Raw genomic sequence first — 144,179 nt, forward strand, 5'->3', positions numbered from 1 at the left:
CAATGCATTCTTGTGTTCTGTGCGTTTTCAGCTTTCTCTCGGCCTGCAAACGCCTTAATAGTCAAGATTGCACCAAAACTTAGTTTGAACAAAAAAGGTTGGAAAACTATTCACAAACCATGATACCATCATAAAACAGATAAATGTACTTTCCTGAGGTGCTAGTTTTAGTAAAACACTGTTAACCAATGCATTCTTGTGTTCTGTGCGTTTTCAGCTTTCTCTCGGCCTGCAAATGCCTTAATAGTCAAGATTGCACCAAAACTTAGTTTGAACAAAAAAGGTTGGAAAACTATTCACAAACCATGATACCATCATGAAAAAGATGAATGTACCTTCCTGAGGTGCTAGATTTAGAAAAACACTGTTAACCAATGCATTCTTGTGTTCTGTGCGTTTTCAGCTTTCTCTCGGCCTGCAAACGCCTTAATAGTCAAGATTGCACCAAAACTTAGTTTGAACAAAAAAGGTTGGAAAACTATTCACAAACCATGATACCATCATAAAACAGATAAATGTACTTTCCTGAGGTGGTAGTTTTAGGTAAACACTGTTAACCAATGCATTCTTGTGTTCTGTGCGTTTTCAGCGTTCTCTCGGCCTGCAAATGCCTTAATAGTCAAGATTGCACCAAAACTTAGTTTGACTAAAAAAGGTTGGAAAACTATTCACAAACCATGATACCATCATGAAAAAGATGAATGTACCTTCCTGAGGTGGTAGATTTAGAAAAACACTGTTAACCAATGCATTCTTGTGTTCTGTGCGTTTTCAGCTTTCTCTCGGCCTGAAAACGCCTTAATAGTCAGCAAAGCTCCAAAACTTAGTTTGAACTAAAAAGGTTGGAAAACTATTCACAAACCATGATACCATCATAAAACAGATAAATGTACTTTCCTGAGGTGCTAGTTTTAGGAAAACACTGTTAACCAATGCATTCTTGTGTTCTGTGCGTTTTCAGCTTTCTCTCGGCCTGCAAACGCCTTAATAGTCAAGATTGCACCAAAACTTAGTTTGAACAAAAAAGGTTGGAAAACTTTTCACAAACCATGATACCATCATAAAACAGATAAATGTACTTTCCTGAGGTGCTAGTTTTAGGAAAACACTGTTAACCAATGCATTCTTGTGTTCTGTGCGTTTTCAGCTTTCTCTCGGCCTGCAAACGCCTTAATAGTCAAGATTGCACCAAAACTTAGTTTGAACAAAAAAGGTTGGAAAACTATTCACAAACCATGATACCATCATAAAACAGATACATTTACTTTCCTGAGGTGCTAGTTTTAGGAAAACACTGTTAACCAATGCATTCTTGTGTTCTGTGCGTTTTCAGCTTTCTCTCGGCCTGCAAACGCCTTAATAGTCAAGATTGCACCAAAACTTAGTTTGAACAAAAAAGGTTGGAAAACTATTCACAAACCATGATACCATCATGAAAAAGATGAATGTACCTTCCTGAGGTGCTAGATTTAGAAAAACACTGTTAACCAATGCATTCTTGTGTTCTGTGCGTTTTTAAGCGTTCTCTCGGCCTGAAAACGCCTTAACAGTCAGAAAAGCTCCACAACTTAGTTTGAACTAAAAAGGTTGGAAAACTATTCACAAACCATGATACCATCATAAAACAGATAAATGTACTTTCCTGAGGTGCTAGTTTTAGGAAAACACTGTTAACCAATGCATTCTTGTGTTCTGTGCGTTTTCAGCTTTCTCTCGGCCTGCAAACGCCTTAATAGTCAAGATTGCACCAAAACTTAGTTTGAACAAAAAAGGTTGGAAAACTATTCACAAACCATGATACCATCATAAAACAGATAAATGTACTTTCCTGAGGTGCTAGTTTTAGGAAAACACTGTTAACCAATGCATTCTTGTGTTCTGTGCGTTTTCAGCGTTCTCTCGGCCTGCAAACGCCTTAATAGTCAAGATTGCACCAAAACTTAGTTTGAACAAAAAAGGTTGGAAAACTATTCACAAACCATGATACCATCATAAAACAGATAAATGTACTTTCCTGAGGTGCTAGTTTTAGGAAAACACTGTTAACCAATGCATTCTTGTGTTCTGTGCGTTTTCAGCTTTCTCTCGGCCTGCAAACGCCTTAATAGTCAAGATTGCACCAAAACTTAGTTTGAACAAAAAAGGTTGGAAAACTATTCACAAACCATGATACCATCATAAAACAGATAAATGTACTTTCCTGAGGTGCTAGTTTTAGTAAAACACTGTTAACCAATGCATTCTTGTGTTCTGTGCGTTTTCAGCTTTCTCTCGGCCTGCAAATGCCTTAATAGTCAAGATTGCACCAAAACTTAGTTTGAACAAAAAAGGTTGGAAAACTATTCACAAACCATGATACCATCATGAAAAAGATGAATGTACCTTCCTGAGGTGCTAGATTTAGAAAAACACTGTTAACCAATGCATTCTTGTGTTCTGTGCGTTTTCAGCTTTCTCTCGGCCTGCAAACGCCTTAATAGTCAAGATTGCACCAAAACTTAGTTTGAACAAAAAAGGTTGGAAAACTATTCACAAACCATGATACCATCATAAAACAGATAAATGTACTTTCCTGAGGTGGTAGTTTTAGGTAAACACTGTTAACCAATGCATTCTTGTGTTCTGTGCGTTTTCAGCGTTCTCTCGGCCTGCAAACGCCTTAATAGTCAAGATTGCACCAAAACTTAGTTTGACTAAAAAAGGTTGGAAAACTATTCACAAACCATGATACCATCATGAAAAAGATGAATGTACCTTCCTGAGGTGGTAGATTTAGAAAAACACTGTTAACCAATGCATTCTTGTGTTCTGTGCGTTTTTAAGCGTTCTCTCGGCCTGAAAACGCCTTAATAGTCAGAAAAGCTCCAAAACTTAGTTTGAACTAAAAAGGTTGGAAAACTATTCACAAACCATGATACCATCATAAAACAGATAAATGTACTTTCCTGAGGTGCTAGTTTTAGGAAAACACTGTTAACCAATGCATTCTTGTGTTCTGTGCGTTTTCAGCTTTCTCTCGGCCTGCAAACGCCTTAATAGTCAAGATTGCACCAAAACTTAGTTTGAACAAAAAAGGTTGGAAAACTATTCACAAACCATGATACCATCATAAAACAGATAAATGTACTTTCCTGAGGTGCTAGTTTTAGGAAAACACTGTTAACCAATGCATTCTTGTGTTCTGTGCGTTTTCAGCGTTCTCTCGGCCTGCAAACGCCTTAATAGTCAAGATTGCACCAAAACTTAGTTTGAACAAAAAAGGTTGGAAAACTATTCACAAACCATGATACCATCATAAAACAGATAAATGTACTTTCCTGAGGTGCTAGTTTTAGTAAAACACTGTTAACCAATGCATTCTTGTGTTCTGTGCGTTTTCAGCTTTCTCTCGGCCTGCAAATGCCTTAATAGTCAAGATTGCACCAAAACTTAGTTTGAACAAAAAAGGTTGGAAAACTATTCACAAACCATGATACCATCATGAAAAAGATGAATGTACCTTCCTGAGGTGCTAGATTTAGAAAAACACTGTTAACCAATGCATTCTTGTGTTCTGTGCGTTTTCAGCTTTCTCTCGGCCTGCAAACGCCTTAATAGTCAAGATTGCACCAAAACTTAGTTTGAACAAAAAAGGTTGGAAAACTATTCACAAACCATGATACCATCATAAAACAGATAAATGTACTTTCCTGAGGTGGTAGTTTTAGGTAAACACTGTTAACCAATGCATTCTTGTGTTCTGTGCGTTTTCAGCGTTCTCTCGGCCTGCAAACGCCTTAATAGTCAAGATTGCACCAAAACTCAGTTTGACTAAAAAAGGTTGGAAAACTATTCACAAACCATGATACCATCATGAAAAAGATGAATGTACCTTCCTGAGGTGGTAGATTTAGAAAAACACTGTTAACCAATGCATTCTTGTGTTCTGTGCGTTTTTAAGCGTTCTCTCGGCCTGAAAACGCCTTAATAGTCAGAAAAGCTCCAAAACTTAGTTTGAACTAAAAAGGTTGGAAAACTATTCACAAACCATGATACCATCATAAAACAGATAAATGTACTTTCCTGAGGTGCTAGTTTTAGGAAAACACTGTTAACCAATGCATTCTTGTGTTCTGTGCATTTTCAGCTTTCTCTCGGCCTGCAAACGCCTTAATAGTCAAGATTGCACCAAAACTTAGTTTGAACTAAAAAGGTTGGAAAACTATTCACAAACCATGATACCATCATAAAACAGATAAATGTACTTTCCTGAGGTGCTAGTTTTAGGAAAACACTGTTAACCAATGCATTCTTGTGTTCTGTGCGTTTTCAGCTTTCTCTCGGCCTGCAAACGCCTTAATAGTCAAGATTGCACCAAAACTTAGTTTGAACAAAAAAGGTTGGAAAACTATTCACAAACCATGATACCATCATAAAACAGATAAATGTACTTTCCTGAGGTGCTAGTTTTAGGAAAACACTGTTAACCAATGCATTCTTGTGTTCTGTGCGTTTTCAGCTTTCTCTCGGCCTGCAAACGCCTTAATAGTCAGAAAAGCTCCAAAACTTAGTTTGAACTAAAAATGTTGGAAAACTATTCACAAACCATGATACCATCATAAAACAGATAAATGTACTTTCCTGAGGTGCTAGTTTTAGGAAAACACTGTTAACCAATGCATTCTTGTGTTCTGTGCGTTTTCAGCTTTCTCTCGGCCTGCAAACGCCTTAATAGTCAAGATTGCACCAAAACTTAGTTTGAACAAAAAAGGTTGGAAAACTATTCACAAACCATGATACCATCATAAAACAGATAAATGTACTTTCCTGAGGTGCTAGTTTTAGGAAAACACTGTTAACCAATGCATTCTTGTGTTCTGTGCGTTTTCAGCTTTCTCTCGGCCTGCAAACGCCTTAATAGTCAAGATTGCACCAAAACTTAGTTTGAACAAAAAAGGTTGGAAAACTATTCACAAACCATGATACCATCATAAAACAGATAAATGTACTTTCCTGAGGTGCTAGTTTTAGGAAAAGACTGTTAACCAATGCATTCTTGTGTTCTGTGCGTTTTCAGCTTTCTCTCGGCCTGCAAACGCCTTAATAGTCAAGATTGCACCAAAACTTATTTTGAACAAAAAAGGTTGGAAAACTATTCACAAACCATGATACCATCATGAAAAAGATGAATGTACCTTCCTGAGGTGCTAGATTTAGAAAAACACTGTTAACCAATGCATTCTTGTGTTCTGTGCGTTTTTAAGCGTTCTCTCGGCCTGAAAACGCCTTAATAGTGAGAAAAGCTCCAAAACTTAGTTTGAACTAAAAAGGTTGGAAAACTATTCACAAACCATGATACCATCATAAAACAGATAAATGTACTTTCCTGAGGTGGTAGTTTTAGGTAAACACTGTTAACCAATGCATTCTTGTGTTCTGTGCGTTTTCAGCGTTCTCTCGGCCTGCAAACGCCTTAATAGTCAAAATTGCACCAAAACTTAGTTTGAACAAAAAAGGTTGGAAAACTATTCACAAACCATGATACCATCATAAAACAGATAAATGTACTTTCCTGAGGTGCTAGTTTTAGGAAAACACTGTTAACGAATGCATTCTTGTGTTCTGTGCGTTTTCAGCTTTCTCTCGGCCTGCAAACGCCTTAATAGTCAAGATTGCACCAAAACTTAGTTTGAACAAAAAAGGTTGGAAAACTATTCACAAACCATGATACCATCATAAAACAGATAAATGTACTTTCCTGAGGTGGTAGTTTTAGGTAAACACTGTTAACCAATGCATTCTTGTGTTCTGTGCGTTTTCAGCGTTCTCTCGGCCTGCAAACGCCTTAATAGTCAAGATTGCACCAAAACTTAGTTTGAACAAAAAAGGTTGGAAAACTATTCACAAACCATGATACCATCATAAAACAGATAAATGTACTTTCCTGAGGTGCTAGTTTTAGGAAAACACTGTTAACCAATGCATTCTTGTGTTCTGTGCGTTTTCAGCTTTCTCTCGGCCTGCAAACGCCTTAATAGTCAAGATTGCACCAAAACTTAGTTTGAACAAAAAAGGTTGGAAAACTATTCACAAACCATGATACCATCATAAAACAGATAAATGTACTTTCCTGAGGTGCTAGTTTTAGGAAAACACTGTTAACCAATGCATTCTTGTGTTCTGTGCGTTTTTAAGCGTTCTCTCGGCCTGAAAACGCCTTAATAGTCAGAAAAGCTCCAAAACTTAGTTTGAACTAAAAAGGTTGGAAAACTATTCACAAACCATGATACCATCATAAAACAGATAAATGTACTTTCCTGAGGTGCTAGTTTTAGGAAAACACTGTTAACCAATGCATTCTTGTGTTCTGTGCGTTTTCAGCTTTCTCTCGGCCTGCAAACGCCTTAATAGTCAAGATTGCACCAAAACTTAGTTTGAACAAAAAAGGTTGGAAAACTATTCACAAACCATGATACCATCATAAAACAGATAAATGTACTTTCCTGAGGTGCTAGTTTTAGGAAAACACTGTTAACCAATGCATTCTTGTGTTCTGTGCGTTTTCAGCTTTCTCTCGGCCTGCAAACGCCTTAATAGTCAAGATTGCACCAAAACTTAGTTTGAACAAAAAAGGTTGGAAAACTATTCACAAACCATGATACCATCATAAAACAGATAAATGTACTTTTCTGAGGTCGTAGTTTTAGGTAAACACTGTTAACCAATGCATTCTTGTGTTCTGTGCGTTTTCAGCGTTCTCTCGGCCTGCAAACGCCTTAATAGTCAGAAAAGCTCCAAAACTTAGTTTGAACAAAAAAGGTTGGAAAACTATTCACAAACCATGATACCATCATGAAACAGATAAATGTACTTTCCTGAGGTGCTAGTTTTAGGAAAACACTGTTAACCAATGCATTCTTGTGTTCTGTGCGTTTTCAGCTTTCTCTCGGCCTGCAAACGCCTTAATAGTCAAGATTGCACCAAAACTTAGTTTGAACAAAAAAGGTTGGAAAACTATTCACAAACCATGATACCATCATAAAACAGATAAATGTACCTTCCTGAGGTGCTAGATTTAGAAAAACACTGTTAACCAATGCATTCTTGTGTTCTGTACGTTTTTAAGCGTTCTCTCGGCCTGCAAACGCCTTAATAGTCAAGATTGCACCAAAACTTAGTTTGAACAAAAAAGGTTGGAAAACTATTCACAAACCATGATACCATCATAAAACAGATAAATGTACTTTCCTGAGGTGGTAGTTTTAGGTAAACACTGTTAACCAATGCATTCTTGTGTTCTGTGCGTTTTCAGCGTTCTCTCGGCCTGCAAACGCCTTAATAGTCAAGATTGCACCAAAACTTAGTTTGAACAAAAAAGGTTGGAAAACTATTCACAAACCATGATACCATCATAAAACAGATAAATGTACTTTCCTGAGGTGCTAGTTTTAGGAAAACACTGTTAACCAATGCATTCTTGTGTTCTGTGCGTTTTCAGCTTTCTCTCGGCCTGCAAACGCCTTAATAGTCAAGATTGCACCAAAACTTAGTTTGAACAAAAAAGGTTGGAAAACTATTCACAAACCATGATACCATCATGAAAAAGATGAATGTACCTTCCTGAGGTGCTAGATTTAGAAAAACACTGTTAACCAATGCATTCTTGTGTTCTGTGCGTTTTTAAGCGTTCTCTCGGCCTGAAAACTTCTTAATAGTCAGAAAAGCTCCAAAACTTAGTTTGCACTAAAAAGGTTGGAAAACTATTCACAAACCATGATACCATCATAAAACAGATAAGTGTACTTTCCTGAGGTGCTAGTTTTAGGAAAACACTGTTAACCAATGCATTCTTGTGTTCTGTGCGTTTTCAGCTTTCTCTCGGCCTGCAAACGCCTTAATAGTCAAGATTGCACAAAAACTTAGTTTGAACAAAAAAGGTTGGAAAACTATTCACAAACCATGATACCATCATAAAACAGATAAATGTACTTTCCTGAGGTGCTAGTTTTAGGAAAACACTGTTAACCAATGCATTCTTGTGTTCTGTGCGTTTTCAGCTTTCTCTCGGCCTGCAAACGCCTTAATAGTCAAGATTGCACCAAAACTTAGTTTGAACAAAAAAGGTTGGAAAACTATTCACAAACCATGATACCATCATAAAACAGATAAATGTACTTTCCTGAGGTGGTAGTTTTAGGTAAACACTGTTAACCAATGCATTCTTGTGTTCTGTGCGTTTTCAGCGTTCTCTCGGCCTGCAAACGCCTTAATAGTCAAAATTGCACCAAAACTTAGTTTGAACAAAAAAGGTTGGAAAACTATTCACAAACCATGATACCATCATGAAACAGATAAATGTACTTTCCTGAGGTGCTAGTTTTAGGAAAACACTGTTAACCAATGCATTCTTGTGTTCTGTGCGTTTTCAGCGTTCTCTCGGCCTGCAAACGCCTTAATAGTCAAGATTGCACCAAAACTTAGTTTGAACAAAAAAGGTTGGAAAACTATTCACAAACCATGATACCATCATAAAACAGATAAATGTACTTTCCTGAGGTGGTAGTTTTAGGTAAACACTGTTAACCAATGCATTCTTGTGTTCTGTGCGTTTTCAGCGTTCTCTCGGCCTGCAAACGCCTTAATAGTCAAAATTGCACCAAAACTTAGTTTGAACAAAAAAGGTTGGAAAACTATTCACAAACCATGATACCATCATGAAACAGATAAATGTACTTTCCTGAGGTGCTAGTTTTAGGAAAACACTGTTAACCAATGCATTCTTGTGTTCTGTGCGTTTTCAGCTTTCTCTCGGCCTGCAAACGCCTTAATAGTCAAGATTGCACCAAAACTTAGTTTGAACAAAAAAGGTTGGAAAACTATTCACAAACCATGATACCATCATAAAACAGATAAATGTACCTTCCTGAGGTGCTAGATTTAGAAAAACACTGTTAACCAATGCATTCTTGTGTTCTGTGCGTTTTTAAGCGTTCTCTCGGCCTGCAAACGCCTTAATAGTCAAGATTGCACCAAAACTTAGTTTGAACAAAAAAGGTTGGAAAACTATTCACAAACCATGATACCATCATAAAACAGATAAATGTACTTTCCTGAGGTGGTAGTTTTAGGTAAACACTGTTAACCAATGCATTCTTGTGTTCTGTGCGTTTTCAGCGTTCTCTCGGCCTGCAAACGCCTTAATAGTCAAGATTGCACCAAAACTTAGTTTGAACAAAAAAGGTTGGAAAACTATTCACAAACCATGATACCATCATAAAACAGATAAATGTACTTTCCTGAGGTGCTAGTTTTAGGAAAACACTGTTAACCAATTCATTCTTGTGTTCTGTGCGTTTTTAAGCGTTTTTAAGCGTTCTCTCGGCCTGAAAACGCCTTAATAGTCAAGATTGCACCAAAACTTAGTTTGAACAAAAAAGGTTGGAAAACTATTCACAAACCATGATACCATCACGAAAAAGATAAATGTACTTTCCTGAGGTGCTAGATTTAGGAAAACACTGTTAACCAATGCATTCTTGTGTTCTGTGCGTTTTTAAGCATTCTCTCGGCCTGCAAACGCCTTAATAGTCAAGAAAGTACATTTGTCTTTTTTATGATGGTATCATGGTTTGTGAATAGTTTTCCAACCTTTTTTGTTCAAACTAAGTTTTGGTGCTTTCATGACTATTAAGGCGTTTTCAGGCCGAGAGAAAGCTGAAAACGCACAGAACACAAGAATGCATTGGTTAACAGTCTTTTCCTAAAACTAGCACCTCAGGAAAGTACATTTATCTGTTTTATGATGTTATCATGGTTTGTGAATAGTTTTTTGGACAGACTACAATGGATGCCATGTGTACAGAATGAACAATGTATAATTCATTCAATTCCAATGACAGAAATGATTCAAGTAATTGTCAGTAGTAAGTCAGGCGCACAGCAGGACCACTGCAGGGGTAACCAACATCAGATAGAACCACCATCCACAGAAGCCTGTGGGGAGGGAGATTGGCTCACACGGGTGTGGTATTCATGGAAAGGAACACTAATACAAGCAGCTACTATCCTCTGTGTTCTCTTCGCATTCGTAATTTGCGGTATCCCATTGATCCGTCATACGATTGCCCAACTCCTGGCGAAACAAATGGCTATGTACAGCCTGGGGTCACCTGATGACTCACCACCAAACTTGTTCCCTAGACGCGACTCTGACAATAACCCCAACAGTGACTCGGACTCCCTTGACGAGCTGAACACTTACGACCTCGACACATACGCATAGTGACATAGTGACACACTGTCTGTGTGCATTCCTGGTGTTCTAAATGTTTTTTGTTTCACAGTAGCTTGCTAAAACAATGAGAAATAACATTCTCACAAAAACAGCTTTTATCCTTGCATTTATTAGTATGTAACGTAAATATGATTGATATAATGACCTTTCCACAATATTCTATATCTGTATTGTGTGAAAGGGGATCAAGTTCTGGTATTGTGATTTAAACATGTTCTCATTTCTTTTTTATTTCAATACTGTACACATGACATCTGGGGTGTAACGCTCAAATCCTGTGAGAAGGTTTCCAGTCTTTATCTTCTCCTAACAGATTTCTTCCTATTTTCCCATTTCGGAGGGTTTTTTTAGGGAGTTTTTGTTCTGTGGCAGGAAAAGTTTTGTGAGCGATGTCCGGATGTTCATGTTTTGTGATATTTGATGTGGTAGATATCAGATGGTAAATTTTTAGAGTAGTCATTCTAAATTGATTGCATAGTTTGTGATTATTATGTAATCAAAAGAGTGGAATGTAATGGGAAAATGATATGTGACCCTTTTAAATGCTTCATTTGTATAACCAGTTTATTAGTTGCAAGTGCTTAGGTCACAAAGGCCCTGACATAAGAACTGATGTCTCCCACTTGGATTAGATGTTTCCAGCGTCATAGCTGTAGAGATTGAACAAAGTGTTTGTTATGTCTATGTCCACCTTTGTTTTAGCATGTTGGGAGAGCAAGGACACGGTCAAAGAACTGACGTGTCTCACATGGATAAGATGTTCCCCGTACCCTGGCTGTAGATACTCAACAAGATGGTTAACGGTTTCTGTTGACGCCACCGATATCTAAGTTTAGGTATAAGAACTGCCTCGATGTGTTGGGGGACAAAAGGAGGTTCTTGACAGTCTACTGACCACGTAGCTGTTGTGACCCTTTTTCCCTTGCAAGGAAATAAACGGAGAAAAGACATACTTGACTCAGAGCCTTTGATTCTTACTTAACGATTGTCTGTGCAAAATCTTCCACCACAGCACAAAGACTTTAGGAGAGGGTAATGTTGGTTTATGATTACAGTAACATGATTAATATTTAAAATAATGATGATGATGATGATGATGATGGCAGCAGCAGGTGTCACCAGGGCCACGGCAGGTGTCAGGACCAGGGTCCAGAAGCTAGGGGAGAAAGCACAAAATAAAAAACGCAAAGAAGCTGAATTAGTGAATGAATGAGGAAATGAAAGAGTGCTGTGTCATTGGTTGGGCTGGTGTCAGAGGGAGAAAACTGTGAAAGGGACTCAAGGTTTATTGAAGAAAAACTGCTCCGGACCAGGTTATATTCACAGGCTCAATTATCATAGTGACTGACCCTGAGGTTTAGTTACCTACCTTTCTGAAACAGACAACCCAGAGTTTACCTCATATCAAGGTTAACAAACTCTGAGTTTTCACCAAACCCGCTTCTTAAAACAGACCCGAGGCAACATGTGAACATACAATAAATACTTGTTATCCAACACTGAGAAGAGGAGGACCTGGGTATAGACAGTTAGACGCATGGATCACGATGCAAGCTTATATATCTATTTTACAAGAAATAAAATACATGTAAGATATCTAAATTTTCATTAAACAAACAGTAAGATACGTAGAAGTATGTACACTCACTCGAAGGGTCAAGACCTACTGAGTTTAAAGCAAAAATATAAGCACAAAATATACATTGGAAAAATATACTACGTAGAAATTTTCCATCACAGACTACAGATACAGATTAAAGTTATAATCTGGTACCATCCATCCATCCATCCATTGTCAAACCGCTTATCCTGCACACAGGGTCGCGGGGGGGCTGGAGTCCATCCCAGCCAACTTCGGGCGATAGACAGGGTACACCCTGGATTGGTCGCCAGCCAATCGCAGGGCAACACAGAGACATACAATCTGGTACCGTGCATCAAATAGTGACATTTATTATTGAACTGTACATGATTTCTTATAATAAAATAAATAAAATAAGCCATTGTTGTGATTTTTGTCAAAACCTTTTGACAAAGGATTAGTCAAAATGATTGCCATCCATCCATAGAGACCAAGTCTAAAATCAGAGACTTGACCTTTGAGCTTACTCCACAGCTGTTAAACATTGGCAGGTGCTATCTGTCCTCCTGCATAGTGTTAGCTTTCCAAAAGAGATTTATTACTGTAGTTGCTCTCCCACTGTCCTCACTGGTAGAGGACTACTATTTGAAGTCAAGGACACACATTCAAAATGTCATGTAGTCACACACATTCAAAACGTCATGTAGTCATCTGACTATTTACAATATCAGTAAATATGAAAACAAGCATTTCATGATCTGGCTTGAGTGGCAGCCCCTCAAAATGTCCAAATATAGAGTGCTCATGTATGGCAGAAATGGATATGAGTTCTCAGACTACCTTACCAGAAGTAACTTGAAATGTATAGATAGAAACAAAGTGAAATGAAAAAGTCAGTCCTGTCAATTTATGGGAATAATTGTTATATACGAACGGGTCAAGAGGCATAACACCTTGGACAATTGGGTGTCTCAATGCCAGGAGGGGGGCCAGGTGCACACAGAAGCCGAGGATCCCAACAAACGCTGGAACCAGAACGTCAGACCTGATAGCATGTACTGCAGCGGGTGTGTTCGTGCGTGACACTACCATCGTAGCGAACTCCTGCGTCACCTCTATAGAGGTGGCCTATAGGCAGAAAGTAGTCTACTATGACTACATGGACACACGCGCTTGGATCGGCAGCTTGTGGAAAGTCTGGGACTATAAGATTCTGCACCATCGTGTTGACTTGGACGGGGCGTTACATGCCGAAACGGAAAGACTGCTGGAGGAGCTTGGCCTGAGTAAGGCAGACAGAAAGTTGCTGGTGGTCAAAACCCTGGAGGGCTCTATTAGAACTGGCAAGGCTTTTGCGACACAAACCGGTCGGTCACAAGGCACTGCCGTGAGAAGGACTCCTCCTACCTCTAAAAGAGGAAAAAAAATAAAATAAATGTTGTATACATAATTGTATACTGCCTTTATATTGGGCCTCAAAGAAAAACATCTTAACTTTTACTTTTTTCCACGAGTATGGGCCACGTCAGCCTCAACCTAAACCACACACAAATGGTTGAGCCTTAATGGGCCAATTTGGGGAAAGTGTCTTGCCCAAGGACACTTTGAGACAAACAAATGTCACCATTTGATTTACCCACAGAAGATTTCGTGACAATCGGACATAGCGTTTAGGAGAAAGGACCAAAAACATGTTTTTCACAAAATTCAATATGGTGGAAAATCTAGTTAGGTGCATTTGCATACCATAATCGACTTTTTTGTAGAGCATGTCCGAGAGCACATGTGTGCAAAGTTCTAAGTCGATTGGACATCAGGGGGAAAAACTGGCCTAGTGTGGTACCAGATTTCTAGGGGGCGCTATGGAGACATTTTTTTCTACCCAAAATGCGAGACCCCAAAATTATCAAATTTTTCACCAGTTCTGATAAGCGTGCCAAATTTAACAACTTTTTGAATATAATAAGGACCTCAATAAGGGAAAATCCCTTAAACAATAATAGGGGTTTAACGATTCATTTTAACAACGATTCGATTCGAATCGCGATTCATGGTTGCCGATTCGATTCATGGACGATCTGGGTTAATTTAGAACGATTCAATTCGATTCAGTGACTTGAAATCGATTCAGTAACTTTACTGGACAGTGCAGGCAAAGTTTCCGAGATCCCTGTTGTTTCTTGTAAGGAAATCAATTAATGGCAAATGTAATAACCTTTTATTTAAATCAAGTGCCATTTTCAATGTAAACATTACACAATAATTACACAATGTTTGGATCAATTCACAGAACCCCGGATTTTGTAGGATGCAGACATTGTAGAGTCGCATGTCTTTACGATAAACTTGGCAATTGTTACTGTGATGTTGAGTTTCGTGCTGGCGAGGCCTGAGGTGTCTGCAGAGCTGGAGTTACCTTCTGCTGCTGCTGCAGAGGTAACGCTGCTAGAGGTGTCCGACTGTCGGCGTTGTTTAATCCCATGGCGCCTTAGTAGATGGCCGGAAAGATTCGTCTTGTTTCCGTGGTTTTTATTTGGCTTCTACATATTCTACAAACAGCTACTGACTTATTTAGAACACCTCCGTGTTTGCAAAAGCCAAACTGTTTCCACACGCTGGATCGATAAGTTAGTTTGTAAATGTCTCGCTCGCAGTCGTCTCCTCCACGCTGTGTTTTGTTGTTGTTCCGAGTTTCGGGCGGCTGCCGCAGCGTACTGATGACGTCACAGACAGGCAGACTGCATCGAGTAACGTTTAACGTGTCTAAAGTGCTAAAAGACAAACAAACAAACAAACAAACACACATCCATAACGTTTTTGTACTTAAATCCAATGTGCAGTTTCCAAGTATCGATACAATCGATTATGTACTATTTCAATCGATATATGTCGTCCGGAATGCCGATTGGATCGCAGAAATATAAATCGAATTGATTCAGTGAATGAATACACCCATAAAGAATAAGAATTCCTTGAAATACAATAGGTTCCTCTTCGACTAGTCGTAGCGAGGACCCTAATTGAAGCATAGGTGTCACCACTTGAACACAACAACTCAAAATTGATCACACTTGTAGCTAATGATGTGAGGGAACATATACAGCAAGCCAGTTCAGAGAGCACTGGTTTGTGAGGCCCTACAATGGATAGAAATCTGAGAGGAAGTGCTCGTGTGAGAGGAGGTCGAGGTGGTCAGCGAAGACAAAGAACTGTAATATCTGATGAAATCAGAGCTACTGTGATTGACCGTGTTCTTGTCCATGGTATGAGCATGAGGGAGGCTGGACAAAGGGTACAACCAAACATCAGTAGATTCACTGTGTCCATCATAATCTGAAGATTTAGAGAAGAGAACAGGTAATTACCTTTTTTTGACATTGTAGTACAGTATGTAAATGTTGACAGCAATTACTGTATGACATACTATATATATTGTACCACGGTATACTGTAAGTAAATATGTCTCAGTACATCACTTTACCAATGTACTGTAGTATTGTAATGGAGGGTTGGTCTAACTGTTTGTAGGCTTAGTATTCCATGTATATTTTTGTAACTCCATGTTCTCTTTTTGTAGAAAGACTGCCACATGGGGGTGGAGGACAGGTATGTTTTCCCCACACCAAGAGACCCTAATTGTTGATATGGTCCGTGAGAACAATGCCATTAAACCGAGTGAAATTCAGCAGAAGATCATTGAGGACCATGTCAATTTTGAGGGTATCAACAGTGTCAGCCTCTCTACTTTTGATCGTGTACTCAAGCGCAACAGACTGCGCATGAAACAGCTATACAGAGTATCCTTTGATCGCAACTCAGACAGAGTCAAAGAGCAAATATTCCAGTATGTACAGGTTGGCATATATCCAGACACATTCAATGTTGATTACTCTAAGTAGTGATTTACTGTAGTGGCCTAAATCACTTTTTCGGTACCACTTACAAAACTATATCTATTTCTACAGAGGGTTTTTCAAGAGGATGCAATGGAAAGACCCCATGAATACATCTACATGGATGAAGCTGGGTTTAATCTCACCAAAAGGAGAAGGAGAGGCTGTAATGTGATTGGCCATCGGGCCATTGTTGGTGTTCCTGGGCAATGTCACATTATGTGCTGCCATCAGCAATCATGGGGTTGTCCACCATCATGCCAACCTGGGGCCCTACAACACTCACCAGCTCCTCATTTTCCTCAATCACATGAAATATGCTCTGTTAGGGCAGCAGGATGAGCATCCCAGCTATGTTGTTGTTTGGGACAATGTGAGTTTTTACAGAGCCCTCCAGGTTAGAGAGTGGTTCAATATGAACCAAGGTTTTATCACAGTACTCCCCTTTCCTAAACCCCATTGAGGAATTCTTCTCATGGCGGTGGAAGGTATATGAACGGCAACCTTACACCAGGGTAAATCTCCTGCAAGCCATGGGACTTGCCTGTGGTGACATAGGTGTGGAGGCATGCCAAGCCTGGATAGGGCATGCCAGGGTTTTTTTTTCCCCCGTTGCCTGACAAAATGTGGCCTGTGATGTGGCCTGACCCAGTACAGAGAAATTATGCTGTGGCTGAGTAATGCACTCATTTGTATATTTTTGTACTTTATTTTTACACAGGCTTACTGTACACAAGTGGCAAACGCATAAGATTTGTATTTGTTTTTACAAATGCTACATGTAAATGCACAAGATTTCTGTTTTGTCTTTTTGTACTGCGCTAAATGCACAGTTTTTTGTTTTGTTTTGCAACATGCATTTACCCTACAGTGAACAATAAACATTTATTTCTCCAGCTCCATGTCCTGAGCATTGTGTTTTCGATTTTTCTACGTAGTGTTTAGTGACTGTTCAGTAGTGTTTTTAATTTTGATTGACTCGGGGCACGATTTGACAACATAGTTCAGTTTTGAGCACAGATTGAACTGTTTTGAGGTGAAAGTTTGGTTTTGCAAGAAGTTTTGTGAATGTAGCTTGAAAATTGGGTTTTGTATTCACAATTTAGAGAAAAGTAGAGCAGCTTTCAAGAAAAACTGTAAACATGGACCAAATCAAGATATTACTGGGCATTTGCGCAGCTGACATCACTACACCAGCTACGTTCTAGGCGTAATTTACTCATGAACAATAATAAACTCAAAACAACTGGGGATGAGCAAAATCCACAAAAAGGGCAGCCAGTCATTATCAAGATACAGGGAATTGTCACGAGAGATACACACAAGGTGATGAATAATGACAATCTGACAACTGGAGAGTTGGGAACACAGGGGAGTATATATGTGTGGGGTGATGAGGCAATTGGAGGCAGCTCGGTGGACGGTGCAGGTGAGTAGGCAGAGTGCAATCAGATGAAACACACACACAAGACACGTGAGGCCACAGAGACATTACATCTATAGGCCTAGACATGCCAAGCTCCTCTCTCCTTTTACAATAATCCCCATTTTATTAATGCACATCACTAATTCAGCTTCTTTCCCTGAGTTTTTTGTGCTTTCTCACTTCACCTGCCATAAGTACTTTCACCCTATAACAGAAACTCGAACATCAGGCATCAGGAACTGCAGAAGCTATTTTAACTCCTACGTCAGTTTTCATATAGAGATAAATCATCCATCCAAACCAAATCAGTCACAAACCAATAATGTTCTATTCACCTTATATATGCTTCATTTCACTAATATGGTTTAGAAATATAAAATGTTATTATAATGCCAAAATATATCTTATAAATATCGGCAGTTCGCTTTATGTGTGTGCATGCCTTAAGAATATATAAACCTGGACGACCTGCAATTTTCTTAAGTTAAACTAATAATTATTATATATAACCCTGAAGACCTCCGAAAGTCAAGAAAGCTATATGCATAGATGTGTTACTTCTAGACTAGACTACTGCAGTTCCTTATTACCAGGCTGCTCTAATTATTCTCTTAGGTCTCTCCAGTCGATCCAGAATGCTTTAGCACGTGTTATGAAAAGAACTAGTGATCATATTCCTCCCGAATTAGCTTCTCTGCACTGACCCCTGTTACACTCACAAAAGAATTTAAAATTCTCCTTCCCACCGACCAGGCCCTAAATAGCCAGGCACAATCATAGCTGGGCCTGCAGCACCCTATAACTGAACACTGTTTCCAGTTTCAGTACACGTTCCCACATTTAAGAATGGACTTAAGACTATCCTCTTTAATAATGCTAAGTTTTTTAGAAACGTTGTTAGATAGACATCATTTACGGAATGCCGTTTTAGTCAAAATTAAATAAATGAATAAATACATAAATACATGAAATATGAATTTGAAATACATCAGTAAATAAATAAATGAGGCAATAAATACATCAATATTAAATACATTTAATTATTTCATGGTACTTTTATTTCATAATGCCGTTTTACATTTCACGTTCTTATATTCAAATCAGGGGGCGTGGCTACATCTAAGATTCAGAACAGAGAGCCGTGTGCAAAAGAAGGCTGGCTAAGGGACGTGAGTGTTGACATAATGGAAGACATCGGTGGGCTCCGAGGTAGCATGCTAGCATTAGCAGATCAAATCGACCAACATGGGTTTTCTGCAGATACGATTTTGACATACTAGGGCGGATAAGTGCTCTTCAAGATGTATACATAGACAACGAAGTTTTAAATTGTTTAAGACTGATTGAGCACCGCGTGCGTGTGGAAGAGGTCCAAGTTGATGAAGTCAACATTAGCGCTGGTACTTCAAGCACAGGTGCTGGACGCCCGCCTCTGGATATTCCTGGCGACAAGCTGGCTAACTTTGTGTTGTCCGGTCTATCAACCCGAGAAATCGCGGATCTGTTTGGTGTGTCATCCAGCACGATTCAGGGGAGATTGGCCGAAGAAGGCCTTAGGTAAGTTAACTTACTTATTGCGCTAAAGAGTAGGCTATGGTGGGCAAAAACATTTATAATACTGGCGCTCTTTGCCCCCCTTTGATTTGATCTGCTAATGCTAGCATGCTACCTCGGAGCCCACCGATGTCTTCCATTATGTCAACACCCAGTGAGCATTTTTTGGTTAAAAAGACGTTGCAAAATGGTTTAAAAGTGAAAGTTGTTTCAACATCTATTCGTAGATGTTGAAAAGACGTCTATGTTTAGACCACATTTCAACGTGATTTTTTCATACGGTAATATTTCGTCCTCTCTTGTGTTGCAATATCATTATTTTAGAGGTTTAAAAAAAAACTACGTCCACATTTGTAAGTTTACCACCGATATTATAAATCACGTTGAAAACGGGTCTATACGTGAACGTCTTTTCAATGTTTACGAATAGACGTTGAAACAACTTTCACTTTTAAACCATTTTGCAACGTGTTTTCAACGTCGAGCCATAGACGTCTTTTAAACGCTGTTTCAACGGATAATTTGCCTGCTGGAAATTTACAAGTTACATACTTAGTCACAGTTGTCATGTTAACAGCCCTTAACAAAGACAAACACATTATTTTAGTAATTTGTATTCATTATAAATATAACACTATACATATAACAACACTTTTGCTAATTAAAAACAATACAGAAATAAAATATATATTTCAGGGAAATAAACCATGAAATTAAAAGTGCAGAAACAACATTTCTGTGTTCAACAACAACAATTTTGTGTTAGTAGACCAATTTTCTGAATCAATCAATCACCAATTTTCAACGTCATTTTTAGATTCTGTAACAAGATGTGGCTGTGAGTCACTTGAGTTGGGATAGTATACCTGAAATCAGCTGCATCTCCCTCATCCTCACTTGATGATTCTTTGTGTAAAGGGAGTCAGAGTGCACAGAACACCCCTCAATTGCAGATTCCTCTGGTCAACGTGTTTATTCAATTCAAATCATTTTATTTTGTTCAGCTTTGCAATCTGTAAACATGCAACTTAGACGTTAAGACCTCATTTCAATCCGATTTCAACCATATTTCAACGTTGAAATTACGTATTGTGTTCACTGGGCACTCACTTCCCTTAGCCAGCCTTCTTTTGCACACGGCTCTGTTGTCTGTTCTGAATGTGAGATATAGCCACGCCCCCTGATTTGTATATAAGAACGTAAATGTAAAACGGCATTATGAAATAAGTCTCTGGAAATGAAAAACGGCATTATGAAATAAAAGTCTCTAGAAATGAAAAACGGCATTATGAAATAAAAGTACCATGAAATGAAAAGTGGCATTATGAAATAAAAGTACCATGAAATGAAAAGTGGCATTATGAAATAAAAAGCACGATGAAATAATTAAATGTATTTAATATTTATGTATTTATTGCCTCATTTATTTCATGATGTATTTCAAATGCATATTTCATGTATTTATTCATTTACTTATTTATTTAATTTTTGACTAAAACGGCATTCCGTAAATGATGTCTATCTAACAACGTTTCTAAGAAACTATTAGCATTATTAAAGAGGATAGTCTTAAGTCCATTCTTAAATGTGGGAACGTGTACTGAAACTGGAAACAGTGTTCAGTTATAGGGTGCTGCATTCCATAATCATTGAGTTACCATCATTATGTAAACAAAGGTTTAAGTATATTTATGCATGTGCAAAACACAAGTTAGCCATCTTGTTAAATTGCTGTCTGTCATTGTGTGAGACATATTTATTGTCTTTTTTAATGGTAAGTTGGTGTTCCAGGTATTGACGCTATCCAAACGTACTTGGCCCTCTGTGAAAAAGTAAATAGCCTACCCATTAACAATAATAACCCCTTGGTGGCCACAATGGAAATCATGTGTTTGTGTTAACCAGCCTCTCACATCGCTGTGAAGGAATTCTGAGCAGAATTGTTTTAATTCAGCCATGATTTCTGAGCATGAACAGCTTCTCAATCAGATTTAAGTCTTGATTTAAGGTGGACTTATTGTATTTCAGATCAGAGCAGCCCAAGACCATTATTCTAGCATTACCATGTTTGACTGTTTGGTACCATGTTGTTCTTATGAAATGCTGTTACTTTTACGCCAGACGCAATGGTACGCACACCTTAAGAAGAGTTTTTTGTCACAAATATTCCACAGAATATTTGCCCAAAAGTGTATAGGATCAATTTTTTTTGGCAAATTTTGGGTTATTTTTTGGCTTCCTTCTTGCCATGTTTGTGCAGTCTCTTTCCTTTTGTTAATCATGGATTCCGACCTTAAATGAGGTGAGTAATGGTGCGTTCAGCAAATTTTCGTCATCATTCGTGCCTGGAAGGGGGTGTGGCTTATCTTTGTTACAGTTATCGTTTCTGCTATTCACACCATGGAAATAAATAACCACAATTTCTGTTCTTTATTTGTTGTGTGAATTACACAAACGTCGGAACCGTAAATGTCATCATCATCCGCACACAGCTTGAATTTCACCGACTCTTCCAGGAAGTGCGTCTGGATGACTGCGGCTTCCAAGCGCTGCTTCAGGTGGACCAGCAGCCGGTCTGATGACCTGATGTGTCGGATCGGTGCGTCTCATTTAGACACAAACTAACTTACAGGCGTTCAGTCTAAGCTGTGTGTGTCTCCGGTGAGCAGCTGTTTAATAAAGTGTATTCACACTGTGGCAGGCAGCGGAGCATCTCAACGCTGATTGGCTTTCACTAGACAGCGTTGGGCGAAAGAGCGATTTATTCGTGTCGCCTTTTTGCGTCCCACGCGCTGCGTCTTTCGCGTTATTGGAGCCGCCCGTTTAAAATTTGCCTCATTCGTGGCCAGACGCGTCTGTGCATTGGCTTTACATGGAATCAATTCGCTTCGCTTTTGGGGTGCACCATAAGGCCGGCAGATTTTCACATGTTTTGGGGTCTTTAATGACACCCTGGATGTGTTGTTGATGTCCTCTTTGGGAAGCCGGGCCCTCCTGGAAAGGTTCACCACTCTTTCATGTCTTCTCCATTTGTGGATAATGGAGTCCCAAAGCCTTACGCATTTCTTCGTAATCTTTTCCAAACTGGTACATGTCAATTACTTAGTTTCTCATCTGTACTTTCATTTCTTTAGATCACAGCATGAGAAGTTGCTTTTTGAGACATTTTAGCCTGCCTTCACTTTGTCAGACAGGTCCTATTTAAGTGATTTATTGATTCAACAAGGCAATAATCAAGCCTGGCTGTGGGTTCTGAAATGTAAACATGCTTTCCAAAAAATGTGGTTAATCACAGTTTATTCAGAATGTGTCAAGGGAGAGGGAGGGAGGGCACTTATAATATATCGTTGTACTTTACCGTCCACCAAGCTTCCTGGGTCATTTCTTGGAAGAACTGGACATTCTCCTGTCCAATTTCCCTGAAAATGGCCCTCCGCTCATCCTCCTGGGTGACTTCAACATCCAGACAGAGAAGTCATCTGACCTCTTACACCTACTTTCTTCTTTTGCTCTGTCACTCAGTCCCTCTCCTCCTACTCACAAAGCCGGCAATCACCTTGACTACATCTTCACTAGGAACTGCTCTATCACTAACCTCTCTGTAACTCCACTTCATGTGTCTGACCACTTCTTCATCTCTTATGGTACGTTCACACCAAAAGCGAAGCGAATTATTCACATGAGTAGATTCCATGTAAAGTCAACGCACAGACGAGTCTGGTCGCGAATGATGGGAAAGAAAGCCGTAAATCACCTTGGCGTGGGACGCGAAAAAGCGAAACGAAAAAAAAGCTTTTTCACCCCACGTTGAAATATTTCAACGACGCTGTCTAGCGAAACTCAATCAGCGTTGAGATGCTCCGCTTGTCATCACCACTGTCCTGCTGCCGAAACGTGAATACATTTTATTAAACAGACGCTCACCAGAGACATACACAGCTGAGACTCAACGCCTGTAAGTTAGTTTTTGTGTCTAACCAAAAGACGCCGACACAACAAGTCATCAGACCAGCTGCTGGTCAGCCTGAAGCAGCGCTGGAAGCGGCAGTCATCCAGACACACTTCCTGGAGGAGTCTGAAATTCAAGCTGTGTGCAGCGACGGATGATGTCATGAACCCGAACACAACACCGTTTGCGGTTCCGACGTAATTCACACAACAAATAAAGAGCAGAAATGTGGCTATTTATTGCCATGGTGTTTAGCGGAAACGTTAACTGTCTTTACGGAGACGTAACAGAGATAAGCCACGCCCCCTTTCAGGAACGAGTGAAGCAAAATAAATGGGACGGGAATGAAGCAAAATACTCGCGCGAGTAATGCGGGGCGTAAATTCACTTCGCTTTTGGTGTGAACGTACCATTACTCTCTCCCACTCTCTATAACTAACGACCCTGCCCCATCAACTGTACCTGTTCGTCGCAACATTTCGCTCCCTCTCTCCCTCCTCTCTGGCCTCCTCTGTTCTATCAGCTCTACCTCCAACTCACTCCTTCTCACTCTTGCATCCGAACGCTGCTGCAGAGACTCTCCTCTCAAGTCTTTCCTCCTCTCTAGACTCTTTCTGCCCTCTTATGACACAACGGACGGGCAAATCCCCTCCGGCTCCGTGGCTGTCTCAACCGATGCGTGCCATGAGAGCCACCATCTGGAGATGGCGTAAATATAAACAACCTGATGACCTGCTTGTGTTTCAATCTCTTCTTCTCTCCTCTTTTTCTGCTTCTATCTGCTTCTGCTGCCAAAAGCTTTCTACCAATCCAGAATTGAATTTTCTAAGCCCAAAAATTGTTTCTCCATCCTCCTCGAACCCCCTAGTCCTCCTCCCCCCTCCACCCCTCTCCCGGGAGACTTTGTCAACTACTTTACCAAACAAATTGCTGACATACGCTCTCTTTCTCAAACCCACCTCGTACTACTCGTGTCCCACCGACTTCGCCTCTACTGGCCTCACTTTCCTCCTTCACCCCAGTCTCCTGACCAAATTCTTACCCTAGTAACCTCTGCCCGTCCGACCACCTTCCCGTCTTGACCCCATTCCATCACATGTTCTACAATCTATCGCTCCTGACCTTCTTCCTTTCCCCACCTGTCTCATCAGCAATGCTCTGTTATCTGGCTGTTTTCCTAATTCTCTGAAGAGGTAATCCACTCCTTAGGGAATAGATGAAGATTGGGGTACTGTGCGCCAAGTTGTTGTTCCAATGCTGTACCGACAGCAAGTTTTACAAGTGGCACATGAACATCCATGGTCTGGTCACCTGGGGGTTACAAAAACCTACGACCGCATCCTCCAGCATTTCTTCTGGCCAGGTCTAAAGGCTGATGTAGCAAAGTTCTGTAGAAGTGTGCCAATTTAGTGGTAAGCCTAATCAGACTGTACCACCTGTTCCGCTTAAACCCATACCTGTGGTTGGCGAACCTTTTGAGCGGCGGATTGTTGATTGTGTGGGGCCACTACCAAAATCAAAGTCAGGTAATCAGTTTCTGCTCACCTTGATGTGTTCTGCGACCCGTTTTGCTGAGGCTATTCCTCTCCGAAAGATCACTGCTCCAAAAGTGACTAAAGCCTTACTGACATGTTTGAACAATTTGTGGCTGCCGATGCCTCCCGTTCGACCAATGTGCTTGATTTTGTTACACTGTTCCGTGAGCGTCTACACCATGCTTATTCTGTAGCAAAAACGTTTCTGTCATTCAAGCAGACAAGGATGAAACGGCACTATGACAAGAAAGCTGTTGAACGTACTTTACAACCTGGTGATGAAGTGTTGGTGCTGACGCCTACACCTAGTCCTGCCCTAATGGCACGGTTTTCCGGCCCCTATGTAGTTAGAAGAAAAGTAAGTGACACTGACTACGTCATTGATACTCCCGACTGAAGACGTAAAACTTGTCTATGCCATGTCAATATGCTCAAACTGTTTCACTCCAGGGGAGGTATCCAGGATCCAAACAGAAGCAGCCTGAACCTACGCCTCCCGGCCCCTCCATCTCCCTGATGTCCACGGTGGCAGATGATACCGACGGGTTGAGGTTGCGTGACGACCTCCAGCAGTGCGGCAGGCTGTCTAACTCGAACATACTGGCTGATCTACTTGCCTCTCCTATCTTCCAGATTCCCAAAAGAAGGATGTGCGGGGGCTAATTCAGTCTCACCTGACCCTTTTCGGAGCTGTGTGCTCACGTACCACGATGGTGGAGCACGATGTTTGTTAGGGATTTAAGCCAGAAGTGCACCCCTAGTCAGGAAATTATAGTACGTGTAATAATGTTTAGTGTTATAATTATAGTTTGTGTGATGTTAGATATTAGGTATTACATTAACATGTTAGATGAAGTGAATGCAATTTCAATCAAACACAATTCATAGTCATTTAAATCTTATAAACACTGTACACATTAACATTTTGTCACAATGTGATGTTAAAACCTGGGGACGGATGCCAATTGCCGTTCTTTATGGATTTCTCCCAATTTTATCCCCAAAGAGGGTTTTTTGGGAGTTTTTTCTCCTGTCAGGTAGTGAATGAACAACTTAATGTATGGCAGCCGACTGAGGCAAATGTCTTGAGAATTGAACCACATGAACTGTCTTAGATCTTATGATGAAGTGTGATGAACGGTTATGATGAATGATGGGTTGTTGTAATGAAGGTGTACTAGTTATAAGATGAAGACTTAAACGATGTATGCTTTGTTAAATTCACTCATTGAGGCATAAAGCCAAATGTATCTACATTGAGTGCATTGGAATGTGAGGGACAGATAGGACAGAGAGGTTTCAGGTTACAGCTGCAGCTTCACACCTCGACGTGAAAGGGACAATGGAGGAGGTGACCCTTTGGAGAAGAAGCCAATGACATTCAAATGCACCAAGGAAGACACACCTCAAGAGTTTTCAAAGGACCAAAGCGGGGAAAAGACTGGAGAATATTCCCTGCAGCCGTTTTGATAAGTCACTTTAGACTTGCTCAGAGGATTCTCTATTTCGCGAAATATTCCACTGTTCGCTTAGTATTTCACTTTGTAATTGCATTCCTTATAGCGTTGTTCAGTTATTAAATAACTTTTGATTTTTGAATTTAAACAAATTGACTCATTCGTGTCCTCGTTTCCGGCCGGGACGAGAACAAAGGAGTGAGGCCTCCCTCGAGAGCTTTCCGAGACCCTAACATGTTGAAGTTGGTAACACCTCTCCAATTAAACAACATGCTTACTGCTGTCCTATGCCAAAAAGGGAGCTGATGAAGCAAGAGGTGAGGTAGGTACTTCACCTCTTGCTCTTGCTCCGGAGCATGGCTTGGCAAAGCCCAGCCGGAGCACGTGGAGCTCCCCCTGCCTATTGACCCCTAAGTCAGATGGTTCCCCGCGTTTCTGCACAGACTTTCGTAAGGTGAATGCAGTCACCGTAGCAGACTCGTTTCCGTTGACTCGTATGGAGGACTGTGTAGACAGTATAGGTGCAGCTACCTACATCACAAAGCTAGACTTGCTGAAGGGATACTGGCAGGTCCCTCCTACGTCCAGAGCTTCTGACATCTCTGCTTTTGGCTCACCTGATGATTTTTTGCAGTACACAGTAATGCCTTTTGGGATGCGCAATGTCCCAGCCACTTTTCAGAGACTCATGAACCTTGTACTGGCTGACATTCGCAACTGTAACATGTACTTGGATGATGTAGTTGTGTACTTCTCCTGCTGGACTGACCACACAAATACCCTAACAACTGTGTTTGCCAAGCTAGCTCAAGCATCGCTGACTTTGAACCTGGCAAAATGTGAGTTTGGAAAGGCTGTGGTAACCTGCCCGTATCCAATTCAAAACATTGGTGCTCACATACCATGCTGTGAATGGATCGGGTCCAGTCTACATCCAGGACATGGTCAAACCCTACATCCCAAACCGCACACTCCACTCAGCATCTGCTAAACTGCTTGTCCCTACCTCACTGAGAGCAAAACACTCAAATAGATCACGAATCTTTCCTGTCCTTGCTCCAAAATGGTGGAACGAGCTCTCTGAAGACATCCGGACCGCAGAGTCCTCTTCAGACTTAAAATACTAACAAACTGTAGCACTTAAATTGTACTAATAATGACACCTATCTATACGAAATTGTAAATTGGCTTAAAAGATGAAATTGCACTTGTTTCTTGCTCTTTTTATCCCAACCATTGTAAGTTGCTTTGGATAAAAGCGTCAGCTAAATGACATGTAATCTAATGTAATAATGTAATTTAGTCTTTAAAGTAACAGAGGTCTTATTTTGTTCATATATGGAAACTGTGCTAAAATACACCTGATACAGAGGGATTTGAATGAATGAGGAAATGAAAGCGCGCTGTGTCATTGGCTGGGCTGCTGTGAGAGGGAGGAGACTGAAAGAAACTCCAGGTTTATTGAACAAAACCGCCTCCCGACCAGGTTAGGTTCACAGGCTCAGTTACCGTAGTGACTGACCCTGAGCTTTAGTTACCTCCCTTTCTGAAACAGACAACCCAGAGTTTCCCTCATCTCAGGGTTAACAAACTCTGAATTTACACTAAACCCGCTTCTGACCCCTAGGATTTGAAGGCACGCACCTGTGTGTAGCTGTTGGTGTTTGCCAATGGCAGTTGCTCATGGGGGCATTCTTATACTGTTGACCATTATGTTTTTGAGTTGTAAACGTGATACATATGTATACGTGACGTCATCAGTTTTCACTAAACCCGCAACTTGAAACGGACCCCAGGAGAACAGTGTTGTAGGATAACTGTTACATCATTGCACCTGCTGCTGTTGGAGTAGAAGGAGATTCCACCACCCCTCGTCTTGCCGGAAAGCTCCATGTCGCGGTCCGCTCTGAGCAGCTGAAGCACAGAGTCCGGTATCGATCCACAGAGCCAGGCCTCCGTGAAGCACAAAATGGAGGATGCCGAAAAGTCTCTGTCTGTCCTCACCAGTAGCTAAAGTTCGTCCAGTTTCTTGCACAGTGAGATGCCTGGCAGTGGGATGCGAGAACCATGCTTGCGGAGTCACACTAAGGAGCTGGCCCGTTCTCTTCTCCTATGGCGCCTCACCGTGTGAGTAAAGGTGAGCGCACCTTTGACTAGAATGTCCAGTTATTCCACAGAAGAAAAGTTGGAAGTAACTCCGCTGGAGTTCATGAGCTCAACTCTGGAGAAAGAGCTCCAGGGATCTGTGAGATGCATGCACTGGTAAAATATATTATAACATTGTCTTGTGCTAAAGCCGTGTCTCAAGTGTCCTGTATTTGACCCTGACGTGCAAAGAGCAGCATGATACAAAATGTTGCTTTGCAGCTGTGTCCTGAGAAGGGAGTGCGGTCAACTCGATCTCATAGACGCTTTAAAACAAAGGACTTCTGTTCATGGCCTTCATATCTTATTCGGTACGAAAGTTCCGGATCCACGTTTTTACTTTATGTCAATTAATTATGATTTGCACCGGCCACTGAGGAGGATCTTGTGTGTGTGTGTGCTACCCTCAGCTTCACCTGGGTTCTTATCTCAACCTGTTTTGCAGCTTCTCGTAACTGGCACAGAGAATGTCCTTCACATGTGTATAAAAACTCAGCATTTTTACTGCTCGGAGACGCCATTACACCGAGCACTGAGATACGTGCTGGTGTGTTTGACCTCCTGCTTGCAAGCAATAGTTAGAGCCTGATATCTGCGGAGAATTGCTCATGTGATATTTTTCTCTTCTAAATAAATGTTAACTTTTTTACTTTAATTGATCAACGTGTTGCGATCCTTCTCATCAACCAACTCGGGGGGATCGGAGATCCCGACAGATCCCAACAGAAAACAGAATTAACAACAAAAATAACAAGAAACAAACAGCACCGTCGTACCGAGGCAGCCAGTTAAGAAGAAGGCTCCACCCCAGCTGAGGAATTGGCCCTTGTTTTAAACCAAGGAAGACTTGTGATGGAAGGGATTCAGGGTGGGACAGCTACTGACTGTTCCACCTGCAGAAACTGCCCGCTTCATACATGGTACATTTTCCAGTACTGCACATCAAACACAATCACCCATTTTACAGGCAAATGTGGACTGTGTTGTGGAAATCCTTTTTGATGTAACATATTCTTCTGTGGCCAGGGAAGGTAATAAATATGTGTGCCAAGGACTTCAGTGGCAAACACACACTTCTGACGTACAGAAAGTAGTGCCTTATTTACAGTTTTGACATATAAAAACATGCCGCTTGCTGTAAAGTGCAGTGCCATACAGAGCATCTGTGGACTGTGGAGAGCATGGCTTCGCGCTGTGGTTCCGATCTGTCCCTATTTGAGAATAAAATAACGTTAGCGTGTCCCGCTTTAAATCAATACGGGACGGGGTTGTCCCGTATTTGCCAAGTTGTCGTCAATGCAGCATTCCATGCAAATAATCCCATCCGAAAGACTCGTCCTATACTTCCCGTGATTGGGTAATACTACTGAAAGAATGGCGGCGGCAGCTACAGATGGCTCTGAAGCAACGAGAGTGCCCCCATCCCGTAACGTCGGCACCGCCACCCGCCTGTCGGCCAAATCGTCCACCCCCCGTTGGGCTATAGCCTCCCTTATTTTTCTCTATTGAAGGTGGCAACCCTAGCTCTAGCTAGCGCCATATTTAGCATCATGCTAGCTAGCGCTACGTTACTTGTGTTGTTCCTCTAAAATGTTTAGTTTAAGGAACTAGGAATATTCAACTCATCACTCAATGACACGAAAGCTTTCACACTCTCACCAGTGTGAAAGCTTTTAAATGTGATGGTTTTACTGTCTACTTTATTGTATCTCATTTTAATCACTGAGGCCTTCTTTTGGACTTACTAATCTAAACTTAAACAACAAAAAAAAACTGGAGACACCTGGAGGTCCATCAAATTGAACTTAACTGAACACTGAGACAGCCTGTATCAAGCAGAGCATTGCTGTCAATCTTTTGTTGGGTAGCTTCTGTTTCCTATTTCTAGATCTCTCTTTATCTCACTGTTACTCCTCCCTCGATCACCCTTGATGGGTCATGAGCTTTTTCGGTGCCACACACTTCCAACAATAAAGACTGGGGCAGCTATTGCTTGGAGTATTTGTGCAGTGTCTGTATGCAGCAGTGACTTCAGTGGTTTGTCAGAGGCAGGGACAGACAAGTAGCCATGGATGACGTATATAAAGCAGCGGTGAGTACAGATAACACTTAAATTTCTCTTTCTGGTTATGATTCAAGTTGAAGTGAACGATTCTAAGTCAGATAATCCTGGAATAGATCATGTCTTTCTTTATGAGAAAGATAGAAATACGTTTCTATATTAGATTAGTTGTTTTTGCCTGATGACATTTTTACGCCATTGGGACAGCTGCTAACAATAACAGCTGCTCCTGTAATTCCTAAATTAAATACCAACAAACTACAAAACGTTGAAGGCAATATCAACACTAAAAAAACTTGTTGCGACTGTAAATGCTCAATACTGTTAAAGCGTCTGCTGGTGCATTACTTTTGGATTTATTGGTTCTTTCTGAAACAACTTGGGGTTTAATTCACGGCATTCATGGCATTTGACAGATGAATGCTATATAAAAAAACATTGAAATATTAACAATTTTAGTACTTTCTTTGGGTGTAAAAAATACAAATGCTTTAATAAACCAATAAATATAGAATTCTAGAATCTTTAAAAGAGTTATATTATATGTATTGTATATATTTACAAGACTCTTTCAGTATCGAGATAACTTCAACAACGGTTTGCTGGACAAATAGCAAATTTCAAAACATAACTCAAAAATGAATATATCCAAATAATGAAAAATTGAAATTAATGTAATATCTCATGTTATTTGTGAGGTCCTTCATATGAATCTGACTGCAGTTATCACTGTTTTTTTGCAATGATCACTGGCAGTTTATAGTGTGTCTATACTATGACGACTACTTTTTAATATAATACATACAATTATATTGTATAAAGTTTAGATTATTGCATAAAGTATACTGTGCTGAATTATGCTGAACAAAAACAAGAGACTGCGTGTTTCTTTTAAACTTGACGACAATATTGAAAAAACAGGTGTGGTAAGCTCTGACAAAACACGGAGTAACCAGCTGTTGTGGTAAGTTCCCATGCCTGTGCCTGACAATAAAACAAACAACCACTACACAGTTCAGGGGTAGAAGGGAGAAGACAGCTGATGGCTAATAAAAACGACATACATAGTCACTGGTATTCAAAACCCCCCTTTTGTATTCTGCCAAACAACAAGAATAGAACGTGAGGAAAGCAGTCTGATAGTGCGGTCATTCTGCACTGTTCTAGAGAGTATCAGTACAGTTGCAGACCTGATGTTCTACTCCATTTGTACAGTTGTAATAAATATTTAGAAATGCACATCCTGAATTTGTTTCCCTTCAGGTTGAGAACTTGACAGAGGAACAGAAAAATGGTGAGGAAACAGCTACTGTAACTATTTATTCTTTATAACATATATGTTCTATATTTACCATCATATAACTAACCTTATAATACTTATGTCACTTAACTACAAGTATAACTACTACTGCTAACAATGTCATTTTTATTTTTACAATGTTGTGAAACAATGAAAAAGGCCGATGAAAAACCTTTTTCAAGGAACTTTTGGGGTATGAATTTGTGTGTGAATGAGGTACATTTCACAGCGTTTTTTTCTTTCAGCTTTTTTAAGAACACTGAGGGAACCAGCGACTAAATGTGGTTCCATGGCAATAAAAGGCATCTGCTTGCAAAGGTTGCATTCCTAAATGAGCCGCTATTTTGAATACATTATTTGTATTTTTGAATGCTGGCGTGGACAAATTGGGAAATCAAATGTTTTTTTTTGTTTGTTTGTCCAAAACACAAATGTTTTAAATTCATACAATCAAACAATTGTTTGTACATAATTCATTTTTTTGAGGGTGGCACTATATAATAATTTTTTACCAGAAATTGGAACAATGAACAGAGATGTTCAGAATCACAGATTTCTTTGTCACGGTTTTATTTCAGAACATTGATTCCTGTGTTTGTTGTTAGCAGTAACTGAAATCCCTGTCTCTTCTAGAGTTCAAGGCTGCATTTGACATCTTTATCCAGGATGCGGAAGATGCAGCCATCAGCACCAAAGAGTTGGGGAAGGTAATGAGAATGCTGGGACAGAATCCCACCCCTGAAGAGCTACAGGAGATGATTGATGAAGTGGATGAGGATGGTATGTCAGCCGGTCACATCGGGAGCATGTTTTGTCATATAATGGAATACAATTATTTTAACAATATTAAATCAACTTTAGTGCATATTTAAGGAAAGGAAAATGGTCTTTGGAAGGTCTAAAAACAGCAAATATGAAATAAAGATATGCGCTATGTATTCACAGGAAGTGGTACAGTTGATTTTGATGAATTCTTGGTTATGATGGTCCGCTGCATGAAGGAGGAGAGCAAAGGAAAATCAGAAGAAGAATTGGCTGAACTGTTCCGTATGTTTGACAAGTAGGTTTCTAGTTTTTTTTCACACTACTCACAGCTACTTAAACATTTAAAAATACACATTTCAAGTTCAAGGTAAATATACTTTACTTGTGTAGCGCTTTCCTCATCTTCTGACCACTCAAAAGGTTCTAACACTTGTCCTCTGTCCCCTATTCACACACTGATGGCAGGGGCTACCATACAAGGTGCGCCAATCGCATGATATTATTCAGAACAAATACTACAGTAAGAAGAGCTTGGTGTTCGAGAGGATCGAAAGATTTTTCAGATGAGTATAAAACAAATTTTCTTAATCTTGTGTTGAGGAATGGAGATGGCTACATAGACTTAGAAGAGCTGAAGACCATGTTGGAGTCCACTGGAGAGGCCATCACAGAAGATGACATTGAGGAGCTGATGAAGGATGGGGACAAAAATAATGATGGAAAAATTGACTATGATGGTACGGGAGCTAGCACATTAGTAAAAAAATGGATACAAAGTGTGTCCTTCCGTGTTCAAATTTAAAGATTCAACAATTAATTTTGGTACAAACCAAATCCTCCAAACTGAACAACGTAATACATTGTTTGCTGTCAACTTGTGACAAAAGGTGGTACTCTAATAAAGCAATAAGGTACGAGAGGCTGTGTTCCGCTACACGTCAGGCTAACACCCTTGAACTCTAACATTGTCGACAATAAAGTACAGCCCCAAATACCTTATTGCTTTTATAATACGGTTGAAGGACACATTATAAACGGTAAGTGATTAGCTTCCTTCCAGCAAAAAATTGTTTTAGCCACCAAACGTCGTATCACATTTGAGAAGCCTAGAGAAAATGGTCCGTGTACATGTTGCTATGCCTCGTCCCCTACGCTACAGGGTTAACAGTTTGAATGTGAAAAAAACAAGTGAAATGTATAATTCACCGAGTGAAGTGAAGAATGAAAGATATTTTATTCAAACAAATTAGAAAAATACTTTTCATCTGCTTATTTTTATTTTGAATACATTGTTGTATTTTTTAAAACAAATCTTCAGGTTCACATTTGGTTTTCAAATGATCGAAAGTTTTGACCTGGATTTGGCTCTAGGAAATCCCTTTTTTGCAAAACTATCCACAAAAGGCTGGCCAAGGTTGTAAGCCGTAAAAGTGAATCCTGAATGAAATGGAAAGCCAATGTAAAGATCATAAAATGGATGTAATGTGACTAATCATACTAAACCTTTTCAATAGCCTTGAGCAGAGGCTACTTGTCGAAACAGGTGAAAATGAAATGGCGGTGGTCTGGTCAGGATGATATGATCATCTCTCTCTCAGTCTCAAGATGTGATACAACACATGACACATGGCTTTGGCAATTCTAATCATATGTCATGCTCATATATACAGTATATTGACTTGTGTGTTCTCTCTGACAGAGTTCCTTGAGTTCATGAAAGGTGTCGAATAATGGATTCAGATGGAGTCATCACTGCAGCAGCATCTAGGTCACTTCATGAAGAGATGCCTCCTCCTTCATACTATTCATTTAAAAATACAAATAACACACCTGTTGTCAGCAGTACCCTTTTCTGTCCTGTTTATTATTCAATTATTCTAATTATGATGAATTGTCATATGGACTATTTACATTTAAAAAGACGTAAAATATCGTATTTTGTCTACCACTTAAAAAATCACATTTTATTATTTAACAATGTTGTAGATTGGGAAATAATTGATCCAAACAACCGTAAGTCTTCAACAGACATAACAGTATAGTTGATTTGTCTTTGGGTTGGCTTTGAATGTGCAGTCATGATTATTCCCATTGCCATTGAACTTTTGTTAAAGGTCACATAATGTGCATTTTTTTTGGTTCATAAATGTGTTAAGCTTTTCTACAACATCATGTTAGCTTGCCGTATTGTTAAATATTTAATTTTTCTCATACCGTCTGCTTATATATGTCTGTATTTACCTTCCGTCTGAGAAGATATGGTTCAGCAACAGTCATTTGGGTCCCCTACCAAAAAAGCTCAGTCTGCTCTGAGTGTAATTGACAGGAAGTCCCGCAGACTCTAAGCAAATAATCATGCCCGCACATGTCCATGGGTCTCTGCACTTTTGAGCGTATTCACTGTAAATGTGACAAAAATTGACACAGCACATGTTCCAGAAGGACAACATCTGGGTCTGCAACTTTCTGATGCAAAATAAAGTATTAATCTCAGGTTAGCTCAGTATCTTCTTGTGGATTAATTCCTTGCCGTTTTAACTATTTTATAAGGCATCAAAATCCTTCACCGGTGGCGGTGCTCCAACTCTGACAGAGATTCCTGAAGCCTTTTTACTTGACGGGGGTCGGGAAAGGGTGTTAGGGATCCGCACTTTTCCGATTATGTGGTCCCCGTCCCGTTTCCCTGGTCTGCGGCATTACGGGGGCAGTGCCTGATCAGGTGTCCAGGCTGCCCACAACCCCAGCAGACCCTTGGGCGCGGCCTGGCCTGCCGCTCATCAAGGGTGGCAGCCCTCACAAGCTGGGTCAGCTCCCCCACCCAGGCAGGCTGCACCTTGTCCTCAACCCCACCAGCAGCTCTCCCTGTTGGGGAACTTCCTTGTCAAAGGTCTTAGCACACAGCATCTCTCTCTCTGTTGCAGACTCCAGAGCATCCTGGAGGGACCCAGGGTGAGCCAGTAGTGTCTGAATGGGCAGGTCGGCTGGCAGTAGGGCCCGGAGAAAATGGTCTCTTGCCACCTCGCTTTGGATGGAAGGGGGCATGTGCGCGTAGGTGCGTTGAACAAGCCCCTCGATGTCATTAGCTAGCGCTCTCAGTGGTTCCACCGGTTGCCTCTGTCTGCTGCACAGTTCAGAGCAGGCTAGCAGCAGAGCATTGTCCAAAACGTCGCTTTAGAGCCCCAATTAGTGCATCATAATCACTCCTATCGACAGGACTCAGCAGCAGCAGGCAGGACAAAGCATCACCCGTGATGCACATCGCTAGTTGAAGGGCTTTTAATTCCGTGGACCATCCACTGGCTTGAGCTAGCAGTTCAAATTAAGCATGAAAAGCTACCCAGTCAGCTTTACCGTCATACCTGGGGGTCTTTATTGTTGGTGGAACAGCGCCCCCGCGTGGCTCGGCGTGCGTAGTCATGTCTATTCCTCTAAGGCTGTTAAATCCACCAACAGAGCGGTCCGAGCGTCCAAAGCCAGCCTCGGCAGCCATCCTCGCGGCCATTTGCTTTACCTGCTCTTTTTGCTCCGTGGAGTTCCAGGCTCCGGCTGCGCCGTCCCGTCCCTCTCCATTGGATCCTTCCTTCCGCTTTATCTTTCGGCGTACGTCCATGTTTGATACGTAATGTAGATGACTACTGGCACCTATTTACGTGCAAAGGCACAGCAGAGTTGTGCTTTTTGACGTAGATGTTGAAGAATACTTGGGGGGGGAGAAAAGACGAGAGATGTTCTGCTGCTTATCATGGCACTCACACTGCAACAACAATCAGCTGCGTGGACATTTATTTATTAACCATGCCCACAGACAGGTGGCTCGTCAGTGTCAATCACAAATAAACATTCAATTATTGAGAGCACCATTCAACATTTCCATAGTCAGGATGTTAAACTGAACAGTGTATGTACCCTTCTGCATGCATAGAATCAAGTATATCATCACCTGTGAAAGAGAAGACATTTAACAGTGTACACCAGGTCAATCGTGATTGACTGGCCAGTCGCCAAGGCAGTGCCAGTAGATCGCCTGCCATTGGAAAAACAAATTACCAGAGCTGCCAACTTTTCAAAAAACCTTGGAGTGAGATTTTGTCGGGGGTAACCAAAATTTTGCCGCGCACGCAGCCACACAAGATTTGACCAATTTAGGTTGATTGACATTTTGATTACAATGGTATTCAACTAATTCTTAACTAAAACCTAACCTATATTGTTAATAATTGTATTCTGAAGAGCACTTAATGATTTATGTTCAGCAAAAAATGACAAGTTTAGTTAGGGAAAAATATTTTTCATTATCAAACAAAAAAGTGCAACAAATAAAGGGCTTAAACAGTAGCCTTTCAAAGCAAACCAATGGATAAACATAATATAAATACACATAAATAAAATAACAAAAAATTAGGTATTAAGAAGGAGATCAGAAGCTGTTATAAAATTGTTTTGAATGAAATTGTTATATATTATATTATAACAGATTTCCCTTTTTTTCCTGGGCCTGGCAAAGGTCTTTTATGAGACATCTTTGCTCCCTTAAAGAATTAAAATGGTTTTTAAATGGTAACTCTACGCTCATTTACAAAAACATGCCTAATTCTATTGCACAGATTTCCTGTCTTTATGTTAAATTCTTTGGAATACATCTTACCTGTTCAAAGAGCTGTTTGGAAAATTCTTGAGAGGGTCTTTTTCTTTGGCCTGTAAATAAAAAGATAAACGCTATGTGAGCAGACTTAATAAACAATGCTATGATGTTTTGAGCATGCAGTATACCAAGAGGTTAACAAGGTGCTCTCCTGCTGCTTGTTATGACAGCTGAGTTTACATTCACCACTCAAAATCACACGCACAAACACAAATAATAATTTCTTTCAAGATTTAAAGTTTAAGAGAGTGAGTACTTAATTGAACCACATGTCATTAACATACCTTAGTCTTTGCTCCTCCTTAGTTTCTCCCGCGGTTGTGTCTGTTTGAAAATTTTCTTCTGTTCCTAACTTCGGGACTCTTTGGGGTAAATAGGATGTCTATGCAGCGAATACGTTTACAGAGGCAACTGACTCGACAGTTGACAGGATGCATCTCATCTTCAACATACGAGCCATCAATCTATTCAGCTCTGCCCGGTTTATCGGCTGCACTGCAGTCCGTGTAAAGTGGAGCCTTGGTTGTTTGGTGAGCACTCAGTGCTCGATCCAATGTACCACCATTGTGTTTGACTGTCACTACGACGGACTTCTGTGATTGTTTGTTCATGCCTGCCGGTTGTGTGATTTCAGCGCCAGTGAATTACCTAACTTGTACTGCATCCTCGTCTCCGTGCATTTGTATCGATTTAGATAACCCACGTATACGTGGAGAATATATCACTGTTATAGTCGTATACTATAGTATACGACTATAACATGCAGAATCCGCGGGCCTGCGGTCTTTCATCATGAGCGACGCGATGCTGTTTACGTGCACGTACGGCGACTATTCTGTGGCACACAACGTTTGGTGGACACAACTATTTTGTGCTGACAGGCAGCTATTTACTTACTATTTGCCGGCCCTCCGCTTCGCGTCACAAAAGAGAGTGACGCGAGTGTAGGAGCCATATTCATTCGGTATTGTTTCATTTAATTTTGCTCTGTGCCACTAGGGGGCTGTATGTGCTTTGTGGCTCAGCCGACCTCGGATCAGCCCAGGTAGGCCATTTAATCTGCAGAAATCCCAGACACAGGTGTTGCTAATTTGGGAAGCAAACAGTTTTCGACTATGCCAGTGTGCGTGTGTGCCTTTGTGGTTGTAATATTTGTAGGTGAAGGAAGGGCACACGGAGACAGGGAGAAGATGCGTCTGTTTGCCGTTTACTTATAACTATAGTGAAGTGGCTCATACAGATACCGTAATTACCTTAATACTATGGCCAACATTACCGTAGTATATGTGAACTACTACACTCCTCCCTCCTAGATTATAACATATATAGCCAGACTACATACTTCATTGCATTAGTCATTCCTTAAACTACATATGCAGGGTTCAATTAACAGTAACATACCCTAAACTTCATAAACATAACAGTAAGCAGTCTGAACATAGTTACTGACTAAATACGTCATTATCTCTACATGAACATTTAGAGATTCAGTCCGGAGAGGCTTTGCCCGCTTGTCATGAGCCTTTTTCTGTTGTAGCTGATGCTTGACCACCACTTCGGATATGTCCGGCTTCAGTAATGACAGGCGAGGTTGTCTTTTCAGGAACAATTCAGCCGGGGTGCGTTCAGTGACTGTGTGAGGAGTGTTTCGATATGTGAACAAGAACCGAGCAAGCCGTAGATGGGGTGACACAGACTGTGCTTCCAGACGCGTCCAGGCTTTCTTGAAAGTCTGTACCGCTCGTTCGGCTGCTCCGTTAGACGCAGGATGGTAAGGTGGTGTGAGAACATGGCGTACTCCGTTATTCTTGAGAAACTGCTCAAACTCCGTCGATGTAAAGGGAGGGCCATTGTCTGACACAAGCACCTTTGGCAGACCATATGACGCAAAGAGGTTCCTGAGAAGATTAGCAGTCTTCTCTGCGGTTGTTAGTTGTGTAGGCAGGACTTCTAGCCATTTGGAATAGACATCTACTACCACCAGGTAGTGCGGCTTGTTGATTTCAGCGAAGTCCACATGTATTCTTTCCCACGGTGTTGTAGCCCATGACCAAGGTTGAAGAGCTGCTGCAGCAGGTCTGTTCAGTGTAGTCTCACACGCTGCACACTGACTCATGTGATTCTCTATCTCTTGGTCTAGTGCAGGCCACCACAGGAAACTTCTGGCTAATGCCTTCATCCGTGTCATTCCTGGATGTCCCTCATGCACATCTGACAGAAGACGCTGCCTGAACTTCGGCGGTATAATTACCCTTGACCAAGGTAGTACAAACAGTACTTACCTTGGTCATTACAGTCTACTGAAATGGCTTGAGCTCTGGATTGGGCACAAACCTTGGCCATCCAGACAATGTCAGGTCCAGGATCTTAGAGAGGATTGGGTCAAGTCTAGTCTCTTCTGCTATGTCTTTGGCAGACACGGGCAACTGCTCAACATGGGACTCACAGAAGGCTTCATTCTCATCTGTGCTTTCATCAACGTCATGCTTGCATGGAAGACGTGACAACGCATAGTTCGACACTACCCTCTGGTGAAGAGTTTTCGACCTAAAGAGACACTTTAGGTTGAAAACTGCTTCGATTTGGATAACCATTCATCGAGACGACGTGGACCTGTTACACTGTGGATTAACGGAGTTCGTTTGGAACCCACGGATGTGAGGTGGGCAAAATGTTTGGAGTTGCCGATTGTTGACTGAAACTGCACCGGAGCCAGCTGCAGGGGCAGAAATGCCAGCATCAGCTGACCCGGACAACATTCATCGAAGCCGGCCAACGCTCGATTGGGGTATGTGGTGAACAGCACTGATATTATGACTGGCCATGGTAATTTGTGTGCACACATTCACGTAAATCCAATGCATTGGTAGCAAACTCGCAACCGTCTAAAAAGAACTTTGCGCGTCTGGACGAGTTGTTGCGCAACATAAACTATTTTGCGGGCTTGTTGATTAATAAGCCAATTCACCTTGCGTGGTCACTGGGCCTTGAGACTGAACTTGTAAGTGCACGGGTAAAAACTGTAACTGAAAAACGTGTGGTTAAATTAACACCCAAAGCTTTGTTGGAAAAAATAAGCATTTTAGAAAAGGAAAGAAAGTCTAAATTTTGTAAACTGTCGAATGCAAAAGACTAACTTATTAACTAACTTAGATAAATTAACGGGTGATAAAAAGAATGTAAGTGAGGTTGAAAAAGAATTTAACATGTTCAATGAGTTGAGTGGCAAAATACAGCAGGTGCATACATCTTTAATGGGTTTATTGCCTGCTGATGAAGCAAGCAAACATGAAATATGGTACCAGGCTAAAATGTTGAATATCCATGAGTTTATTGTGGGTACAAATCAATGGTTGTATGACATAAAAGGATGTCCAGCCACCAAAGTAGGTGGTGGCAAATCATGATGATGATTTGCCAGGTCAAACTGAAATTCAAACTGAGCAAACTCAAACTGTGCAAAGTGAAAATGTAATTGGACCAACAGAAAAACACAAAGTTGTTGACAACACTTTAAAGGAGTATGAAAGGGATGGTCCTCAAACCGTTGATGTCAATGCTGGAAGTGGAAATGAGGCTGATGCCAGCAATAGAATTGGAGTTGCTGGTGGAAAGGAAGAGGAAGATCAGATTCAACCTCATGACAGCATTTCAAATGTGCAGTCAAGGCACCATGGCTCAAGGAGCGGATCCTCAAGCAGCAGATCCTCCACTTCTTCAGCCAGACGCAGGGCGAAGGTGGAACAGGCCGCACTCTTGGCTCGAGCTGCCGCTTTAAAAGATAAGCATGCATTGGAGGAGCAGGAGCTCATCTTGAGAAGAAAAAGGGAGCAGCTCGAGTTGGACACGGAGATAGCCGCCACTTCTGCTAAGCTAGCAGTGCTACAGGTCGGTAGCAGCATCCATTCAAGGCTATCTAATGGAATGGCTTCCTACATCAGGAAAGGAGCTAGATCAAAGCTCCCGGGCACCCCTTTCAATCCACAGGCCTCGATATTTGTGTCTCAGTCCTCACAGCGACACGCATCTCTACCACTACAAAGCAATGCTTCACAAGTAGCCACGCCAACTATCATGCCAAAGCCAACCGTCATTCAAGGCTCTCAACTCCCTCAGTTACAAACAAAGACAACCTTCAGTCAAGGCTTTCAACCCACTCTAAGCCAACAAGTGTTTCAACCCCTGCAAGGCCAAAATCAAACAGCAGGTCTCTATAATGTGCTGCAACAACAGAATGACATAACCGCTCTCCTTGTTCAAATGCAAATCTCGCAACTGCTGCCACGCCAAGTAATTCCAATTTACGATGGAGATCCTCTAAGGTTCAATACATTTATGAAGGCGTTTGAGCACTGCGTGGAAGCAAAGACCAGCTGTAAAGGAGACTGTTTGTACTACCTTGAGCAATTTACTAGGGGGCAGCCAAGAGATATTGTGTGCAGCTGCCTTCATATGACTGCAGATAAAGGATTTGCTATTGCTAAAAAATTGCTCAAAGTTTAACATAACAGCGGCCTACATGGAGAAGGTCACAGGATGGCCAAGTATCAAAGCTGAGGACCCCAAAGCGCTGAAAGCGGATGGACTTTTCCTCCGTGAGTGAACGCTATGGATGATCTTCAGTACTTCGAGGAACTTGACATGCCAGCAAACATAAAGATTCTGAGTCAGAAGCTTCCTCATAAACTTAGAGACAAGTGGAGAGCAAAGACATGTGAGATACTGGAGAAAACTGGTCGAAGAGCACGATTCTCAGACATGGTGAAGTACATCGAGCACCAGGTCAGAATCACTTCAGATCCAATCTTTGGTGACATACAGGACACTTCACCTGTTATCAAAGGAGCTAACAAAGCAAGCAAGTCACCGGTGAAACAACAGCTGAGAAGAAACAGCTTTGCAACACAGGTGGTCATTGAGGATGGATGCAGCAAACCACATGTTAACACGAAGGAAAAAGCTCAGAATAAAATGACATCCCTTGCCAAGACTGATTCTTTTTCATGCCTGTATTGTGCTGCTGGTAATCGTGTTTTGGAACAATGTTTTAAACTGGGAAGAAAGGACACACAGGGAGAAACTGGACTATCTAAAGGAGAAAGGTCTGTGTTTCAGTTGCTTGTGCACAGGACACTTGAGCAAGAATTGCGACAGCCGCATAATATGCAACAAGTGTAACCGAATGCATCCCAGTGTTTTGCACATAGAGAAGGAAAGGGTTACTCAGAAAGCTCAGAAGGATGGCGAGCAGAAGAATACTGAGAAGTCAAATACTTCAGACAGCTGTACAACATCCTCCGCTTGTGGTCTTACAGGGGCTGGCCACTGCAATGGAATTCTTCCCATTTTGCCTGTTAAGGTGAAGTGCTCAAAGGGAAACAAAGTTATTGAAACCTATGCTTTTCTGGACCCAGGGAGTACAGGAACTTTCTGCACCAGGAAACTCATTGACAAGTTGAACATGGAAGGATGCAAATTCAAGATTCATATCCGCACATTGGGGCATAATAACGCAGTAGAAAGCTCTGTTGTTGAAAGTCTGGAGATTTCAGGATTTTCTGGTGAGTGCTTCTATCCACTTGCCAAAGTGTGTACCCAGAAAGAGATGCCTGTCTCTACAGCCAACATAATAAGCAAAAGGGAGCTGAGAAAATGGCCTTATTTAGAGGATGTTAAAATTCCCCACGTAAACGCTGATGTTGACCTGTTAATTGGCACAAACGCCTCCAAGTCGATGAAGCCTTGGGAGGTGATTAACAGTCGCGAAGGTGAAGATGGACCCTACGCGATCAAAACCCTACTGGGGTGGGTAATAAATGGTCTGTTTTGGGGAAGTAGCGACTGTGGAAGTGAACACCCTTCCATTTATGCCAATAGAATTGCCATTGACAGAATTGAAGAACTGTTAACTAGCCAGTACAACTATGACTTCAATGAGCGAGCATCTGCAGAACAGGAAGAAATGTCAAGGGAAGAAAAGAAGTTTGTGGAGATAATGGAAAGCTCTGTTCAGCTTCAGAATGGACACTACGTGTTTCAAATGCCTTTCAAAGAGAAAGATGTTTCGATGCCGAACAACCTTGGTGTTGCCATGCACGTGTTCGTGGTCTGAAAAGGAGACTTCTGAAAGACGCAAGCTTTCATGAGGAGTACAACAACTTTCTTGTTGATGTCATTAGCAATGGCTATGCCGAAGAAGTACCACAGCATCAGTTGGAAACGCCAACAGGAAAGGTGTGGTATATCTCGCACCACGGCGTGTACCATCCACGGAAGGGAAAGCTACGGGTGGTGTTTGACTGTGGAGCAGAGTACAAAGGGATCTCGCTCAACAGTCATCTTTTGCAAGGACCGAACCTCACCAGCTCGTTAGGTGGAGTTCTTGTGAGGTTCAGGGAGGAACAAGTGGCCATAATGGCGGACATAAAGGCTATGTTCCACCAGGTTAAAGTGGCAAAGGAACACCAGGACCACTTAAGATTCTTATGGTGGCCTCAAGGTACCCTGGGACAAGATCTTGTAGAGCATCGCATGACTGTCCATTTATTTGGAGCGGTTTCATCACCCTGTGTTGCCTGCCTTGCTCTTAGAAAGACCGCTGAAGACAATCAGGCCAACTTTTCAACAGAAGTGATTGAAACCGAAACTTCTATATGGATGACTTATTGAAGAGTCTACCCTCTGAAGCGGATGGAGTCACCATGGCTAAGAATCTTACAACCATTTGCGGCAGAGGAGGGGTCACCTTCACTCAATGGATTAGTAACAGTCGAAGAGTGCTTCAAAGCCTCCCAGAGGATCTCAGGTCCAAGAACCTTCCGTCTACGACCCATTGGGATTCCTGGCACCTCTAATACTCCCCGCCAAGCTGCTGTTGCAGGAGTTATGCAGGACAATGCAGGTGTGATTGGGACGATCCAATACCTCCAGCTTTCCAGCAGAAGTGGAACAAATGGCTGACAGATCTTGAGAAGGTGGCATATTTCAAGATCCCCAGATGTGTGAAACCTGAAGGATTTGGAAGGACTGTCAGTGCCCAATTTCATCACTTCGCCGATGCAAGCGAGAACGGCTATGGTACGGCTACTTACCTGAGGATGCAGAACATGGATGAGAGGGTTCATGTTGCTTTCTTATTTGGCAAAGCCCGAGTGTCCCCCCTGAAGCCTGTCACCATTCCCCGTTTGGAGCTCACCGCTGCCGTTGTTGCAGTACGAGTGGACAAGATGCTTCAATCAGAGCTCCAGCTTCCACTGAAGAAGACCTGCTTTTGGACTGACAGCACATCCGTTCTTAAGTACATAAAAAATGAGGACCGAAGATTTCAAACCTTTGTAGCAAACAGGGTAACCACCATCAGGGACAACTCTGAAGTTGAGCAGTGGAGATACGTTCCCACATCCCTGAACCCTGCTGACGATGCTTCGCGTGGATTGAAGGCAGAAGATCTGAAGCAAAGATGGATAGAAGGCCCGGAATTCCTACGGGAACCTGAAGAAACATGGCCAATATTTCCGACCCAGAAGTAAAGCGAAGTCTGACGGTCAATGCAATACTTGTTGACACCAACGCCACATCACAACTGATTACCCATTTCTCTGATTGGCAAAGATTGAAGGTTGCAGTTGCGTGGCTCATTAAGCTGAAAGGAACTCTGCTCAAACTGAGGATGAAAAGAAAAGAGTTACAATGTGCAAACACCAGTGCTACTGGAGCAGCCAGGTTTGATGTGCAAAGGGAGATGCAAGCTTTCTCAACATCACTTGGGAATCAGAAGGTGACACTGGAAGATCTCTTGGAGGCCGAGACCTCCATAATCGCTTTTTGCCAGCAAGAGAGGTTCCCCACTGAATTTGCTGCACTAACCTCTGGCAAGCCACAAGTACCAAGAAGTAGCAGCATCCTCAAATTGGATCCAGTTCTCGAAGGAGGACTTCTACGAGTTGGGGGGCGGTTGAATAAGGCAGCAATCCCCGAGGACGTTAAACACCCCCTCATCTTGTCAAAAGACCAACACATCGCCGACCTCACTGCATGAAAAGTGGGATTTTCGGCAGTATGCGGCACTGTAAATTGTCGTGGAATTTCAGGTTTGCGGCAATTTGCGGGCAACGCCGAAAACTGCCGTAAATTGTCAGAAATTGACGTGGGCCTCCCTTGGCAGTTGTCCCCCCATGATCTCCCTCCTCCTATTTCTAGGGGAGGCTTTGACATGTAAATGAAAATGCTGTGAGCTATACAAATGCAAATCAGGGTCGCAGAGGGAGTTTTAGCCCAGGTGACATTTTTTTAAAAGGTAAGAAAATCTCTGGTACAAATAGATCAGGCTCAGTAGCCTAATTATAGACTCTTACATTTTGGCTTGAATTGATTTATTTAATTCAAATATGCTAGATTACTGTGTACGCCATTAGCAATGGCAAATGTTATGTAAAAAAGATACACAAAATAACTCCTTTAAAAAATTTGTTTTAATCAAGGAAAAATGAGCATTCCATGCAAACAACATTTGAATCAGAATGAGGGGTCTGCAGAGATCAGTCTCCTAGAGCTCAACTACTGTGCATAGTGGCAGGACTACAGTGACCTTTTCTTTGGTCTTACTTAAATGCACAGAGGATGTATTAACCACACATCTTCTAGCAATGCGCTCAACTGGCAGAAATGATGCTGGGTATGACGTATCTGTTCCCTGCAAGCCCCAAACTTCTATTGGCTTTCCATAAAAATGTCTGTCCGGGTGGGGATGAAGCCAGGAAACTTGTGCAAGAACATGTTTAAATGCCGTACCTTTTGACACAACATTAACAACTATAAACTGCTTTATAATGGCTGGTCGTAGTTCTGCTAGAGGGTCAAGGACGGGTTCCTCAAAACTGTTAGTGTTTCCACACCACTTAGCATGAACATATGCTGACCTTTCTGCTCTGCATCTATCGATTGAGCAAGTTACATTCATATGTTACCCGTTTACATGTCACGGCAAAACATTCAACCTCAGTGACACAAGGGTACATGTGATGATACATTGTCAACATTGCATGTCTGTCAGACTCTAGAGTGTCTGGTGGAATGCAGAAAGAGGCACCACTGTACAGTTTTCTAGGGAAAGTCGTTCTGCTGACACCAAAACACGGCTTTACATAAAGCATATCAGCTGTTTCAAAGTCCCAACCATTTGTCTTCCTAAAATACTGGTCCTTCCGTATAACAATAACCTTGTATGTGATTGGAGGACCCTTAGACTCCTCGTCCAATCACGTGTGAGGTCATAGGCATGACTCAGACAGCAGTACTTGCAAGACGAGCATACAAACAGTGTGTGTTACTATATTCAAAAGAACTGTATCTCCAGTTCCTTTGTTTGGTTTTTGCTGCTTCGTGAATAATGGCGGGACGACGTCTCGTGTTCAACTCGCCTTCAACTCCTCTCCGCGGTCACCAACTTTCGGCCAGTACGCAGACAGACGAGAAGAAGCTGCTGAATGCTCTCAGTGGATCGTCTCGTCAACTCCAACAACAAACTGCCGATATCAACGAGCGGTTCGCTCCACTGGAGCGTTCGGGACTCTGCGGGTTTCTGTCCATGGAGGAGAGGAACCGACTCAAAGAAGAGGAGACGGGCGCACAATCCCACGATAGCGGTAAGAATACGTTCGATGACTGCAAGCTAAGCTAAAAGTAGCATAGCCTCAAGCTAAGCTAAGAGTAGCCTAGTAGCCTTACAAGTGAGCAGAAACAGCTTTACTAAAGTGTGTTTTCTTTGCCGTGTCGTTTACAGGAAGCGGTGCGCCGTCTTCACAACTCCGAGACGAACTACAGGCGCTACGAACCGGAGCAACGGTCAGATTTAAAGAATATGCTTTCATTCTGCGGTATAAGGGAATATATACGTATAGATACCGATCATAACTGTACATGTTGTTTTCACAGACTAACCTCGCCTCATAATGAGGCGGTGACCTCGTATTTGCTCCGGGAAAAGTCCAGATTTAGACGACGTCATTGTGTGTAAGTGACACTGTTTCTCCTTCCTTGTTAAATGTTACTGTGACTTGCGTTTGATTTTCTTTTTTGTATTCATACCACACTCATTTAATTGTTTTCCAGCCGCCTGTGAGACGTATTGTGAGACGGGACGCAGGAGCTTCAGGTTCAGCCGGAACACTCATTGCGAGCTGAAGGTGCGAAGGATTCAGCGCGGAGTCGAGCGAGAAGAAAGACGGTCAGAGTTTATTTGCTGACTTGTTTCAGGTGCATTGATAGATGTGTTGTGTCCGTACGCATCGCACAGTACTGATTCATTGTTGTTTTTACAGCTGCTGGAATCGAGACAAAGTGTGCTGGCTGATGACGAGGTGGAAATCCGCCACCGTAGAGCTCACGTCGGACGGAGGGGACGGCGTGGGTCCGGCGGGGTCTCGGGGTGGATTGTACAGTCGCCACGCACACACGAGGCGCCTGCACAACAGACCTGCCTCGGAAAATACGCCGCCAGTGACGGTCAACAACCCCGAGGAGGCAAACGGACAGTTTACTGAGCTGTAGTTTTTAAACCGCCGTTACCCAAGTGTGGGCAGATCCTCACTTTGTATGTAGTTGTTGTTTGTGTGTTGTTAATAAAGCTTTTTCTTTGCATAAACATGTGGCAAATGTTCATTTTCTCTATAAATTCATTGATGTCCTGGTTGGTATCCTAATAATAGTGCAGTAGCCTACATAGGATAACCATGAAATTAATATACAGCATAATATGAATATATAAATAAAATGAGGCGGGTGACCAATAGCGACAGATCTGCCAACCAATCACGAGTGATTGAAAGTTGTTTTCATCCAATCATGAGCAAGGAAACTCAAGCCTGGTCAGCCCACGTGTGGTTTTGCTGCCAATCACGAGTGATTTTATTTGTTAGTAAGTTGTGGTTTCATCCAATAAGGAGTAAGGATATTCAAGCCCGCTCGGCTCGGCCACCCGCGGCTTCGCTGCATTCATATGCTAATTCGGGCCATTTGCACCTCCGCCAGCTCTCCACATACGTCATGGTTCGTTTCCGACAATTTGTGGCACAGACAAACGCGACGTGCGCGGGTTGCAAATTGTCGGAAATTAGGGAGATTTCCGGGCGTTTACGGGGACGAAAATCTCACTTTTCATGCAGTGCCTTATCCTCCATCATGTCCATTTACAGCTTGGACATGGAGGTAGAAATCATGTTATTTCTGCTATAAGGAGAAAATACTGGATCACAAGTGGACCTACTGCAGTGAGGAAGATCATATCAAGATGCCTCTATTGGTTCTATTGGTAACTATTTTTTTGTGTTTTGTTCATGGCTCTTTTTGATTTGGGGTAATTGCTCTGGCAGACGCAATTAGGGGCTGGAGTGTAGGAGCCATATTCATTTGGTATTATTTCATTTAATTTTGCTCTGTGCCACTAGGGGCCTGTATGTGCTTTGTGGCTCAGCCGACCTCGGATCAGCCCAGGTAGGCCATTTAACCTGCAGGAATCTCAGACACAGGTGTTGCTAATTTGGGAAGCAAACACTTTTCGACTGTGCCAGTGTGCGTGTGTGCCTTTGTGGTGAGCAATGCGGTTTGTTATTTTGGGTACATGTATTGTATATGAGTTAAAGTTTTGCCGTTGTATGATATGTGGATGTAAAATAAACATGCAAGATAATTGTAACGATCACAAAACTCTCCGTTTTGCTGTGTTCGAGCAGACCGGGCGCACGTCTAAACTAATCTACCGTATTAGCAACCAGTACTAGACTTTGTTTAGGACTTCGTCAGTAAAGCGAGGAACTCATTTCAATTTCAGTAATTGTAACTGCGTTAATTTATTTTAAAAAATACTTTGTTACATGCTCGTTACCACTAAAAGTAGTGGAATTACAGTAATGCGTTACTTTGTAATGCGTTACTCCCAACACTGCCCGTCGCCAGCTGCCTACGATGTGATCGCCAGGTCACATGAACTGTTGCCACCTTCCTACGATGTGATCGCCAGGTCTGGAGTATTGTAGGAGAATTTAGGAAGGTTAAAGATCAATCGAGCTGCTGGATTCTGGATGAGCTACAGAGGTCGAATGGTGAGGAGTTACAATAGTCGAGATGGGAGATGACTGAGCCTGAATCAGTACCTGCACCGCCTTCTGAGTAAGAAGGGAACGTATTCTCCTGATGTTGTAGAGCGTGTATCTACAGGAACGTATTGTTGCTGTAATGTTAAGAGTCAGGGAGAATTGGCTGTTAAGTTTGACACCAAAGTTCCTAGCAGTCAAAGTTGGCATTAACAAAGTCAACAGTCAGGTCCTGGGTAGGAGAACCTTTTTCTGGAAAGAAGTAGTTCAGTCTAGTCGGGATTGATTTTCAGATTGTGAGCGGACATCCACTGAGAGATGTCAGTCAGACAGGCAGAGATTTGCGCCGCCACCTGAGTGTCTGAGTGAGGGAAGGAGAAAATTAGTTGTGTGTCATCAGCATAGCTATGGTAGGAGAAGCCATGCGAACCAATGCCAGAGCCGAGAGAGTTGGTGTAGAGAGAGGAGGGTAAAATGTAATAAATGTTATTAATATTTATGAAGGGAGTGGTGCACATGCACATTTCAAAGTGTAATTCAATAGTATAGTCGGATAAATTAGTATCAAGAAAATGTTTAATTTTCCATACAAGAGGTCCTTAACCCATGTACATTCGACTTTGTGTGGAATTATTGGAAAGAATGGTTTTATTGCAGCTCAAATATGGAGAAATGATCAAATACAAATACTTCAAATCTTCAAATCTATACATTTGTACAGTAAAAATACTTTATATTCATCATTCTAGAACTGTACTGCTTCGCGCGTGCGTTTGAGTCCACTAACTACACCACGCAAAACTCCTGGATTGACACCCCCTTCTCATCCTGGCTCGGCAAACGTGCAACCGATTAAGCCGTGATGAGCGGATCACACTAAGTCAATATAAAATAGTTTCATATTATTACGTCACATCATTTAGCCAGGGCGGCACGGTGGCGTGGTGGTTAGCACTGTCGCCTCACAGCAAGAAGGTCCTGGGTTTGATTCCGCCCAGTGGCCTTTCTGTGTGGAGTCTGCATGTTCTCCCTGTGTCTGCGTGGGTTCTCTCCGGGTTCTCCGGCTTCCTCCCACAGTCCAAAGACGTGGGGACTTTAAATTGCCCGTAGATGTGTGAATGTGAGTGTGAATGGTTGTATGTCTCTGTGTTAGCCCTGCGATTGGCTGGCGACCAATCCAGGGTGTACCCTGTCTATCGCCCGAAGTTGGCTGGGATGGACTCCAGCCCCCCCGCGACCCTGTGTGCAGGATAAGCGGTTTGACAATGGATGGATGGATGGATGGATCATTTAGCCACTGCACCATTAGACTGAGAAAAAGTCCATTTGGATCAATGTTAAATCTGATGACTATTTTTCAATAAATGCAGACTGAATCATCTTGCAAACCACCCTAGTCCCCCCCCTACGTCTTCGAGATTTTTAGAAGGCCTTCTCCTTTAATACCAACATCTTACAAAAAAGACCCTGTGCTTCCCGTCCCCTCACACACAATAACACATACAGAACCCATATGGAGTGAAATTTAACTGAAATCTTTGTGATTAGGTTTCTGTATACTTTCAGACAGTTAAACTGTCACAATATTTAGCTCATTAAGGACCTTATAGCTTGAAGCTATAGCGCTTCAAGTTTCTCAAATCCTCCTAAACTTCAATTGTCAGTTTTTTTTTTCCCTCACACCTGTGATTATCTGTATCCTATCATGCATTTCAGAATGAAGCTATTTTGTTGAAATACTTATTGCTCTTTCTAATACTACTACAATCAATAATATTATTACTAAAGTTACTGTTGGAGCTATATTTTTATTTTTGTTTATTTTGGGTTTAAGTTAATTTATAGCCTTACTTATTTCTTTTTCTTTTCCTGTTAAAGTTAATTTGGTGTATTTTGTATTTATGCTTTACTCGTATTGTCGTTTATTGGTCACATGGTGTTATGTTCATTTGCATAAGTAGGTCAAGGTGGGAGGTACTTCAGGCACGAGGGCATATGGTTTTTTACCAGCGTGAGAGAGGCAGCCAGCGTGAGAGAGGCAGCCAGCGTGAGAGAGGCAGCAGAAATGTCTGTGAGCTTGCTTATGTGTGTGAATAAACCGCCTCAAACTCAATCTTGTTATGGACATTACTTTGCTTTGGTACCTCTGAACCTGCGTAAAGCCTAACCATGACGTAGCCTCGAGTGGCCATTTGAGAAGTTTGTTATTATTTGTTTTTGTTTAAGTTTATGGACAAATAGCCACTACATTAAGTAAAAAACCCGCCCTGGATATATCGTTGGTTTACGTGGATACTGGACTTGTCGTTTGCTGGATTACCGTTTCGAAAGTGGATTACTCACCTGGATGCGGGAGACAAACAAAGGAAAGGGCCTAGGAGTGACGGAGGTGTGGGCTGGATACAGTGCAAACATCGAATAATACGACCCATCCGACAGTGTAAAGTTTCCCTGGACACCCTACTGGATAACGGTGAAGCTACTGGAGCGCTGGAGCTGCACTACGGAGTGGAGGATATTATTTGCTGCAATTTGAATTCGCAAAGGCCCAAAGCCTTCACAGGTAACGCGCACGGCCGCGCGCAACAACAGCTACTGCGTGCATTCAACTCCGTGTACAAAGGCAACCACCGCAACAAACAAAGTTCCACAAGGTATGTGCTGTATTCAATCTTTGCAAACAACTGTGTGTGTACATGACCGGCATCAACAAAGGGTAAAATGTCTGACGTTGCATCTAAAGCCAAAAGCGACACGGCGCTTCCTACAAGAAGACGCACAAGTTTTACTGCTAAAGGAATGATGTTTTTTATGCAAACGTGTCAGGAAAAGAGATCGATGCAATGCAAACGAGCCAAATCGTACATGAATCAGATGGATAAGTTGATGCATTCTGCAGACAATATTGATGCAGTCAAGTCTCTTTTGGATCAAATAATAATATGTGTTGATGAGGCAAAACAACATCATTTATCATTTGTGTCACTGGACATACCTCAGGATGAGAAGGAGAAACAAGATAAATATTTTGAACAAAAGGAGAAGTGTTTTTCAAGCTTTATTGATGACGTCAAAGGCTGGTTATCAAATACAGGCCATTCATATGAACTTCCAATTAAACCACCTGATAATCAAACTGATATTGGGCCTGAGGACAGTGTATCCAATAAAGGTTCTGCAGCGCGTTCAAAGGCTGGCTCTAAATTGTCAAGGATTTCATCCAGTGCATCTGCAAAAATATTAGCGCAAGCAGAGAGAGCAGCATTACAGGAGCGCATGGCTGCTCTAAAACAAAAGCACACTTTGGAGGCGCAGGAGGAACAAATAAGACTTGAACAAGAGGAATTACGGAAGAAACGGGAACATTTAAGGAGAGAAAAGGAACAACTTGCTCTGGAGGCAGAATTAAAGGTGACAAATGCAAAATTGGAGGTTCTGCAAGTAAGCTCAAAGTGTGGCTCTAAAGTGTCAAGATGTGCATCTCAAACATCAGATGGCATGAATTCTTACTTGAAAAGGTCAGAAATTGAAGGGACATATGAACTAAATCTGAATGCTGAACGCTATGTGCCCACCAATAAAAGCTCTGAACCTACCTCCAGTCGCTTGTTAAATTCTGTCCCTGTTGGTGTTCAACCCAAACATGTTGTAAAACAAATACCCATACCTAATGTCATTTCTGTGTTTCAAAGGCAAGGTACACAATCACTTGCTTCGCAAGATGTTTGTGACGATAATCAACCCACCAATTCTCCGGACATTTTGAATATCATGCAGCGTCAAAATGAAATAACTGCGCTGTTGGTCCAACAAAACACAGCCTCTGCTCTGCCTATGAGAAATATACCTGTATTTGATGGTGATCCCCTGTATTTCAAATCTTTTCTCAGAGCCTTTGAAAATTGCATTGAGGATAAAACTCAAAATTTCAGTGATTGTCTGTACTTCCTAGAACAGTACACTAGGGGGCAACCAAGAGACATTGTAAGAAGTTGTCAGCATATGCCCTCTGAACCAGGTTATCAAAGAGCAAAAGCGCTTTTGATTGAACATTTTGGCAGTGAACATAAAATCTCTTCTGCTTACATGGACAAAATCAACAACTGGCCCTCAATAAAACCTGAGGATGTTAACGCTCTGCAGTCATTCGCTTTGTTCCTTCGAGGTTGCTCCAACATAGTACATCATATAAAGTACATGAAGGAGTTGGACATGCCAGCTAACCTCAGGACAATCCTAATGAAACTCCCATACAAGCTGAGGGAAAAGTGGAGAAATGTGGCATGTGACATACTGGAGCAAACTGGAAGCAGAGCAGTGTATGTTGATTTTGTGAATTTCATTGAAAAACAAGTCAAAATTGTTTCAGATCCTCTGTTTGGAAATATTAATGATGTTTCTCCAGCCAGCTATACAAAGCTATCCATGCAAGTTAAGCAGAAAAGGAAAAGTGGTACATTTGCCACCAGCATTAATGCACCAAAGGATGGACATAAAGAAATGGAAAACTTGACAGCTCACAGTAACCAGCTCAAATGTATGTTCTGCTATCTTACCAATCACACTCTGGAAAAATGCTTTCAGTTTAGAAGAAAGACACAACAGGACAAGATTCAGTTTCTAAAGGAGAAGGGCGTTTGTTTTGGGTGCTTGAAACATGGACACACGAGCAAAGACTGTAGGGGTCGGTTGGATTGTGAAGTGTGTCACAGGAAACATCCATCTGTCCTGCATGTGGAGAAGGAGGATACTACAAGGATAACCTCCAAAGAAACTGTGAGCACTGTATCCGGGAAGCAGCAGACGTGTGGTCATATTGGGGCTGGTGAAGAGGATATTGCAGTTTTTTCCATTGTGGCTGTGCAGGTGAAAAGTCGGAAAAGTTATAAAGTTGTGCATACTTATGCTTTCCTGGATCCTGGGAGCTCTGGGACTTTCTGTACTACAAGTATGGCTGAAAGGCTGGGAGTATCAGGAAAAAACTGTAATGTAGTGTTGAGGACAATGGGGCAGACTAAAACCATTAGCACTACTATAGTAACTGGTCTGGAGGTGTCTGGATTTGACACCGATGACTTTATTGAGCTACCATCTGTTCTGACACAAACAAAAATGCCTGTATCTAAAATCAATGTGCCATGTCAGGATGATGTTGCCAAATGGGCGTATTTGAGCAGCATTGGGCTACATGAAGTAGATGCAGATGTAGACTTGCTCATTGGAACCGACTCGCCTAAAGTTTTGGAGCCATGGGAACTGATAAATAGTCAATGTGGTGGACCGTATGCAGTGAGGACCAGAGTTGGCTGGGTCATAAACGGGCCTCTTCGTGCTGGAAACTCTGAAGGTACTGGTGTCAAATCAGGATGCATAGTTGTAACTGCTAATCACATATCTGTGGAACACTTGGAAAGTATGTTGATGCAACAGTATAATCATGACTTTACTGAAAGAACAAGTGATGAACAACTTGAGATGTCAAGAGAAGACATTAAATTCATGAAAATTGTGGAGAGTACGACAGTGCTTAACAATGAACATTATTACATTGACTTACCTTTCAGAATTGACGATCCTGTTTTGCCAAATAATCGCTGCATTGCACTACAAAGACTCCAAAGCCTGAAGAGGAGATTTAATAGAAATAGTTCATTCAAGGCTCAATACGTTGATTTCCTTAACAACATGTTAGAGCAAGGATATGCAGAAAAGGTTCCCACAAATGAGCCCACTCTGGAACAAGGAAAGGTGTGGTACATTCCCCACCATGGTGTACATCATCCAACCAAAGGAAAGTTGCGTGTTGTGTTTGATTGCGGCTGTACCTACAAAGGTACATCATTGAACAGTCAGCTCTTGCAGGGCCCAGACTTCACTAACACGCTAATTGGTGTCCTTCTTCGGTTTAGAGAAGAGCCCATCGCTGTTATGGCTGATATCAACGCCATGTTCCATCAGGTCCGGGTGCCATATAAGCACGTTAACTTCTTGCGCTTTCTATGGTGGCCCAATGGAGACGCTACAGCGGAGCCAGAGGAATACAGGATGTGCGTGCATTTGTTTGGAGCTGTATCCTCTCCAAGCTGCTCAAACTATGCACTGAGGAGAACTGCTGAGGATAATGCACTGCAATATTCACCCGATGTCCTTCGTACAGTCAAGACAAATTTCTACGTGGACGACTGTCTTAAGTCCACTGTGACAGAGGAAGATGCAGTGAAGCTCATACATGGATTAACATCTCTCTGTAAAAAAGGTGGCTTCCATCTCCAAAAGTGGGTCACAAATAACTCAAATGTGTTTGCACTTATTCCTAGCAACATCAGAGCAGTGGGTTTGGAGAACATGGATTTGGACAGGGACCAACTCCCTGTGGAAAGAGCTCTGGGGATGCAATGGTGTGTTCAAGGAGATACGTTCAGCTTCAGGACTGCAGTGCAGGAACGTCCACACACTAGGAGGGGCATCCTTTCTGTGGTGAGCTCTCTTTACGACCCGCTGGGTTTTTTGTCTCCTTTCATAATCCCTGCCAAGTTACTGTTACAGGAGCTGTGCAGAATGAACTTCAAATGGGATGAGCCAGTTCCCTGTGATGTCTCTGAACATTGGTCTGAGTGGCTCTCTGAACTTCAACATATGAGTGGATTTAAAGTGGAACGGTGCATTAAACCCAAAAACTTTGGAACACAATTGAAAGCAGAACTGCATCATTTTTCAGATGCTAGTCAAATAGGATATGGCACTGTTTCATACTTGAGATTGGAGAGCACTGACAATGTGCATGTTTCATTTATCACAGGCAAAGCTCGTGTCGCTCCTCTAAAGCAACTAACCATTCCACGCCTTGAGCTTGCTGCAGCTGTGCTTGCTGTTCGAGTGAACACAATGCTGTTGAAAGAGCTACAGTTGCCATTGCAAAGGTCATTCTTTTGGACCGATAGCACTACTGTTCTCAAGTACATCTTTAATGAAACAAAGCGCTTTCACACATATGTTGCCAATCGTGTCAGCACCATAAGAGAATCCACAGACAAAGATCAGTGGAGGTATGTAAACACCAAAGACAATCCTGCAGATGAAGCTTCTCGAGGACTAAGAGCTCAGGAGTTTGGAAAAGGAAAATGGCTAAAAGGACCGGACTTTTTGCACTTGCCCCCCACCAGATGGCCGAAACTCGACTTGGACGCCTCTTCCATTCCATCGGATGATGCAGAGGTGAAAAGGGAACTTAAGGTGAATGCTGTTACAATACACAGTGACAATCCCCTCAGTCAGCTCATTCACTATTTTTCATCCTGGAGAAAGCTTAAAACATCAGTGGCCTGGCTGTTGGAGCTGAAAGAAAGACTTTTACTTTTGAGCCGAAAGAGAAAGGAATATGTGGTCAACCAGAATGAGAATGTGGAAAAGGAGATAAAAAAATTCAAAGCCGCACTTGGAAAATCCAACTTGACACCAGAGCGGTTGGAGGAAGCCGAAAAGGCAATAATTCAGTTTGCGCAAAACCAAAGATTCAGTACTGAAATTTCCTCACTAAAACATGACCCAAAGACTGTTTTTAAAGACAGTCCTCTGTATCGCCTCGACCCCTTCATCGAAGATGGCATCCTCAGAGTTGGTGGACGTCTGTTTAAGTCTGTTCTGCCGTGGGAGGTAAAGCATCCTGTGATTCTGTCAAAGGATTTGCATGTTTCCCAGCTCATATTGCGTTACATCCATTGCCAACTTGGACATGCTGGACGCAATTACATGCTGCACAGATTGAGACAGAAGTATTGGATCATAAATGCCAACTCTGCGGCCAGGAAGATTCTCTCACAATGTACAGTGTGCAGAAGGTACAGAGGAAAGCTTGGAGAACAGAAGATGTCCGACTTACCGGAGGAACGAGTTGTGCCTGATAACGCACCCTTTACAAATGCGGGAGTGGACTATTTTGGACCATTGGAGGTGAGGAGAGGGAGAACTGTGCTGAAGCGATATGGAGTGATATTTACCTGTATGAGTAGCCGCGCAGTACACCTTGAGGTGGCACACTCCCTCGACACAGACTCCTGCATTAATGCTGTGCGAAGATTTATCTGCAGAAGGGGACCTGTGACAAGTATAAGGTCAGATAATGGCACAAATTTTGTTGGTGCGAAGAAGGAACTGAGGCAGGCATTGGCCGCTTTAAATCACTCTAAAATTGAAAGGACTTTTGTGCAGGAAGGAATGACGTGGAGTTTTAACACCCCAGCTGCATCTCACCAAGGTGGCGTTTGGGAGCGTCTGATTCGCTCTGTGCGCAGTGTACTTACCTCTGTTATTGGACATCAACTGCTGGACGAGGAAGGCCTGCAAACGCTGTTTTGCGAGGTGGAGGCGATACTCAATGACCGGCCAATAACTAAGGCTTCAGAAGATCCCAATGATTTAGAAGCGCTTACTCCAAATCACATTCTCCTGTTAAAAGGCAAGCCCATTCTGCCATTAGGTCTGTTTGAGAAATCTGATCTGTACATTAAGAGGAGATGGAGGCAAGTGCAGTACGTTGCGGAGCTTTTCTGGAAAAGATGGACAGCGGAGTATTTGCTTGTAATGCAAGAAAGGCAAAAATGGACGAAGCAAAAGAGAAACTTTATTCCAGGAGATATTGTCGTAATCGCTGATGCCACAGCTCCAAGAGGCTCATGGATGATGGGCAGAGTGCTAAGCGCCATAGCTGACTCCCGAGGACTGGTTCGCTCTGTGAAGGTCCAAACGAAGATCAGCGTCCTGGACAGACCAATAACCAAGCTCTGTCTTCTCTTGGAGGCTAATAATTGACTATACAACTCATTCTTTCTCCTATCTCTGTCTTCCATCTGTTTGTTTCTTTCAGATATGGAGAATCCGAAGATGTGAAGATTCCAGTTTAATGCTTAAGCTACAATTAGAAAATAGCTTCTTTGTGTTAAAGCTAAGGTTAATTGTGGGTAAAGTACCGTTACAATTAGGGGCTGGGTTGTTGGAGCTATATTTTTATTTTTGTTTATTTTGGGTTTAAGTTAATTTATAGCCTTACTTATTTCTTTTTCTTTTCCTGTTAAAGTTAATTTGGTGTATTTTGTATTTATGCTTTACTCGTATTGTCGTTTATTGGTCACATGGTGTTATGTTCATTTGCATAAGTAGGTCAAGGTGGGAGGTACTTCAGGCACGAGGGCATATGGTTTTTTACCAGCGTGAGAGAGGCAGCCAGCGTGAGAGAGGCAGCCAGCGTGAGAGAGGCAGCCAGCGTGAGAGAGGCAGCCAGCGTGAGAGAGGCAGCCAGCGTGAGGGAGGCAGCAGAAATGTCTGTGAGCTTGCTTATGTGTGTGAATAAACCGCCTCAAACTCAATCTTGTTATGGACATTACTTTGCTTTGGTACCTCTGAACCTGCGTAAAGCCTAACCATGACGTAGCCTCGAGTGGCCATTTGAGAAGTTTGTTATTATATGTTTTTGTTTAAGTTTATGGACAAATAGCCACTACAGTTACTACTACCAGTAAATGTACTACAACTGATACTATTACTTCTACTAACACTACTACTAGAAAAAAAAATCAGCGAAAAAGACTAACAAACTGTAGTATTTGTAATGGCTCTTATCTATAGCAAGTTGTAAATCTTATTTAATGAAATTTCACTTTCTTGTTTCTTGTTATTTTGACTTTCTATCCTAATATGTAATACACTAATCATAACATATCTTAAATCATCACATTTCATAACATCTTAATCATTATGTTTAACTTACTTTATATGACTCAAAATCAAATGGTTGATCTTATCTGTACACCTACGACATCCTTTGCTCTAAACCAGCGATTCCCAAAGTGTGGGCCGCGAAGGTAATGCAGGTGGGCCGCGAGAGGTCATTTACAATAAATAAATAAAAAGTTTTTAATTTTCAATTTTGAAAAGTTTGAAATGAATATAAAATATGTATGATGCGGCACATTAGTTATGTGAAACATTAATTGATGAAGCACAGACAACTTAAACGAACAGATTCGTTAATCGGTTGATCCATGCTGGTTGTACACGGCGCTCAAGGCGCTCTGCCAAACATGCCAAAGCTCGGTCTACGACGGCGGGATGCTGAGCGGGCGCTCAAGCACGTGAGATATGGAGCTTGTCTCAGGGCGCGTCGGAGAAACACAGCTGTCGTTCTTGCAGAGCACATCATGAGATTAAAGAGCGAGAGATGGTGCCCTTTTCTTTACAGTAGCTGAACCATCTTAACGGGGAAAATAAGTTATTCTAAAAGGAGCCCTTGGCAGGCGGCGTGGCTGGAGAGCAGCCGAAGATTTAAGTCGTGGATGGCAAGGGGGGCGGCGGGAGCGGACGCACCTCGCAGCATCGATTGGACCCTGAAAGCACCGAGCCCGTCTTTCTACGTGTTCGCTGTTGTTCTTTTTGGCAGTAAGGGGGCGAAGCCAGTCACCATGGTCTCTACACCTGATTGGTTACAAACCCCGTCTTTGGATTGGCTGGAGCGATGCATTCACACAACTATAGAAGCCCATTTTCGCACTGAAGAAAGGGGATAGAAAGTCGAAATTATGAGATAAAACGTTGTCTAAACACAAACTACACCTTTATGTAACCGTAGTGGACCGTAGATGACAACCAGCTACAACCATCATTTACCATCATTACCGGCACATTAAGAGCAATGCGTCCAAAAGTAAGCACTATTGATATTTTCCTTTAAAACCATTCTCTATGGACATTTTTCTCAAATCCTCCTAAACTTCAAATTCTTCCAGCTACAGCCACTATTTACATGTCATAAATGTTGACAAACCGTTTAGATGTATGAAATCTGCGCTCTTCTACAAAACGGTGGTGGCTGCCTTTGAATAGTGCTTTTTGCTAAGTTTGGGTGGCCACCATGATAAGAGCTGTTTGCATTCTCTAAATGCAGAGTAAAGGATCTTCAATGTTTCCTTACTTAGCTCCTCTAGCATAGGAACCATTTGACCATCCTTTACGAATGGAAAGGATATCATTCGGCTCATTACGAAAACGAACAATCATTACCGAGAAACGCAGAGCATGTAAGTAAAATGCATTCGTATTTCTGGGCCATGGTTGGAGCAAAACCGCTGCATCCTCATGAGAAAGCATTCGTCGACCGAATATGTCACTTCAGCTGCCCCATTCCGTCGGATCCTCCAAATCCGGTTGACAAACGCAGCCCTCCAGTCGGCAATTTGGGGGACACATCCAATCCATGCTTTGTGGCTCCCATCATGCATTGTGGGCCAATTCTATTTTATTCAGGATGGCAACAGTGTGGTGCCAGCGGGAGTTCACATTTAAAAAGTAATAGAATTCTGTCGAATGTCTACCGCTATATCGTATAGTAAAATATTTAACATCACATCTTTATTTATAAAATGGTTTAAGTGAGATTGGTAACCAATGTCTTGGTTTGAAATATACATAAGACGTTAGAACAAACGGCTCTTATGGTAGATTCACACCAAAAGCAAAGGGAATTTTCGCAACAATTTGCGTCATTCGTGTACCCTTCATTTGCTAGATTTTGCACACTTATCTTCAAAAATAGTTATGTTTCGCTATCCACCAGGGAAATAACAAACATTAAAGCCGCAAACGCCGTTGTGTTTGGGTTGACATCATCCATCTCTTTGACTACAAAAATGGTAATGACACACACAAGACAATTTATTATCATTTCTTTTATTACCATTTTTTTCAAGTTATATGAAATCATAAAGATGTATTAGACTTTTCTCATTTCTGAGGCAATGTACAATTACAGTCCAGTTGTACATGCCAACAAAAAAAAGAAATACTACATATAAATTATTGAAAAATTTTCTCGTATTATCAAAAATATCTGATCATAATTATCAAAATACCGTCACGGTTCAATCTAAAGGTTTTCATATACCACATGATTAATAAAGAGCACATTTCAAGTTGGGGTACTTAGACCAACCAGAAAAAAACTTCTTAATGGCCAAGAAGGAGAAACAGCAAAATAATGATGGACTTCTACAGTGTTAATAAAGTTGTTAAATGGAATGCTGTGCCAAATATAAAATTAAAAACACCAACAGTCGCTGCCAGCTATCTAAATATCAGTGTCAATATCATTTCCATTCACATTACAACAGCAGTTTAAACATCTAGGCCAATTTTTTGTCACAATAAAGACGTTCAGAAATGAAGTGGGAGAATTCAGTTGAGACATAACCCGTTTTACACTCAGCGGCCACTTTATTATGTACCACTTGCAATTATTGTTGGACCCCCTTTTTCCTTTGGAACGGGCTTAATTCTTCGTGACATACTTTCAACAAGGTGTTTGAAATGTTCCTCAGAGATGTTGGTTCATATTGACATGATGGCATCGCGCAGTTGCTGCAGATTTGTAGGCTGCACGTCTATGATGCAAATTTCCCGTTCCACCAGATCCCAAAGGTGCTCTATTGGATTGAGATGTGGTGACTGAAGGCCATTGGCGTACAGTGAACTCATTGACATCTTCAAGACACCAGTATGAGATGATATGAGCTTTGTAACATGGTACATAATCCTACAGGAAGTAGCCATCAGAAGATGGTACAATGTGGTCACAAAAGGGATGGACATGGTCAGCAAAAACTCAGGTAGGTTGCAGCATTTAAACCATACTTAATAAGTGTGCTAAGAAAGTATCCCACACACCATTACACCACCAGACTGAAGCGTTGATAAAACCCATGTTCATGTTAAACCAAATTCTAACCCTACTATCAGAATGTTGCAGCTGAAATCCAGACTCATCAGACCAGGAAACGTTTTTCCAATCTTCTATTCGATTTTGGTGAGCCTGTGTGAATTGTAGTTTCAGTTTGTGGTTCTTGGCTAACAGGAGTGGCACCCGGCGTGGTCTCTGTGGTCTGTAGCTCGTCAAGGTTCCACGTGTTGTGAGTTTAGAGATGGTATTCTGCATTACTTGGTTGCAACCATTGGTTATTTGAGTTACTGTTGCCTTTCTATCATCTCTAACAAGTCTGCCCATTCTCCTGACCTCCAGCAAGAAATGCGAGACAATTATAGGGAAATCCATGAGTTAAGCTTCATACATGACACGTAACTAACTAGTAGCATTCTTACATCACATGTGTTACATTTATAGAACCATAATAACAAAGTCGTATTTTTTTTTCATATATTGTGTTGACATCAAAAAGGGGCCCCTTTAATTTAAAACCATAATATAAGCTATAACATTTAAGGATGAAAATTATCTGGGTTAGGACAAAAACATTAAAGAAAAAATCCTTAAAGTTATTTAAATTGTGTCATTTGGCCCACTGCTGGTCCACTATTTGACAGAAAACATGTATGCATTTGGCTAAGCAACAAACTGAGGCAACAAGTCAATATTTGGGTAGTTAAACCTTTTGCAAAACAATGTGTGCAAAGGTGGGCTGAAATAAAAATAAAAATAATTTGTATAAATTAAATTAAGGGCTTTAAAGTTATGCATAATTAAGGAAATGGCTGCTTTGAGGGACATGGATTCAGTCACATCTACGAGGTGTAACCTCAGCTAATAACAGTTACAAAATTTAACCTTGTGCCATTGCTTGTGGAGTTGATGCCTTTTGGGATTTTTAAATGGAAATACGGGGAAAAAAAACTGCTTGCCGTGCGTTTCATTCCGCACTAGGCATCCTGCTGGTCAACATTCCGTTGCTGGATGACCACTGTGTTTGCAGCAGGTTTCAACAGGATATCAAAGAGTAATGTTCTTGGAACTTGGCTGCATCCTGGACAAATCGGAGCAGCTGGAGGGATTGCAGTTTTTTGGTGACTGGAGTTTTGTTAGTAAAATTCTATGATTTGTTTACAACAGGACAAGCTGACAACAGGAGGTACAAGAACACAGTGTTAACTACAGATGTTAGCACAAAGTAGCTGCTTTGTGTTGTCCTGGCTAAAGTATAAGCTCTTAGCCAAGACAGGGTTTAAGTCTTCGGATTAAGTTGAAGCTCTTTTTCACTTTATTATTTTTATTAATTTGTAGGTGAAATACTTTTGTAATGTCTACCGTACTTAGGGATGCTACAATTTATCCATGAGCTAATCCAAAAAACAATCTTTAGGATTAAAAATGTATGTTTCAAAGACGGAGCCTAATATATATTTTTTAATTTAATGTTCAGAGGGCCAATAAAAATGGTGCTTAAGAATGACCAGCTACATAGCAAATACCAAAACAGATCAATACCAACCCAAAACTATCTTATACAATTCCAAAGATGACCGTAAAAATGTAGCACATTAACTTATTTTTTTGAAAGATGGCTTTGCATGTCTGCGAAGTTTCATTGTGGTTTTACCGAGTTCTGGATTGAGTTAAGTCAAATAAAGCTCTAACAAATTGGCATACACGGTAGCCAAGGCAGTGGCACTTTACATTAAAAAAATTACACATTTCAGCGACAGTTAACAGATTAACGTCCACATCAAGTGGCTGTTTTGGTGTGTGCATATCTAGGATTTACTAATCTTGTGTCGTTACTGTTTAAAAATGTTACTGCGTTAGAGCTAAATGAAAGGACAATCCTAGGCAGATTAATTTTTCATATTGTACATAGTCTAGTGACCAGCATACTCTGAACCTCTGTTTGACTAGCCCTGTCTGCCATACATTGAATTTTCAAACACGTATTTAAAAAGTGACAGCATTGGTTGCAGCACAGAGTGACAGGTCTTGGGAGGAGAGAGGAGCTCACTTGAAGGCTGAGCGCAGTTCTTTGAAGGCAGTACGTCTCTGTTTCTGCTCTTCAACATGCTTCTTCTTGTCCTCCTGCTCTTGGCGGATCTCTGCTTCGAACCGGTTGGACTCATTGATGGCCTGGACCTGTCCAACAGTAAGATGCATAGCTTTCAGGAAATGGAATTAGAGTAAAACAGTTCATTGCAGTAAACATAATAGAATTATCATAATTAGATTTCAACCTCATTCATGAATGAACATTTTAAGAGGTGATTCCATCTGCTTTAAATTCAGTAATTGTGTCTCAAGAAATCAGTGGAATCAAGTAGGATAGAAGGGATTTGGGGGGCAGAGGGGGTTTGTTGAGGGAGAGAGGGAGGGTGGGGACTTCTTTGGGGGGTGGGGGGGGGGGGGGGGGCGCAGAGTGTGTAGGAGATGGCTGGGGGGGTGCAGAGTGGAGTGACTTCTGTGACGGGAGGTGTAGAAGATGGGTGAGAAGCATGGTTAGAAGGGGGCCTGGGAGATTGGGAGGGGGTATTTAAGGGGGGGATAAGATGGCTGAGGGGGTGAATAGAAGGGAATTATTTTTTTGGGAGGTGTGGGGGGAAAGGAATTGAGGGAGGGTAGGACACCTGTCAGTGGGGGAACAAGGCAGCTTTGTTAGAAAGTGGGTTAAACGGAGGGGGCTCATGTAAGGGAGGGGGTGCAAAGGAGGTTCTGAAATATCCTCTGTAAGACCTGAATACCTTTTTATTTTTGATTTAACGAGACCCAAGACTGACGAACCCGTTCAGTTTATGAACATGTCTCATAAATACGGCATAATGGCAGTTGACAAAACGTGTACCTTCTGTTTTTTTTATGTCAGCAGATTTGTATTTGAGCCTATGGAGCTTGAGGCAGACGTTGACTCACTTTCAGGCCTCTCAGGCCAAAAGTAAATGTCTGTGGGATTCCATCGCCACATGACTACAACCAGCACAAGCATCATTTTGAAATATTCTGGCAATGAGGGCAGAAGAGCAATATTTTTTTAACCAGATCCTGATGCTGCTGTACACTATGTTCTTTAGCACTCTAAGAAACACAATACACGCTAATGTAAAACTCATGAAATGAATTAAAATGGGTATCAAGCCGGTTTTTTTTTTAGATTCCATCACTCACAGTTGAAGAGTACCTATGATCAAAATTACAGACTTCCACATGCTTTGCAAGTGTGAAAACCTGCAAAATTGCCAGTGTATCAAATACAGTATGTACAGTGGGGAGAGTATGTCCAAAAATCGCCATACTTGTAGGTCAAACGGCGCACGGGCTGCTTTGTTGAAAACTGCCAGGGCTATGGAGGCCATTTACCAGTTTTGAACCACAACTCCACATCAGCTCTGTGATGTCATTACCTAGGACACTGACAAAACTTTAAGAGTTTTGAGTTTGCCAAGGCCCCAAAATATCTGCTTGAACTTTCATGCGAAGACAGTGTTCTCACGGCGGGAGAGTTTTTTCAAAAATATTCACGGTAAAGTCAAAGTAATCAGTTCACAGATTTGAGGTTGCTCAGATTAAATAGAAGTAGCACATCAAAGTGTACAACTGTAGCGTTTCCCTATGCCAATAGATGGCGCTATCATTTTTGGAAAATCACTGCATGGGAATACTTTAAGGCCTACACTAGCATCATGAATAACATTTTGGCAAGAATGTAAGTAACAATGTAAGACCAAAATGGGTGCCAGTCCACGTCCAGGTAGTTTCACGATATCTGTGTGGTCAAAAATTGTCAGGATCATTCTTCCCGGATTGGGAATTGATCGGATTTAAACTCTGAGGAGTTTGTTTGTCCAAAATACAATGGAAATTAGAAAAACAAGTAAATATTCAGCGATTGAGTGCAGCGTCCCCTAATGTCCAAATATTCTGAATTACTTTTGAAGTTGTAGGTCTAACTTTTAGGCCACACCCCTTACAACTTCATTAGTCCACAAACCAAATGACATACGTTTTTACTAACTTTAGATGCCGTTGAGCCAATAGTGATTTTCTGAAAATGTCCTGAGAATGGAACCTAGTGTCCTAGACGAGTTTGCAAAAACAAAATTCAAAATCGCGGAAGATCTAGTTATTTGCATACCATTAGGGATGCACCGATCCACATTTTTTCACTTCCGATCCAATCCCGATACCTAAATTTGGATATCGGCCGATACAGATAATATTCCGATACCAGAGCTGGCGTTTATGAATCAGGCAATCTTTTCTGACATTGGTCATCCCAGGTTTGTAAGAAAACATTTCAGAAAATGCTTTAGAAAACGTGCAAGAATGTGTTCCAGAATTTATTATTTCATTTTGGCGAGCGACAGGGAAATTCTCTGTGATTGACAGGTTGCCAACCACTGCTTTAAACACAGTAATCCATGTGACATTTCATTATACTTTTTCTGTTTCAGTTTTATGCAATCATTCAATTAGTTTGTTTGAACATGCTTTTACTTTTAAATTAGTAGTTATACTATCAACAAAATCAAAAAAAAAAAGCAATAATTTTTCACCTTAGTCAATATTAGTTTGACGACAAAGTCTGTGCTCTCTCACACAGAGGCACATTGTGTTATGGATCATCTGACAATCAAAATGTTTGTGAGTCAATGTTTATTATATTGTTGTGCCAAAGATGATCCTCTATGTTCATGTTCCAACTATATATTTTCCGCTCCAAAGACCTTTGAGTGGCCCTGATGCATGGCTCGTATGTGTGTTAATTATTTCTCCTGCTTGCAAGAAAGACAGGCATGAAAACGGGTCAAGGGTGAAAAAGGTGAGAAGGATATTACCCTTCTAGGGCAGGGGTTTAACTGGTTTTATCCCAGGGACCACCATTCTGAATAGAAAGTAATTTGCGGCCCACTGACGTGCCTGCATGCGCGTTTGTAACCACCACGCCCACCCCACAGATATTCTGCCTATAACACATAATATGTGCAGTTATCAGGGTAGATCACTAACCGACATCGCCACGCCCCCTAACCCCCGCGCACAAATTCCGCCTATAGCACTAGTCAGTGTAATTTCTTTGATATTTTTCACGATATTCAAGAGTAGTCACTGAAGAGATTCAGTGACTGGATCTCGCGCTCCCTTCCCTTATGGTTGTAGCTGGTTGTCATCTACGGTCCACTACCATTACAGAGAGGTGCCGTTTGTGTTTTGGCAACGTTTTCTCTGATAATTTTGACTTTCTATCCCCTTTCTTCAGTGCGGAAATGGGCTTCTATAGTTGTGTGAATGCATCACTCGGGCCAATCCAAAGACGGGGTTTGTAACCAATCAGGTGTAGAGACCATGGTGACTGGCTCCGTCCCCTTACTGTCAAAAAGACAACGAGCGAGTAGAAAACTCCTTCGAGCGCGAGCAGAGATTCTCCTCGCGAGCAACGAAATTCACGCTCCGCGAGCGAGCAAATAACCCGCGCGAGAAAGTTTTGCTCGCGCGAGACCGGACTTTTGATTGCGGATGTTTGATTTATGCGCGTGCATCAACCTGAGTTGACAGTGATTTGCCGCCATAACCCCCCCCCCCCCCCAAAAAAAAACTCACCGAATCTACACGATTCACGTAGGTCACCTATTTTGGTTTCAAAACGGCGAACTTCGCCGAAAGGTGAGGGATTTTCATGCCTGGAAAGAACTGGCTGAAGACAACTGTCAAAAGTCGAGGTCTCTCGAACTCTGTGTATTCCTCAAATGGCTTCCCTTTTTTATTTATATCCGGTACGGAGACAATGCATGTTCCACTATTTGTTCTTTGCTGTGTTTAAGTAATTTCAAGTTCCTCTTTCTCAGATGATCAGGTCATTACTTGGTATGGTTAATTGTAAATGAAATGTGATTTGTCCGGTTTGTGTTCACAGCAGCGGACTACATATTGTAAACAAACACCAGGTGTGAGCAAACTGTTCTGCGATTGGTCCAATTTTTTTGCAGCTATAAATAGACTAAGTGTAAGGGATTGGGGGTGTATGAACCCATTCAGGATGTAGAAAGGGGTGCGTAGCCTAAAAAGTTTGGGAAGTAAATCCCAGCCGACATCTGGTGAGGGACTGGGGACACCCAGGACTGGTCGCCAGTCCATCGCAGGGCTGACATGGAGACATTCACACACTCACAGCCATTTTTGGAGTCACCAATTAACCTACATGTCTTTGGACTGTGGGAAGAAGCCGGAGAGAACACGCAGAGAGCCCACGCATCATGGCAACTTTACCAAGAAAAGTGCTGAGCGAGTTTGAACATAGAACCTTCTTGCTGGAAGGCGACCTGTGCCACTGTGGGAATATCAATTATGAGACTCCATTAATAGTTTGGTCATAAGTTGTTGCTAGCTCAGGGTGATGCCGGTTATTTATTTATTTTGTGAATTATTTCGAGTGTTGGAACAAAAGCTAGCTTCCTTTTTCACATCCACAATTGTCCACTCCTCACTGTACACGGCAGTTCTGCCCCGACATGTGCGCGCATAGTCATGTGCACGCATACACAGACATGTGCAAACGCTCGCACCAGTGGACAGAGAGCGCAACTACTACCACTGTTGGTGTTGGCCAATCGGTTCGCACGACTACCACCGAAAAAGGCTTTTAAGTGCGCTTATAGTGCGGAAAATACGGTAGTTAGTTTCCACCATTTCATCTCTTCTTCTAAAACCCACTTTGTACACTGTTAGTGTGTATGTTGTTATTGTTTAAGTCAAAGGACTTAAACAATAACAACATACACACTAGTAAGGACTAACCTTGGCTTCAAAGAAAGTCTTTGCTCCTTTGACCCCCTCCGTAGAGACATCAATTTCAGAGAGGCGAGCAAGGACACCAAGGCCACTGTCCTCTGCTAGTTCTCCTGCTGCTGCCTTCCTAAAGATGAGTAGGAACTGTGAAGCAGAGTAAGAACAAACATGCATGGATGTAGACACAGGGAAAAGCACAACCTCTAAAGTCTAGATTCTAATCCAGTTTTCTGGTTTCACCTCTCTGAAGCTCAATTTGTTGTCCAGGTCCTCATCCACCTCCTTGATCATGTTCTTTAAACCGATGTGTGTCTGTGGAGCTCCGAGCTTCTCCATCATCAACTTCAGTTCCATCAGGTCAATGTAGTTGTCTTTCCCAGCATCATACCTTGACAGAGTTGATCGAAAACTAGTTTGTTATACGTCGCCTACCGAAACGGAAGAATACACACCTTCCATCACGTGCATGCTTTGCCAATATAGAACCACTCTCAAGCGTATGACAGAAATTATTATTATTAGGGGGTAGAGCGACCTGTCAATAGCCTGCCATTGGAGAAAAATCACGCCGGGTCACCTCTCACAGAGAGGAAGAGGAAGCAACAAACACTCAACATTCTGACTGTGATCCTGGCTCCTAAATGGTGGCATGAGCTCCGGACTGCAGAAAGCTTGGAAAGCTTCCGAAGCAAACTGAAAGCACACCTCTACCAACTATACCTGGATTAGGTAGCACTTTATTAGCACTTACAATGGCAGCTACCTATAGCACTTTGTAGTTTCTTGAAGAAATTGTACTTCCTTGCTTCTTGTTGTTCTGGCTGTTGATTGAATGCACTTACTGCAAGTTACTTTGGATAAATCAGCTAAATGAAAAATGTAAATATATTTAGGATGTGTTCATCATACTGCTTTAAGACTCGAGAAAGAGGGTTACTGATCGATCATCTGTCAGGTTCAACAGGGTCGACGGTGGCGCATGGGTAGAGAGGGTGCGCCGGAAACCGCAAGGTTGGCAGTTTGAGCCCCGGCTGCTCCATGTCCCATGTCGAAGTGTCCCTGAGCAAGACACCTAACCCCTAACTGCTCCCCGGGAAAAAATGTGGTAAAAATGCAATGAAAGTCACTTTGCATAAAAGCGTCAGCTAAATGACCTGTAATGTATGTAATGTCAATTTACAGTGTATTTACATTACAGGTCATTTAGCTGACGCGTTTATCCAAAGCAACTTACATTACATTTTATTTCTAACCCATGGCTTTTTATTACATTTTGGCCCGGGGAGCAATTAGGGTTTAGGCATCTTGCTCAGGGAAACTTTGACATGGGACAAGGGGCAGCCAGGACTCGAACCACCAACCTTGTGGTTCCCAGCGCACCCTCTCTACCCCTGCACCACAACGACCCTATTTCATCCATCAACCTATATTAAAACACAAATAAGAACAATGACCGAGCACACTATGAAATATTGTATATTCAATGAGTTACTTATTACTGACTTGCATAATGTCCCCGCCCAGCAATTACTAACGCTACAAAAAAAAAAAAAAAGGAGAATTGCCCTTTGGGCCTTCTAACACAAACTTCCTCAACCTAGAAAGTAAAAATGCTAAGAAATAATTTTACCTTTTCTTAGTGAGGACATGAAAGGGCTACATTATAAACTTACTCAGGCTTAGAAAATAAATCAATGTCTTCTGGAAGAAGGTTCACTTGTCCCGTGTGACTAAGTCAGGCCAGGTTTATTCAGTTATTCATAGTTTATCCTAAAAGCCTACATTTTGTTTTGAACAATAACATACAACTCTCCTCAAGTAAACCTCGCATATAACGTTCAAGTATGGAGACATAGTGAAACCATTGTGGGATCTGCCAACTCACTTCCTTCTATGAAGTTACTTCCCTGTGACATGAAATGAAAAAAACAAGTCAACCAGTGGCCTGAATGTTTAACATTTAGCCTCCAACCTGTCGGGATAATGTCACCAGTGTTCACGGAGATCGTCAAAAACTCACGTTTTGAACAACCTTTCCATATCCTTTATCTGGTTGCGGGAGAACTCTTTGAACTCGGTGTACGGGTTGAACACCTTCAGGCTGCGCTGGCACTGCTCACCCACCCCTTCGTTCAGCTCTCCTCGCCTCACCAGTTTAGCACCCAGCTCCGAGTCTGCGCTCACAGTACTTGGTTTTTCCTCCGACATATTTTGCTGGCCCAGGACGTCCACAGCAACAGGATCTTCGGCTCCTTCTTCGATCAGGAGCCGACGGCTAAGTTTTGAGGACAGCTCGTCTGTTGCCATTTTCCAAATGGGTTTCTACTATTCAAGCGATGAAGCAACCTAGCCAACCGCGGGAGTGGGCGGAGGCTTCTTCTTCTTCTTCTTCTTCTTCTTCTTACGGTTTTGATTGGCGGTTGGCAACCAACTTTTGGAGCATTACCGCCAACATCTGGACTGGAGTGTGGTTCAGGAGGTCATCCTACACTTTCCTAAATCCTTACAAATAACCCAGTTATCTTCAAAAAATTAAACCAAATTTCACCAGATTCTTTTTTCAGTAACTCATATAAATTTAATGTCATCTGTTTTTCACCAAGTTGTGAAATCAGTCTTTGTCTGACTTGATGATATTTGGGGCAATACATTATTACATGCTCTATGGTCTCTTGACTTTTGCAATTTTCACACATTCCATCAACGTGCTTTTTCATTATAAATAATGTACCATTTACTTTTGTATGTCCTAGTCTCATTCTGGACACCATGTATTCTTCTTGCTTACTTCTGTATTCTATACAGGTGCCTCCCAGCTTGTTCATTATCCCACATAAACTGCCATTTTGCATTTGTTTTAGCTTTAATTATACTTTTGACTTCAGCTTTACTATATTTAATATTCTCCTCTATATCAGGCTGCTTTCTTCGCACACTTATCTGCCAGTTCATTACCTCCTACACCTATATGGGCTGGTACCCATATAAATGTAGTACTAATCCCGGAGTTAACCAGATTGTTAACCAGCTGCAGCATGTCATATACTATATCCTGTCTAGACTCAGAATGCAGAAGTTTAAGGCTTGTCAAAGCTGAGCTGGAGTAAGCCTATGTCTACTGGGACCTCTGCCAAAAGCCAAGGAGGAACCGCTGGACAGACCACTGAAGGGCTTATTTCCAGTGCACCAATTCCCATCATGATTACCTTCTGCCTTATTGTCCATCCAAAACTTTTAATTAGGCCATTTCCTCTCTCTTGACATTGCCATAATACTGACTGACTCAAAAGTGTGTCTCCATGACCACTCAAATTCACCCAGTACACCAGAGCTAGCTGATCTCTTCTAAGATGGAGAGGCATCTCCCCCATTTCAACCCTGAACTGCTGCCACTGGAGTGCTCTTAATTGCCCCACAGCATAGCCTCAGACCTTGATTTTGGATTACATCTAGCTTCTTTAATTATGTTTTAGCAGCAGACCCATACACTATACACCCATAATCAAAAAACGATCTCATCAGTCCTGTATAAATGGATTTCAGCACAGGCCGACTTGCCCCCCAGTTTACTCCACACAAGCATCTCATCACATTCAACACTTTCTTACATTTATCTATAATTGTTTTTGTGGGCGGAGGCTTCTAGACAGCCTCCTTTATGAAGAGGCAGACAGGACAGTAGCTGGGGCCGCTTCTTACTTCTGACGAGAAGTCAATCGATTGCATCACCTAAGCTGCGACAAGGTTATCCCACACACTTTGTTGGCTCCTTCCTATGCGGTCGAGGAATGCATCCCTCGGCCCTTTCTCAATACGGCAAGAACGGACTTGCGTTCTCGGGAAAAGGACTCGCGAGTCCTGACTTCCGGGTACGAGAGCGCGGAGAATGGTCGTTTCCGCAATTGACGTGATGACATCACGCATAAATAATATGTATCACGTTACAAAACTCAAAAACGTAATGTCCAACAGTAGAGGAATGCTCTCATGAATAACTGCCAGCACATGGCAAACGCCAACAGCTACACACAGGTCCATGCCTTCAAATTTCAGGTGTCAGTTCCAAGAAGCGGGTTTAGTGATAATTCAGAGTTTGTTAACCCTGATATGAGGGAAACTCTGGGTTGTCTGTTTCAGAAAGGGAGGTAACTAAAGCTCAGGGTCAGTCACTATGGTAATTGACCCTGTGAACCTAACCTGGGGGGTATTCCAGAAAGGAGGTTCAACAAACTCTGTGTCTATCCCTGAACTCCGAGTTGACTTACTCTGAGATGGGATGATCTGCGTTAGTTCAATCAGCTCTGAGTATGTTCTATGTGTGACAACACCATGACAACAGTAAATAAAAGAGCAAGCTATTTCACTGCGATGGAGTTGGAGGTCCTTCTGTATACGTGCATTTAAACCATCAATTTTGTTAATTATCTTGGTTATTAGAGATGCATTTCATGCTGTTTATTTTATATGACGTTCAGGGTTATTTTGCAACCATAGTTGTAGACATCATGTAATTACTTTTTCTATTGTTAACGTTTAAGAACCAAACATACCTCCGAGGAAGAAAATCTAAACATGGGGAAATGTTGTGATACAAAGAAAATGACTTTAGTTTTGTCGCTGGGCTAGTAAAGTTAATATTATTTAATAGTCAAATAACACTTGCATTACACAAAAGAGAATATGCATTTCAAACGTATATTTGGATAATCAACGATTAATGTCAAGAATTTTGTATTTGAAATGGAAACTGTGGTCAGGTTGCAGTGCTTATTCCTATTTGTGGAACCTTCTTTCAGACTGTGAACCAGGTGGAACAGACAGTAAGTGCCACATCCGAGGCTCTCAAGTAACACTGCTCTCAATAGTATCACTATCGGTCAGCTGCACACGATGGCTAAGGTATCTACAGAGCAGCCCCTTATGAAGGACCAGTACAGCACAGGTACGACAATATATCTTCATTTAGATTATTCTGCATTATCTGAACGTCTTTAGAGCTACAAGAAGCGGGTACTTTACTTTACGTTTAGTGCAATGTGTATTTAAGCAGTTTAACAGTTGTATTAACTTTTGTATGTCAACAGCTTCATTTTCTCATTAAATTCAATGAGAAAGTGTGTCCAAATGTTTGACTGGTACTGCATAAGACTTTGATCGGGCAGTACACATTTCCACTTTTTTGAGCAGGCCATATGACACAATTATATGTCATTATTATTATTTATATAATTATCTTATAACACCCCACCCCCCCAAAAAAAATCCTGGATCATCCTACAAATCCCAACTTTCTAATCTATGTCTAAAACAACATCCTTTCATTACAAAATCATCTAATGCAAATTAAGGGCAATTTGCATGAAAGCAAAAGAGGGGTACAGATAACGCAGGGGCCTTTTTTCTGAACTTTCTATTATACCATTTAAATATTTCGTAAACTATGCCAGACCAACATGACTTACTCTGCCTCATCAGCATTTTAGTAGATGGTACATCAGCATTTTTTTCCTTAACCTTAACATGTCAAAAACAAAAAGACCCGATGAACCTCAGCCAGTAAGATATAGTGTAATTATATATATATATATATATATATATATATATATATATATATATATATATTATGCCTGTTCTGTCTATGTGACTTGCATTGATAATCACCATAAACAATTCTACACATTATCTTATTTTGCTGTGTTATTAATTATCTCAAAATAGGACATATCCTATGTCCATGGTCTAGCGACATCATATCCCATAAAAAAATGAAGATTGCTCATTGAACAATTGGTGCTCAATCTTGTCTTTCTGTTTTCACTCATTTGTTTTTCTTAATATCCCTTGAAAGACTAATATTCTATAAGTATTCAAGTTTGTTGTACACCTCAACAGTTTTATGTATAGTATTACATTTGCTGCTTTGCTCTTTCACTTAACTTCTAGCATGCAGCACTATTGACTGAAATTGATCTATAGTGCTTTATTTTAGTATTTTAATGGCAAATATAGACTCTTGCATTAAGACTCTTTTGGGTAATGCAAATTGGATACCCATTAAAGTCTGAAGGCAAACCCCTCTCTGAATTAGTGGCGTTTTAATGTATTTGGCATGCTTTCGGTATCTATCCATCTGCAAACCACTTATCCTGCACACAGGGTCACTATGTGCAATAGACTGGGTACACGTTGGATTGGTCACCAGCCAATCGCAGGGCTAACACAGTCATACAACCATTCACACTTACGGGCAATTTAGAGTCCCCAACACACCTGCTCCCCAGAGCATGTCTTTGGACTGTGGGAGGAAGCCAGAGTAGCCGGAGAGAATCCACAGACTCCACACAGAAAGGCCACTGGGTGGAGTCGAACCCGGGCCCTTCTTGCTGTGAGGCGACAGCACTAACCACCACACCACCGTGCCGCTGATGCTTTTGATTTAATATATATATATATATTATATAATATATTGTATACAATATATATTATTGATACAATATATAATTTATCTGCTAGATAACAGACTCAATGCTGAAGGCTCTTCTGATGAGACAAACCCTGCCAAGGCATCCAGTAGTCACAATGAGCTTCACAAGGAACTGCTGTTTGCCCATAAGAGGTAGGTACCATACATGTGCAACAAAGAGATGTAATCTGATATGATTTCTTCACAAACAGGAATTATTATGTTCTAAAGGGATTATTTTAACTAAGCTATTAGTCTGTTTTGACTCAGCATATTCTTAAGAATGGATGTATTAATGTACAATTGTGTCCATTGTCAGCATGCCTTTTATGTCTCTCTCCTCAGTCTGGTGTCATTAAGAAATCATGAGTCTCTTTCTTTATCTTATAAATGTGCAACCATACACCTTCTCTCCATGCTGCTGCATTTATTTAGGCCACAGGCATGTATCTGTGTAAAGTGATATCCTAAAAGGAAGACTGACTTGACATCTACTTCTGCTATCAATGAAAGCAATGGACCTTTCTGTGGCTGCCAGTTCACTAAATTCATTACATGTATTTTGTATAGCCCAAAATCAAAAAACACAAATTTGTCTTAAAGGGCTATACAACCTGTTCACAAACAATATCCTAATCCCCAGGACCCTAACACCATAAAGGAACGAAGGAGAAAGATACGGTAGTTAAAGATGGAGATAGATTTTTGCATTGGAAGTAAAATAAACACGATATATAGCAGAGAACTGTGCAGAGGAATACCTTCACATGTCAAATAGAAGGGGGATGTGTGGAAAATGGACCACTTTAGGACTGATACTGCCGTGAATATGTTGGTAACAACTACCCTGCGTGGCACACCAGTGTTGCCCTGGCTAAATGTCAGAGTTTTTTGGCGCTTCAAACACAACCGTCAAATGATGGAGAGTTAGTAGCACAGCAAACCAAATATAATTAACAAACACTAACAAACAAACATTAACAACAGTGTTGAAAATACACACTTTCTAAAGTCATAACTCTAATAATATTTAGTCTTTAGAAAAAAACTTTTAATCGCAGTTAATCTATATTCATGAATTTCAAACTGTAAATGTTATTAGTTTAAAAAAAATCTATTGACAGGCCTAGTCACAACACATCAATGAATATGACTTCAGTGATTGAAAAAATGACAATACGAAGCAGTATGATGAACATTACAACTTTAAATAACAGCAGTAGTGGATATGGCAGAATAATAATGATAGTTAAAAGCATAAATGTTGTACAGTACTGTGACTAATAATAAGAGCTGGGCATTAGTGCTGGGCAACAATTACATTCAGGGGGGGTGCTATCCTACTAGCATACGGAAGGCATCTCAGTTACACCGGAAGGCGGAAGCAAAGAGGGCAGATTTTGAACAGCGAAAAGCGCCAATCTTACGCCCTTCCTTAATATGCTTTTAAGTCTGGACTCTTTACGTCTTTATGTAGGTCCAAGTTTATAAATACTACCATATTTAAGTGACGGAATGTAATTTAGGACTTTTTCAGACTAGAAGTTAGTTGTTTAAGCAACATTTCTGCAGTCGGTTTATCATCATTCAGCCTTCGTAACGATGTGGGAGATGTGAGGTCTAGTTAACGGGACAATCTGACTCGGGGGTCAGCCTCATCTCACGCCGCAGAAAGCAGCCTATTCTCTGCTGACTGAAGCATGTCCTTGAGTGTATTTTGCTGTGTATTTGTACTTCTGTGATCTTCTTATACAGTTCAGGATGTGTTCGTAGGTCAGGCTGCTGAGCTGTGATGTATTTTGACACAAAAGCTGACAAAGTCTGATCATCATCCACTTCAAACACAGGTGCACCGTCTACCTATATGAGACAGTGAAAGTGCAGGCTTCCTCTGTGCTAAAACTCAATAGTTAACGACTTTGCCAAGAGGCTGTGCAAGAAAATAAGAGCAAATCTCTGAAAAAAGGCTTCAACACACTTATCAAACATGCACATTGTTGTGAAAGGGTTGCTTATCAGAATGTCACACGGCGCTAAAAGTGTGGTAAATTGGTACAAACCGTACTGGTGGAGAATGCCGTTTTCTCCTTGGACTCTGGCGACAGAGGAATCGGCCAGTAGCCCTTGGTTAAATCCAGTGTCGCGAAGAAACGTGCATTGCCTAGCCGGTCCAGGAGCTCGTCGTCCCGGGGCATTGGGTAGGCATACCTGCGATACCTGCGATAGCCCACGCAGAACCGTACAGATCCATCCTTCTTAGCCACAAGGACGATGGGGCTGCACCAGGCACTGTTGTTGAGTTTTGCTCGCAGGTCCAGGACGTACTGGATCTCATTCTTGCAGGGGCTTGGACCTTCCTCCCAGCTTTCTTTAATCAGGTCCAGTACCCCTCGCGGTGTCCTGCCAAACAAAAGTTCAAAGCGAGATCATCAGTTCAAATCCCGTGGAGGCCTGGGGGACCTTCCACACTGCAAACAACAGAGGGTCAAGCCAGTGGTCCCAATTACGCTCATCTTCGCTCAGTCTTATTCACACGTTCCACTAGCCCATCCGTCTGCGGGTGATACACGCTAGTACGAATGGACTTAATGCCCAGTAACCCGTAAAGTTCTCTCAGTGTGCGCGACATGAACGAGGTGCCCTGGTCAGTCAGAATCTCTTTAGGCATTCCAACTCGGGAGATGACCTGAAACAGAGCCTGCGCGACGCTCTTTGCAGAGATATTGCGCAACGGCACTGCCTCCGGTATCGCGTTGCGTAATCCATGAGGACTAACACAAAGCGATATCCGTACGCAACGGCGCCCTCGGAATGGCCGGAGCGTTCACTAACTGACACTCCAGGCAGGACGCGCACCGGCGGAGCACGTCCCCCCGGATGCCTGGCCAATAAAATCGGGTCATTATCCGGTCTAGCGTTTTTTCGTATCCCATGTGACCAGCCATCGGGTTATAGTGAGCCACCTGGAAAATCATTTCCCGCCAGCTTTTTGGCACCAGCGTTTTCCTGCCCCGTTCGAGTGTCACGACTCACTCTATACAGTCTGTCCCTAATCAATGAAAAGTGCGGAAATGACTGCGCTGCGTCAGGGCGCACCAGGTGACCATCAATACATATCACTTGGTCGTAGGCTGAGCGTAGGGTATCGTCACGAGACTGTTCGAGTGGAAAATCTTCCATGGAGCGAAACTCGGGAACCGGCGGAGTCTCTATGGGAGGCTCCGCGGGTTCCCCCTCCCCGTCTGCAGTGTCGGACGACCCTGCTTCACCGCTGAGCACAGCGCACATCTCGCATAACCCTGTCGGTCGTGAACGCACCCCCGTAGCCCCCCCCATTAACTTATCAAACCCCGGCCAATCTGTACCTAAAATGACGGGGTGCGTCAGCCGGGAGCTAACCTATGCTTTTTCCCCGCATATTTAATTTCCACCGATACCACAGGATACTCGTGAACATCCCCATGCACACACCTTATTCTCACCCGGTCTGCCTCCACCAATGCCCCCGGCCGAACCAGGCTCTGATGAATCAGACTGCGTGCAGCCCGAATCCACCATTGCCTGGCGTGTCCCACCAATTATGAAATTAACATGCTAACATTAATCTTAAAATTTAAATAATGCTAGCAAATATCTTCTAGCGTCCAGCTCTTCTAGCTCAAACCCCCACACAATATGTCTGACCCCCCTTGAGCTGCGCAGGATTGTAGCTTGAGAGTTCAGCTCCACTGGCGCGAGCGACCAGTGACAACCCCAAAAAAATCAGTGCCGAATTTACTGCGTACAAAGAATTCTCAACTAAATTTTTTGTTTTAAAGCAGTTGGGTGTTACATGGTATAGGGTTATTCAATGAGAGAGCAGTCTCGCCCACATGTGATTAACATCAGAATGAAATAAGAAAAAAATATACAACCAAGAATTAACAATATAAAACAGATAAGTATGTTAAAACACATATGTATGTCCATATGTTTCCATAGTGAGAGAAACCTCTGCAAATGTTTCCAGGGAGTAGCTTTCATTTAGTTTATGAGATCAGCTTTAATATGTGATTTGTGAAATTTACTGATTTGTTGTTTTTGGTAAATATCAACTAACGCTATTCATTAGAACAGGTGAGTTTGTTTTCAATGTCTGGAGCTCATCTGCAGGGAGGATTTAATTCTTACAGATTAGAGTCCCTTCTGCTTTTTTAAATGAAAAAAAAATGAAAGGTAGACCCTGTTGTATTTTCAATATTCCAACAAATGCTCTGACTCCTCCATGGGCTAAGGGGTGTGGCGCTGAGCAGAAGATCAGAACTTCAGCGGGTGATGGAGAGGAGGAAAAGGGTTCAGAATGACCGGGAAGAGGAGGGAAACAGCAGAACCCCTCTGGAGAATGTGCTGCTTAGACATCAACAGAAACAACTTGAGGTAAAGATCATTTCTTTTTAAAATGATAGTAAGGGGCTTTCGCACAAATAACACTCACTGAAAATTGAAAGTGAACTGATTCAAGGGAAATCAAAAGAAATACAGCAAGTAGTTACGTTTCCTTAATACTGTTGTTCAAGGTGACTAACGTTGTAATAAACTGAACTAGGCAGCGATGAAGCGTTCACTGCTTTATTTTTAGGCACCAGGAACCGCAAACCACCCAATTTGACCTCCACGGCCACATGACGTCACAACCAGGCATGTTGTGGATGTGCGGGGGGAGTTTCCTGCAGTCTGTAGTCATACTGGTGGAGACTAAATACTTATCGCCATGATGAGTGATTATTTAAACATGCGGTGCATCAGATCAGATTCTTGTAAGGATCCTTATTCTCTTGTACTGATTATAGCTTCTCCTCTTCACTTGATTCTAGCAGAGGTTTCAAAACGGTTTGGTCCATACATTGAAGGGAGAAGGACGACAATGGGATGTAGCGTAAATTTCAGACTAGATGCCGCTACTTTTTTCCCAAGCTTTAAATCCTGCGGCTCATACAACAGTGCGGCTAATGTGTAATTTTTTTCCGGGCTAACGCACTAGAGAGAGACAGACAGGTGCAAGAGATAATGCGCAGAGGAAGACGTTTGATTCGAACAGACATTTTGCGCATCATATTCAAACACTCATGGAAAATACACGTTGGAATATGATGCAGCATTTAAATTACGGGCAAGCAATCTGGCTGTCGGAGAAGGTAACAGAGCGGCTGCACGTAAACATGGCATTAATTAATCAATTAGACGTTGGAGATGGCAATGTGAGAACTTATTCAATGTGAAAAGACGGAAATAAAAGCAGATGGCCCGAACTTGAAAATGTTTTTGAAGACTGGGTGATCACACAGAGAGCAGACAGCCAAGGTGTTTCCACCGTGGAGATCCGACGGAAAGCCAAAACAATTGCCACCGAAAAGAAGATTGAAGATTTTAGAGGTGGACCCCTGTGGTGTTTCAGATTTAAGAGACAAGAACTGTTAACAAGAAACATGCATCGCGCATCACACTGAAAACAACTGGCCATGAGAGAACGCATTTTACTTGAGTTCTGGGCTGCACAGCATCCGGGGAGAAGCTTCTACCAATGGTGATTTTTAAGCAGATGACTGTGCCAAAAGAAAACCTCCCTAAAGACATTGCCGTGAAAGTCAACACGAAAGGATGGATGACAGAAAGCCTGCTACGGCAAACGAACTTTAGGTTATTTACATAACCCCGGTTTTCTTGAGTAATATGAGTGAGATGTCTCAGTATGGGATGCACACCCCGCTGCAGACCTCAGAAGCATCAATCTCATTACGCCAATCCTGATTGGCTGGTGAAACTTGTCCGTCCGCCTCAAGTAGTACCACCTACCTTAAATGTCTCATGCGGACGACACCACGTCATTCAAGATAAGCACCTCTTCTCACTCGCCCAAGCAAGAAGGGTTGTCTGGTGCGACATCTCACTCATATTACTCAGAGAGCCGGGGTTATGTAAATAACCTAAAGTTCTCTTTCATAATACTTCGTTCAATGTCTCACTATGGGATGTGGTTGCTCCCGTATTGCCAGACGGGCAGACGTATTGCTTATCTAGCAACCACCAACCTACAGGGAAAAATACTCCGTTCCAATTACAGCAAAACCGCGCGTGCCACACACGGAGCAGAGACGTCCAGCATATAGAAACGGACAAAAGTGAGCGGTGAGGACCATCTCGCCGCAGCACAGGCACAGATGTTCTGAACAGAAACTGCCCTGAATAATGCCTGGGATGCGGCCAGGCCCCGAGTCGAGTGTGCTCGCAAGCCCGCAGGTGGCTGCAAGCTCTGACTCGTATAAGACAAAGCAATCGCCATCACCACCCAATGGGATAGGCGCTGCTTTGTGACAGGTTTCCCCGTTGCGGATTAGCCCGGGAGACGAACGGCTGATCGCTCCTCCCGAAACCCTTCGTCCTATCCATGTAAGTGCGCACCGCACGGACTGGACATAACGCATGCAAACGCTGCTCACCTGGTGGGGTGGCAAAAGCCACAAGGTCAATAGGAAAACATGAGCCCACCACCTTAGGCAGAAAGGCCGGGTTGGGCTTCAAAATCATCCTCACATTCCCCGGAAAGAGATGAGCGTATGACGGGTGCACCGAAAGCGCGTGGATATCACTAACCCGTTTAGCCGAACCCATCGGCAGCAACAAGGGCAAACCAGCGGGTGCTGGCTCGCTGTTCGCTTCCCAAAACCCACATCACATGCGGCGATGCCAACTTACTGCCAAGTAAACCTTAACCGTGGAGAAAGCTTTCCGTTTGTCAATCTGGTCCTGCAAGAATGACAATATCACTTCTACTGGACACTGAAAAGGAATGTGGCCATTTCTGTGACACCATCCCTCAAACACTCTCCACTTACAGTCATACAGGGACCTAGTGGAGGAGGCTCGAGCACTTTGTACAGTGGAAATCACCTGCTGTGAAAGACCCACATCAGATTTAGCCACTCAGGGGCCAAGCCCACAGCGCCAGACACTCTGGGTGCAGGCGGAAGACCGGACCACCCCTCGTCCCTTACAGCAGGTCCCCGACAGCAAGTCCCTTTCGCAGCGGGAGCTGCCAGGGCTGAGCGCACTCACTCTGGACAGAGCGGGAGGTATCCTGGCCTTGATACCTCAAGGGTGTGGGGGGGAATGTGTAGAGACCGTAGATCAGTTTGTGCAACTGACGGGAGCGTAATCCCCCCTGACGGTTGATGTACGGCACCGTCGCCATATTGTCCGTCCTCACCAGGGGCCTCATTTATAAAACCTTGCGTAGGATTTGCGCCAGAAGTGGCGTACGGATGAAACATAGGACGTGCGTACGCACAGAAATATTCAGACTTATAAAACCGTGCGCACCCAGTCCTACGCAGTTTTCCCTTAATAAATCACAATCACTTCTAAATGCAGCGCAGTTTTTGCGGCTTCATGTCACGCCCATAGTTACCCATATATAGTCTGTGGAACGCCCACAAATTAATATTCATCGATTGCGAAATCATGACAAACAGGAGGAAGAGAGGAAAACAAAGAAACGTAACGTCAAAGTCGAAATTATCATTGGCGAGGTGGAAAGGAATAGTAAAATGCTTTTTGGAGGGCACAGTATGGGCATTACTAATGCCAAATAGGCACTTGAGTGGCAAAAGGTTGCAGAGCAACGCTGCAGCCTCACAACCTCGGACCGTGGCCGAAATAAAGAAAAAATGGTCTGACATCAAAGTGGATGCAAAAAAAGCGTTTAGCGCGCCATCGCCAAAGTGTGTCTGCCACGGGTGGGGGAAAGGGGACACCGGAGCTGTCCCCTCTTTATGAGAGACTGGCGGCAATGATTGGGGATCGGGGACAGGGTCTGGGCCAACACAGCCATTGGCGTCAGGGGGTCGAGGCACGTTTGGAAGCTGTGCCACATTATGTAGCACAGCACATGCCAGCACTATTTTGCACACCTTTCAGGAGTATACAATAACCTCCCTCCAGTGCAGTCGAGGCAGCACCATCTGCCCTTAAACAGGCCGATGGTGCGCTCCACTACAGCGCGAATCCTTCCACGTGCCACATCTTCTAAGAGCGCAAGATCACTTGCGCAAGATCACGCAAGATCAACTATTTCGCGTCATTACGCATTGTGATGTCATCATGGCATTTTATTACCGTCCGTTTGATTGCATCTGACAAGCAACAGCTGTGTTTTGAGGATGAATTGCATAACATGCCAATATTATTGCAGAACATATTTCACTTTTCTTTCACTTTGAAAATGTGTTGATTTGTATTTCTGTTTGTTTTACGCTGCAGATCGATCAAACGGGTGTTCGTGTTATTTATGAGAGGCAGTATTGGCATTTCTTTTACACAGCAGTCTAGTTTTATACTTTCACATACGTTTACGTGTTTCTTGCATTTGCCGACGGTTCTCATTTCACCCGTTTTTGTGCGTACGCATGGGTCCGAGCTTGCGTGAAGGACCCGCACATTTATCCGTCAAGTTAGCTTTTTATAAATACCAATTATTGCGTAGAGAGCGGCGTACGCCTTCTTTTGTGCGTACGCAACGTTTATAAATGAGGCCCCAGGACATAAGACGGAATGAAATGTTTCAGGGAGAGAAATGTCAGCGGCCAAGGTTTTTTTAAAACTAAAAGTGTGTTGCCAACAACGCCAGGTAAAAGCTAAGAACCCTAGGTTCGTTTGTTTGGGGGAGAGCAGTGAAACAATGACCCAAGAGGAGACAGGGGCGGAAATATTGATAACAAAATATGTATTTTAATACAATGATTAAAATATATAAAGGAAGTTAAAATAGTCCGTCCAAACTCATTACCACAGTAGAGCGAAGTCCTGCACGTCCTTAGTCCACCGGTTCAGACGTCTTTGACTGCCAGCTGCCCTCTGCTGCTGCTGTTTCTGGTGGTGCGTCAGCGCACAATAAATCGTTAAACATGCAAACAATCATAAATCAATAATTCAAAAAACATGCAATCATAAATCATAAAATATGCAATCAATAAAGCATGCAATTGTGTGGAACTAAATTATTGATATTAATAGAATTATTAATAATCAAAGATAATTTTCAAAATAAACGGGGCACCACCCTGATCTAACAGGGACTATGTGACTTAGCGCCTTTGAGGCCAACGCCTTCACAGGATGGTGGCGTCAAGGACTCACTGAGGTTTGAGTTGGGATGAGGTTCAGGCAAGAAAGAAGCCACGCTCTGGGATGCGATTAACCATTCTGTTTTGTTACCTTTCGTTGGTCTTCAGCAAAACAGAAAAAACACTTATGGCCAAAAAGGAACAAAAGGAACAAAAGGAACAAAAATGACAACAACCTCTCTGACTCTCCCACGTTTCCCTATCCCCTCGCTTTTATACAGGCTGGGGGTTCTGTCAGGTCTAATTGAACATGCAGTATCCTACACAGTTATGGTAATAATTCACATACATTCTTATATAACGTCAACACTGTTGTCATGTGGATGTGAACAATTATATAATCAAGTGCTGACATTAATGTACACATTTAGGTGGTTAGTAATATATTCTGTGCCCTGTCCCAAACAAGGAATTAACTAGCCCACTTGTCAGTCAATTTGGGGAAAAGGCTCTTCCTTTTCACAGACATTGATTTGTTGTATTGGTTAATACCAATACTCAAGACTCATAATTGACATCCACTCCTTGAGAGTGAGAGTGAAACATTTTGAAGGTTTTAAGTTTGAGCACTGGCAATGTATGTCAACTGTCACCACCATATAAATACAAGTAAACACAGGAAAATGGTTCTTTAAAGTATAACAGGGTTTATTACTGCAAACAACAATCCCTATAGCACTTAGTATAAAACCTACTCACTAAACAAGTGTGTGTATGTGTGCGTGTGTGGGTGTGCACGAAGGAGGGAGAAAAGGGGGTTGAGAGAGAACCGAGGTGAGAACTGAGAAGGGATGACGGTGGGGCGAGCGGGAGCAAAATTGCGGGAAGTGTCCAACGTAATCAAAACCACTGAGGGAGACAAAGTTACAACTGCTATGGCAACGCGATCTGTTGGTATGGGATACGGCTAAGACAGGGTGAGCGGGGATACTTAGGAGCAACTAGCGGACGCGAGGGGATTCTGAATGGTGACGAGCCAAACGTCTATGATCAATGTAAATCAGTATGGTTTATCTTATGTGTGTCTAGTTACAGATCGTTAAACAATGTAGCGGACCTACCGGCGGAGACCCAGAAAACAATCTAAGATCACAGAAGAAAATAAAACTATTCTGACCATGAAATACTCAACAGCAACAATCTCTTGTAGAGTAACTTTTGGCACTTGTCCCTCCCTAAATCCCTCCCTTCACAAAGGCACTAAAAAAAAACGGGTGTGCCAGAGCCAGTGTTACGGCCTCTTGGGCGGTCTAGGTGAATGACACACAGGCGACCACTAAATTCGCTGTGGTCAAGACAGGAGAGAATCAACCATAACATAATGTTCTTTATTGAAGGACATCAGGATCTCAAAGGCCAAAACAATAAACAAAACTCCCCCCACTAACTAGAAAATAGGAGTTCCGCTTTCCTACTAGAAATAAACGGAAACAATACTGCGCTCCCTATCTAGCCACAAAACAGGAGAAAACAAGCATATGAAAATGCAGAGAACCCCTACAGAAGCTCACAGTGGGTATTAGCACCAACAGCAAACCTAGAGCAGGAAAGAAGAGGCAGGTGAACCAGGCCAAGAAGGCGTGATATAGGCGTCTCTGATTGCATCAACGAAACACATGGATGGCCTGACAGTTGTCAATGGACCAAATTATATATTTTTGCTTCACGAACAGCTGGCTTGTTTTTAAAAATAACAAACTCTGCTGCAAAACATGTAGCAGCATCCCGTTTAAGTTACCTTTTTATCATAGCTAGGGTTTTGTTACTCAAAAAACCTGACTCACTAAAACCTTCCTTAGGAAGGACCACAGAAAGGCCTGGATGGATTCAGATTTATGTTATGTACTCTACTCCTGGATATAGACAGGGACGTAGTTTGGGGGGGGGGGGGGGGGGGGGCACAGGGGTCCCCTGCACTTTTTCAAAAGCCCATTTTGGTTCCCAGCTGTTTTTATCGTCCAAAAACAATGTTACGCTATGGTAAAAAGAGACGCGGGGTCGTCGTGGCGCAGGGGGTAGAGCGGGTGCGCTGGGACCTGCGAGGTTGGTGGTTCGACGCCTGGCTGCCCCATGTCTCAAGTCGAAGTGTCCCTGAGCAAGACGCCTAACCCCTAATTGCTCCCCAGGCAAAATGTAAAAAAGAGCCATGTGTTTAAAGTGTAATGTAAGTCGCTTTGGATAAAAGCGTCAGCTAAATCAGTGGTCCCCAACCTTTTTTACCTCACGGACCGTTTTCATGTCAGACAATATTTCGCGGACCGGTCGAGATGGTCCGACGGGGGGGTGTAGTAGTCGCGCGCTCTGTGTTCGCTGGTGGGCGAAACTGCCGTGCACGGTAAGAGGACAATTGTAAACGTGAAGAAAAACGCCTGGTGACGTGTGGGGAATCTGTCAGAGGGACGAGCGCACATAATTAGCAGAAAATCTGGTCAATTTTCAAAATAAAACATTTTTCAGAAAAAAAAAAAAAAAAAGCTTTCTGTGGTGCGGCCCGGTGGTTGGGGACCACTGAGCTAAATGACCTGTAATGTAATTAATGTCAAGCACTTGGACCAAGCGGAAAAAACGCCGCTCTGAAGCTGAAGCCTGTTTCCCTTAGTTTAGACCGCCCACAATCTCCTCGATTGGCTATGCTGTTGCTTGTGTGATTGGCCGTCCCCGCTGTTACTTCATCAGGTTGTAAACCGGTCTACTAGTTGCAGAGGACTCGAGGAGTCAACAAATCCTTGCGAAAGCGAACCATCACAGTTGCAGGCATGCAGGCTGCAGTACATTATGTGAAGACAGCTTTGCAAGAGAAAAGAAAAGAGGGAACATTCCAACAGATCTTTGACAGTGCAACAGAGCTCGTCGCCTCACTAAATATCAGCCCAATTGAAATGCCTCCTATCCGCAGGCCACCGAAACGCCTAGCTGGTGAAGCTGCTAGGTGGGGCACATGCCCCAGGAGCTTCTGTTGATTACTTCAGAAGGGACTTCTTTAAGTTCATTTGACACAGCAGATGTGCAATTCAGAGAGTGGTCTCATCAAACAAGCCTTGAAGTTCTTCAGAAGTTGGAGAATGCACTTGTAACTGGAAGAAGTGATTTCATTGTGGACCAGTATCCAGAGATTAATAGGAGGATGGTGGGTGGATGTGCAGTTAGCCATGTTCAAGTCAAAGACTACCTACATGTCAAGCACAGAAGCTGCAGACATCCTGAGAGGCATGCTGCCTGAAGTCAGAGGTCTTTTTGATCAGGCGGGGGTCCTTGTGAGGCTGTTGTTGGTTGTTCCAACATCGTCTGCTGAAGCTGAGAGGAGTTTCAGTGCACTGAGGAGGTTAAAGACCCGGCTTCGCAACTGCATGAAGCAGAAACGCTTGAACAATGTGGCAGTTTGCCACATACACCAAGAAAGGATTGATGCTTTGGACATGCAGAACATCTGCCAGGAATTTATCTCAGCCAATGATCGAAGACAACATACTACACCATGCCAAAATATTACGGTACCCGATACTTACGATACCACAAATACAATACTGGAATATTTATCTATGATAGTAATAAATAAAACATCTGTAAGGTTCCCTTTTTCACCTGGCATCTGTTTGACTGTCTGTGGGATAAACAATGCTTCATTTACCTGCATTTAGAGTAATATAGATATTCTCACATTCATATTTTATCTTAATTCATGGAATAATTATTTTTCCTTAACTAAAAATAAAAAGAATTAAAGCTGCAAGCAGCGATGAACGGGCCTTCGCCTCCCTTTGCATGTCGGGGGGGGCTCCCCGACGGACGGACACGCGGTTGTAATAAAAAAAAGTTGGTCTACAATGGGGTTCTAACCCATGACCTCCACACTCAAACCCAGGTTGAACCCACTAGGTTACGGATCTTACTGTACTTGTACTGGACTAATCCAGAAAGAGTTTAAACAATTTAAAGATGTCCTCTGTAGTGACTTTCCTTAGTTAACTATAGTAGACTTATTCCCTTATATAGCAACATTATGCAAGACCATGTTGAATGACGACCGACCACATTTAGTTACCGTTCTACATTAGTATATTTCTTCATGCATATACAGTATCTACTATATACGATTGCATAGCACCCCCCTGCTGGTGTGCTATTCCCAATACATCACAACTCCTCCCGACTTATTCTATTCCCGACAATATCAACTGCAGTAGCCCTAGGGCAGTGTTTTTCAACCTTTTTTGCATCAAGGCACACTTGAGAAACAGAAAAAATCTCACGGCACACCAACAACCGGAAATGATATGAAAATCAATCCCATAACATATGCATGAGCATAATATACTCAGGAAATGCGTGTTCTATTTGTTGTGTTTTATTAAACTTAACATCATCCTAATGCCAAGATGGCACAGGCTTTATGCCCAGGTATCTCTTAAGCCTAGTTTATGCTTTTGCGTTTTCAGAGCGACGCAGACGCAAGACCCCCTTGCGTCGCTTTTCACTTGCGTCCTTGCGTGTGTCGACCCATTTTTCTAGGGTTACGTCAGCAACGGAAGCCTCCCGCAGCGCATCGGGCTGTGATTGGTCTGCTAACTACGTCCTTTACAGAGTCTCACATTTCCGCTTTCATAGCCCGATACCGCCATTATTAAAACGAAGAATGTTTACGAGAGACCGGCTCAGATTTAAGAACTTTTGTCGGAAGAAATGCGCAAATATGACCTCTTATACAAGACGTCATTGGCGGGTTGTAGAAGCGGGTTGGATTCACGGAGGGAGATCGCCGCAAACGCCGGTTTGCCGGTCGAGAGGTGCACAAAGTTGTGGAGGAAAATACGGGACAAATGTGTCCGCGATGAAAAGCAACAGTGGCGATGCACGGGGCAATAAAGTCTATGATAAATAAATAAATAGACGTGACTTTCTAGGTCGTCTTCAACAAAAACGCTGCGCCTGTTCTTGCGGTGAATTGCTCTGCAACACACGCAAGACTTTTAGAAGCATTGAAACGAGTACGTCGACGCAACGACGCAGACGCAAAAGCATTTTTAAAATAAATTGTCACCTCAGCAAATCTGCCTATTAATTACGCTGCGTACAGCCACCCACAGGCAGAGGGGAGTATTGAGCCTTACCACCATACCAACAGCGCGACGACACACACACACAAACACACAAGTTGGCTCTTTTTTTTTCACCAATGAAGTGATAGTATGGAAAAATGCGGCACACTGGTTGAAAAAGACTGCCCTAGGGCATAACATAGACCCCAAACTTGACATGGTTTCCTTTAAAACAATCAGTGATCCCATTCTCGTTGCCAATTTGTAGTGACTATCTTCAGTTAACTATAGTAGATTTATTCCCTTATAGAGCAACAGTATGCAAGCTGGTCTTACTGCATTTTTTTCAAACCGTAGTACAGTCCATTTACCATTACCATACAAAACTTGGCAGCCTCAGACCGGAAATAGGACTTTCCACGACGCATCTGAGAGTATTTGGGTACCAACATTTAATATTGAAATTACAGGATACACATGGTCTATAATCAGCTGGGCAGCAGTGGAGGGTAAACGCCATTTGGAAAGTGATTGGAGACCAACAGCCAATCGCAATTGACTTTCTTTAATTCTCTGATTGGTTGGTTTTGTGGCACAAATGTAACGCTGCTGCAAGTCGAGCGAGCGCGTGAGTGAACCGTCGAGCGAGCGCAGCGTGAAGAGGTGGAGCGAGCGCAGCAACGGCTGCCTGCGCGCAGAAAACCAGTTTGTGGCGAATGTTTTTCTTTGCTAAAATATAGTTCTCTGCTCAAAACTTAAAATTACGCGCTCAGGATTGTGGCACAAATATAACGCCATAATCTACCGCCTCCCCTCCAGGCGACGGGGGCACGCAATCTACTGATACTGCTATTGGGCACCTCCGTGATATAAACGGTTACAACATGATGGCAGTGTTTCCCCTACCATTATAACAAAAACATTTTTTTTCTTTCTCCTACACACAGCAGTTCAACATGTCCGTGGATGCGCAACGTTGCGCACCAACATGTTTGCCAAATATGGCCGTGGCCGCCTGATGTTACACACCGATATGTGCCCACGAATATCAGCTAACAGAGCACCAGCGGAACCGTTAGCCCACTACTAACTACTAACGCTCAGATATTTTGTGCACTCTCCCGCAATTAACTGACTGACTCATTTAATTTGTTGACGAAGTAGTTATGCTAAACTTTGTTGTAGCTCGTTTTCGCTAAAATGGGTGAGCCTCAAGAAAGATTTTAATATTAAACTTACCGTAAGTCTGAAGGGTTTTAAATTGGCTGGTGAAATCAGTGTTTGTGTGGTTTAAGCAGTGTACAATAAGGAAAAGTACGGAGCTCAGGGTGTGGTTGTTCCTTGAAAATCTGCCAAAATTCAAAGAGGAAGGGGGGTCGTTGAAGACTTGTATATATTACATAATGACATCCGGCAGAAGTCGTCAAAATAAGAGTTGTTAGTGTTTAATAATACGAACCTTAAAAGGAATTGCACAAATAAGGTTCACCTCACGGCAAGAAGCGTTGTTAGTTAAACCTATAGACTGAACATATGACATGTTCTTCAGTAGAGCTGCTAAAAATGACGTTTGAATATTCGCTTAAAAACCCCCACATATATTCGAATATGTTCAAATATCTAATTGCGCATTAGACGCGTCAATAACTGGAAAAATTAATCAGGCATGAAAATCCCTGACCTTTCGGCGAAATTTGCCGTTTTGAAACCAAAATAGGTGACCTACGTGAATCGTGTAGATTCGGTGAGGGTTTTTTTGGGGGGGGGGTATGGCGGCAAATCACTGTCAAAATTCGTTACTCTCGAGTCCTTGTAAGGATTCGTTGAAAATGAACGAATCGTTCATGAACGACACATCACTAGGCGGAATATGTGCGCTGGGGTTAGGGGGCGTGGCGACGGCGGTTAGTGATCTACTCTGATAACTGCACATATTATGTGTTAATGGCAGAATATCTGTGGGGGGGGCGTGGTGGTTACAAACACGCGTGCAGGAACGTCAGTGGGCCGCAAATTACTTTCTATTCAGAATGGTGGTCCCTGGGATAAAACCAGTTGAAAACCCCTGCCCTAGAAGGGTAATATCCTTCTCACCTTTTTTACCCTTGACCCGTTTTCATGCCTGATTAATACAACGAGACATAACTACTTGTATTGGTAATTTCTTTAAGTTTAAACCTATTTAACAACATATTACCTGCACAAAAATAAGTAAATTTATTATTAAAGACCGCAGATCTCTCGCTCGCACACACGCACTCTCTCTCTGTCTCTCTCTCCCTCTCCTGCACCGTCGCGCTCTCTGTGCAGGAGTTATATTATAGCCCAATCAGTTTGGGTGTGGTGGAGTCGAATGCAGCTTAACCGCCATCAGGATTTGAAAAGAGAACCAGTACTTGATATTGAGCCATACATTCGTAAGTATTCATGAGTACATCAATTTAATGCTAATGTTGTAATGAAGGACATCGTTGTTCAGAGCTATATTGTGCACTACTTATATTGTAGTGTAGAAGTATTGTGCATTTTATGTATTTTCCAGATATTTAGAGAAATGTCTTGTTTGAAATGAATTGTTAGGTAGTAGTTAATCCTGAAATTGTATTACCTCTGTTATCCATTGTGGAAATTAATCAGGCATGAAAATCCCTCGCCTCTTGGCGAAATTCGCCGTTTTGAAACCAAAATAGGTAACCTACGTGAATCGTGTAGATTTGATGAGTCTTTTATTTGGGGGGTATTCATATTAAGTGAACTGCGAACAGGGTGAGTGATGGTTTCAATAATTTTACTATTTTCTGGTATATCTAAGTTAAGTTACCCAGGAGCTTTGTAGACATAGACTTAGCTAACGTTAGCTACAGCTTGATGAGTTGAGTAATTTAACACAGCAGGAGAGAACGCGACGTTGGCCAGCTAGCTAAAGCTCCGGTTGAAAATGATTAGCTAACGCTACCGTTTTTGAGGCGGTAGATATTGAGGTGATGGGACTGACAAGGCCACCGTTCTATCAATAAGCAGACCTGCCAACCTGATACGCATTTTGACTTCAAAGTACGCTGGTACGATTTGTCACTCTAAACTACGCAAAAATGTGTCTAAAATTATTGTATACTTAGTTGACCAGCATACATTATATGCAATGCAATATAATGCATGACGAGTATTTAATGACTTGTCCCCTATTAGTTGTTGTCAATTCCTATCCCCCCCTCGTCGGTACGCAAAAAATGATCCCTGGGACAAAACCAGTTGAAAACCCCTGCCCTAGAGGGGTAATATCCTTCTCACCTTTTTCACCCTTGACCCGTTTTCATGCCTGATTAATGTTGACCCACATGTTTGTTGAAAAATGGTGGTATGTGCCGTTTGGCCTGTTTAGTTATTTTATCTTTTATGTACCGTGTTTTGTTCGTTCATTAGAAAATGCAAAGTCCAACAAAATCTCCCCAAATTAATGATGAGGAGGTAGAGAAGGTGAGGCAGGCCTGCCAAATTCAGAGTTTACTCCAGTGAGGGCAGCTGAAATAGTTGCATAGATGGCAGAGTGGTGGAAAGTCATATTATGTTTTTTTGTTTTTATCTTTTTTTACAAATGCAAATGTTACTATTTCTTTGTGTTTGTATTACGTTATCGAGCTATTGAGGGGTAATAATGACATTTCATTGGCGTCATGATTGAAGTTATGCATTTAACACACATAAACACATAACACATTTTTCTTGCTAGAAATCCTACATTATAGAACACAGATATTGTCATTTATAATCATCGTTTTGATATGTTATAACATGCACCATAGGACATAGTTCGTATTTCAAGATGATCAATATGTACATTTGTTTGTTTGTAATTTCAGTATGCGTGCCTTGATCAGGCAGTATCTTGCCACTACCTGTATGTGCAATCTTTAGATTGCAATCTAAAAGTCATGCAGGTCCTGGTGAGGCAAGTGCTGCTGAACAGCAACTAGAAGTTCTAAAGAAGGAGATGGGGGAGGTGAGAAGAGAGGCAGCAGCCTCAAAGGCTAAATTGATGGCCCAAGAAAGAGAACTGGGTGGTGGTGATGATGATGATGGTGGTAAGTGTAACAATCTGCAATTAATGTACTCAAAGGCAGTCATGGTACATTACATGTCATTGGGCTGACGCTTTTACCCAAAGACTGACTTTCGATGAGTAGTAAGACAAAGACAAAGAACATTTCATATTATTTGTTACATCCCAAACTGTATCAAAACTCCAAGACATGTTAAGCATGTGATAGGATTATTTTCACATTATTAACAGATTTGTATCAAAGTAGGAAAGATAAGTGAAGTTGAATGATAACTGACGTTATTGACAGAACGGAATGTTAAATCATTTGATTAGCTGTGTGAATTGTAAAGGGTGTAAATGTAATTTTGTTTGGTTGATTCTCCCAGTGAATGTGTGTGTATTCATGTTTTTTATCTGTACCCCAATGGGTAAAACAACTGACAACAGATGGTGGACCCAAAAACAGAGATGTTTTAATTTTTGATAATATCACTCTTCTATCAATGTTCCTGTTTTTACTGTTGCTGCTGTTTATTGTGTTTTTTGTCAATACATTTGTAATATTGATGGACTGCATGTAGTTGTGTATTGTACATTGGTGGTTAATATACAATATACAATATATAATCTACACGATGTGTGTAGAAGTACAGATAGGGAAGATATCTTACTTCATTTAGTGAGATATGCTTCTCCTCTGGGGCATTATATATTTTAGGCTCTTTAGAAGAACATTTTCTGGTCATTTTAAATTCATATTAAATGAGTTAAGCTATGTACATTCAACTAAAAGTAATATTGCAATCTTAAGGCAAAGGAAATTCCATCAATGTTGTCAATAAATATAACAGCAAACAAATGCATTAATGTGTATGCAAGGACTTAAGGATACAAGCTATTGTAAGTGTAACCTTAAGATATTTCAGAATATGTCCAAGCTACAGGAGCTAAATGTTACGACACATTATTCTCCTTCAGTTTGATGCTGCTTTCTCCTGGCTCCCTAAAACACAACCAAATGTAGTTAGTTTATAATCACACAACGTTTTTTTGTGTATTTACGGACTTAGAAAGTGATATTTCAGGTTCATAACTTTTTCTACCTGAGTTCAATTTGATCCATTCATGTTTCATTTCATAATATAAAGTATAAACTATACAGTGCCTTGCGAAAGTATTCGGCCCCCTTGAACTTTTCGACCTTTTGCCACATTTCAGGCTTCAAACATAAAGATATAAAACTATTTTTTTGTGAATAATCAACAACAAGTGGGACACAATCATGAAGTGGAACAAAATCTATTGGATATTTCAAACTTTTTTAACAAATAAAAAACTGAAAAATTGGGCGTGCAAAATTATTCAGCCCCTTTACTTTCAGTGCAGCAAACTCTCTCCAGATGTTCAGTGAGGATCTCTGAATGATCCAATGTTGACCTAAATGACTAATGGTGATAAATAGAATCCACCTGTGTAATCAAGTCTCCGTATAAATGCACCTGCTCTGTGATAGTCTCAGAGGTCTGTTTAAAGCACAGAGAGCATCATGAAGAACAAGGAACACACCAGGCAGGTCCGAGATACTGTTGTGGAGAAGTTTAAAGCCGGATTTGGATACAAAAAGATTTCCCAAGCTTTAAACATCCCAAGGAGCACTGTGCAAGCAATAATATTAAAATGGAAGGAGTATCAGACCACTGCAAATCTAGAAAGACCCGGCCGTCCGTCTAAACTTTCAGCCCAAACCAGGAGAAGACTGATCAGAGATGCAGCCAAGAGGCCCATGATCACTCTGGATGAGCTGCAGAGATCTACAGCTGAGGTGGGAAAGTCTGTCCATAGGACAACAATCAGTCGTGTACTGCACAAATCTGGCCTTTATGGAAGAGTGGCAAGAAGGAAGCCATTTCTTAAAGATATCCATAAAAAGTGTTGTTTAAAGTTTGCCACAAGCCACCTGGGAGACACACCAAATGTGGTAGAAGGTGCTCTGGTCAGATGAAACCAAAATCGAACTTTTTGGCAACACAGCAAAACGTTATGTTTGGCGTAAAAGCAACACAGCTCATCACCCTGAACACACCATCCCCACTGTCACTGGTGATGGCAGCATCATGGTTTGGGCCTGCTTTTCTTCAGCAGGGACAGGGAAGATGGTTAAAATTGATGGGAAGATGGATGGAGCTAAATACAGGACCATTCTGGAAGAAAACCTGATGGAATCTGCAAGAGACCTGAGACTGGGACGGAGATTTGTCTTCCAACAAGACAATGATCCAAAACATAAAGCAAAATCTACAATGGAATGGTTCACAAATAAACATATCCAGGTGTTAGAATGGCCAAGTCAAAGTCCAGACCTGAATCCAATCGAGAATCTGTGGAAAGAACTGAAAACTGCCGTTCACAAACGCTCTCCATCCAACCTCACTGAGCTCGAGCTGTCTTGCAAGGAGGAATGGGCAAAAATTTCAGTCTCTCGATGTGCAAAACTGATAGAGACATACCCCAAGCGACTTACAGCTGTAATCGCAGCAAAAGGTGGCGCTACAAAGTATTAACTTAAGGGGGCTGAATAATTTTGCACGCCCAATTTTTCAGTTTTTTATTTGTTAAAAAAGTTTGAAATATCCAATAAATTTCGTTCCACTTCATGATTGTGTCCCACTTGTTGTTGATTCTTCACAAAAAATTACAGTTTTATGTTTGAAGCCTGAAATGTGGCAAAAGGTCAAAGTTCAAGGGGGCCGAATACTTTCGCAAGGCACTGTATATAAAACCGTAACAGCCTCAGTGTGTGAAAGTTAAGTCATTGACCTCATCTGGGAGAGTAAAGTGGATCAGTTACTCCCCTGTGTTTCCACATATTTATGTGAGGGCCTTCCCTCCAAATACTGTGATTTAAAACAAAGAAAAGGAATAGACTGATAAACAAAACACCTTACAGGCCCTGCTGTACTAACACAACTAAAAAGTCAGTATCTCCTTACACATCGGGGGGGCTGCGCTCAGCCCTACACGTGGTCAAAAAGAGGAGAAAAAAAGGAAGGGCTATGTGGGATTCAAACCCAGGTGTGTGGCTTTGAAAATGAAATATGTTACCACTAGGCTGCCGGGCTTACTATGATACTTTACTCAAAAGGTGAACTAAATAAGTAGGATAACCTCCATTCAGTCAAGGCAAAGAATGGGATCTGTGGGAGCTATTAATAAGTCATTATTTAGTTATTTATTCTTAAATACTATTGTTTAATTCTTTAGGTTAATAAAATAATTATAGCTTTTTCAGTTTTTGTAGTCAATTTAGTTTAATAATTTTTTGTCATAAAGTGATCAGGTAATACTATGGGCACCTGGAGGTACATTGAGTGCAGAGCCAGGTATAGGACCAGCATGTACCTGAGTGACACATTGTTTTTACCAGCACAACACAGCCAGTCAGCACAGTGTCTAGGAGAGCAATGTGAGCAGCATAAGAAAGCCGCCACAGCATAGGAGCCACGAGCTATATATTGTACAGTTGTGGTCAAAAGTTTACATACACTTAGAATGTAAAGAACATAATGTCATGGCTCTCTTTGAGTTTCCAGTTATTTCTACAACTCTGGTTTTGATCTGATAGTGATTGTGTCAAGAAGGTGCTGGGGATAAAGGCAGGACTCAAATGCAGTTTTTTGAAAAACAAAAAGGGACTTTAATCTTCAAAAATTCCAAAACTCAAAAACTTCAAGAAGGCAAAGATGTAGTCAGGGAACAGGAGACACGGACATGGGCTTCTGACAACTAACGATGTCGCGACAAGTGACAACAGACACACATGGCTTAAATACACTAGTGAGGTGCAGGTGATTGGAAACAGCTGGAAACAATCATGACATGACAATCACAGGGGAAGACAGGACAAGGCAGGAAGTGACGTGACCCAGAGAGAACAGAGGCAAGAAACTACAAAATAAAACCAGACATGAACCTAAACCATTACAGATTGGAATAGATACTTCTTTGTCACATAAAAAATTCATGAAGTTTGGTTCTTTTATGACTGTAATATGGGTTAACAGAAAAAATGACCAAATCTGCTGGGTCAAAAATATACATACAGCAACATGAATTATCAATTTTGGTGACTCAGAAAGTTGTGACAATGAAATGAGCTTCACAGTCAAGCGTGTTTTGCATCTCCATGGACTGAGAGGCTGCCGTGCAAGAAGGAAGCCCTTGCTCCAAAAGCGGCACCTTAAGGCTCGACTGAAGTTTGCTGCTGATCACATGGACAAAGATAAGAACTTCTGGAGGAAAGTTCGGTGGTCAGACGAAACAAAAATCGAGCTGCTTGGCCACAATGCCCAGCAATATGTCATTGCCATTGAGAACATGTGGACAATGCTGAAGAAACAATCCATATCAGAAAGCCATCAAATTTAACTGGACGCCACCAATTCTGTCAAGAGGAGTGGTCAAAGATTCAATGAGAAGCCTGTGGATGGCTACCAAAAGTGCCTAATTGAAGTGAGAATGGTCAAGGGACATGTAACCAAATATTAGCACTGCTGTATGTATATTTTTGACCCAGCAGATTTGATCACTTTCTGTTAACCCATAATAGAGCCATAAAAGAATCAAACTTCATGAATGTTTGGAACAGATACTTCTATCAGAGAAAAATCAGACATGTAGAAATAACAGGAAACTCAAGAGAGCCATGACATGATGTTCTTTACAAGTGCAGTGCATACTCCTCCCACCATCAGTCTTCAAAGAAAATGTATCACAGCTGTTCGATAAGGTTAGTCATTTGTGCTTGTGGGGAGCAACTTTAATTTGTTTGTTTATATTAAATATATTTTATTTATATATAAGTACATTAAAAATATGACATGACAATTTATCATTGTAAACAAACTAGCATTTAATATGCAACAAAGAATATCAAAAGAATCTTAAAGAATACAGCTTTAAATTTAAAATGTTTTGTTTCAGGAACCACCAAGTCCAACACCCACAAATGTCCTGAGTAGCAGCAGTGGCTGAAAGCCCCTGAATGTATGGACAGACGTTTTTGTAGCGGATGGAAAAACTGGACAAATGATGGTGGACACCGAAGATGCAGACATGTCATTGGCCAATGGCTGTTGTGTCGGCGCTCTTTCGTGTTTTTTTATCTTGCGTGCCCTTGTCAGCTGAAAAACATTTTCACTTTTGGAGGCCTTTATTCTTAAGATGGACACACAGGTACCTGTAGCTGTGCAGAGAGTGGCAAATGCTCTAAACATTTATTGTTGCATGTAGCACACAGATTACAGTGTATAACATTAATAAATTACAAAGTTAAGTGTTGTACATCTGTAGGTTTTTGTTTTATCCCGGTAATTTTGCCATCATTGCTGTGCATGCTGTGTTATCCTGTGTAAATGTACACCTTTTTCACATTTCACAAAAACGGTTACCCGAAGAACCATTATTCCCTGGAAGAACCATTTTTTTTGGCTCCATAAAAAACATTTTTGAAAAAGGTTCTGAAGCACCATTTCTGGTTCCTTTAAAGAACCATTATTTTAAGGTAATGGTTCTTTAAAGAACCATGATTCGAAAGGTTCTTTGTGGAACCAAAAATGGTTCCCCTATGGCATCACCCATTTTTGGTTCCAGTTGGTTTGGTTTGGTTCCGGTGTGTAGTACCGGTAGCCTACACTGTGCAACATTACCTGGCTTGTACCACTACAAACCCAACGAATTATAAGGGTACATGTGGCAGTGACTGAGTTATAGAATATTTCACAAGATGACAATATTAATTTCAAAGAAATAGTTTAACAAGATATTAAAATACAGGATGTCCCATCAGATCTAATTTGTTAAAACCATAAAGTATAGCTATATACAAAACCTGTCAAAAACACCTCCAGTTTTATTGAAATGTACAAAGTTTAATTTCTCAATGTACTCTGAAATCTAAGTATAGAACAAATTAACAATTGGAGATAAAAAAATAAAAAATCATTCAATCCAAATTTTTCTCATAAAAGTAGTCACCGTTTGCAGATTTAACAGCCGAACATACTCATGGGATTCTTTCTACAAAAGAAATCAAAAATTGTTCAGAAAGTTCTTCCCAACACTGCTCTCCAATGTCAATGTCAATTTTATTTATATAGCACTTTTAAAGGCCAATGGCCAGCCAAAGTGCTTTACAAGATCAAAATAATCCGTAGCAATAAACAATACAGGCAACAAACAAGCAAAAAACAGTAAAAAGGCAAACAAATAAAAGATCCAATACAGGTGACTTAACTCAGCCAGAGGCCAAGGTAAACAAGTGGGTCTTAAGGCGTGTTTTAAAAGTTGAAAGGGTCGTCGCAGACCGCACAGAAAACGTTAAAGCATTCCACAGTGTGGGAGCCGCTACTGCGTAGGCTCGATCTCCTTTGGTTTTAAGGAACAACCTAGGAATGTTCAAAAGCAACTGGTCAGCTGACCTCAGGGCTCTGGAGGGTTGATGTACATTAATAAGGCTGGATAAATATTCTGGGACCAGTCCATGCAGAGACTTAAAAACAAATAAAAGATTGTTAAAAATCAATTCTGAACCTAACTGGAAGCCAGTGGAGGAAAGCACTGGCGTTATGCGCCCATGTTTCTTTGTCCCGGTTAGGAGACGGGCTGCTGCATTCTGCACAAGCTGTAGACAGTTGAGTTCTGATTGGCCGATACCGACATACAGGGAGTTGCAATAGTCCAAACGCGAAGATATAAATGCATGACTTTTTCAAGATCAGCCCTTTTTAGATAGGGTTTGACTTTGGCTAGAAGCCAAAGCTGAAAGAAGCTAGCCTCAACCACAGAGCTGATATGCTTGTCCAATTTAAACGCCCCATCAATAATTACCCCACGGTTTCTGGCCTGGGAACCTATGTAAGGTGCTAGTGGGCCAAGGGAGCTGGCAAGGACCTGGACCAAGTCAGGGCAACCAAATAGCACAATCTGTTTTGTTTTCATTTAGTTTTAAGAAGTTTAGGTCCATCCATGTTTAATGTCCGTCATACAATCAAACACAGCATGAAGGGATTCCTTGGAGGGTGTCAAGGATGCGGGTGGAGGAGGCAGGACTCAAGCGCAGACTTCTCAGGAAACAAAAGACTTTAATTGTCAAAAGGCAAAATCAAACAGGAACCGGGGGGAAAAACAGCAGGCATGAAACTATTGTAGCGTGCCTTAAGTTGATGAATGTATATGGCTCTGATTAATGTTACTGTTACGTAGGCCATTGTTGGGGTACCGCCCCTTCCGGGGAATGTGGGTAGTTTTCGGGGAGCACAGGAAGGGGAAGTTCTGTTCGGACTAAGTTGATGACCGGGTATGTGAAATGGCGTGGCTGTGGCCGACAACAGACAACAATAAACCCGAGCGATAAGAACCTGGCTCTTTATTTACACGAAACGTTACAACTGGTGTCAGAAGTAAACTTAAGTCTGATTTTGTTAACGTGGTCGACCGCTCAGGCGTGGGCGGACTACTGTTAGGTGGGCGCTTTTTCTGGTGGAGATGGAGCGTTCTTTTGGCAGAGGTTTTTGTGTCAAGAAGGAGGAGGAGGACAATGAGTACGGATATCCTCGTCCTGTTCAAGTGCTGGAAGGACAGCGTTTTTCCGTGGACGGGCTAGGAAGGGGGATGATACGTGAGTTACAGCCACCAACATCCGCTGGGGGTCCTGGCGTAGCGACGGCTAGCGCTGAAGCTAGCTACACGGCGCGCGGGGAATTGCCGCCCGGGAACGTGCATGGACAAAACTTAACAAAGATGGCGGCGCCCAGGGACAGCGAGTGCCGGTGAGCATAAAAACGCCGAAATACGCGGGGAAGTCTGAATGGGAGGCTTTTCATGCTCAGTTCGAGCTTTTAGCTCGTGCAAACAGCTGGTCAGATGAACAGAAAGCCCTCCAGCTCGCCCTTTGTTTGACGGATGATGCACTGTCTTGTCTGCTGCTTTTGGACCCGAGTGAGAGGGGTAATTATGGAGCCCTGGCTGGTGCTCTAGGGCGCCGGTTTGGACAATGTTTTCGTTCGGAGCTGCTGCGCTCGGAGCTGCATGGACGTCAGAGGCGAACTGGGGAATCCCTGCGCACGTTGGCAAACGACATCGAAGGACTGACACGACGTGCATACGCGCATATGCCTACGCCAGTGCAAACGGAGCTTGCACGTGATCAGTTCGTCAGGGCTCTCTCTCCATCTGATCTGCGGGCTCACACTCAGTTGGCTCGCCCCCAAACCCTGACTGACGCACTGGAGTACGCGCTGGAGAGGGAGATGGTCATGAGCGCTGCACAGCACGATGCTTCCCCAATGGTCAGGGCGGTAGGAGAGACAATGTCGGAGCGGCCGCTATGGGTGGACGAGGTGACCGAGATGATCAGGGGGTTGGCTATGCCCCCTGCCAGGCGTCAACAAACACAGGCCCCGGTGCGGCCACAACAACAGCCGCGCCTCTGCTAGGGGTGTGGCCAAGCTGGACACATGGTGAGGGATTGCCCAGCCTCGACTAAAGCTCTGGGAAACGGCAAGGGGACGCAGTAGACGGGACGCTGCGTGCCCCCACCCTTAAGTCCCGTTCGTCACTGGTTGTGGCCAGCAGCGCCTCTCAGTACAGCATGGGCCAGGGGCAGAATGTGGCTGTGGTGGGAAGGACTTCCATATCGGACTTCTGCCATATTCCCATTTGCATCGAGGGGGTTTCCTGCACCGCCCTAGTGGACACCGGGTCAACGGTCACAGTGGTCCGGCCGGAGGTGGTGCCAGTGGGTACACAGCTGGAGGACACAGCAGTTCAGCTACGCACAGTAACTGGTGAGCTAGCACCAATGAAAGGGAGAGGGCAGCTGATATTGACTGTGGGGGGACGGAAAATGAGACACACTATGTGGGTAGCGGAAGTACAAGATGCCTGTATTTTAGGCTTGGACTTTTTGCGGGAGCAGGGCTGTCAAATAGACTTGGGGAAAGCCACACTGAGCTTTATTGATGGGCAGGTGGTGCATATGAGACCGCTGGATTCCCAGCGCGCAACTACACACACAGCCGGACCTCACAGGTGCTGTGTGGGGGAAGGAAAACAGACAAAGGCTGCCATGTCGTACCTGTCGGAGCCTCGGCTAGGCCCTGAGCCAGCCACCCGTAGCCTGGACTCGCCGGTCAGGCTGATCCCGTCTGCGGTGGAGGGCTGTGAGAGTCTGCAGGAGAGTGAAGCGAAAAGGATGACAGCTCTGCGCGAGGTCTGGCAGAGAAGTGTCGGGGACTTGGATTCTGAACATCAGGAGCGACCATGGCAGCTGCTGATAGAGTTCCGTGACTGCTTTTCATGCGACGAGGAGGAGCTGGGACAGACCTCTCTCGTACAGCACACAATTGACACGGGTGATGCGACGCCTATACGGCAGCGGCCACGTCGCCTCCCCCTGGGCCGACAAGACGCAGCGGAGCGGGCTTTGGAGAAAATGCAGCGAGCTGGCATAATAGAGCCCTCTGAGAGCCCCTGGGCATCACCAGTCGTGATGGTGCCGAAGAAAGGAGGTGAGTGGCGCTTCTGTGTGGATTATAGGAGGCTTAATGACGTCACTTAGAAGGACTCCTACCCCCTTCCACGCGTGGATGAATGTCTGGACCTAGTAGCTGGCTCTTCCTGGTTCTCGTCCTTGGACTTGAGGAGCGGCTATTGGCAGGTCCCCCTGGCCGAAGAGGCCCGGCCCAAGACCGCATTCTGCACAGGAAAGGGGCTGTGGCAGTTTAAGGTGCTCTGTTTTGGACTGTGTAATGCGCCTGCCACATTCGAACGCTTGATGGAGAGGGTGTTAGCTGGAGTTCCACACACGGAGTGCCTGGTGTACTTAGATGACATTCTGGCCCATGGCAGCTCATTTGATTCAGCTATGGCAGCACTGCGCCGAGTTATGGAGAGGATCAAAGGGGCTGGACTGAAGCTACACCCGGACAAATGCAGGCTGCTGTGCAGGGAGCTGACCTTTCTGGGGCACCGAATAGGCAGCGAGGGTATCGGCACAGTGGAGGAGAAGGTGCGTGTCATACGCGAGTGGCCCAGCCCGACAGACCAGAGGGGACTAAAAAGTTTTTTGGGTTTAGCTTCCTATTACAGGAAATTCGTGCGGGGATTTTCAGGCATTGCGGCCCCCCTGTACAGGCTCCTGCAGAAGGACCTGCCCTTTGTGTGGGCGGAGGACTGTGAAAGCGCATTCAACACCCTCCAAGAGGCTCTGGCAAGCGCACCCATCCTGGCAGCCCCTGACCCCGAAGTGCCTTTTGTTCTGGACACAGACGCTAGCGGCGATGGAGTGGGGGCAGTCTTATCACAGGCAGGGCCGGAAGGAGAGAGGGTTGTGGCCTACTACAGCAAAGCCCTGAATAAAGCTGAGCGGCGGTATTGCGTCACACGTAGGGAGCTGCTTGCTGTCGTCTTTGCCGCACGGCATTTTAAGTACTACTTGTGTGGCCGCCCCTTCACTGTACGCACTGATCATGCCTCACTGCAGTGGCTGATGACATTCCGAGAGCCTGAGGGACAGCTGGCTCGTAGGCTGGAGGAGCTGCAAGGCTACGAGTTCAGCGTGGTTCACCGTGCTGGAGAACGGCATGGCAACGCTGACGCACTGTCCCGTCGACCCTGCAGTGAAGACGACTGCCGGTATTGTGACCGCAGAGAGGTCAGAGAACAGCAGCTGGTTCTGGGGCCAAACAAGCGGGACAGAGAGGAGTGTGAAGAGACTGTCAGGGCTTGTAGAGAGCTGCTGGTGGTGGACAATGCTATCTGGGCCGCGGAACAGCAACGAGACCCGGACGTGCAGCCAGTGATGCTGTGGAGGCGCGGCAGCGGCCGCCCTGGGAGGAGGTGGCCGCTCTCTCCCCATGGACAAAAGGGCTGTGGGCTAAATTGAATTCTTTGCAGCTGGCTGATGGGGTCCTTCAGCGGGCATGGGTAGAACCAGCGTCGGGAGAGAAAAAGTGGCAGACCGTGGTACCCAGAGGGATGCAGGGGGCTGTTCTCGAAGCCATGCATGGCTCTGCAGGCTCCGGTCACTTTGGGGTGACCAAAACACTCCGGCGGGTCCGTCAGGCCTTCTATTGGGGGCGGCTGAGGAGAGACGTTGAAGACTTTTGTCGGTGCTGTGATCTCTGCACTGCCCGCAAAGGTCCACCGGGCCAGTCCAGGGCTCAGCTACAGCAGTTTCCGGTGGGGGAGCCCATGCAGCGGCTGGGTGTAGACGTTCTGGGCCCTCTCCCACTCACAGACAGAGGTACTCGCTACTGTGGATTATTTCACTAAATGGCCTGAGGCCTATGCCATTAAGGACCAGGAGGCCGAGACCATTGTTGAGGCCCTAGTGGAGGGGATAATCAGTCGGCTGGGGGTGCCAGAGTCAATCCATAGCGATCAGGGGAGAAATTTCGAATCTAAAGTTTTTGCCACGATGTGTACACGTCTGGGCATCACAAAGACCCGTACAACACCGCTCCACCCCCAGAGTGATGGGTTAGTGGAAAGATTTAACCGGACTCTGGGCGAACAGCTATCTATCCTGACTGCCGACCATCAGCGCGATTGGGATATGCATTTGCCCCTGGTTCTGATGGCGTGTCGCACTGCGGTCTATGACTCCACTTCATGTACACCGTCCCTCCTCATGTTGGGCAGAGAGTTGAGAACACCAGCGGAACTGACCTTTGGACGACCCCCGGATGCGCCGCGGGTCCCTGCTGGCCCGGACTACGCCAGGCGGCTGCAGGACCGCTTGGACTCTGCACATGCGTATGCCCGCAGGCAAATGCGTAGTGCGGGCGTGCGACAAAAGAGGAATTATGACGTCCGGGCGAAAGGCCGACACTTTGCGGCTGGGGAGCTGGTGTGGACCTACGCTCCTAAACGGAAGAAAGGCAGGTGCCCTAAGCTGGATAGCCACTGGGTGGGACCGTGTCTGGTCCTGGAGCGGCTGGGAGAGGTCGTCTACCGGGTGCAGATGCCTGACAGGGGGCGCCGGGTGGCGTTACACCGGGACAGGCTGGCACCATACCGGGGCATCGCCTCCCCTCAGACAGCTGGAGGAGAGGGAGAAACGCCTGGGGCGCCTGTCGTGGCATCACCTAACCGGGAAGTCGTCGCAGGTGGCCTGGGGGACATCGCAAGTGCATGCAGTTTGCCACCTGCGGCTTTGGATCCACCTGACCTGGGACACACAGGGGGGCAACGGGAAAAGTCAACACCCGCGGGCCGACCGAGGAGGAAGCGGCGGACGCCACTGAGGCTTAGAGACTTTGTCCTCGGGGACGAGGACTTAAGAAGGGGGGGGTAATGTAGCGTGCCTTAAGTTCATGAATGTATATGGCTCTGATTAATGTTACTGTTACGTAGGCCATTGTTGGGGTACCGCCCCTTCCGGGGAATGTGGGTAGTTTTCGGGGAGCACAGGAAGGGGAAGTTCTGTTCGGACTAAGTTGATGACCGGGTATGTGAAATGGCGTGGCTGTGGCCGACAACAGACAACAATAAACCCGAGCGATAAGAACCTGGCTCTTTATTTACACGAAACGTTACACTATGAACATCCACGACGATAGACAATGACGCAACAAGTGACACAAGAGACACACGGCTTAAATACACAAGGGAGGTGTAGGTGATTGGACACAGGTGGAAACTATTAGACGATCACAGGGGATGACGGGACAAGGCAGGAAGTGAAGTTACCCGGGGACACGAGTGGCTGAAAACTACAAAATACAACATGAAGTGCACCACACAGTGACAGAGGGGGCCTTTAATGGCAAGTACACCTGCACATCATCAGCAAAGCAATGAAAAGGGATTCCATGCTTTATAAATATGCACCCCCGGGGTAGCATGTATAAGGAGAACAGTAGAGGGCCTAGAACTGACCCCTGGGGGACTCTGCAGGTCAGAGGGGCCACTAAGGAGGAAAACTTCCCCAATTGTACACAGAAGGACCTATCTGAAGGTAGGATTTAAACTACTCTAGAGTAGAACCTCTAATGCCCACACAGTGCTTGAGGCGTGCCAAGAGGATAGTGTGATCCACTGTGTCGAATAAGGCTGTGAGATCTAATAGCATTAAAAAGGCACAGTTACCAGAATCAAGGTTTAAAAGAAGATCATTAAAAACTTTTAAAAGAGCTGTTTCGGTGCTGTAAAGAGGCTTAACACCAGACTGAAACTGTTCACCAATGTTTGCACGACCTAGGAATTCTTGCAGTTGGAGATAAACGAGAGTTTGGAGATTGGCCTGAAATTAGAAAGAACCAAGGGATTGACGTTTTTACTTTTTAAAAGAGGCTGCACTGTGGCATGTTTGAATGAGGCTGGGACGCGTCCAGAGCTGAGACACAGGTTTATAAGAAACAAAATAAAAGGCCCAACTGAGCTGAAAACCTTGAGCAAGTGGGATGGAATGCTGTCCGATGGGCAGTTAGCAGGGCGTAGGTGATGAGCTATTTCAGTAAGTGCAGAAAGTGAGACATTTCCCACAAACGTGTTGCACTTGCAGGTTGCTTTGCTTTCACTTTTCTATCCAGTACATCCCAAAGCAGCTTGATGGGGTTTAAATCTGGAGAATGAGCTGGACTCTTCAGTGTTTCCCCTAGGTTTACAATTTCAGGGGGGGGGCGCGACATCCGGCCGACACAAACGAAAACGAGGCCAACATGGTCTTAATTTCTTTTATTAAGAACCACAAAGTGTGCAGGTTTTGTCACTGCAGTGGCTTTTGAGGCTTTTGAAAGAACATTTCCAGAGCCTCTTGATATGGGAAGTTGGAAATGTCTGGCCCATTTATTGAGATATGCAGGCAGGCTGCAAGATGGTCTTCTTGCAGTCTATTGCGGATGTTTTTCTTGACCTGCACACACATGAACTGTTAGGCTTTAAAATTGATAGCTTATAATAGTGATAGCTTAAAGCACAAAAGTTTGTATTACAGTCTCTCTCAGTTTACACTGCTGACTGGGACTGTCCGGGCAATGGCTGTCAGGGTTGGGTAGGAAGGCAGGACTCAAACGCAGACTTTAACGCAAAATACTTTAATAGTCAAAAACTCCAACAAAGTAAAAGGCCAACGGGCAAAAACACACACAAACCGGGGGAAAAAAAGGCAGGCACGGACATCCGTGACAAAAGACAATGACGCCACAAGTGACAAACAACACACACTGCTTAAATACACTAGGGAGGTGCAGGTGATTGGACAGAGGTGGAAACAATCCGACAATCACAGGGGATGACAGGACCAGGCAGGAAGTGAAGTTACCCGGGGACACGAGAAAACTACAAAATAAGACAGGAAGTGCACCACACTGTGACAATGGCAGCCAGCAGGATAATTGTTGAGTACTACAAACTCCTCATTTTTGGAGGACATTTCTGACTGACAGTATGGCCAGCTGTGTCTTGTTCTGAAAAGGTTCAAAATGATATCAGTAACTCAGTATAGTGTTCATGATAATGTGATGAGAAAATGTCTCAGGTTACCCTGAGTGGACCAGAGACCACTTGCTCCTTGAAAGAGGTCCATTCTTCAAGGACTGTGCCAAAATCAACACGGGAACAAAACTTCTCTATTAGTATATGGAGTTTTGTGTGTGTGTAGTGTTGTCAGGAAGCGTAGCTGCTTGTGGACCAAGTATCCTAAATGTAGCCACATCTCTCCAGATGAGCAATGAGGCAATCCAAGTATGGATCCATCACCTGATCAAATGCATGAAAAATGTCAGTGAACTATTACTAAATGAAACTGTGTAACAACTATTCTCTATGTTTGTGCAAAATAAAATTAAAACCTAGCAGTTGATGTGAGTTATGTAAGTTATCTGATCTTTGATTGCCAGGAACATGACATCCTCCCTTTGGAAAAGCTTAGATAGGCGTGCCAGGTGGGGAGCACATCAGCTTGCAGGTGAAGGGAGGCAATGAAGCGATAGGTGGGAAGGAATGAATACAGTCCCTTAGCAGTAGGACATTTGCAGGTCTCTGCTTGCTCTGCCAAGGCACACAGTACAGCAGTTATGTTTGCCAATAGGTTTTTTTACTGCTTCGTGTTGGGAGAGCCATTATGTGTCATTTACTTGCTAGTCAATAACAGAAAAAACAGTGGGTTTAAAATAAATTATGTGAATGCAGTATTCACATGTGAATTAATTTACCTTCACTTCAGCTTCAGCTCAGACACACCACTGAGCTGAAGCTGAAGTGAAGCACTGTTTCGGAAATACAGATGCAGCTGTTCCAAGTTGTCTTTGAATGTAGCCATGTAAGGCACCTCTTCAGATGCATTCTTGCAGGCTAGAGCTAGCCTATGTGCTGCACAGTGGACACTTAGGAGCCATGGCCATTCCTCTGACAGCTGTTTTGCAACTCCATTTTGTCTTATGGAATACATGTTTTTATTCATTTGAGAACAAACTAAATATTTAAAACAGATTAATTATGTATGGTATGATACCATACATAATAACATGATCACTAGAGCAGCACCATCTGTTCCAAGGCTTGAGATTAAGTGTGTGGGGATGCCCTTCGTGTGAATGATGTTCTGTAGGGCTGCCACTATTGAATCTGCTTTCCCTGCCCTCGTTGTCCATGTATCTAAAAAGGTAAATTTGATACATTGTATACATTTGGAAAAAAAGAAAGTTGGATAAGTTAGCATTCAAAATCAACAATTAAATGCATATGAATTCTTTAACTAATTTTATGCAAAAAACCAATAGTCAATACAGCAATCCCATGACAAAAAAAATGGTAGACATGTACAAAAAAAGCTTACATTGAGCTTCTCAAAATAGGTGCAGCCCAAAACATTAGCTAGTTGCAGCTGGTTGGTGTGGTGGGTTATTTTAGGAATAAACCATTTTTACCTGCTGTCAAACTTGACTGGGCGCTTCTTTTCTAGGTAGTTCTTAAATAGCCTGGAGGTATATTTTGGGTCATTATCTTGCTTTAGAATGAACCCCTGATCCACTGGGCATATACCAAAGGGTATTGCATGGCGCTGCAAAATGCTGTGGTAGCAGTTTAGGTTGAGGGTGCCAGTAACTCTGTGCAAGTTGCCGACTCTGGATCCAGCGAAAGAACCCCAAACCATCACTCTTCCTCCTCCATGTTTTACAGTTGGTGTAACACACTGAGGAACCATCCTTTCGCATGCTCAGCGTTAAAAAACCCTGCTTGATGAACCGAAATTTCATCTTGATTCATTCAAGACCTTCTTCCAGTATTCAGTCGTCCACTGGCAGAGCCTCAAAGCCTCTTTTTCTTATTTTGCCATCTTAGTAATGGCTTTCTTACTGCCTCTCGACCTTTCAAACCGGCAGCTCGAAGTCTTCTCTTCAGTTGAAACAAAGACTTACTTCTCTCAGTGTTAAGCTGTGCTTGAAGCTGTTGTACTGTAAGCCACCTATTGCACAAGCTGTTGACAACTTCAGTTCTGGCTTTGGGTCTGCCAAACCTCTTCCAGTCAGGAGGTTCTTCTAGTTTCCAAATGCCTTTTGATTGTGCAGGAAACAGTACTCACTGACACCTTGACTTTCTTTGCAATTTCTATAAAGGAAAATCTACACTTTTAAGGGTTATAATGTTAACCCTTAAAATGGTCTGTCTTCCTTTGTTAATTGCCTTTTTCTCGCTTTTTTGAGAGCAATATACTACTTCCTGCACTACAATACTGTCCAAATAATGCTTACGAGGGTGTAGTAACAGTCTTTTCTGACACTGCTTTTATAAAGCCCAAGGGTTTTTAAGTAATCAACAAAAGTTGAGACACGTATAGGAATTAATAGACTTAATTAAGGCTACAAAAGAAAGGTTTAAAGTAACCCAACACCTTCACTCTCTGTCCCTGAAAACATCAAATAAAGCCAGAAATCTGGGGGTTATTATGGATTCAGATTTACACTTGGAGAGTCACATCAAATCAGTAACAAAATCGGCCTACTACCACCTCAAAAATGTAGCACAACTTAAAGGGCTCATGTCAGCTCAAGACTTAGAAACACTTGTACATGCCTTTATAACTAGTAGGCTAGACTATTGTAATGCTCTCCTTGCAGGTCTTCCAAAAAAAACTGTCAGGCAGCTCCAGCTTGTTCAGAACGCTGCTGCTAGAGTTCTAACAAAGACCAAAAAATGTGAGCACATTACACCAATTCTTAAATCCTTACATTGGCTCCCAGTATGTCAGAGAATTAATTTCAAAATCCTACTGCTCACATATAAATCACTACATGGTTTAGGGCCAAAGTATATCACTGATATGCTTCCACTACATAAGCCTTCAAGATCACTAAGATCTTCTGACACCAATCTGTTAGTGATTCCCAGAGTAAATATAAATCATGGGAAAGCATCATTTAGTTACTCCGCAACAAACAGCTGGAATAAACTTCCTGAAGATTTATGACTTGCCCCAACTCTGACCACGTTTAAAATAAGACTGAAAACTTTTATGTTGAGCTTTGCCTTCTGCTAAATTTGACCTACATTGCACTTTTAACCTCTGCCTTTTAATTAAACAATTTAAATAAGATTTTAATTTATAATTTTATTTGCTGTTTTTAATTGTTTTTTAATTCCTGCATTTTATTTCACTTTATTGTATGAAATGTTATGATGTGAAGCACTTTGAGTCTGCCTTGTGTATGAAAAACGCTATACAAATAAAATTGCCTTGCCTTGCCTTGCCTTAATTTACTTCCGAGTTGTTAACCCATTACTTTTGCCCTGAAAAAGGTATTTTTCTATAACTCTGAAACTCTACATTATTTTTCAGTTTTTGGTAACCTAAACTTTTTTGTTTAACCTCTGACAGTTTGCAGCTTACCTTAGTACCTCAGATTGTTCACTGAACTTGATCTGCTTAAATTTCAATAAAAAACGGAAAAATTGGGAAAATATATGTATATATTGTTTACATAATGGAAATGAAATGGTCCTTAAAATATCTGTGAGGGGTTGAATCGATAACACAATAATTATAGTATACAGTCACGGTAGAGCATAATAGTCAAAAACGTAATGTAAAAGAGACCTTTTGGTCCATTAAGTGGCTCACAAAATTTAATTTGTAATATTTTTCTCCTTCTTTAAATGACGGGGAGGTGCCAATGATTCTCATTTTCTCTTGTCAGAGGGAGCGAGAGGAAAAAGTAGGAGAAGAAGCCCAATTAATGGAGTTTCTTCGAGTCCGGCAGAACCTAAGAAAGATCCACTCTGCGATCCAGAACAAGACGGGATCTGAAGTACAACAGAAGAATGCATCCAAAATAGAGAAATCTAATCAGATTTGAATGAATTCCCCAACTTCATGTGCAAAAGTATCCCAATGGATTAAGATACTTTTGTAAAAACTTGGAAATAGTGTTCTTTTATTTGTAAAGAAATGCACTTGTGTGTGAGAAATGGCCTTATGTTGTGAACGGACCTCAGGCCAGAGTTGAGCCTTCTTCACAAGGAAGTCTGAAAGCAACACTATGAGTGCAAAATTGTATTTATATGCCATAACTTATAGAAAATGTACTTAAGGGTCGGGGCATTGTAAATATTTACAGCTAAGGGCAATACGTGTGCCCACAATCTCAAAGGGGGCTAAAAAAAGAAAGAAAATCTGCATACACAGCAGAGGCAGAGAAGGGAACCAGGTTAAGATTATTCAAGGTGATGGCAATTGCACTCGTCAATGTGTTGTTGAGAGGATAGCAAGAGAGGATATGCAAAATTGATAATGTTATATGGCTTTTTAAGGATGAAGAACTGTTAAAGGTTCAGGATGAGAAAAGGGGATACATAAATCCGAAATGCCTATGTAATAATGTTATAAGTAGGACCAAATACTTTTTGATATTATGGAGAACATAAAAGAGATGCTCTGTAAATTTACCTAGGCTTAACCTAGGTATTATAAGAGGTATAAAGTCATCCTTATTGACACACTTATATAATGAATGTGCAGGTGTTCTTGGTTTTTCTTATTTTTTATGTGCATGTCATCTAAAACTGTACAACGCAAAATATATATATGTTGGTGTAATGGACAGAAGTGACAGCAGTTCTACGAGCAGATGTGAGGCCCAAGTGCAGGTAGATACTGGATAGGAGTGATTTATGGCCTCAGAGGCCATGAGGGTTTTTTACTTCTTTGTGCTTTTTGGGGGCTTGCGTGAATCTCCGGACTTTCTGTTTTATAAAAGGGAGAGTTTGACCGGAGAACAGTTGTTTTGGGGTTCTTGGTTCTTGGATCTTTTTGCTGGATCATGATAGAGAAGCTGTAGATTAAGATCTCCGGACTCTCTAGTTTTTTCTAGTTTTGTTCGACATTTTATTATCCTTTTCTCTGTATCTTGTTATAATCCTGAAGTAAATAAAACCGAGTTTGAAGTTTTTTGAAAAGTTTCTTCATTGAGACTCACCGACCTCCGGCGAGGGGGCCGAGCAGTGGACTCCGGTGAGCCCCTGGGTCAGGCTTAGGTAAATCCACTACGTAAACTTGCACCTACTCACTCCCCACCCACATATAAACACATATGACTTAGAAGTAGCCATATAATTACAAATATAAACTGATTACAGCAACAAACAGTGACTCTCAAAGATGTTCATTTGTTATTGTACAGCTGCATGTCGAGATAACTGCTTTGCAAACTGTTGTGTAGCGGACTCGACAAATACAACAAAATGATCGGACATGAAAAAGTAATGCGTGTTCTTTTAATGGACGTTGCGTGACACAAACAAAATACCCCGAATCCAGTGCCGGTTCCCTCTTTTTTATGGATGCCCTGTAGGGTGGTGTAGGTCCCTGCTGCGGTGCATCAGCACCTTGAGTCGTCACACCCACTGGTTCAGGTGAGGAGGGAACACTTTCCCTGTCTTTGTGTTGCTGCAGTGGATGTTCAGATGATGGCTGAAAACCCTGGAAGGCTTCCAGTAGCTGTTCTGGGTTTGTCATTTGACCTGAGTCATCATTGATGTTGGTTCCTGGCAACAGTTGATCCACATGTCTCCTCCAGATGATGTTCTCTAGTGTTTGGACTGTGTAGGACACTGGACCTGTTTGAGCGACCACGGTTGCTTGTACCCACTTTGGACCGTTACAGTAGTTCCGAACAAGAACTCTCTCTCCAGCTCTGAAGCTTTGGTCCTTTGCTTTGTTCCGCATCTCCACCTACGCTCTTTGTTGTGTCTGTACGGCCTGCTTAACCTTTGGAGGTCTCAGAAGGTCGAGTCTGTCATGATCCGGATTCCTCCTTGTTTTGTTTTTCTACACACACACGCACACCCAGCTGATACTCATTAACACACCTCCTCATTCCCATTCATGCTTTCACTCGCCCTAAACGCCCACAGCCGCTTTCCATAGCAATCAACTCTCACACTGATGTTCAACTCACCTGTTTCTGCTCACTGCTTAATTTGTTTGACTATTTATAACCACTGTTTCTCTACTCCCCTGTCAGACTGTTGTTGAACGCTGAGCTGTTGCCTTGTCCCTGTGTTACCATTCCAGCGTTGTCTTTTTTCGAGATCTACTTTAAGTTTTGTCCCGGACTACGTCTGCTGACGGAAGCCCCCTTAGTTCGAATTTGGGAAGAATAAAAGACATTTTTCCGCACCTCTGCATCTGGGTCCTCTGTTCTCCACGTAACAGAACATTCTGACCAAGATGGACCCAGCGGAGGAGGCACCTTTTCGCTCGGCGATCGAGGCCCAGGGAGCGCTTCTTGGAAGACATGATGGGGAGATTTCCGAGACACGCCGTGCGGTGGAGAGTCTCTCCGCCCAAGTTTCAGACCTGTCATCACGGCTCCTGTTCCAGCTGGAGGCCCCCAGTGTTCGCGGAGGTTCTGCTGAACCCCGGATCAACAATCCCCCGTGCTATGCCGGTGAATCTACTGAGTGCCGCTCTTTCATCACGCAGTGTGAGGTCGTTTTTTCCCTGCAGCCAACCACCTATGCACGTGATTCCGCGCGCATCGCTTTCGTTATCTCCCTGTTGAAGGGGAGGGCGCGCGAGTGGGGAACTGCCGTCTGGGGAATGGATTCGGATCTGACTGAGCGCTTTGAGTTATTTAAGGAGGAGATGATCAAGGTGTTCGACTGATCCGTCCACGGCCCTCGAGCCCTCGCCGTGCTTCGACAGGGTAGACGTCCAGTTACAGATTACACCATTGAGTTTCGTACTTTGGCCATCTCATCTGGCTGGAACGAACCAGCCCTGGTTGCTCACTTCTTGGAGGGTCTTAACTCTGCCCTTAAGGAGGAGATATATGCCCGTGAGATTCCTGATCGGTTCGACCAGTTGGTGGAGCTCGCTATCCGTCTCGAGAAGCGCTTGGAAATGCGCCGCCACGCTCGAGGTTGGAGAGAGGAACAACCGGTCTCCCCGCCCACCTTCTCTGTCCCAGCAAGAGTCGAGCCGGAGACTGAGCCCATGCAACTTGGTGGTATCCGCATCTCGGCTACCGAGCGACAGCGAAGAATTGCCAATCGTCTCTGCCTTTACTGTGGCTCGAGTACCCACTTTGTTTCCACCTGCGCAGTAAAAGCCAGAGCTCGCCAGTGACCAGGGGATTGCTGGCGAGCGCGACTACCCTCTCCCCCAGATCCAGAGTTAAGTCTCGCACTACATTCCCGGTAACTCTTCGGTGGTCGGGCGGTGCAGCATCCTGTTTGGCCCTCATCGACTCCGGGGCGGAGGCCGGTTTCATCGATGAGCAGTGGACACGGGAACATGGCATACCACTGGCTGACCTTGAAGACTCCACGGCGGTGTTTGCCCTGGACGGTAGTGTCATATCCAAGGTCCGTCTATCCACCCGGCCGGTGAGTCTCTCCATATGGGGGAACCACCAAGAGACTATTTTTTAAAAATATTTTTCAATCCCCTTTTTGCCCTGTTGTTCTTGGCCATCCTTGGTTAGCTAAACACAATCCTCAGATTAATTGGACTAATAACTCCATTCTTTCATGGGGCCTGTCGTGTCATGTTGAGTGTCTTGTATCTGCAGTTTCTCCTGTCTCCTCTGTTTCTGTGTTTCAGGAGAGGCCCGGGGATTTGAACGGTGTGCCGGAGGGGTACCTCGATCTGCGGGCGGTCTTCAGCCGTTCTCGGGCCACTTCCCTCCCTCCTCATCGACCGTATGATTGCTCGATTGATCTAATTCCCGGTACCACTCCCCCTCGCGGTCGATTGTACTCTTTATCTGCTCCTGAACGCAAAGCGTTAGAGAAGTATCTCTCGGAATCTATTGCCGCGTTCTTTTCCCATCGTCTATCCCCTACAGAACGGAATTATGACGTGGGTAATCGAGAATTATTAGCGATACGACTTGCATTAGGAGAGTGGCGTCATTGGTTGGAGGGGGCGTCTCATCCGTTCATAGTCTGGACGATCACAGAAACCTCGAATACATTAGATCTGCTAAGAGACTTAACGCTCGTCAGGCTCGTTGGGCACTTTTTTTCTGTCGATTCAATTTCACCATTTCCTACAGACCCGGATCGAAGAACATTAAACCTGACGCTCTCTCTCGTCTTTTTGGGTCTTCTGAGAACGCCTCGACCAAGGAGAACATCCTCCCTGAGGAGTGTGTGGTGGGAGCTGCGGTCTGGGGAATCGAACGGGTCGTTAAGCAGGCCCTTAGCCGGACCGTCACGCCCCTTCGGTGCCCTGACCGGTCACTGTTTGTTCCCCAGTCCGTTCGCGCGGCCGTCCTCCGGTGGGGTCATTCGTCCAAATTGGCTGTCCACCCTGGAGTCAGGGGAACTCTTGCCGTCATTCGGCAGAGATTTTGGTGGCCCACCATCGAACAGGATGTCCGTCGTTTTGTATCCTCTTGTCCTGTCTGCGCCCAGACCAAGTCTGGTAACTCTCCCCCTGCCGGTTTGCTCCGCCCTCTCCCGACTCCATCGCGTCCTTGGTCGCACATAGCCTTAGATTTCGTTACGGGTCTCCCTCCATCCATGGGTAACACTGTCATCCTTACCGTGGTCGATAGATTTTTCTAAGTCCGCTCACTTCATTCCGCTTCCTAAACTACCCTCCGCTAAGGAGACCGCTCAGTCGGTGGTCAATCACGTTTTCAAACTCCACGGTCTTCCCACTGACGTTGTTTCTGATAGAGGTCCGCAGTTTGCCGACTGATTGGCGCCACGGTCAGTCTGTCATCGGGATTTCACCCCCAAACTAACGGGCAAGCCGAACGAGCTAATCAGACACTGGGTCGCATGCTCCGCAGTCTTGCGTTCCAAGATCCTTCGTCCTGGTGCGAACAATTACCATGGGCTGAGTACGCACACAATTCCCTGCCATCGTCTGCAACAGGACTATCCCCCTTTAGCTGCTGCCTTGGGTATCAACCTCCGCTTTTTCCTTCCCAAGAGGTCGACGCTTCTGTTCCGTCTGTAGAGGCTTTTATTCGGAGATGCCGTCGCACATCGAAGAGAGTGAGAACTGCCCTCTGTCGTACCAAATCACGCACTCGCTTATCCGCTAACCGTCGGCGCGTAAGGGCTCCGAGATACGTTTACGGGCAACGCGTCTGGCTGTGGACCCTAAATTTACCGTTGCAGTCTAGCTCCCGTAAACTTTCACCCCGGTTCATCGGACCGTTTCCCATTATTAAGGTTCTTAGCCCTGCGGCTGTCAAACTCAGGCTTCCCCCAAAGCTCCGTCGCATCCACCCGGTCTTTCACGTGTCGTGTATTAAACCCGTTGTTCGGATGCCCACCCGTCCTGTTCCCCCACCACCTGCCCTGGCTGGTGGGTCCTCTATTCATACTGTCCGCAGACTCCTTGATGTTCGCCCTCGGGGTCGTGGTTTCCAGTATTTGGTCGATTGGGAGGGATACGGTCCTGAGGAGAGATGCTGGATTCCCTCCCGGGACGTCCTGGACCGCTCGCTCATCGAGGACTTCCACCGCACCCGCCAGGCTCCACCTTCGGGAGCGCCAAGGGGCGCTCGTTGAGGGGGGGGTACTGTCATGATCCGGATTCCTCCTTGTTTTGTTTTTCTACACACACACACACACGCACACCCAGCTGATACTCATTAACACACCTCCTCATTCCCATTCATGCTTTCACTCGCCCTAAACGCCCACAGCCGCTTTCCATAGCAATCAACTCTCACACTGATTCTCAACTCACCTGTTTCTGTTCTCCACGTAACAGAGTCGTAACAGAGTCGTGTGCGAAGCTGTCTTTTCATCATGGCTGACGCGGGGGCCACTTTGGTTGTAGCATGCAGGGTGTTTCGGTATGTTAATAGGAAGGTGTTTAGACGCCTGTTAAGCGATCCGGATCCCTGCGATGATTTTAGAGCCTGCTTCATCGTCTGCACAAATCTTTCTGCTAGGCCGTTTGTGGCGGGATGGTACGGCGCTGACTTGATGTGTTGGATTCCGTTTGCTTCCATGAATGACTGGAACTCTTCAGACACCAGTTGCGGCCCGTTATCACTGACGAGTTGCGTGGGCATTTCAAAGTGACTGAAGATTGACTGTAGCTCTTCGATGGTTCTCTCTGATGAAGTGCTCTTCATTATGGCGACCCCTGGCCATTTGCTGTGTGCGTCCACTACAACTAAGAACTACAATCCTCCAATGGACCTGCAAAGTCTATGTGGACTCTCTGCCATGGTTCTTCTGGGAAGTCCCACGGGTGTAGTGGCGCTAGCTGAGGCATGTTTCTCATCTTTTGACAGGCGGTACATGACTTGTCTTCAATAGCTGCGTCTAAGCCTGGCCACCAAAAATAGCTGCGCGCAATCTCCTTCATTCGCACCATGCCACAGTGCCCTGAATGGAGTTCCTCAAGCACCTGCTTTCGAAGTGGTGGCGGAATAATGACTCTATAACCCCATAACAAGCATCCAGCCTGGACCGTGAGCTTGTTTCTCCTCCCCAGGTAAGGCTTTAGATGGTAAATGGTCTGTACTTGTATAGCGCTTTTCTAGTCTTCTGACCACTCAAAGCGCTTTCACACCCATTCATACCACCACGACGCCTTACACTGCATGAAAAGTGGGATTTTCGGCAGTATGCGGCACTGTAAATTGTCGTGGAATTTTAGGTTTGCGGCAACGCCGAAAACTGCCGTAAATTGTCAGAAATTGATGTGGGCCTCCCTTGGCAGTTGTCCCCCCATCACCCCCCTCCTCTTAATTCTAGGGGAGGCTTTGACATGCATCCATCCAAACCACTTATCCTGCAAACCGCTTATCCTGCACACAGGGTCCCAAACCGCTTATCCTGCACACAGGGTCGCGGGGGGGCTGGAGTCCATCCCAGCCAACTTCGGGCGATAGACAGGGTACACCCTGGATTGGTCGCCAGGATTGGTCGCCAGCCAATCGCAGGGCTACACAGAGACAGACAACCATTCACACTCACATTCACACATCTACGGGCAATTTAAAGTCCCCAATTAACCTGATCCCCAGAGCATGTCTTTGGGACTGTGGGAGGAAGCCGGAGAGAACCCACGCAGACACGGGGAGAACATGCAGACTCCACACAGAAAGGCCACTGGGCGGAATCGAACCCAGGACCTTCTTGCTGTGAGGCGACAGTGCTAACCACCACGCCACCGTGCCGCCTTAGGCTTTGACATGTAAATGAAAATGCTGTGAGCTATACAAATGCAAATCAGGGTCGCAGAGGGAGTTTTAGCCCAGGTGACATTTTTTTAAAAGGTAAGAAAATCTCTGGTACAAATAGATCAGGTTCAGTAGCCTAATTATAGACTCTTACATTTTAGCTTGAATTGATTTATTTAATTCAAATATGCTAGATTACTGTGTACGCCATTAGCAATGGCAAATGTTATGTAAAAAAGATACACAAAATAACTTCTTTAAAAAATTTGTTTTAATCAAGGTAAAATGAGCATTCCATGCAAACAACATTTGAATCAGCATGAGGGGTCTGCAGAGATCAGTCTCCTAGAGCTCAACTACAGTGCATAGTGGCAGGACTACAGTGACCTTTTCTTTGGTCTTACTTAAATGCACAGAGGATGTATTACCCACACATCTTCTAGCAATGTGCTCAACTGGCAGAAATGATGCTGGGTATGACGTGTCTGTTACCTGCAAGCCCCAAACTTCTATTGGCTTTCCATAAAAATGTCTGTCCGACATTTCAAGCCAAAATCAATTCAATCAATTCAAAATTCAAGCCAATTCAAGCTAAAATGTAAGAGTCTATAATTAGGCTACTGAGCCTGATCTATTTGTACCAGAGATTTTCTTACCTTTTAAAAAGCCATGGGTTTAAAGTGTAATGTAAGTCGCTGTGGATAAAAGCGTCCGCTAAATGACCTGTAATGTAATGTAAAAAAATTTCACCTGGGCTAAAACTCCCTCTGCAACCCTGATTTGCATTTGTATAGCTCACAGCATTTGCATTTACATGTCAAAGCCTCCCCTAGAATTAGGAGGAGGGGAGTCATGGGGGGGCAACTGCCAAGGGAGGCCCACGTCAATTTCTGACAATTTACGGCAGTATTCGGCGTTATCCGCAAATTGCCGTGAACAGCCGTAAACCTGAAATTCCACAACAATCTACAGTGCCGCATACTGACGATAATCCCACTTTTCATGCAGTGTAAGGCGCCGTGGGATTAAACAACGCCGACAGTCATGCACCTCTAGCAGCATTACCACTGCAGCAGCAGCAGCAGAAGGCAACTCCAGCTATGCAGACACCTCAGGCCTCGCCAGCACGAAACTCAACATCACAGCAACAAAGTTTATCTGTAAAGACATGTGACCCTACAATGTGGTTGAAAATCCGGGGTTCTGTGAATTGATCCAAACATTGTGTAATTATTGTGTAATGTTTACATTGAAAATGGCACTTGATTCAAATAAAAGGTTAATACATTTGCTATTAATTGTTTCCTTGTTTATAATATTCATAATTAATTTAAACCTGATTTCCTTACAAGAAACAACAGGAATTTCAGAAACTACTGTCCAGTAAAGTTACTGAATCGATTTCAAGTCACTGAATCGAATCGAATCGTTCTAAATGAACCCAGATCGCCCATGAATCGAATCGGCAACCATGAATCGCGATTCGAATTGAATCGTTGTTAAAATGAATCGTTACACCCCTAATTATAATGTATATATATTATATATATATATATACAAATAGCTTTCATAATTCAATATTTTAAACGTTACAATGCATCTTCGGGGCCATTCGTGAGGAGCTCGGAATAGTGCCGGTGCTCCTTCGCGTCGAAAGGAGCCAGTTGAGGTGGTTTGGGTATCTGCTGAGGCCGCCCTTGGGCGCCTCCCTAGGGAGGTGTTCCAGGCACGGCCAGTTGGGAAGAGGCCCCGGGGAAGACCCCACTGTAAATCCAAACATCATATTTAATTAAAAATAGTAAATTGACTTAAATCAGTTTTATGAAATTGCTATTAACACTCACCTTTAGTAAGTTACTTGTAATTTATGGTTGGAAAATCTCACCAGCTCAGTCTGCTTGAGTTGGATTAATTTAGAAAAAGTACGTTTTTGATAATTGTGCTTTTTTCCTGTGTTGGAATGTAGCTAAGTACATTTAGACAGCCACGGAGCCAACCGGTCCGTGCCATGAGAGCCACCATGAGAGCCACCATGCGAGCGTCGGAAAGGAGATGGCGTAAATATAAACGACCTGACGACCTGCTTGAATTTCAATCTCTCCTCTCCTCGTTTTCTGCTTCTATCTCTGCTGCCAAAAGCTCTTTCTACCAATCCAAAATCGAATCCTCATTCTCTAACCCCAAAAAACTCTTCTCGATCTTCTCCAATCTCCTCGAACCCCCTACCCCTCCTCCCCCCTCCCCCCTTCTTCCGGGAGACTTTGTCAACTACTTCATCCAAGAAAATAGCTGACATACGCTCCTCCTTCTCAAACCCACCTCCTACTTCTCGCGTCCCACCGACCTCACCTCTTTCGCCCTCACTTTCCTCTTTCACCGCCCTCTCTCCTAACCAAATTCTTACCCTAGTAACCTCTGCCCGTCCGACCACCTGCCCTCTTGACCCCATTCCATCACATCTTCTACAATCTATCGCACCTGACCTTCTTCCGTTCCTCACCTTTCTCATCAACAACGCTCTGTCATCTGGCTGTTTTCCCAATTCTCGAGTCAACCCTCTCCTGAAGAAACCCACCCTCAACCCTTCTGAAGAAAACAACTACAGACCGGTCTCTCTTCTTCCCTTTTTGTCCAAAACCCTTGAACGTGCTATCTTTAATCAACTCTCCTCTTATCTCCACTGTAACAACCTCCTTGACCCCCACCAGTCAGGTTTCAAGGCAGGCCACTCCACAGAGACTGCTCTCCTTGCTGTCTCTGAGCAACTCCACACTGCTAGAGCCGCCTCTCTCTCCTCTGTCCTCATCCTTCTGGACCTCTCTGCTGCATTTGACACGGTCAACCACCAGATCCTTATTTCCTCCCTTCAGGAACTTGGTGTCACAGGCTCTGCTCTCTCCCTTCTCTCGTCCTACCTCGATGGCCGCACCTACCGGGTAACCTGGCGAGGATCTGTGTCGGAACCTTGTCCTCTTACTACTGGAGTTCCTCAGGGTTCCGTGCTGGGTCCCCTCCTGTTTTCGCTTTACACCAACTCTCTTGGCGCTGTCATTCGCTCGCATGGCTTCTCTTACCACAGCTATGCCGATGACACCCAACTAATTCTCTCCTTCCCTCACTCGGACACCCAGGTGGCGGCTCGGATCTCTGCCTGTCTAACTGACATCTCTCAGTGGATGTCCGCCCACCATCTGAAAATCAACCCCGACAAGACTGAACTACTTCTCTTTCCCGGAAAAGATTTGCTTACCCAGGACCTGACAGTCAACTTTGGGAACTCCGTACTAACGCCCACTTTGACCGCTAAGAACCTCGGTGTCACACTCGACAGCCAACTCTCCCTGACTCCCAACATCGCCGTGACAACGCGATCCTGTAGATACACGCTCTACAACATCAGGAGAATACGTCCCCTTCTCACTCAGAAGGCAGCGCAGGTACTGATTCAGGCTCTTGTCATCTCCCGCCTGGACTACTGCAACTCCCTCCTGGCAGGTCTCCCTGCCACCGCCATTCGACCTCTGCAGCTCATTCAGAATGCAGCAGCTCGACTGGTCTTCAACCTTCCAAAATTCTCCCACACTACTCCACTCCTCCGCTCTCTTCACTGGCTACCGGTGGCCGCCCGCATCCAGTTCAAAACATTGGTGCTCACGTACCATGCTGTGAATGGATCGGGTCCAGCTTACATCCAGGACATGGTCAAACCCTACATCCCAACCCGCACTCTCCGCTCTGCATCTGCAAAACTACTCGTCCCTCCCTCACTGAGAGCAAAACACTCGACTAGGTCTCGACTCTTCGCTGTCCTTGCGCCGAAATGGTGGAACGAGCTCTCTGAAGACATCAGGACCGCAGAGAGCCTTCACATCTTCCGCCGCAAACTAAAGACACACCTCTTCAGACAAATTGTAGCACTTAAATTGTACTTGTAACGTCACTCATTTACATCATTGCATATGTAATAATATAGGTGATATATAATAATTATAACCACAAGAGCCATTTTCCTCTATTGAGTATGGTACTTTTTACTTTTAATAGTTCAAGTATTTCTTTTTGTGGTCATATGTTTTTACTTAATTGAAATTTTCACTGCAGGACGTGTACTTGTATTGTAACAGAGTAGTTTCACAAAGTGGTTTTTGCTTCTTTTTTTTTCCAAACTATCGGCGCAAATCCGTCCTCTCTCCACTTGATGGTCCGTGCCTGCAACGAACAACGCGGAGCTGAACTCATTGGAGGAGCTGGACCATATGAGCTGCACCTAATCTCTGCACCGGCACTTTGCACCGTTTATCAGCATTCTTGTGCTTGACACGCTCATTTGGTGAGTAATATTTGACTCTTGTTTAGTAATGTCGGCTAACGCTAGTTGGTAACGTTGGATGAAGCTTAAGTCAATACTTTATTATTATTCTATATTTCTTCATCAGTGTTGTAAATAGGGAACATTAACCCTTGTGTTGTCCTCATTTCCTGTATACACCCCGTGTCCTCCGGGTCAAAATGACCCGTCTTCACTAAACCCCCCATATAAGCATCTCAATTGAATTTTCAACACCAAATTTTCATCTTGCTTGAAGAAACAACTTGTAATTCATCACAAAATGTATGACTACCTGAATTTTCCCTCTTCATTTTATTTGTATAGCGTAAGAAAAAAAAATGTGCAAAAATTAAGTTTTGAATGAATTTTTATTCATCACCAATGACTGTTTCTTTTTTTTTCTTGTGAACAATTTCAAACAATGTACAACACAAAAATATGAAAAATAACATAACCCATTCAACTAATTAGCACATGTAGGGCAGTATGCAAGTGCACAGCCTTTGCAGATGTATTTCTTACACCTGTAGCACACAGTATGTGTTTTACAGTCCTTCTTTTGAGGGCAGAACTGACATCTCTTCCTCTTACTTGCCCTAGCTGGGGAAGTTGCTGTGGTAGCTGGATCCTCAGGTTGATCAGGAGCTCCTGCACTCTGAATAGCTTTCACAACTGCTGCTGAGGCTTCTGTGCGGGGGACATGCTTCCTTCTTTCAATGAGTTGAGTTACAAGTGCCTTTCCTGACTGCTCCAGGAACACCCTCCTCTTGTTCTGCTTACGAGACATCCAGGTCGGGTTGATCTCTCTCCAAATCACAAAGGCATTGTAGGAGGAAACATCAATGATGTCGTGGAAGATGACCAGTGGCCAGCGGGCAGTCATCCTTCTGCAGCTGTATGTTCCAATCACCTTATCCAGGTTGTCCACACCTCCTTTGTTGCGGTTGTAGTCCAGCATGATGACTGGCTTCCTGTCCTCACGATCGCTAATGTCACCGTCTGTGTGCAGTGTGCTCAGAAGAACTACATTCTTGTTTTTCTTTGGGAGGTAAGAAACTAGAGGGGTGGTGGGAGTGAAGGCAAACTTTGATGAGAAGACCTCTCTCTCCTTTGTTGCAAGCAGTGCAGGTGGGAGCTCAGGCTTGTTCTTTGGTACTGTACCAACCATGGTGATCTTCCTCTTCAGGAGCTGCTGTCCAAGTTCATGAGAGGTGAAGAAATTGTCACATGTCACATTGTGACCCCTCAGTCCCTCTGTAACATCAAGCACAACTCGCATCCCCTGGTTCTTCTCTGGGCATCCACTTGTCGGCTTCCCGGTATAGATTTGCATTTTCCAAGCATAGCTTGATTTGGCATCGCAAGCCACCCATGACTTGATCCCATATTTTGCTGGCTTGCTGGGCATATACTGCCGGAAAGGACAACGACCTTTGGACAGAAGACATTAGCATCAGTGATTAGTATCAGTGTCACAGAAAACAGTCAAAGAAATCAATAGTGAAAATCACTTTTATTACAAATATGAAAATAGATTACCTCTAAATGGAACCAGTTGCTCATCCACTGTTACGTCAGGCCCTGGATTGTAGAGGTAGGGCAGCCGCTCCACCCACTTGTCCCAGACCTCTCTAATGGCTGCAAGTTTGTCTGTCACACGTCTTGCTGGTCTTGACTCACGGTCATCAAATCGTAGCTGTCTTGAGTAGGTGTGAAAGAGTTTGAGTGGCATTGTGGCTCGGAAAATTGGCCTTCCACTCTCTGCATCCCATAGACTAGCTGCAGCCTCACCTCGGGACCTGTATACACCTGCTAAGATTAGCAGCCCTATGTAGGCCTGCAGGTCAGTCTCATCCATCTTTTTCCAGCTGTCTCCATATTTGCGAAAACCCTCCAGATTTGTCATCTCCAGGATTATTTTTTCTATTGCTGGTGTGATAAACAGGTAGAATGTAGAGACCATGTCATTGACATGGGAAACGGCGTACCTTGTGGATCCTGGGGTCTTCTTTATGACGTTTTGTGCTGCATGCCTGCCGTGTTGGTCATATGCTGCTGAGGACCATGTTATTTTTCCATTTTTTGAAAGGAAAGTCTCTCTTTCAGCTTCAGGGTTTTCTTCTTCTTCTGAAGATGATTCATCATGCTCTGGGTTGTATTCCTCCCCATCTTCTTCTTCTGATACATCTTCCTCTTCTGAATCAGAGTTGTCTTGCTGGACAAAAATCAGCTCTAAAGCCTCTTTAACGCTGTAACGCACACTCATGGCTTCAGCACAGAGAGAATTCAGGGTAGTGTCATCTGCAGCACTTTTATAACCTCTGCAAATCCACAGAAAAAAAGCTCTGCAGTCTGCGAGAACGGCACCTGTTTGTGTTGTTTACTTCTGCTACTGTCTTGTTCACGTTTACTATTAATTGATCTGAGACTGATCAAAGGCACAGCAGTCAGCGAGAAGACCACCTGATTTGTCTATCTGAGACACAACTAAAACATTGTAACATTCTGTGGTGTGTAATTAACTCTCTGACCTTGATTTCAACTCATATTTGCCTCATGGGTCATTTTGACCCGAAGACCATCTTTGTATCTTTTTTTGTACAGCTTACATGGAAATGTATGACCCGAGGACAACAGGAGGGTTAAAGACTGTCACGTTAAAGTTGAGGAGAAACGTTAGTGTAACGGTCGCCGGCGTGCTCGTCACGTGCATGAACACACCTTCTGTCGGAGATGATTTTTTTTTCTGAGACCAATGATTTATTGAGTACTGACTCACGATGAGAGACTGATTCGGCCGGTTTGTGAGTTTCCATGAACAGGAGGACATTCACATGGCAGAACACCAGAGCAAGTCTTGATATATCATTTTAGTTTAAGCTAGGCTGCTAGGTTTGGCACTATGCTAACTTAGCTAAATTTAGCCACCAAAAAAGCAGTCTGTGTTTGTCAAAGACAGTGGGTGACTGGGGATATCACCACAGTCAACTAACTTAATGTTATTTTATTTAACCCTATTTTATCTAACCCCCAATTTATTTAGCTCACTTTCCATTGTACCACGTGTACCGCGCCCACAGTAGCGCAGTGCGGCTCATAGACATTTTCAAAACAAAAAAAGGAACTGTTGGCCGGAAACTCAGTGAGCTGATGCAGCACATGAGCTGAATGGTAAGTAGGTTAATTTTGCTTTTGATCTGTATGATACTTCATCAATCAAGTTCTTAATGAGATGATCCAGACCAACCTGTTCTATTTTCTGTCTGACCTGTGCGTGTGCCAAATAACTCAGTTAACTGGTCTTTTCTCTCTCTCAGTATCATTAGACACCAGACGTGACAGTCCTTCGCTCTGTTTTCCTCAAAGGAATTTTGATATAATATATACAATATACAACATACATTTTGTATAATAATATGAGAGGTATTTAAACAGCCCGTACATAAACATGTACATTAATTAATTTTAAATCTAAGGAGCAGAAGTCTAGGTTAAAAGGTCGGTGTCACTGTTCAAGAATATATGGACCTTGTAGACACCAGCTTCAGTTTAACCATACCAAACTTATTTTGTTGGACAATCCATGTGAACACATATTTAAAATCATATTCTCTAGCAAATGCTTTTAACACTAAAAATTAGTGTTTTAGAATATACTGACGAATGTGTGTGTGTGTGTCTCTCTCTAGGATACAGCAAGAGACGAGGCCCTAGAATGCATCACTGTTGGTGTGTTGACAGTTGTCAGTGAAGATGGTCCTCACGAGGGTGCAAGTTCAGTGGACCTCCTGCCCATCTCAACTGCCATCATTCTGGAGGGAGGTATCGTCATGGATCACATTAAAAACTTGCCTCAGGCAGTTTGTCTGTTATTTGGGCTTACATATGCTTTGCATTTGGATTACCCAAAATGCTTTGCAAAGACACTCAACTTCATTCAGACTGTGATGCTTGGACTGGGAAAGAAAAACCTCCCACCAAAACTGTTAACTCTGAAGAACAGTCTCCTGGATTAGACTAGTAAAGAACTAAATCAGCTGTCAGCAATTTAAAAGTTATAATAATGTTCTCCTGTTATTAGTTAAAGTTTGATGCTTTCATGCAACTTGTTTATCTTAATTTAAAAAAAAAAATCCATTCAAGTCTGTACCATGTTATGCTGGTATGCTAATGGAGGAAATAGTGCCACTGAAGTCCTGTAGTTATCAGGTGTTTACCTGTTTAATATTGTGAGACTGTTAAGAATTAGTTCACAAAAATGTGGATTTATTTTCTACTCGTCCATGTCATGGTACAGTCTAATCAAACCACAAGTTATAAGTTATTTGTCTGCTGTTTAGATTCTTGGGAACAGAACACCGCTGAATAATAGTAATTTTATTGATTATTGTAAGGTTATTACATGAGTCAATTTTATGTTGGAGAATTGGAATCAGAAGTAATAACAATGTCAAATGTTTTTTGTTCAGCCTAGATCTGTAAATGATGCAATTTTTTTTTTTAATAAATGTAATGCATCTGAATCAACCCAGTGAGTGTTCTTTTAAAGTATATTGTTTTGGTGTTTTTGCCTTTATTAGGTAACAACAGCTAAAAATAGATAAGAACTAGGGGAGAGAGAGAAAAGGGACAAGGACCCATTCAAGTAAATTAGTTTGTTTAATTTAAGTGAACTCGAAAAATGAGTGAGTAGTAAGTTGTAGGTATTTAGTAATTCGAAGTGGGGTTAAATTTGTGTCAAGCAGTCCACACAAAATGAAAAAATTAAGTTAACACTAAGCATTGTTATTAAGCTACATGAACTTAATTTTTTTGTTTTAGTTGTACTACTTGATTTAGTACTGCACACTTAAAATGAACAAGCTTTTCTAACTCACTAATCTTAAGACTACTTAGCTTAATTTCTTTGAGGCAACGAGTTTGCATACTTTTTTAAAGTATGGTCAACTAATTAGATTTTACAGTGTAGGTGGAGAGATAAAAATTCTGCACTGGCCTGGGAACGCCTTGGGATCCCCCAGTCAGAGCTGGTCAATGTGGCCTAGGAAAGGGAAGTTTGGGGTCCCCTGCTGGAGCTGTTGCCCCCGCGACCCGCCCCCGGATAAGCGGTTGAAGATGGATGGATGGATGGATGGATTCCTTCGAGGCACTTCCTGCAGATATTTATTGTAACCAAGGCATCAAGTGAAAACTGGTCTTAGCCCGTATTAGCTTAGCTGAACTTAAACGGAGAGCCATTGTATCACTTACCGGCATTAAATAACTAGACCAATAACAACTAACAACACTCATACTCTTAAGGACCGTATAGTATTGTCAATATATGAAAGGAAAACAGCAATAGTCGAGGCACCATTGCCGTAAGTCAAGGCAGCTGGCAGCTGTCACGACTCACTGCAGCAACTCAACTTGCATATTACAGTAATACTTAAACTGTATTATACTGTCACACATTGTTGAAATACCAATACTAAGTTACTAAGTAACGGAAACTTCCGCGGCACTTCTTCCAAACAATTGCAGCACCCTCACCCTCCATGGCAACGCTCCCTTAAGTCGTGGCACCTCTCCCTTATACTCCAGGTACCTCCATCAGCCGAGGTTGTGGCAACGCTTCTTTAACTCGAAGTACCTCTCTCGAACAAGGGACCGGTCCCTGAACTCGTGACACTCCTCCCAGCAGTCGTGGTACCTCTCCCGTAAACTCAGGTACCTGTATCGACCGAGGCACTGCTCCCTTAGGTCGTGGCATCGCTCCCTTAACTCGAGGTACCTCTCTCGACCGAGGGAGCGGTTCCTGAACTCGTGGCACCACTCACCACAAATGCCGTAAACTCGTGGCAGCTGTCATAAACTCGAGACAGTTGCCACGACTCGCGCAAGCCGGGGTCCTGAGTTTCATACACTTTCCACTAGAAGATCTCGCCAGAAGTGTTTTTCCGCCTTACGAGAAGTTACAGGGGAAACACCGCCCGTCCAAGTAAAACAAATTAAAGGGATCTAACTAAGAATACAGTTACAGTGTAATAAAACATTTGCTTTGGTTTTACTTTGGTTATAAAATGTTTAACTAAAATCTAAAAAATGTTTTAGCAGCAGAAAAATGCAATAAAAAAAGTTTAAAATCTTCTAATAAAAATAATACAAATACAAGTGGGTAAAATAATATCTAAAAAAATAGAAAACATTACTGTTGTTGTTGATTTCTTACAGTTATAACAATTATTGGACTACTCTCTAACTAGTTGTCTTTATCTCTCTGACTGGAGATTCAGATCTTTTAATTCATAGATATTTATGGAAAAGCACATACTTGGTTTGATAAAAGGTCTTTCCGGAACGACTCTGACGAGGCGATCGAACAACACTTTAGTTGTTGCATTTATTGCACATCACATTGGGGGAGGACGCCTCCTTGGACCCCCATCCTCTAAGTGGGTAATACAAAGGTTTTTCCGATGTCTCCTGTACTATTGTTACTACTACTTCACTGTTCTTCCGAGGTTAACACTGCTGGCTGCCTTTTAGTCTCTTAGCCTGGAAGATTCCCTTTATGTACTCCCTCTCTCACTTTTCCTCTTAGCTAATTACCCACTTGACCTCCAGTGTGTTTGCACACACATACATGGGCCTTGTGGCCTACTGTACTACTGCTCTTGCGTCTTATCCTGTTTTACCAATAACCACTTCTATATGTAAGGCCGAGACTTCGACCAACTTTCTAATTAATCCATCTACTTGGCTGGATAGTTGGAGTTACACTGACCAGTTATTTAAAGATGACTCTAAAAAACACACACAGGGACAACATTTTGATTTCAATTGCACATCTGCTGTGTCAAGCATCTTAAAGAACTCCCTTCTGAAGTAATCAACAGAAGCTCCTGGGTCATGTGCTGCAGCTTCACAAAGCTAGGCGTTTCGGTGGCCTGCGGATAGGAGGCATTTCAATTGGGCTGATATTTGGTAAGGCGACGAGCTCTGTTGCACTGTCAAAGATCTGTTGGAATGTTCCCTCTTTTCTTTTCTCTTGCAGAGCTGTCTTCACATAATGTACTGCAGCCTGCATGCCTGCAACTGTGATGGTTCGCTTTTGCAAGGATTTGTTGACTCCTCGAGTCCTCTGCAACTATTAGACCGGTTTACAACCTGATGAAGTGACAGCGGGGACGGCCAATCATTGTGGGCGGTAAACTAAGGGAAACAGGCTTCAACTTGAGCGGCCGTTTTTCCGCTTGGTCCTAGTGCTTGACATGTATCTTTTTATCATAGCGTAACATTGTTTTTTGGCGGTAAAAACAGCAGGGGACCAAAATGGGCTTTTGAAAAAGTACAGGGGACATGTCCCCTGTGCCCCCCCCCCCCCTCAAATTACGTCCCTGCACACACAAGACAGTGTACACAAGACTGTGACTTGGACTCTGTGGCTTCAACCAGTACTTGCAAGTTATTTTCCATCAGAAAATGTGGCCACAAATGAGAACCACCATCACCATCCATCTCAAAGCAGTCTTTTAGTTGCTGTGTGAATCAGGGCAGGATGTGATGATATGATGGCCGTCTCTCAAAGTCGGTAGGCTGCATCCTTAAGGACGCATTCATCGACCGCATGCATTACTTCCGCTGCGACTTGCCTGTCCCAATATGTCGGCTCTTCCGAACACAGTCGAGGGACACAGCCCTCCAAGAGCCGAGGATACATCTGATCTATCCTTTGCGGCCATCTGATCTATCCTTTAACGGCAGCTTGTCTGCCCGCATCCGCCTGTAGTTATTAGTGAAGAGTCACTTTAATGACTTTCACACTTCAAAGGTTGACGCTGTGACGGTTTTATACATAGTTTATATTTATAGTTTATCCAGAAGGGGATCAAGTGGATCAAAGTGAGCACATGTAGACAAGTTATGAGCCTGAAATCACTCAAGTCAGTGATACAGAATAAATACACAAAAACACTGAACTTGCTTTGCTCCTTTTGTTTTGTGGTGTGATTATAAACTAACTTTACATTTAATTGTGTTTTATGGAGCCAGGAGGAAGCATCGAGCTGAAGGAGAACGAGGTGTGTGTATTGACACACACATTGACAAGTTTTCCGGGTTCTAAGGCTTTTATTGTTAGGCCAGAGTGTTTCAGAGACCGTTCAGTTCAGCCTATGCGGTTGTTGGAGGACCCAGCCCAGGTCAACCGCGAAGGCTGCTGAAGGCTGGTGAAGGCTGGAGGCTACAAGGATGCAGCCTAGTGACTTTGAGACACAGCTGATGTGTGACTCATCAGTTGACTGTGTATCCTGCGGAGGGCAGTGTAGACGCTTCAAACTGTCTACACTACCAGAGTATACACGAAGAAGAAGAAAAGGAACACCGGAAGTGAACTAAACGCTGAACTGGAAGGTCTTTCATTTTAGCTGAAGAACGAAACTTGCCTATGGTTATCCACTATGTGCGTCTGAGGACCATAACCATTAAACGAACTTTCCTGGCTGACCTGGAATAAGCAATGTTAGCGTTATATGTTAAGCATTTATATTGTACTCTGTCATAATAACCAAGCGCAACTTTTCGGCCCTGAAAGAAGCTTTTCTCTGCTATCAGGCACTGAGAAGCTAACTTTGCGTTAGCTGACAACCGAACGGATACCGACAGATACTTCAAGAACAACCCCCCAAAAATCGGAGGTAATGTAAAGCCATCGTTCGATAATGATTCTCCTTTCTGACTACTTTACTTGGCTCTATCTAACTACAACGTATGCTGGGTTATGTTATCGCAGCCAGTAAACACAACACACCAATACGAAAATCCAGGGTATGTTGCTATGTTCAGATGTACTGTGATGTTGCGCATTCTGAAGTAAATAGTCGCAAGTAGCATGACGCTGACCTGAGCCCAGTTTGTACCGCCAGTGACCGCATTTCAATATCTGCGTCTGCTTTTACTTTTTAAGTTAATGTTCCTAATTAGCTTCCCCTAGGCTACGATCATTAGGTAAGCTAACATTTGTTGCGAGCTTGTTTATTTTTATATAACGTTATACGTATATATTGTACCGACTCTTGGACAACACGTTCTTCTTAAGATTGTATTATGAACAAGGGAACCGGCTGCTGTGGGCCATAGCACGTTGAGGCAAACCAACCTTTCCTCAATCACATGAGCTCCTACAACGCTCCCGCTTTCCGTTCCCCCAACCCACCTACAAACATCGCCACAACAACTCCCGATAGGATGATTGACACACGCAACGTGAGCCCTTCACTGACCTTCTAACCTCAGTAAATGTGTAACCTCACTTGCATAACGTGTCAGTCCGTTACACTAATTATATATATATATATATATATATATATATATATATATATATATATATATATATATATATAATCTCCGTTATGCCACATCTGGCCAGAGCAGAATATTTTTGGGATGGTTGTATAAGAAAATATGTCTGGAGTCTTGTAGACCAGCTACAATAATCAAATCGCAAAGGGATCTGGATCTGTTCATATGTATCATTAAATATCTGCAATTAGCATGAGCGGCAAAGTAATCATAACTGGGGTGTTCTTAATGTTATATTTCCTCCCTTTTTTCCTGATCGAATTGTTGGTCTGGATGAAGTGACTCAAACTGTGACTTTTGTGATCTGTTGCCCCACTAATGTTAAGTTTAGAAATGTGGTGGTATGGGGTTCTTGTAGGTTGACTTTCAATGAGATGATTGTTGCTTAATGTCAATGTGTCTTGGGCGTGACACTTCGCTGCGTACATAGTGTGAACTTTGTGTGTGGTATGGATGTTACATAGTCTATGTGGCAAGTTGCATGGGAGCTCCCGTTATCAGTGAATAGCTGAGGAATGACATTTGCTATGGTTGGTAGACTAGAAAAGTGCTCTACAGTCAATGAAGTTCCTTTGAGCACCTACTCCCCTTGCTTACCGAACTTCACTAGATGGATACCTCCTATTATTCCCATGACATTAACTATTAAAGACAATAATTCATCGTACAATAAGTCGTACATAATGAGTACTGTATTGATGTGTACTTGAAAGAAATCCAAACCTAATTCATAAAAACACCAACATTCTAACATTTTAACTGCAGAGATGTGTTTAGATGTTTATATTGTCATTAACACATGGTTTTCAGTGGCTGGGCTTGGTCCTGTGACAATGATGTTAGCAGCATAGTGTACCTATTTAGCTGGCAGCTAACGGTACATGAATTCCATACCCGATAAAAATGATTCTTTGCCCCTGTGAAAGAAACTGGCAGAAACCTATTCCGATGATGCAACTAGCCTCTGCAATTCCTCAGCCTATGAGGAAACATTAATTACAACAAATGTAACGTCCATCCATCCATCCATCCATCGTCAAACCGCTTATCCTGCACACAGGGTCGCGGGGGGGCTGGAGTCCATCCCAGCCAACTTCGGGCGATAGACAGGGTACATCCTGGATTGGTCGCCAGCCAATCGCAGGGCTACACAGAGACACACAACCATTCACACATCTACGGGCAATTTAAAGTCCCCAATTAACCTGATCCCCAGAGCATGTCTTTGGACTGTGGGAGGAAGCCGGAGAACCTGGAGAGAACCCACTCAGACAAATGTAACGTTATTATATTAAATACTTATAAATCATATGGTATATAAATCAAGTTTAATATTTACGGATTTAATTAAGCTAAATTAGCCAGCTAACTTTAATCAACTTTAATCAGCCAGCTCAACCTTAATACCATATTGGGCCTAAGCCTTGACAATTATCACAAAAGTGTCTTTAAAGACCATTTTGTCATAGGCATTAGCGCCATACTAAATATTTTCCATTGACAACTAATTGTCAACAGCCTATAGCTGCTGGCATTACAACATTCAGGTATGAAAATATTCAGCTCTTTTAGTAGAGGGATGCTTTTCTTTTTAAATATTACAAAAATAGCCGGTTCAATCGGCTTCAAACTTTTACTCTTTTATAACATAAACAGAAGTGCTATGACTTTGCTTAACTTCATTAAGTCATGAACATTTGTTCAGTTAGAAATTGAATTCAAACCATCAGTAGTTTGCTAGTAGTCATGGGTATTATTTATGAATGCAAATCAATGTCAAAATCAAGAGCGCAAATTGGGTCCATGCGTGCACACAAATCAAACATTCACCAGCAAAAGTCTCGAGCAACTTGCTCGCTCGCGAAAGTTGATTTTCCTCGCTTGCGAGACGGGAGAAAGACGTTTTTTTTTCTGAGCCTGGTTATAGAATACAGCAGGGGTGCCCACACCTTTTTGCCTCGCAAACTACTTTTCAAGCAATCAAGTCATGGAGATCTACCTATTAAAAATAAAGAAATCAATCTATTCATATGTATACTGTTTAGTGTACTTTACATTTGAAATATGTGTTGGCATGTCTTTATAATTGGAATAATGTATTTCTAGGCAAAAGTTTCTATTGACAGTCCACTTTCCAGTGACTCCGTTTGTGACAATAATTACTTAAAAGTTTAAAGTTCGTTCTTTAACTCCAAATCAGTGCTGGTAACTACATTCCCTGGCTTCAAATTACCTCTGTGCTAAGTGCTAAGGTAAAATATCTTGGACATTTTATTTCAGAACAGATCACCTATGATGAAGATATCTATAGGCAATGCCGTAGGATGTATGCACAAGCAAACTTTCTCTCATCCAAGTTTAGCATGTGTACAGATGGAGTGAAGATATCTGTTTAGAGCATATTATACACCACTGTAAAATGCACACGTGTGGTCCAATTACAAAAAAAGCCAGCCTACAGATACTCCAAGTAGTTTATAATGATGCCATGAGAATATTACTCAAGAGACCGAGATGGTGTAGTGCCAGTGAAATGTTTGGCTGCGGGAGTTAAAGCTTATTATGTATACCTTTTTATCTGCCGAGTTAATATCTCTGAAAATTAAATCATCTTGGGTTTATCAAACATAAAGTTTAGCACTACCAGTCCCAGCTAAGGAGACGTGGGTACAGCTGTCATAAGGCATTCGTAGATCTATGTACTTTGCTTCTGATTTTGTATGTTTTTTTGTCTTTTTTTTTTAATTCTATTTGATGTTTTGTACTATCTGGACCTTGAGCCTGAAATACGTTTGATTGAGTAATAACTTACCCAGATATTGAATGTTTTTACTAATACTGCGACCTCTACTACAACTTCCGCTAAAGTTTCTAGCATTTCTGCTGCCGGAAACCACGTTGGCTTCTTAATAGTTAGTGCAATATACTACCAGCTGTGTGGTTAAACTTTAAAACTTTAACTTTGTTTGATGGTTGTATCGTGGTCTTTACATCCAATGTTTTATTATCCTGTTTTTAGAGACAATAATGTTGAGCTATATACTAAAACACACACAAACACTCTCTGTACACAGCTCATCAGTTGGAGCAGACGAAGACGGCAATAATTGAGGGGAGTCAAACACCCCTTATTGTCTGGTCCTGAGATGACATCACAGCAGCCACAACTTCCCAATGCTGTTAGTCCTCCCCAGCTTGCCCAGAACTCCTCTGCTCATCAGGCCCAACCTCACATTCAGGCCAATCAGCTGGACTCAAGTCAAAGTAGTGCAACTGCTGGGCCTCTGGATCACAGAGCTCTGACAGGTAGGCCAGGTTGCTCAGGTGTGGCAGCAGCAAGTGGAGAAGTGGTCAACAGAAACATTCCTTCCTCCTGCACCAACTCTATCTTGTCCAAAAGGAATGGTGGCTTCGAGCCATGGCCTGAGGAAGCAGTGGACAATTCCCATGGACTTTACTCTCTTCATCGCATGTTTGACATAGTTGGAGCCCAGCTAACCCATCGGGATGTCAGAGTACTGTCATTCCTGTTTGTTGACGTGATTGACGAATATGAGCGTGGTGGCATCAGGAGTGGACGAGATTTCTTGCTTGCCCTAGAGCGTCAAGGTCGCTGTGATGAGACCAACTTCCGACATGTTCTCCAGCTTCTACGGATTATAACCCGCCACGACCTATTGCCTTACGTCACACTCAGGAAACGGCAGGCTGGTGAGTAATGCTGGGTCATCACTATGGTCAGACCAGACTTTAAATATTTAGTTAATGGATATTTTGGTTTATTTACAGTTTGTGGGATCCACTCATGTCTACAAGTCATGTATTGTTTTTTTCATGTAAAGTTGCGGGGAGGAAAGATTTTGATCAGCCAACTTGGAAGTTAGCAAAAGGGTTCCTTTTGATAATAGGATTTTGGAATATTACAAAACAAGTCTGTGGTAAAGCAATGTATGATTCACTTTAGCAACCTGTCGCAGACTTTTTTCAGGGCTTCATAATTTCCAAATGGTCTATTCACTGATTTATTTGTGTCCTGTTCAGAATTAATATATACGTATATATATATATATATATACACAGATTTTTACATAGATTATTGTGGTCGAGATTAATGCGATGAACGCAGCATTGTTTTATTGCGGTGTGTGTGTGGACTCCTGACACAAATCCCTGCGTGCTCTAGTCAGTTAGACCAGTTAGTAGCTGAAGATGTAGTGAGCTTTTTGCATTGGAAGTAAAACAAACAGAGGCGCAATATACAGAGGAGAACTGTGCAGTGTCAAACAGAAGGGGAATAAATGGCAAATGGACCACTTTAGGACTGATAGTGCCCGGAATATGTTGGTAGCTGCTAGGCTACTTCCATCTCAAAATCTATCATGCGCGAGCGCACAGTTTGTAGAGGACTACTACCTAAAAGACAGTAGTTTGGAAAGCGTTCTGGCTAAATATCGGGGGACTATTGGCACAGCCGTTAAATGATGGAGAGTTGAGCGTGCAGCAAACTGCACAAGGACAGCAAGAGAGTTGCTTGTTCAATATGTTCCACCTGTTTGATTTCTGCCTTGAAGATGATCAAATGGGTGTGGTTTTGTGTTTAAAAAAAAATACAATTAAACAACAGCGTCTAAAATACACACTTTCAAAAGTGCTTACTCATTAATTCATACGATTTGGTCTTTAAAAGAAAAACTAACTTTTAATTGCGATTAATGAATTTCAAAATGTAAGATTAATTAGTTATCGTGTGCATGTGTGTGTGTGCGTCTATCTGTATTTACAGAGCTTCACTTTTTCCACATTATGTTATAGGCTTAATCCTAAGTGAGTTAGTCATTTTTTTCCTCAAAGTTTGACAAACAACACCCCATGGTGACTTAGAGAGAAAAAAGTTTGAAATGTTTGCAAATCTATTAAAAACTGAAAATATAACATGTACATAAGTATTCACAGCCTTTGCCATGACACAAAATTGAGCTTGGGTGCACCCTGTTTCCACTGATCATCCTTGAAATGTTTCTACAACTCCGTTGGAGTTCACCTGCTATATTAAGTTGATTGGACATGATTTAGAAAGCGACAAAACCCGTCTATATCAGGTCCCACAGTTGCATGTCAGAGCACAAACCAAGACATAAAGTCCTGGGAATTGTCTGTACCTCAGACAGAATTGTATAATGGATCCAATCTGAAGAAGGGTACAGAAAGATTTCTACAGCTTTGAAGGTCAAAATGAGCACAGTGGCCTCCATCATCCAGAAATGGAAGCAGTTCGAAAACAGCAGGACGCTTCCTAGAGTTGGCCGCCTAGCCAAACTTCGTGATCGGTGGAAAAGGGCCTTACTCAGGGAGGTGACCAAGAACCGAATAGTCAATCTGACTGAGCTCCAGCGTTGCCCTATGAAGAGAGGAGAACCTTCCAGAAGGATAACCTTTATTACTCCACAAATCAGTCCTTTATGATAGAGTGGCCAGACGGAAGCCACTACTTTGTAAAAAGCACATGACATCCCACCTGGAGTTTGCCTAAAGTCAAGTGAAGGACTCTCAGACAATGAGAAACTAAATTCTCTGCTTTGATAAAACAAAGATTGAACTTTGTCCGAATGCCAAGCTCCATGTCCATCACCTGGCCCATACCATCCCTACAGTGAAGCATGGTGGTGGCAGCATCATGCTGTGGGAATGTTTTTCAGCTGCAGGAACTGGGAGACTAGTCAGGATTGAGGGAAAGAATAAAGGCAGCAATGTACAGAGACATCCTCAATGAAAACATGCGCCAGAGCGCTCTGGACCTCAGACTGGGGCGACGGTTCATCTTCCAACAGGACAACGGCCCGAAGCACAAAACCAAGATAACAAAGGAGTGGCTTCGGGACAACTCTGTGAATGTCCTCGAGTGGCCCAGCCAGAGCGCTGACTTGAATCCGATTGAACATCTCTGGAGAGCTCTGAAAATGGCTGTGCACCGACGCTCCCATCCAACCTGATAGAGAGGTTCTGCTAGAAGAATGAAACTGCCCAGAAACTGGTGTTCCAAGCTTGTAGTGTCATACTCAAGAAGACTTGGGCTGTAGTAACCCCCAAAGGTGCTTCAACAAAGTGTTGAGCACTTATGTACATGTTATAGTTTCGTTCTTTATTTTTAACAAATTTGATCAAGTTTTTTTCTTGTCATTATTGTGTGTTTGTGAAATTTTGAGAAAAAATATATTTTAATCCAGCTTTGAATAAGGCTGTACCATAACATAAATAAAAGTGAAGCGCTGTGACTACTTTCCAGATGCACTGTATGTGATCGATAGTAAGATGATAGTGTGGAGTAAAAAGTTGAGTGACACTCATTGTCTTTCTTTATCATGGCCTTTTTTTACACCTTCTAGCTAGGGAACACCGATCTTGAGGGACTAAAGTTGGTACATGTGAGAAGTTGTTAAAGCAAAAGAACGGTTTTCTGTAAGCAGCCAAAACTCAAGTTAATAATAATAATGCATTTAATTTGTAATGCACTTTATATTTAAGAAAATCCCAAAGTGATAATAAAGTTAATACTTGTGTGAGACATCATTTTTATTGCTTAGACCTTATTTGGGAAATAATGTACTTTTTATTCAGTTAAAAGTTACATTAGAGTAAATTGTTTCGTACAAAAATTGGATATGAATAACATTTATATAAATAATTGCTCAAATGTTGAGATGTACTTTATGGAGGATATTCAATGGCGGTACAAACAAACCGATGTTTCAACATTGTCTCCCTGTATTTCCCTCTGATGCATGCCACTGGTTTGAATGGGATGATTACTACTTTAATTATTGATAACATCAGAATTTCGCTGTTTTCAGTTTGCCCAGATCCTGTTGACAAGTACCTGGAAGAAACATCAGTTCGCTACATTTCACCAAGAGGAGCAGTGCAGAGCAAGGACACTGTGCCTCACAGAAGAACAGGTTTGTGTGTCTGTTCAAGTTATTTTTCCTTTATTTTTCTTTGCACAAAAAAAAATGCTGGTCATACAAAGTATCTTAACATTACATGTAATGTCACTTTCTAGGTCCTCAGCAAGTAATTTGCTGTTCCCCATCAGGATCCAATGTTGGACCTCCGCAAACAAAGCCAACTCCTCTAGTCCAAAACCGCAAACGCAGAAGTCATTCGTCAGTTGACTGCAGAGAAAAGCAAACATGTGGTAAAAGCAAACACATTTTGCGAGATCATCCTTTATCTGGCCTCAAAAACAATAATGGCAAGACAATTTGACCAATTGAAAAAACATTTACATACCTCAAACTTAAGTCTTTTTTTTTAGTAAGCTTAATGATTTATGATCATTTCAATGAGAAACTGGTCATTTAAAATGAGTCTTATTGAAAATTGATCTGAAACATTTTAGGTGTGACAAATGTGCAAAAAAATAAGAAACCAGGAAGGGGGCAACTACTTTTTCACAGCCTATATTTGAGGTCAGTCCATGCTTGCTTAAAAGTAATCATTAAAATCATGACAAGCCAATAAAGAGAAGAGTCGTTGTCCATTATGATCCGTTGCCTAGCTGCTGCATTCTGGACTAGTTGGAGACCAGACCAGATTGATACCAGTGAGAGAGTTACAGTTGTGAAAAAGATGAATGCATGAATTACTTTTTTAAGTGCAGCATGAAAGATACAGACATGACATGTTGTTTAAAATTGTCCTACTCAAGTATTGAATGTGTAGGGGTCTTGGCTGATCTTTTTCTTTATTTTTTCTCTCCTCTTTAGATATCCGCCTCCGGGTTCGTGCTGAATATTGCCAGCATGAGTCTGCACTTCAGGGCAATGTCTTCTCCAATAAGCAGGAGGCAGTGGAGAGACAATTTGAGCGCTTCAACCAGGCAAACACTATCCTCAAATCCAGAGACTTGGGCTCCATCATCTGTGACATCAAGTTTTCTGAGCTCACCTACTTGGATGCATTCTGGAGGGACTATATCAATGGATCATTGCTAGAGGCTTTAAAAGGGGTCTTTATCACAGATTCCTTAAAACAGGCTGTTGGCCATGAAGCCATAAAACTGTTGGTCAATGTTGACGAGGAGGACTACCAGGCTGGTCGACGTAAACTCCTCCGCAATTTGGTCACAAGTGGAGGAAGCCCACCAGGAGCTATCAAAGACACTGTGTCTTAGACAGGAAATAGGGTGAGATGTGGTGGTCTTGTTTCAGGGGCCTTTAGTGTGTGCCTGAAAGGAACTGAAGGACTTTTTAAACACTGCATTGGCTTCTTGAGAGATAAGGTTAATGGATATCGTCTTGGTACCCTTAAGTGTAGCATGCAAGGTGATTTAATTTTCTTTAAGGAGGACAATGCTGAATATAGCGTGCGTTGAATTGAACCCATTTCTTGTTTGTGGTATATTTACTCATTGAAACACTTCTGTTATCCAAATGCAGCATCCAGATGCTTTTCACAACCTGTTCAGTACAGCTCTTTTCAGTACAGGGAAAATGCTGAAAAGTTACTCCCAATGGGAGTTGTACCTTTTATTATCAAACTATTTTTTCCCCCAGGTTTTTCAGGTACATGATAGAAAGAATGGATCACCTCAATGATAAGAGTAGTTTGTATGTTAGAGAAAGGCACAGACATAGGACTTGGCCATAGGCATATACACACCAGGAGTAACAACATTGATTTTTGCATACTTCCGCACAACTTCAATTGTTGATGCCTTTATCTACAGCGCCAACTCTCAGAAATATTGACGTTGTTTAAAAACAAGTGTTGCACAGATCCTGACTAGTTTTTGCATTCGGTGTTAAAGTTTTCATCACTAAAACAAAGGTTTCGAATAAATGATTGACATGCAAGTTAATTACACCAACATAAAAAATGCCAGGGTGTGTAAAATCTTTCCGCTTCTACCCTGCTTTCTCAAGACTTCAGAATTCTCTTGTCTGTAAAGACTAACCCTTTCACATTTCCTTTTTTTCTTGGCTCACATTTGGTCCCTTGACAGCTTTGTGTCTTGGCTTTGTTCTAACATTCTTTGTCTGCAATGTGGCTTGGTACCAGTAGTTGTCATTCTGGCCTACTGGGAAATTTCAAAGTTGCTAATAGTTGACCTCTGTGGGTCATTTTTAATGTGTTTAATCCTATCCAGTGAAACATTGATTCATTCTGTTTTCTTTTAGGTATGTTTTTAGTTTTTCCAATCAGTGCCACGTTTATCCTCAGCTTGTACTTCCACTCACTCTCTGCCTCCTTCACGTTCTCTCCTGACACACTTAACTTTTCAATAACAGCTGAAGTCAGTAGAAATCCTAGCCGGTATGTGCAGAGTCATCTCATTTGAGTTTAAATTTGTGACATCTTCAGCAGTGTGTTCTGTGCATATGTCATACCTCCAGGAGATCACACTGTAGCTCAGTCTACAAGTGCTAAAGGTGTTCTAAGCAAGACTCTTGATCACTTCCTTATCCAGTCACTTGTCTGAGAAACTACCAGGTATCACCCTAAAGAGAGCAGGGGCTGCAACAGCCTTCTCTGGGAGCAGGTGTGGCTTCACTTCACAACATGGTAATCCTACACAATTATGTGTGCATGTCTAGCTCAAAGATATGCTTGAATGGCAGAATGCCACTTTTACAGTGTTACTATACTTAAAAACTAACTATGAAATTAGGGTTGGTGGCTACAATAAACCAATGACCAGTAACTTGTGACTTACTTTGTGCAGTCTTAAACTACACTTAGTGACCGCTTTATTGGGCACTCCTTTCTAGTTCTAGAAAGGCCTCTAGAGGAGCCTGGATTCCTGTGGCCTACAGCCAGCAGTAGTTTTAGTGTGGTACATGTTACAGCCTAATTCATAATACATGACTATATGTTGCAGAATTGTATTCAAAGCACATGGAAAAGGGTTTAATTGGATTGACAGTGGCTTGTTTCAGATTTGTTTCATACTGAGTGGATGGAGAAACTCCTGGGCGCAGAACTTCCATGAATGTTGGATGTAACAGGATTATGGCTCAAGAGTAGCTTTTCACAAAAACATGAGTAAACCAACCTTCTCACCAGACAATCCTAAAAAATCTTTAGCAACAATTAGTTTCAAATTCTTGCTTTTCACAATATCCGAGCACAGCGGCTTGTTTGCTATGGTTAGAGAAAGATCGTGGTTACGATGATGATTTAAGATGAAGATATTAGGCACATGCCAATGACGGAATAGAATTGACGTGTGCCTTATTGTCCTCAAGAGACATCCACCTGGCATCCCTTACCATTCTTTACACCCTTTTGAATAGTTGCATAAAGGACCCACTACTTCCGGCACTGAAAATCACCATTTGTTGTAAATCACGTGATGCGTAAATTTCCAATGTTGACACAATTCCTCAGATTTTGACACTTTGAAATGACATTACTGGTATCAGTGTTAGTTATTACTTATGTGGCAGAATTAGAAAAGAGGCTTGTCCCTTTCAATAAATTTTCATTTAACATGCCATTCTCTAATGTGACATTTTTTTCATCTCCGCTCAGTGCAAATAGCCAAACGGTTGACATAAAAATCAATGTTCTCTCTTTACAAGTTTAATATACAAAAATATACCAAATATATTCCTCCTGCTAAAAAAACCCAACATATTTTATCTTATCTACATTTTAAAACGGACAAGTCTTGATTGACCGGCCACTATTAATGTGAATTATAGATCAGGCCTACAATTTATATTGTTACTCCAGTGGAATTTCATGTAAAGTTTGCAAGTTAGTATCTATTATATAGGTTGATATGTTATGTTGATTGTACGTTATGTCACTCAAATGCTGCGGTCCCTTACGCAAAATTGCATGTACCTGTAACCTGTTGTCTCCATAAATGTCATAGAAACTCAGTGCTAACATCTTGTAAATAACCATATTGTGAGTCAGATTTCTTACATAAATTTTCAGTAGGACTGTTAATAAATTTGCGTTTGGGGAAGTTCCAGTCTTAGTTGTCTTTTCATGTAACATCAGTCATGACCAGACAACATAATGTAGACGATGTATCCGAAACAGCCGCTTCATTGATTGCCTTTCTTGGTCTGTATCTGTATTTTTGGAGTTTCACCCAAACCGTGCACCTCAGCTTACTACAGTAACGATGGGAGAAAGACATACAAAAAGAAATCCACGTTTTGTCTGACAAATTAAGTAAACCTAAATTACTCCGTCTATACATGTCTTTGCAGAGATTTGAATGTACTTCATGTACGTTGGTGAATATTTTGCTTGACTTGACCAATAAAATACAATTTTGCTGTGTTTCTATAAGCCATTGACACTGGATAATAAAATACATATATATATACACTACACTAAATAATCAAAGTGTACTTGCTAGTCTTGTGTACTTCTAGACTATATTATTGTTAAGGGCAGTTGCTTACATTTAATTGTGGTGCCAGTAACAGTTCTTTTCAAAAAAATAATACAATATCTTTTTTTTAGAAAATACTATATACCTTGACACAAAGTCAACAGTGGGAGGATGACAGGAAGTGAGGACAGTAATGTATTGCATTTCATGGTCAGGCAAAAGTAACACTTGTAATTGACAGTCAGGAAAAATAAATGAGAACAAAAGGCTTTTACAGCCAAAAAGGTAAGGAATTTTGGAAATCTAATCCTGTGAATTAGTTTAATTTTCATTCTCAAAGCCTCATGTTTATTTCACACATTTATCGTTGTGTACCATAGTGTAAGGATTCTGTATGATGTATACGGTCTATATTATCACAATATATGAAATCCAATCAGTCAACACTGTGTTTTTGTCCACATAGTTACTATTCTAATTTCAAAAAGTAATAAGAAATACACAATGAAGGTTTTCTTTTCTATCATTGAATATAGAAGTCTACGTCCACAAGAAATGTACGAGAGTCACACATATATA

At 42.7% G+C, this 144,179-nt stretch overlaps 6 protein-coding genes and 1 long non-coding RNA gene across 9 annotated transcripts; 6 read left to right on the plus strand and 1 right to left on the minus strand.

Moving 5' to 3' along the window:
- Positions 1-23,867: 23,867 nt before the first annotated feature.
- Positions 23,868-25,821, plus strand: LOC144389496 (uncharacterized). The gene is made up of 3 exons (XR_013453599.1): positions 23,868-24,570; positions 24,663-24,763; positions 24,846-25,821. It is a non-coding gene; the product is annotated as an uncharacterized LOC144389496 (long non-coding RNA).
- Positions 25,822-29,743: 3,922 nt separating this feature from the next.
- Positions 29,744-34,439, plus strand: LOC120829178 (troponin C, slow skeletal and cardiac muscles). 2 transcript variants are annotated; one of them, XM_040193089.2, is made up of 7 exons: positions 29,744-29,906; positions 31,140-31,170; positions 31,810-31,956; positions 32,122-32,236; positions 32,407-32,421; positions 32,542-32,678; positions 33,641-34,439. In XM_040193089.2, exons 1-7 carry the CDS (start codon positions 29,883-29,885, stop codon positions 33,670-33,672), a joined length of 501 nt encoding a protein of 166 aa, XP_040049023.1. In that variant the 5' UTR covers positions 29,744-29,882; the 3' UTR covers positions 33,673-34,439. The 2 variants fall into 2 exon arrangements, with proteins under 2 accessions (XP_040049023.1, XP_040049024.1); XM_040193090.2 differs by lacking the exon at positions 32,407-32,421.
- Positions 34,440-44,125: 9,686 nt separating this feature from the next.
- Positions 44,126-47,225, plus strand: LOC144386237 (uncharacterized). The gene is made up of 5 exons (XM_078086297.1): positions 44,126-46,227; positions 46,365-46,426; positions 46,517-46,594; positions 46,694-46,808; positions 46,903-47,225. Exons 1-3 carry the CDS (start codon positions 45,972-45,974, stop codon positions 46,532-46,534), a joined length of 336 nt encoding a protein of 111 aa, XP_077942423.1. The 5' UTR covers positions 44,126-45,971; the 3' UTR covers positions 46,535-46,594; positions 46,694-46,808; positions 46,903-47,225.
- A 3,219-nt stretch (positions 47,226-50,444) lies between these two features.
- On the plus strand, positions 50,445-60,084 carry LOC144382904 (uncharacterized). Its single transcript, XM_078094405.1, has 2 exons — positions 50,445-51,326; positions 54,990-60,084. The coding sequence occupies exon 2, from the start codon at positions 55,018-55,020 to the stop codon at positions 57,478-57,480; it is 2,463 nt and encodes an 820-aa protein (XP_077950531.1). The 5' UTR covers positions 50,445-51,326; positions 54,990-55,017; the 3' UTR covers positions 57,481-60,084.
- Positions 60,085-60,374: 290 nt separating this feature from the next.
- efhd2 (EF-hand domain family, member D2) lies at positions 60,375-71,553 on the minus strand. The gene is made up of 4 exons (XM_040193088.2): positions 70,233-71,553; positions 68,453-68,600; positions 68,222-68,356; positions 60,375-63,571 (listed from the first exon to the last, which is right to left on the minus strand). The coding sequence occupies exons 1-4, from the start codon at positions 70,517-70,519 to the stop codon at positions 63,440-63,442; spliced, it is 702 nt and encodes a 233-aa protein (XP_040049022.1). The 5' UTR covers positions 70,520-71,553; the 3' UTR covers positions 60,375-63,439.
- Positions 71,554-73,058: 1,505 nt separating this feature from the next.
- LOC120829180 (actin-associated protein FAM107A-like) lies at positions 73,059-112,325 on the plus strand. Of its 2 annotated transcripts, none has more exons than XM_078094430.1 (4): positions 73,059-73,154; positions 74,726-74,828; positions 78,950-79,091; positions 111,109-112,325. In XM_078094430.1, the coding sequence occupies exons 1-4, from the start codon at positions 73,103-73,105 to the stop codon at positions 111,265-111,267; spliced, it is 456 nt and encodes a 151-aa protein (XP_077950556.1). In that variant the 5' UTR covers positions 73,059-73,102; the 3' UTR covers positions 111,268-112,325. The 2 variants fall into 2 exon arrangements, with proteins under 2 accessions (XP_077950556.1, XP_040049025.2); XM_040193091.2 differs by lacking the exon at positions 111,109-112,325 and adding an exon at positions 97,892-98,249.
- Positions 112,326-131,177: 18,852 nt separating this feature from the next.
- dedd (death effector domain containing) lies at positions 131,178-143,554 on the plus strand. Its single transcript, XM_040193188.2, has 5 exons — positions 131,178-131,583; positions 135,322-135,958; positions 139,096-139,200; positions 139,305-139,439; positions 140,011-143,554. The coding sequence occupies exons 2-5, from the start codon at positions 135,394-135,396 to the stop codon at positions 140,415-140,417; spliced, it is 1,212 nt and encodes a 403-aa protein (XP_040049122.1). The 5' UTR covers positions 131,178-131,583; positions 135,322-135,393; the 3' UTR covers positions 140,418-143,554.
- Positions 143,555-144,179: the final 625 nt, after the last annotated feature.

The sequence above is a fragment of the Gasterosteus aculeatus genome, chromosome 2 (assembly GCF_964276395.1).
Source record: "Gasterosteus aculeatus chromosome 2, fGasAcu3.hap1.1, whole genome shotgun sequence".
In the NCBI taxonomy this organism is placed as follows: Eukaryota; Metazoa; Chordata; class Actinopteri; order Perciformes; family Gasterosteidae; genus Gasterosteus; species Gasterosteus aculeatus.

What these genes read in the sequence shown, in the direction of transcription:
- LOC120829180 (XM_078094430.1), top strand. Translation starts at nt 73,103, where the DNA reads ATGGCTAAGGTATCTACAGAGCAGCCCCTTATGAAGGACCAGTACAGC. An exon ending in GAAGGACCAGTACAGCACAG is followed by an intron (nt 73,155 to 74,725) that starts GTACGACAATAT and finishes TTTATCTGCTAG; the next exon opens with ATAACAGACTCAATGCTGAA. An exon ending in ATCAACAGAAACAACTTGAG is followed by an intron (nt 79,092 to 111,108) that starts GTAAAGATCATT and finishes TTCTCTTGTCAG; the next exon opens with AGGGAGCGAGAGGAAAAAGT.
- dedd (XM_040193188.2), top strand. Translation starts at nt 135,394, where the DNA reads ATGACATCACAGCAGCCACAACTTCCCAATGCTGTTAGTCCTCCCCAG. An exon ending in ACTCAGGAAACGGCAGGCTG is followed by an intron (nt 135,959 to 139,095) that starts GTGAGTAATGCT and finishes CGCTGTTTTCAG; the next exon opens with TTTGCCCAGATCCTGTTGAC. An exon ending in CAGAGAAAAGCAAACATGTG is followed by an intron (nt 139,440 to 140,010) that starts GTAAAAGCAAAC and finishes TCTCCTCTTTAG; the next exon opens with ATATCCGCCTCCGGGTTCGT.
- LOC120829178 (XM_040193089.2), top strand. Translation starts at nt 29,883, where the DNA reads ATGGATGACGTATATAAAGCAGCG. An exon ending in GACAGAGGAACAGAAAAATG is followed by an intron (nt 31,171 to 31,809) that starts GTGAGGAAACAG and finishes TGTCTCTTCTAG; the next exon opens with AGTTCAAGGCTGCATTTGAC. An exon ending in TGATGAAGTGGATGAGGATG is followed by an intron (nt 31,957 to 32,121) that starts GTATGTCAGCCG and finishes ATGTATTCACAG; the next exon opens with GAAGTGGTACAGTTGATTTT.
- efhd2 (XM_040193088.2), bottom strand. Translation starts at nt 70,519, where the DNA reads ATGGCAACAGACGAGCTGTCCTCAAAACTTAGCCGTCGGCTCCTGATC. An exon ending in ATGGAAAGGTTGTTCAAAAC is followed by an intron (nt 68,601 to 70,232) that starts GTGAGTTTTTGA and finishes AACTCTGTCAAG; the next exon opens with GTATGATGCTGGGAAAGACA. An exon ending in AGACTTTCTTTGAAGCCAAG is followed by an intron (nt 63,572 to 68,221) that starts GTTAGTCCTTAC and finishes ACTGTTGGACAG; the next exon opens with GTCCAGGCCATCAATGAGTC.
- LOC144386237 (XM_078086297.1), top strand. Translation starts at nt 45,972, where the DNA reads ATGGCGGGACGACGTCTCGTGTTCAACTCGCCTTCAACTCCTCTCCGC. An exon ending in CGCACAATCCCACGATAGCG is followed by an intron (nt 46,228 to 46,364) that starts GTAAGAATACGT and finishes TGTCGTTTACAG; the next exon opens with GAAGCGGTGCGCCGTCTTCA.
- LOC144382904 (XM_078094405.1), top strand. Translation starts at nt 55,018, where the DNA reads ATGGATTTGGACAGGGACCAACTCCCTGTGGAAAGAGCTCTGGGGATG.